General features: G+C 38.9%; 6 protein-coding genes, 1 non-coding gene and 1 pseudogene across 8 annotated transcripts; 5 read left to right on the top strand and 3 right to left on the bottom strand.

Annotated features, from left to right (window-relative positions):
* The first annotated feature begins 6,373 nt into the window (after nucleotides 1-6,373).
* LOC122663812 lies at nucleotides 6,374-9,902 on the top strand (annotated as a pseudogene).
* A 1,147-nt stretch (nucleotides 9,903-11,049) lies between these two features.
* Nucleotides 11,050-11,120, top strand: TRNAG-GCC. Its single transcript has one exon. It is a non-coding gene; the product is annotated as a tRNA-Gly (tRNA).
* Nucleotides 11,121-11,195: 75 nt separating this feature from the next.
* LOC122663854 lies at nucleotides 11,196-12,097 on the top strand. Its single transcript, XM_043859510.1, has 2 exons — nucleotides 11,196-11,292; nucleotides 11,445-12,097. The coding sequence occupies exons 1-2, from the start codon at nucleotides 11,262-11,264 to the stop codon at nucleotides 11,981-11,983; spliced, it is 570 nt and encodes a 189-aa protein (XP_043715445.1). The 5' UTR covers nucleotides 11,196-11,261; the 3' UTR covers nucleotides 11,984-12,097.
* A 439-nt stretch (nucleotides 12,098-12,536) lies between these two features.
* LOC122661443 (uncharacterized protein At5g01610-like) lies at nucleotides 12,537-18,695 on the bottom strand. The gene is made up of 3 exons (XM_043856827.1): nucleotides 18,549-18,695; nucleotides 14,109-14,163; nucleotides 12,537-13,087 (listed from the first exon to the last, which is right to left on the bottom strand). The coding sequence occupies exons 1-3, from the start codon at nucleotides 18,633-18,635 to the stop codon at nucleotides 12,717-12,719; spliced, it is 513 nt and encodes a 170-aa protein (XP_043712762.1). The 5' UTR covers nucleotides 18,636-18,695; the 3' UTR covers nucleotides 12,537-12,716.
* Nucleotides 18,696-26,679: 7,984 nt separating this feature from the next.
* LOC122661428 (protein GET4) lies at nucleotides 26,680-74,603 on the top strand. 2 transcript variants are annotated; one of them, XR_006332888.1, is made up of 12 exons: nucleotides 26,680-26,758; nucleotides 27,507-27,586; nucleotides 29,861-29,939; nucleotides 30,387-30,468; nucleotides 47,308-47,467; nucleotides 56,401-56,491; nucleotides 56,804-56,887; nucleotides 57,433-57,479; nucleotides 57,880-58,008; nucleotides 65,828-65,912; nucleotides 72,594-72,667; nucleotides 74,307-74,603. XR_006332888.1 is itself a non-coding variant. In XM_043856816.1 (12 exons), exons 1-12 carry the CDS (start codon nucleotides 26,711-26,713, stop codon nucleotides 74,328-74,330), a joined length of 990 nt encoding a protein of 329 aa, XP_043712751.1. In that variant the 5' UTR covers nucleotides 26,680-26,710; the 3' UTR covers nucleotides 74,331-74,603. The 2 variants fall into 2 exon arrangements, 1 of the variants encoding a protein (XP_043712751.1); XM_043856816.1 differs by having other exon boundaries at nucleotides 72,587-72,667.
* A 3,632-nt stretch (nucleotides 74,604-78,235) lies between these two features.
* LOC122661418 (malonyl CoA-acyl carrier protein transacylase) lies at nucleotides 78,236-85,072 on the bottom strand. The gene is made up of 10 exons (XM_043856804.1): nucleotides 84,611-85,072; nucleotides 82,921-83,006; nucleotides 82,270-82,336; nucleotides 81,949-82,091; nucleotides 80,287-80,335; nucleotides 80,051-80,188; nucleotides 79,884-79,964; nucleotides 78,897-79,073; nucleotides 78,719-78,805; nucleotides 78,236-78,575 (listed from the first exon to the last, which is right to left on the bottom strand). The coding sequence occupies exons 1-10, from the start codon at nucleotides 84,956-84,958 to the stop codon at nucleotides 78,513-78,515; spliced, it is 1,239 nt and encodes a 412-aa protein (XP_043712739.1). The 5' UTR covers nucleotides 84,959-85,072; the 3' UTR covers nucleotides 78,236-78,512.
* Nucleotides 85,073-87,871: 2,799 nt separating this feature from the next.
* LOC122672267 (classical arabinogalactan protein 7-like) lies at nucleotides 87,872-88,168 on the bottom strand. The gene has a single exon (XM_043869783.1). The coding sequence runs from the start codon at nucleotides 88,166-88,168 to the stop codon at nucleotides 87,872-87,874; it is 297 nt and encodes a 98-aa protein (XP_043725718.1).
* Nucleotides 88,169-94,235: 6,067 nt separating this feature from the next.
* Nucleotides 94,236-99,424, top strand: LOC122649174 (protein trichome birefringence-like 33). The gene is made up of 7 exons (XM_043842551.1): nucleotides 94,236-94,457; nucleotides 94,589-94,614; nucleotides 94,660-94,837; nucleotides 97,016-97,187; nucleotides 98,501-98,700; nucleotides 98,785-98,943; nucleotides 99,064-99,424. Exons 1-7 carry the CDS (start codon nucleotides 94,261-94,263, stop codon nucleotides 99,401-99,403), a joined length of 1,272 nt encoding a protein of 423 aa, XP_043698486.1. The 5' UTR covers nucleotides 94,236-94,260; the 3' UTR covers nucleotides 99,404-99,424.
* The last annotated feature ends 15,805 nt before the right edge of the window (nucleotides 99,425-115,229 follow it).

Raw genomic sequence — 115,229 nt, 5'->3', positions numbered from 1 at the left:
AATGATGTGGTAATTTTGATTAGTGAGTATCTAAATAACGACTTAAGTAGGTCATGTTTCAAATTTCAGCTTCAAATTCAATTGTTTACACTCTCATGCATAGTTTTAGGCATCAATATTGACCTATTCGTATCGTATTGCTGGCGTAGGCCAAAAATGTGCTCTTGTTTGTATTTTTGGCTGATTCAGACCGATACTAGCCAAGACGTGTCAATATTGTATAGTGTCAATCCTAATCTGATACCCATGAACTAAAACTATGCTCCCATCTTGGTAGTCTTAGAATTTTCATTCTTTGTTTTGTCATACCAACAACTCTAGTTGTACTAAAATTTGACATATGAGTAGAGAACTTTGAGTTGACTTATTCATAAAATTTCAGCTTCATGACAATTTTCTACCAATCCAAAACTGCTTAAAAAAACCAAGAGAAGCTGCAATTTTTTTTCATTTTTTTTTTAAATTATGTGGCCTTGCACATTCAGGAATATTCCCCAGTTTTGTTGGCCGTCCTTTGAAGTTTTTTTTTTGTTTTAATGAAAAGAAAATATTATATTACTAAAAAGATGGCAAATTACTACATTGTTCATACATACAAGGTAATTTTTGTTTAGCAACTAGTTTAGCCTTTGACTTTTAACCATGTTAGAATTCCCTCAGACGTTAAATTTCGGAAAATGATATCCTTAGACATGTCCGAAATCTGCAATAAATAGGTTAGTAGTTTGTAGGACCAAGAAGATCGGGATGGAGTTGGAAGAAATCCAGGCCAAGAGTGGTCTGAACACCAAACTTCTTTCAGCTTCACACCTCTCTTGGCAGCAAATTTTAACCCGGTTAATATCCCAAACAGCTCTGGTTCTAAAACATGATGGTTCTTAATGAAACCTGCATCGACCAAAATGAATTTGCTATCTAACAAAATGCCAAAGGCCCATCCAGAAGAACTTAGGTCTCTGGAGTCAACCCCTGCGCATAACAAAACATGACATTCTAGAGTAGGTAAATCAGGCATAACACAAATAAACAACTCCTCCTCATCATATCCATTTACAGATAAGGATGAAATAGGGGTTGGGGAGATATGGAGATCCTGCAACCAAACAGTTACCTTTCTCAGAAGCATGAGAGGATTAGGTTTAACAGACTTCAAACAATAATTGTTTCTAGTTTCCCAAATAAAATAACAAGTTATGATAAACACAGAGAAAAACAATCTGAGAGTGGGCTTATCAAGCCTTCGGGTGAGAAGAGTGGATATGCGGAAGTGTTCCATGGAAGGGTGGGAAAGAAACTCAGTTCTCAGACCCAGAGTTCCAGCAGCCTTGATATGTTTAACCAAGTCGTAGGAGAGGAAGATATGCTAGAGGATCTCATTACAAGTGCCACAGAGAGTACAAGTGGAATCGACTTGAATCCATTTAGAAACAATATCTTTAACTGGAATCCCTGCATTTAATAGACGCCAAAAAATTAATATAAATTTTGGATGCAAATTAAGTTTCCAAAAGAAATTTCACCAAGTAATAGAAGAAAAATCACGATTTGTGGAAAGAGAATTGAGAAAGTTAGCCGCTCGTTTAGTTTGAAACCGGCCATCCTTAGCAAGAGTACACCACCAAGAATCAGAAATGGGGATGACTGAAATGGTAGAGGCATGGCTAGGAAGGAGTTGTCTTAGCCAGTCCAAATCCCAGGTGAGATTATAGTTAAAAAACAAACAGACTTTCTCAGGAAACAACCTTTGGGAATGTTCCAAACAGAGTGTAAAATCGGGGATGGAAGGGATCCAAGGGTCAGTCCAAAAGTAGGTCTCTTGATCATTGCCGATTCTCGTAAAACTAAAGGACTTTAAAAGACCAATGATTTTAGTAATGCTATTCCAGGTCCAGGATCCCTTTTTTGAAATAGTTTTGGGATAAAAAACGGAAGAGTTGGGAAAATAGCATCCTTTAAAAACCTTTACCCACAAGGCATTGCCATTAAATAAAAGTCTCCACCCCAGTTTCAACAAGAGGGTTCCATTGTGGATTCTAGCACTTCTAAAGCCAAGGCCACCTTCAGATAAAGGACGACAAATATTCTTCCAAGAAATTAAAGAAGTTTTCCTATGCCCCTCACTACCCCCATTCCAGAAGTTAAGACAGATTGAATCAAGTTTTCTGCAACTACTAAGAGGAAAATAAAAGCAATTCATAAGATAAGTAGGTAGAGAACCAAGCACCGACTTAATGAGAACACTATGCCCTACATAGGAGAGAAAGTTAGATTTCCAAGAGGACAATCTATTATTAATTCTAGTTACCAAAGGAGCAAGGCATTTAGTTTTTTATCTGAGAGGAAACAATTTAGAACCCAGGGATATATAAAATGAAGTAAGCTTTAACATGGCCATAGGATATGGCAGTAGCATCAACGGTTTAAGGAATCGGAACTGATAAGTAGCATCAATGGTTTAAGGAATCGGAACTGATAAAAATCGGTAGATTCGTATATGATTTTAAAGGTTGATTTAGGTTGATTTTGACTGAACTAGAATCCCTAAAGACCAATTCCATTGTCGATTCTACTTACTTTTTTTTTTTTTTTTGGACTATCCTACTCAAGGGCCCATAGGCCAACTACAAGCTAAGGGGAAGGCTAAGACAAACCCACAATCTACACCTAGGGGGGGAGGGGGGAGGGGGAGAAAGGTGCCTTTTTTTGGCATAATATGCAATCCAGGAGAATCGATCCCTTGACCTCCTGGGGGGGCATGCATCAACTTGTGAGATTCCACTTACTTCAATCTCACAAGCTCTTCTATAAGTAACAAACAGTCCTCAGGTATTCAATCCAACAAACCTTTTTTTTTTCCATGCTTACATCTACTGGGAGAGAAGGGTATTCAAACCATGAACAATAGGGAGTGGGAGTTGATGATGAACCCATCCAATCATAGCATCACATCGCCATTGGTGAAGAGAGAAAACTTACTCCCTATGCAATATTGGAATACTGTCTTTCGTGACTTCATTCAAGAATGGAAAGCATTTCATGAGCTTACCACTTCGTATACGAACCTCAAGAGAACTCGCCTCTAAAAATCCGGCTTGTAATGTGAGGGAAGGCAGTGAACAAGGAAACACCAACCACCCTCTGCAACATCACTGAATCTAGAGAGGATTGAAATGAATATTTCATGATCAAAAAGATTATCAAAGAGCCCTTCAGACCCCATAACTATTGTCTCCCTCAATCGATTCTAAACTGCTAACCTATTTGAAGAAGATGGATCAAGAGAAACAAAAATTATGAAATTGGCAAATGCAATGGGATTTTTTATTTTTTTAATTAGAACCTGGAAAGCAAGTAATCTCCCACTGTGACATCAAGAAATAATAAAGACAAAAATAAATGAATCAATTTGTTTATCTTGGTTGAGAGACATTTTAGCAAACATTTATTCATAATAATCATCAAGGTAGATAAAAGGAAAGGAAAAAGTTGATCTATTTTAGTAATTTTTTTTTGGTAAAAATATATTTTAGTATCTCGACATCATCAGAAAAGGTGTAAAGAAACATACCGATTCAACTCAGTTTGGTGCTAAGTATATTTTGAGAAAGAGAACGCCATCCAATCGTGTAGTGCACACCACTCCTGTGTGTGCACGGAAATCAATGAGAAAGTGTGCAGAAGCATCATGGGGAGTGGGGTTTTCGCCTTTTATAGTGGATGAGGCGGACATTTCACCCCCCATGTGTCTGGGCGTGGGCAGTACACTTCCCTGCAGAAAACTTTTCTCATATTCTAAAACTTGAGTAGTTGAAGAAAGTTTTCCTACATCCTAGGGTCCTAAAACATCCTCCTATTGGGCAAGTTGATAATACTTTTCCTATTACGCAATACCTCTCCAACCCATCTGAAAGCCGCGATCAAGAAATTACGCTTCATCGTGACTTAAGGAAAACTCGGTCCTTAATAATTATAATATATGAATTGTTCATATTGATTTTGATGGGAGCTTGTTGCATTTCTTCTCTCTTTTACCCATATGTTTTTTTCGAGGTTAAAAAACTAAAACTTTTTTTAATTATTGGATTACCTTCTGTGATTTACTAATCAGCCAAGGAAGGTACATATTTTTCAGTGGAAACAAAGAATTTAGTGTTCTCCTTTCATTTTGTAAAGGTCTTCCCATATTTTGTTGTTACATCCATTTCTCTCTCTCTCTCTCTCTCTCTCCCTTATTTTTAAGTTTTTTATTTTAAGGGCACTGTTCTCTGTGCCGCAGCGTAGCCTGTGCCCAGGCACATGGGGGTGGGCACAATGACCACCCTGCCCCCTACACAGGTTGCCCATGTGCCTAGGCGCAGGCTGGGCTGCGGCACAGAGAACATTCTCCCTTATTTTAATTAAGCATCTCATCATTTTCCCTGTACTTAGCTCAGGATATTTCTAGTTTTTTTTAATAGATTTTGCTACATGTATGTATGGCTCCAACACTCCTCGTGAGATGAAGTAATTAGGATCTAATTTCTGGTACAACTGTGGCAAAAAGTTAGGGATATCTCTTGTACATGATATCCCTGCAATCTAAATGTGCACATGGATATGGTAAAACACAAGAAATTTTGGGTTCTAACTTGGGAAAAAGGTTTCTTGAATGACCCATGTTGGTAAGACTCCTCCGCGGCCCCCACCTTACTGTGGCCATGGGGAGGATCATGTGGTAATTTTGAATGTTGGATAAAATCCTACAATAAGCTAACTTGCTAAGTATCTCTCTTTTGGTAAGCACAATAAGCACGCTAGTAAGAGACTATATGTGTTAATCAAGGTTCGAGTAATCAAAACTGAATCATACATGTGAGGTGCCAACACATATTCTACTTCCTTCCATTTAAAGGATGAAGAGAGGTAGGTATATATGGAAGCAAAAGGGACAAGTGTTGGCACCTAACATGCACGTGCCGGTGGATGTACGTACATGCAAAGGATCCATTCTCTATTAAATTGCATCTCCGTTTCTTTGTCTCCTTCTAATGAACTTTTTATTCCAATGGAATGCAATCCAATTTGGCCGTCATCTAAATGGCTTACCCGGGTGGCGGGGGCTCGGGCTCCCCTAAACACATGGATGTGAGAGTTAATGTCTCCTCCTCTCCCAGTGCATTTTAGAGGAATATCAATATCCTTTAGGTATATATGTAGTCCTGTATGTCATGGGCACATGTAAAGAGACTAACAGAGTGCCCAATCTTCATCCCATCATATCAGGGCAAGAACTGATCTCGAACGATTTTTCGATTATGATACATATATGCTACATTTGGTATGCATTCTAAGGTCAATTTTACGTTGCTTCTATAATATCAGAATGTAGAATCAATCTAGAATGCATTCCAAGGCTACATTTGTTTTGCAATCCAAGAAATTATACAAACACAGCCTTAGTTTCAAAAAGTCCACTATACATGCTAAATGATTTCAAAGTATATTTATATATTTTATTCTCTTTAACCAAGATTTAGAGTTGAGATCTTCAAGGGAAGGGAATGTTGAGGATGAGATGACAAATATATATTGGATAAATGGTGGGTCCATATGTTTAAGATCATGGGTGGAAGACTAAAGGCTTTTTTTTATGTGATTTCTTGGAATACATTCTCAACCAAGAATATATTCCAAAAATGCATACCAAACACAATCTTAATCTGCCAATTCTGGCATAGGAATTAACTGTGTGTGATCGACAACCAGTTAGGACTTGGGACAACCAATTAGGCTATTAGTTCCATGTCTTCCTCAAAGCAATACTTTCTCTTGTGGTACCAGGAAGGAACTAATTTAAATGCTGACTATTGTTTTCTGCAGAAAAGAGCATCAGAGGATTCAGAACTGATACAGATGCAAATTACTTTGCTTTCTAAGCTGTTCCATTCTTTGTAGTTATTTCTTCTGTCATAGTAGGCACCTGAAACCTGTTCTCTCTCTTCTTGGTCAAATCAAGACGAAGATGTGAACAAAATAGGATCTTCAGGATTCGACGGCAATTGAGTTATTTTCTTTCTTCATTTTATTTGCTTCTTTTAATTTCTCTTCAGTCCAAGTACACACCTGAAACATGTTCTTCACTTCATTTTTATTATGAAATAAATTTATTTTGGAGTGATTTATTTGAATTTTAATGATTTTTCTGAAGTGTGGCCCTCAGAATTGTGAGACACAAGATATAGGACCATTCAAAGTTTGAAGATCAAATTTGGGCTTTTGAAACTGGAGGAATCCTTCTGTTTAGAGTTCATTTTGGAGGGGTGGGGAGGGGGAGTCCTTTATTAGTTCTGCTTTCACAGCAAAGGAAGAAGAATCAGAAAACTAATAGAACTCTTTGTGGTTTTTATTAACAAATAAATTTATTAGATTAGTAGAAAATCTAAAGCCAATGAGTATGGCCGCAACCTCTAAGACCATTGTTTGGTTTAGGGGGGATCTCAGGGTTGATGACAATCCTGCCTTAGCTGCAGCTGCAAGGGATGGGTGTGTCCTTCCTGTTTATATATGGTGTCCTACAGAAGAAGGTAGATTCTATCCTGGCCGAGTTTCAAGGTGGTGGCTGAAGAGGTCTCTTACCCACTTGGATCAGTCCTTGCAGTTTCTTGGGGCTGCACTTGTGTTTATCAAAGCTGAAAATACTCTTGCAGCTCTATTGCAGTGTGTCCATGTCACAGGGGCAACAAAAATAGTATACAACCATCTTTACGGTATGCTTTCATATCAGGCTTTAAGCTTACATTTATGTCTGTGCCTCTTATTCTCCTTACTCTGCAAACAACAACCTTTCTATTTACTTGCAGGTCTTTCTTATTATGTCAACAAATTTTTTTTTTGCTTTCACAGTTAGAAGATTGAAAATGATAACTTGTTACATTCTACCATATATTTCTTTCTCCATGTCTTTTAACACATATCATGCTTATGATCATACATTTGAAGATAGAAGAAGCAAATACAATTAGAAAGGAAAAAGAATTTCAACTTTTAATAGCCCAAGACCCAAATGCAAGTGTTTGCCCCCACAAGAAATATTTGTCTTTTCCCTGAGCTAGCTAGTGGACTGAATTAATTTTAAACTTAATTTTTAAAGCTTGTTATTTTAACTACACTAATAAAATTTTGTTGTTCCCTCTTTAGATCCTATTTCACTTCCCCGAGATCTTAATATAAAAGGACAGCTAATGGAAATGGGAATCAGTATGCAAGGCTTTGATGGAGATTTGTCGCACAAACCATGGGAAGTTTATGATGAGGCAGGACAGACTTATACAACATTCGATGCATATTGGTATAAATGCTTAGGCATGCCAATTGAGAGTGGCATGCTTCTTCCTCCATGGCAATTGCTTCCAGCAACAGGTATGTCTTTAGATATTTAGCCATATTGAATGATACTGAATGACATGCATTCAGAAAAATGAAAATATCACATACAACTGTTTCAGAAAGATGAAGTTGGTTCTAGTTGGGCCCTTTGCCCTATTGTTTCTCAGAATGAACCTTGTTATTAGCACAAATAATAGGTGGGTATTGTGCATTTATGATCATATGTTCACTAGTAACTTAACATCAAGTCTTGATGTTAAATGTATAAAATTAATTAAGTGGTGTCCATTTCTGAAACTTGAGCATAATAAAGGTGCTGGGTCTTGAGTGCTACTACCATGTTGTTTTTCAGCCACAGGAATAACTGTAAGGTGTTCAATTGAAGTGCTGGGTCTTGAAGATGAATCAGAGAAATCTAGAAATATTTACCAGGAAAAATCATGGTCCCCTGGTTGGAGCAATGCTGACAAGATTCTTACCCAATTTGTGGAAAACAAACTGGTCCACTATTCAAGGAATAGGATGAAGGTGGGGAAAAGCTCCACTTCTCTGCTATCACCTTACCTACATTTTGGAGAATTGAGTGTGAGAAAGATCTTCTATCACGTTCAGATGAAGCAGATACAGTGGGCAATGAATGGGAACTTTGTAGGGGAAGAGAGTGCAAATCAATTCCTCAGGACCATTGGATTTAGAGAATACTCATGTTACCTTTGCTTCAACTTCCCATTTACTCATGAGAGACCATTACTACAAAACTTGGAATATTTTCCATGGCGTGCTGACCAGGATCATTTTAAGGCTTGGAAATAGGGACAGACGGGTTACCCCTTGGTGGATGCTGGAATGAGAGAGCTTTGGGCTACAGGGTGGGTGCATAACAAGATTAGAGTGATCGTTTCAAGTTTCTTAGTGAAGGTCCTACTGCTTCCATGGACATGGGGGTTGAAGTACTTCTGGGAGACCTCATTGGATGGTGATCTAGAAATTGATATCCTCGGTTGGCAGTATATCTCTGGGAGCTTACCTGATGGTCATCAACTCAACCATCTAGACAACCCTGAGGTACACACTCCTCTCTACTTAGTTTTCAAATGCTAGTTCTCAACTGTTGTTTTAGAACCAGATGAGTTTACCTCTAGCTTGAACAAGCAGACTTGATTTGATTTTGACTAAACTCAGTCATCCTCATCTAGTTGTGGGACTGAGCAAGTCGGATTGTTTAGACTGCAACATAGGCACTGTCTACAGTTCCTCTCATTATCTAATTCAAAAAGTAGTCACAAGTTGAATGAATGGTTTCAAATTGGCTATGGTAAGGAGCCATCTCACCTGGTTTTGCAAGATTGGTGCTTAATTATAGGTTAATATATGAGGTCAATCTAATCATTGATAGACATTTCATGTTTCATGAACTAACTAAACATCATGGGCCATAAATGGATTTTCCCCTTTTATTTTTTGTGTGTCCAACTATTTTCCAAACAATGGCTTACCAATATTTGTTAGTACTAAAATTTTCCACATATCAAATCTGACATGGCTTATAAATAACGCATCTACTGAAGAAGATGGGATGGACCTGTGCACAGAATTTGGTGTCCAATAAGTTGCCCCATGGAAGATATTTGCACTTGCAAGAAAAGATAATTGCAAACATAGTATATTTTCTATAGTGGATGAAACTAATATCTAATTCTTGTAGTAACTTATAAATTTGTCTTTAGGAAGGTTAGTTTGGAAGGAAGACTAAACCTTTTGTTTCCACTTGTGTCTCCAACTTACATTATTTCTTGTATTCTTGGCATTAGGTTCAAGGGAAAAAGTATGATCCAGACAGAGGGTGATTATGTAAGAATCTGGCTTCCGCAGTTGGCACAAATACCAACTGAATGGATTCATTGTCCTTGGGACGCTCCCTTACCTGTGCTTAGAGCTGCAGGGGTGGAGTTGGGAGTAAACTACCCAAAGCCTGTCATTGACATAGAAATGGCAAGACTACGCCTAAATAAGGGAGTATCTGTGGTGTTAGAATCAGAAGCAGCTTCAAGAGATGTAAATGCAACAAGGGTGGAGCAATTTGCTGTCAGAATCTCTAGCAGTAATGAGAATTTGGCAAATAGGGGGATTGTTTTGAGGGAAAGAGTTCCATACAACACTAATTTGTCTCGTAATCAAAGAGTCTCCAATTTATTTGAAGGCAATGTCAAGCACAAAGCTGTGGAAATGACAAAGGATGAGGAGTTGAGCTCTACAGCTGGATCTTCTGAAATCCCTAAACAGAAATGCATTGGGAATCAATTTTCTGCTGCAGTCAATTTGCCTGTTATGAAGAAGCAAAAATATTCAACACTTTATGAACCTTACTACCCAAGGAAACAATTCTCTGATCCATTAATGCTCCCTGTCACCAATATGAAAACCTCACCTCCTGCTGAACCTCCAGATTCAACATAACCCAGGCAAGAATAGAATGCAATCTTGGCATGTCCAATCTGGAGGTTCAGAAAGAATTGAGGTTTTCATTTTGGTGATAGGGAGCATAAATGGTTGGAGAATTGTTCCGCACATGCACTGCTGTTTCAAAAGATTTCAGATCTGAAAATTTTGACAATTACATTTCAAGTTCCAGTGCTGTAAGAATCCTGAGAGAAAGAGCCAGAAACTTCAACCCAAGGAAACAATTTTCTGCTCCAGTCAATTTAAATGTTATGAAGGAAAAAAAATCTACGACACTTGATGAACCTTCCAACCCGAATCCAAGGGTTAAACTTCTGTGTACGTTATAGTGTTTTTATTCAAGGTGAAGCAAGCTATTAATTCTCAAATATATTGTTCATTCTGTCATTTTTGACAAATTTCACCAAATATGCCTTTGTTATGTACTTACCTATATGCCAATCTTATTTAATTGTTTTTAATGTGGTTGAGTAGAATTGTGGCGATTCTGGAGAAAAAGGGATTCTGAAAATTGCCAATGTTGGGGATTTTGGATTAAGGCTGATTCACAGATTCAATCCAGTACAGCTCATGCTTGTACAATTACAACCCTGCCTTGGATATGAAATATTTCCTCAATGTTAGCAGTAATTACAACTTAGAAGCAAATCCAGAATATAAGTTGTGCATGACTGTTTCTAACATTAAGTAAAACTAAAGTTAGTAGGAGAGTGTTTAGGGATTTACTCTTGGAGCATAATCTCTTTACTGTCTTGGAAAGAATTATGTTTTCTAACAAATTGCAACAATACCCTGTTGTGGATTTTAAGAAACAACCAATTTATTTTTTTTTATTTTTTTTTATTTTTTTTTTGGGGGGGGGGGGGGGTAAGTTTGAAACAGAAATGTTCCACTTCTTCATTACATGTTCCAGTGGCAAAAACAAATGCTCAATCTTTGGCTAAACAATTCCTCAATAAAAATCATAGATAACTAACTACCTCTATAATGAGAACTTGAGGGTCAGCTTACCAAACGGGACTCCTTCTAACGGTGCGCATCGAAACGATGTCGTCTTCTTTGGAATTGAATCGAAGTTAAATAAACGATGGAAAAACGAGTGAGAGAGAGTCCACGATAACGTGAAATCCTCGCAGACCTGAAAATGGGAATTGACATTTCCAGTTCTCTCTCTCTCTCTTTTAAGTACACAAAAAGACAGAGAGAGCAACTTATTATCAACAAGCACCAGTGGTCTAGTGGTAGAATAGTACCCTGCCACGGTACAGACCCGGGTTCGATTCCCGGCTGGTGCATGACTATTTTTCTTCGTTGTTTGTTTTTTGTAAAAAGACATTTTAAAGCGCTATGTTGTTGGAAGTTGGAACTACATAAATTCCTAAAGTTTCCTCTCCTTTCCTCCGTCCTTCTCGCAGTCGCTGGCCTTGTCTTCTATAATGGCGATTTCTACTGAAGATTACATCCAAGGTACCATTTCCATAAATTCTGTAATTCTTACAAGAGCAGAAATTGAGTTTCCGGTTAAGTTTCTTTTCTCTGATCTACTTGGGAAGTTTTCTGTATTTTTGAACTTGTCTTTCTTGTTTTTTTTGGTAACTTGATCTGTCTCTTGTTCTCAGAGAATGGCGGGAGTGATTCAGATTCCATTTGCACTGATGATTCCCCCGATTATTATCAGCCGATTTCGGCAGTTGACGACCAAGACGACGTTTCCGATCAAGAGAACTCAACTGATGATAAAGGAGATCATGACCCTGGAACTAGCCATTTCGATTCCTTCCGTCCTGGAAACCCTAATTTCGATGAATTCTCCAATGGTTATGACAATGTCCACCGGGCTGAGAACGGGATTGCGGCTCTACAAATGAACGGAGACATACATGGGAGCGATGATGATGAAGATGAACAAGAGAGGATGAGAGAGACTTCGGAATCGGCGATAGCGAGGGCTTTCAGGGAGGACGAGAGCCGCCGAAACGCTCCCATGACGCCAGAGAACTCGATGAGGATCATGGACGCCATGCGTGGAGTCTCTTTCGGAGGTCTAACGCCCGATTGGGCAAGTCAAGTACCCGAAGATCGATGGGTTGATCAGCTTCGGAGGTTAAGACAACCACCCTCCACTACTGCCACCACCACTGCAACAACCCAAAACTAAGAACCACAAGTCAATCCATCTTTTTCTTCTAAATTATCAATTGAGATCGACTTTGTATTACAGTTCTTTACTTCTTATGGTATTATCATGTATTCGTCCAAGTACTAAATACATGTCCAAAACGAAACTGAGAATTCTTCTTCGCTATTGCTGCATTTTTTTCATTTTGTGTGTGTGCTTGGGGGTTTGGTTGGGATTCCTTTACTTCCTTAATAGAGACATTTGTGTGATCAAATTTAACGATCCAATAAAGGAGACAAATTAATTTCAGGTCACAGTCATATCTTGATTTTCTTCATATGATAAACCTCACCCATGAAAATGGATTATCTTTCAGTTGATTTTAGAATGATGGAAAGCTGTTAAAATGCCAGCCTCAACTGGTTTTTAGGCAATAAGGTAATCGGTTTCTGAAAGCCAACCACTCAAGATGTCTGTAGGAGCAGCTTCACCTGGACACAAACTCAGATGGGTAAAACTGTAAAAGCCTAAATAACATCAGAGAAGAAATAGCCCTGAGAAAAATACAATTCTTGAAGCCAACATGTTGCAATTTCAAGTTGAATTGCCTTTCAAGTTATGTCAAGGAAACCAACAAGCTTACATATGGAAGATAACAGAAAGAAACAATGATGATGTCAAATAAAGACGGTATTTGTAATTACAGACTGAATGGAAGTAACAATAGACCGAGCATAGCAGAGAGGCAGAATCCATGAGAATTCCCAAATATTTAAAACTTGTCCACGATCACTCCATCTCTGAGAACCTCATAAGCTTCTCTACTCCTAGATTTCTTCATTCCAGCAGTGAAACAAATCTTGGAACCTTCAGTTGTAATGGTAGTCACTTTTACCCAAATCATCACCTTCGTCTTCATCCCCTCGATATCAACCAGTTTCCCTTTCTCCAGGTACCCAGTCACAGAGGTGGTGAAGCGCAGCACCGATGAGTCCTTGTACCCAACCTCGCACACAGAGGGTACATACACAGTTAACTTCCCTGTCTCTTCATTAAACTCGTAGTTAGTGGCATCACGAGGGAAAATTCCTGTTGCCATGTCATACTCCCGCAACAGGTCTGGCAATGGCTTTTGCATTTTCCCTATAAAAAGCATCAAAGGATCTGGTAAACTGAGGGAGTTGCAGAATTAAATCCAGTAAAGGGAAAAGAGTAGTTCCATTTTTTATTTTATTTTTTTGATAGGTAAGGGGGAGGGAAGATGTGAACCATGAGGTTTAAACCCAAGACCTCCTAGTAGCAATGGGCTTTACACACCACAAGCTACCAAGTGTGCTAGTCACTTGTTCACAGAGTAGTTCCATTCTTATTCAATGTGATTTTGTGATTTTGTGATTTTGTGATTTTAAATTTTAAAACTTCAATCCAAGGGATTTCCACCAGGTTGCCTCTAACTCTTTATTTAAGGAGAAGTTTTCAATGGATAGACAGCTATCCATTAGGCTAATGGCCGTGCAGACAAGGAGTCAAGGACACTGTTCATGCAGCCAACGAGAAGTTCCTTCATCAGAGGACCATCTGGTTTTGCTACTTCATCCTTCCAAGTGACTAAAAATATGAGCGTCCCAAGAAGGAGCATGTTCCATCTAGACCAAGCCTGTCTTCAGATATCACATCCATGCATGCTTCACATGAACTCAGGCTAGGTCAACAGAATAACATAAACCAAGCATTATATATATGGGAAAAAGAACGCAGCCTGGTTGCGTGGATTCGTGGAACCTGCACCCAGTCAATAGGAGTGCATGAAATTACTGCTCTACCCCCACGTGAAATAAAAAAAAAATCTCATCCATGTTGATGCCCTTGCACGTGGTCTCATTGGCCCCGTGCTGGTGCAGGAGCCACACGACCACGCAGCAATCTCTTGCCCTATTATATATATGGGGAAGGGTTCTCTGAGCCTAATGTGTTTCCTACTCCATCTCACAGTGTAATATACTTGTGTGAGGGTGTAGGAAACCCCTCAGGTTCAAAGAAAATTTTCCCATACATATATGTATACAACATGGATCATGGGATCTTCACGACATCTGTAAACAAAAAAAAAAGGGAGGGGGAGGGGGAAGAGGAACAGAAAGTTCACTGAAGAAGGGAAACACACCTTTGATTTTATTAACCAACCATTTGGCTCCGCCTTCGATGCTGCTTGACAGTGACTTTTACATAGGAAGAAAATATCAGTCTGTTTCCTCTCTTTTTTTTTTCACAGCAAAGAACACTTAACAGATGGAAAAAAGAACAAAGCCAGAGTATGATTGAACCAATGACCAGAAATCTTACTGGGTCGATACAGCAGTATTTCCTTTAACAAAGAAATTTATATCAAATGAACAGCAAACAACACTTAACAGATGGAAGCAAGAACAAAACCAGAGTATGATTGAACCAATGACCAGAAATCTTACTGGGTGGATATGGTAGTATGACCTGATCTATTTCTTCATCATGTGACATCAGTAGTGTCACTTAAAATAGTTTATTGGTGGAGAATGATGTCAACCAGCAGAGACCCTTTGAATTGGTCATATGTCATGTTTCGTAGTTCCCAGTTGTTATTATCATTGTACTCTTAGCAATCTTCCTTTATAATGAAATTTGTTATTTATCAAGGAAAAAGGATGAAGAACCAAAATAGGTATGTATCCACAAGATGAACAAGAATGTTTGACTATTTGTGGGAAATTCATAAGAAACTAAACCAAGTAAATTGAAAAATAGTAGATTGCCAAAAGAATTTGATCTGCAGTTGCAGCCGAAAACTTAGTGAATGTTTAGAAAGTGAAAATGAAATTTTCTATATATTAAGATAATATAGATATCTCAAGGAATTAAGAAAGGATGAATACTAATTATTTATCAATACTACAGCGATCCTAGCCCTTTGAGCAGTCAATTCTTAATTTGAAGTCTGAAAAAATAATTCAAGCCCACAGATTGATTTCACAAGTTTAAGCCAGCTCTTGCTTTTTCAGTCTGCAGACTTCAAGCAATTTCATTTGGCTTTTTCTCTTTCCCTGAGTAGTCATCTAAGACATCAGTCTTGAGATCATACGAACAAGTCAACTTCAAAGCATGCACCCAATGACAGAAGAAAAACAAAATGAAGCATGCTTGCATTCTTCAACTAAGTTGTGAGCCCTAACTAATTCCATTTCACAATGTAATCGTCCACTTTGGACAGAAAATGAAACAAAATCTCTTACTTACCTGCCCTCTCTGAGCCCATCCCCTCCAGAAAATGACGAACAAATTATAAACCCTAAGAGTCCAGATTCTAATCAAGTGAATAATAATTCAGTGAAACCATGTACTACAGGTGAGTTTCCTTCTGTGTATGCGAGAAACCAATTCATTTCTTCCTAATTCCACGAGTGACAGTGACCTAAGCTCCAAACAAGAAACCTACTTACTGTCTCTCCAGCCACTCTCAACCCTAGATTGTTTTCTTAAATTACCTCAACAACAACAACATAGCCTTATCCCAACTTAATGGGGTCAGCTACATGGATCCTAGAAGAGACAGCATATTAATAATAAAGAAGTTTTTTTTTTTTTGAGGGGGGAGCATACAAGATTGACACAAACTCTATGGCGTCGACCCTTCTTAGCTACGTAGCGCTTCTTAACTGCCCAACATTCTGCTCCAGGCCTCGAACTGGAGTGTAATACAACAACAACATCACAACATCATAGTCCAACTAAATGGGGTCGACCACATGGATCTTTGCTCTCCAATCAGCTCTATTTGAGGTCATACTAGGTACAAGGCCTAAGCTAAGCATGTCTTTCTTCACCACTTCTCCTATGGTTATCTTAAGCCTGCTCCTGGCTCTTTTGGTTCCCTCAATCAGGATAAGGTCACTCCTCCCAACTGGGGCATCTGAAGGCCTCTATTGAACATGGCCATACCACCTCAAACGACTCTCTCTAAGTTTATCATGTATCGGAGCAACTCCCAACCCAGCTCTCTATGCCTTGTTTGTTTGACAGGGACTTAGGTGGGGTGGGAGAATTGGGTGGGAAAGTGCTGATGTGGCACTTCAAAATCCCACCCCAACCTTGTTTGTTTAACCTGGGGTGGTGAACTTACAAAAGCTCAGGGAACAGCATTAAATGCTTTGTCTGCTGACATGGCACTTGAAAACCCCACCCCTATGATATCCAAAGTCCCACAAAAAACAAAGGACTTTACTGTTCATGGGAAAAGTAAAAATCCCACCCCTGTTTCCCAATCGACTACACTGTGGGACCCAATCCCACATCATTCCCACCCCATCCTCCCCATCAAGCAAACGGGGTCTAAGTTTTCTTAAATTAACTAACGAAGATTATCTCTCCCCCCCCCCCCCCCAAAAAAAAAAAAAAAATTTCAAAGAGGCAGCCAGTGTGGATTCTCCATGAAGCATTTTATCGTAGAGGTATTATTTCCAGCTAATCAATTTGTTATCTAATCAGGCATCTGATTATGGTGGCTCAATCATCATTGCTAATACCACTCATCTTCATACCCCTACCCTCAGGTTACACATTTCTGTAATATTGTAATACTACAAGCAATATTCTAATCACAAGTGATTAGGATTAGAAAACCTCATGTACATCCAGGATAGCAGAGATTAGGCAATCAAAATAGAAACCAGAATTTAGCAACTTCCCAAATAGTAACTCCCAAAATAGTAGCCAAATTTAGAACCTTTGAGAATTAGAAAGTAAAAGAAAAATGAAATAGAAACCGGAACCAAAATTATAAACTAATGGAGAAAGCTCAGAAAATAGCAATTAAACCATGGAATAGCAAGTGAAAACAATTGGAAAGTGGGGAATGGAATTAGTAACTAGTGAGACAAAATAGTGAATGTAAAAAATAGAAACTAGTATGACAAAATTAGAAACCACAGGTCTTCTAGAAGGCTGTGTGTAACCATCCATTAGTAGGAACAATGGGACCGCCTTTGGGGTTCTACTACAGCCTAAGATTTTGTTCAAACTTAAGAAGACGCTAAAATAACAGTTAATGGACATAATAGTAGTCAAGAGAGCAAACCAAAGAAGAAATAATATGTGGAAGACTAAAAGCATATTCTGACCTTTAATGGAAGAAGGAAAAGAAGATAGAAAATTGGAGGAAGAAAGCATATGTTTCGCCTCTGACCTAACTTTGGAGAAAGAATCCCACCAACTCCAGCCTTGGCATTTCACCAAAGTTTCCTACTGCATCCCACAGTGGAGCAATTATGAATCCCACAAAACCATGCTCTCTCTCTCTCACACGGAATTCACAAGTTCAAGGATAAATTATTTCTCCAATCGTTTGGGTGGGTATAATCCCCTCCCTCTTTATTTATAACTTCATGGAAATAAGCAAGATAGGAAACCCCCATGGGTGGAAGGAGGAATACCTACAACCTAAGTTTTCCACAAAACAATAACTCTTCTAGAACTTAACAAAATATAAAATATGGTTGGATTGTGCCATATCCATCCAACCCTCCTAGAAACATTACTAAAATAAAGAATATAACTTACTAAAATAGAAATTAAACACTACTCCCATTTAGGACTCAAATCCCTCATATTTGGGACTCATAGAATTGACCAATTACAATAGTAAACCCAAAAATAAGCTAATGAAGTTTTGGTAGCCTTTATTACATCATTCCTTTGAGACAAAGGGAAGAGGATCACAATACGGAAATTTGGAGATAAAAAACCCTAACTATAAATAAGCTAAAGGGATACAACCGGACCAGACATTTAAGCTGTCCAATGACCACAATTCTCAATGCACCTATTCAAGGACATAAGCAGACACGTTCTCCTTATGGTCACCAATTGGCAATTAGCCACTTTCTCCTTACGGCCAATAATTGGCAATAAAATCAGGTGTATTGATGATTCAAGCATACACAAGTTTCACTAATAACTTCTTCCATAATGGCTCTGCCATCAATGGAAGTCCATGTTCCTTGAACCATACTTAGAAGTTCATCTAAGCTTAAAGGAATGATTTGCAGATTATTTTCGTATATGTATTCTGGGTAACAAGATTATAAGAGGGGAGATTCTTCTTATTTGGAATTTTGAGTATCCTACCGCAACATTAATATTAAGCTGGGGCATAATTAATATCACTGGCAAATTTTAAACAGAACTTCCCTCTCATTAACAAAGACCTCCATGAATTTCACCATAAAAAAGAATGTTTTTATGAAACCAGACAAAGAAAAAATGAAAATCGAAGACCAGTGAATAACATTAGTGGATCAGGCTAAGGTTACAACCAAATTAAATTTCCGGCATTTGCCGGGTCAATTAAGTTCAGTCAAACTACGATTCCTGCGTTTGTGCTCTAATTCTGTAGTCACATGTAATATAAGGAACCACATTGAACCATCGTATGAAAGAAATAAATCGAATTGCAAAATTAAACAAGGAAGTGAAGAACAAAAAGAACGATTACATATAAATTATATGAACTCCAGCCTCCAGGTTGGAAACCCTACGTGGGAAAAGGGAAAGAGAATAAGGGAGAGAGACATACGTTGAGATCATCGCCGACTGAGTCGATCTCCTTGCTGGCTTTCTTGCTAAACCAGTAGGTTCCCACCTTGTTCAGGACCTGATCCATCAATACGCACCGACTCTGGAGATTGAATCTCCTCTCCGGCTTTCACCTTCTAAGAGTCCCTCGGAATTTTTTTTTTTTTTTTTTTGGTACGATCCCTGGAATTTTCAAGTTAATAAAAATTGCAACTTCTCGACTCCGCCCTCTCCGACTTTTCTATAAGAATCACGCGCTCTCTCTCTCTCTCTCTGTCTCTCTTGCGGAGTAATTTATCTTTAATTTTTTTGAACCCAAACAAAAATATCTTTAAATTTTTTCTACCAAAAAAAAATGGGTAAATTACATATGCCTCCCCTGTACTTTGCCCTAATTACACGTTTCTCCCCTTGATTTTTCCACCTTACATTTTGATCCCTTATGGTGACGGTGTTAGTTTCTTTGTAAGTTAATGATTTGAAAAGACAATATTACCCTTGTTCTAAAACAACACAAGTTGAATTACAATGACACCCTTTTCATCATCTTCAACCTTAAAACACTCATTTCTTTCCTCCTCCACCGCCGCCACCACCACCACCACCACCACCACCACCACATTGCCTCCTTCTCCACCGCCACCACCTGCCGCCGCCTCCTCCTCCTCGGACTCTTATTCCTAAAACTTTAAATTCACGCACGCAAAGATCGAAGCAGATGGGTTCATCATCATAGCTTCCATTACCGCGTGAAAAGCACGGCAGAAGGTGTTGATTTCAATCTTCCAAGGCTCTGCTTGAACACGCTGGAGCATCTCTTGTTCTATCACGTAGGAATCAAGAATAACAAGTTAAAACTGCATTTTCAATTCTACCTTTCTCATTATCTTCAACCTAAAACACTCATATCTTTCCTACTCCATTGCCAGACCACCACCACCGCCACCACTGCCACGCGCCTCCATCACCGCCACCACCGCACGCCGCCGCCCCCACCACAAACAAATAAGAAGAGATTAGAGGAGAAAGAAGGGATACCGATTGGTAAAAGATCACCGAAGGTTGCCGAGTAGGACTAAAACATTAGAAACCGAACAGTGCGCAACCTCATCTCGCACATACAGAAAAAACACCCGTGAACCTCTTGGTTCTACCCACGTTTATATTTATGTCTTTCATCTAAATCATCTTCTCCATAATTGCCGAGAGAAAAATAAGAAAGAAGAAGAAACAGAGAGGCGAAGGAGCCCTTTGGTTTCTCCCACTGAGGGCAATCAATTTCTGGGAAGGAGAGACTAGAGAGAAAGAGAGATTGAAGGAGAAGACGGAATTCAATGCAATTGCAGAGATTCTCGTATTTAAATTTTCTTTTTGTTTTATTTGTTTATCACTTTTGAATTTTTATCTGTCAATAGATGAGATAAGATGAAAGATCTGATTATTTTCTTTCTGCTTCTTATTTCGCAGTGCTTTTATGTCTTTCCTTCTTGAATTCTAACAGGCATTTTGTGTTTGATTCCCTTCTCATCCAAAATAGCACCAAAGATTCACTTCCACCAACATAATTGGTAGTTTTTTTATCACTCTTTTCAATGGAATTTTTGTTTCCTGTCTTCACTGGTAATTCATAAATCTAGGCTTTTTCAAGGTGTACGTGAAATCACACACAAAGAGAGCATACCTTGTAGCAGAGAACCGTATGGAATGAAGAGAAGTTGGTGAATTTGAGGCCTAAAGGTGGGAATGGGTTTCGATAGCAGAAGAAGAAGTAACTCCATTCTCTCTCTCTCTCTCTCTCTCTCTCTCTCTCTCTCTCTGCGTTAACAAGCCACAAATACAAGAATGGGGGCTGGCTGCCCGAAACTTAAAACTAGAAACTGAATCCTATAATACAAGAATGGAGAAGGGCTTCTAATAATTGTAAAAGAAAGAAAAAGAAACCGGTTTGGGAAGGAATTTGTTTTAGAACCGAAACAATCTGAATGAGCGGCAATGGTCACTTGTGAGCATAAATACTCGAGCACCTTTGGTAGGGGTATCGTTGCTGCGATTACAAGGTTCGAGGTTGAAGATGAAGTTGGGAGAGGAGAAAGGGCAAATTTTTCCTTCTTATTTTGGTTTTTATCAAAAGGGTAAATGGGTCATCTCACAATGACCAAGGGTTAGTTTGGGCATTATAAAAATCTAATTATGCCATGTCGGCACTTAGACGGATGCTAACGACGGGAGGAATTAGTAATTTTTGAAAACTATAGGGGAATCGTATGTAAGGTGGGAAATCAAGGGGAGGAATGTGTAATTAGGACAAAGTACAGGGGAGGCATATGTAATTTACCCAAAAAAAATATATCTTTATTTTTGGGTTGATGTTCTCCTTGTCGCAGCAGCCTGCGTCTAGACACATGGACCTGTCATTCAAGGGGGTAGGATGGTCATTTTTCCTACCCCATGTGTCTGGGCGCAGCCTGCACCACCAACACAGAGAACATTCTCCCTTAATTTTTTGACTTCTATGAGGCGTGTTAATAATAGTTAACAAAAAGCAAACAATAAAGTATGGTTAGAGAACCCAAAATAAACTATTTACAGTTATCTAAAAGTTAGTATTTACATGAACAATAAAGTACTGTTAGAGAACCCAAAATAAACTATTTACACTTATCTAAAAGTTAGTATTTATATATATGAAGTATCATGTACACAAAAAGAGTAATAACAAAAGAGCAGCTTAAAACATCAGGCCCGCCATAAAAGACACACAAATCACAGACGCAAGACCCGTCATGCTCCTTCGGTTCTTGACTTGCGAATTCATTTGAACTTATTATGATCTTCTTTTGGGGAAAGAAGATGTCACCTGGTCATGTAGTGTACGCCACCCCTGCACCCTGACTCAGAGACAATAAATGACCATTTCACCCTTTTTGGAGTTTTGCTTAAACTCACGTGTTCTGTTAGGAATACCGGTCACGTCTCCAATGGGAATTTTTTTGTATATCTGTCTTGAATCAGAGGTTTTAATGTGCCACCATTACATAATTTCATAGATTAATCAATACTCGAGTATACTCCTTATACATTACCATCGTTGGAATTGAATTCTAATCATATAAATTGTTAATGATTAGTTAATCCCGAAAAAATTACTGATTAACGGATTATTTTTGTATCAAGATTGGGATTTAACATCACAATTTCCATGAAAGCAAAGTATTACAAATCAGGACTTCTTTTTTTTTTTAAGGGGGGGGGGGTTTGGAGAGAGAGAGAGAGGGAGACTACACTTGAGGTGAATTTTTATCCTCTCCTGTTACAGCACGATGCTGTAATGCATCGTGCGATGGTTGCAGAGGCCATGTGCACCATGTGGGGCCCGTTGTACCACATGATCTCTGCAGCGCCGCACGGTGCGCTACTGCACCGTGCTGTAACAGGAGAGGATAACGATTCCACTTGAGGTCCTGAAGTTAAGGGTACCTTTGTTAATGGTTACCTAACAATTGAAACTTGGTGTTGGAGTTTTTGTTTTTTTTTTTTTTGGTAAAGAGGATGTATGGACCTTCAACCCGACTAGTCCCCCAGGTACATCCAAACACCCCTACACATACGCATCAGGTAAACAACGATTCTATGAGAACCATAAAACCCGTGGGACTAGCGAACTCAAGACGCATGTTGATTTAGACACACACACTTGCCAACTAAGTTACATCCTTGGGATTGAACTTAATGTCGGATTGTTGCAACCTGAATACCGTTGGTTAAGTGAAACATGAAATATATTTCCAGCAAAATACCCCTATATAAGTACATGACCAAATTATCTCAAAATTCTTTATCTTTTAAAATACACAAATTTCAAGGTACTTTTCAACCATCACATTTACATTTTTGTTTAATCTTTGAGTTGAATCATGGCACTTCATTTAGTATTTTCAATTATATCAACCACTAGACAAGGGGGGTGAATGTTCACGTACGGGAATGACTCACAATCATTCAAATGGATCATTTCCACATAATAGATTCTATCTGAACGATTGTGAGTTGTTCATGTACACTCACGTACGTGAACATTCCTTGCACTCCCACTACACCTCCACTAGATCAAAAAAAAATTTTGGGAGGGGGGGAAACACTAGACCAATGGTTATGATCATTAATTAATTTGACCGTTTCTTACATGATTGAAACATTGACTGCATGATTAGATGTTTTCTAATAATCTAATCAAATATCAAACAATACCATCATGTTTATAAAAACTTGATTGCTAAATTTAAGGACATGATCAAAATCAAATGCTGGAAATTTATAAACTGCGGTTTTTGTTTTGGTAGAAAAAACTGAGGTTTAGTGGTAGCCTTTTGGTTAGAATCTTTAAGATGCTTATGATGATCTTATGTTTGATCAAAATATACCATCATCTTTTCTATTATTTAAAATACTATACGAATGGCCACGATCAAAATAAATAGGTTACAAAGTCTACAATATTAAACTTCATCATTAGTTCTACCCAAAAAAACACTTCATCGTTCTAACTAAATTTTTTTAAAGCATATAATAGTTAGTTTTTTTTTTGTTTAAATCCTAGATGATACTATACCATTGTGATTATGATGATTTAGAATGTTAAATGAACATTTATGATACAAATCAAATGTTTGAATAAATCAAAACACAATGATTAATCACATTCTTCCAATTGCCGTATCACACTATCATCCAAAAGATGCAAAAGGTCTATATAATTTGGTCGTGTAGCCCCTTCAACAGCATGGGGGCCAATGAGAGTACACAAAGAGGTATTGATTTGGGTGGGATTTTCGATTCCACTGAGGTTGAATGGTCTTTTTGCACACTCTTGTGTCTAGACGCAACAACCAAATGACCAAGCAGCGTTCTTTTTCTCTTAAGTTTTAGTCTAGATTAACACTTTGTGCCCAAACACCCCAATAATTTTCGAACGTTGCTATAACATTAGGAATCTCAACAATTAAAAAAAAAAAAAAGAAAGATGGTTTTTAATGCTACATGTAAAAGTGTTATAAATATAAAAATATTAAGATAAAGTTTGAGGATTTTAAATAAAAAAAGAAATCAAAATTAATTTCATGTAATTTCAATTATTGTGTAAATAATTTACAAATGCATCTGATTATTAATTTTGAAATGTTCCAACCCAAGGGGTGTTGGCGTAATGGCGAGCTGGGCGAGCTATAAACTCGAACGTCCTAAGTTCGAATCCCACTATCTTCACCTCCTTAGGCTAGCCATCCCTTAGTCTCAAGCCAGTGGCCGTTGTGAGAGAAGATTAGTGTAGCCATAGGCGCGGTTGGTCAACCTATTGTCGGGGGGATTAGTCGGGCCACGCGCCAATGTGTGCGGATACCCCTTGTTATAAATAAAAAAAAGGCATTCTTAAAATATACAGGGCCAGAATTTCCGCCTATCATTGGGGCGAGGCACACTATTCATACTATTGATGTTTATTGCCTTGTTTTACTTTATGCATGCATTTCAAACCCACAACTAGGCTTATCTGATTGGGATTTTGCTTTTTTATAGCTCTACCTTAGTTCTCCGGACCATGTTAAAATACCTTGGAACTGTTTAACTTTATTCCTGGATGTAGCAAGAGTAACCCAAAACTTTAAGATTTCTACTTTTAAAGTATGTAATAGCAAACAAATAGTTAGTTTTTTACTGAAGACTCTCATAAGATCAGCTGGATATCTTGGAATCGTTTGTGCAAATCTAAAGAGAATGGAGGTATTGGGTTTCAGGATCCTTCAATTCATAATAAAGCTCTTATCGGCAAACTGGCTTGGCGCTTGTGGAAGTATCCTTCCTCTTTCTGGGTTACTATTTTGAAACAGCTGTACTACCCAACTTCTTCTATCCTGGAAGCTCGTCTTGGATCTTCCCCTTCATGGGCCTAGCGTAGTGTGATCGAGGGGCGTAAGGTTTTGTTGGACAGTCTAGTTTGGATGGTGGGGGATGGAAAGAACATCGGGATTTGGGAGGATGCTTGGCTCCCCTCCTCTCCCTCCCTTCGGCTTCAAATTCCTGATTATGGTGAGCATCGAGTGGTATTTGTTTCAGAGCTAATTGATGAGGCTAACAGATCTTGGAACTTGGAACTGATTACCTCTCTATTCCATCCTATTGACAGACAGGCGATCCTGAACATTCAACTCAGTCTCTTTCCTTCTAGGATTATCAGGTGTGAAGTGGATCTAGGAATGGAATTTACACGGCAAAATCTTGTTACCATTTTCTCTGCAATCAGCAGGAGCTTAAACGTGCTACCCTCCCCTCCTCTTCCACTACTGGATCGCTCAGCAAGGTCCCTAAGTGTGTTTGGAGATCTATATGGAATTCTTATTCTCTTCCTAAGGTTAGAAGTTTCTTATGGAGGGCCTGTGCTAATGGTATTGCAATTGGTGCAGCTCTCATTAGGCGACATTGCAAGGTAAACCCATAATGCCTGAGATGTGGAGCAGCCGAGGAAACAATAGACCACATTATCCTCGACTGCCCTTTTGCTAAGGCGACTTGGTATGGTTCCCAGCTTACTTACATTCCTCCTCTTCAAAACCCAGTCCTCACCCAAGTTATTAGCAGCTAGAGCTCCATTTCCCCTGTTACCTTTCAGCCTACCAAAGAAGTTATAGGGTTGTCCTCCTTTATTTGTTGGAACCTATGGAAGGCCCGCAATAATTTGGTCTTTAACGGACAGTTGGCCTCCCCCAAGGCTGTTATTCTCTCTGCGAATAAGGAATTTCAGGAGTTCTCCGTTCTTCATTCCAAGAGGGTCACTACTGAGACTCAGCAGCTGAGGATTAACAGAGACAATGCATATTGGACTCCTCCTCCTGAACACATGCAGAAACTAAACACTGATGCTTCGTTGACTGATGAGACTTGTGGCATTGGTTTTGTCTTTAGGGACAATTTGGGGGATCCTCTCTTCATGTGCTCAGAGCCAATTAAGTTCAACACCATTCTTCAAGGAGAAGCTTTGGCAATGCGGGCTGGACTTCTACAGGGAATTGCTGAAGGCTTTGATCATCTTCTAGTTGAGAGTGATAATCAAGTGCTGGTGTCCCTTCTTAAGGACAAATCCCCTCTAACTACCATCATAGCGGTCTTGGCTCTTATTCAGGACATCAAACTCTTATCTACATACCCCTTATCTTGCACTTTTTCTTACATTCCCAGGGAGATTAACAGCGTGGCTAACTCCCTGGCACAGAGGGCAAGGTCCGTTGCGTGTCGGACTATCTGACTTATGTAACTCGGATACCATGCGTTTTTCACGCTCTTCGAATATATAGTTCATTTTCTACCAAAAAAATAAATAAATTATTTCTTCTTTGTAATATATTTTTTTCTTTTCTTTATAAAAAAAAAGCAATTTCCTTTAGGCGATGTTTGGAAATTAAGAAAAGAAAAAAAAGATGTCATTGAAGAGAAAAAAATGCATTAACCAATTATCAATTTATGGGAAAATATCCTTCCTTGGTGGTCTCTTCTACACCCTCTCACATGGCACTGTAAAATGACACCCTTGCCCCCTGAGTGGATACCATGATGTGCTTCCCCATTGGCCTAGACGCTGGTGTAGAGACCATGCGACCAAGTAGCAATCTCATGCCCTTTATTTATAATGATTTTCGTTTTTTTTTTTTATGTCTGTTCCTTTTCTTTTATTGGATTCTAAACATAGATTTTAATACTCTCCAACTCCCTAAGCGTGCAGTGCGACAGTTCAGGGTGGAGATTTTGACACATGGCAGTTCAGACATCCAACGATTCGAGTTGATTGATTTTTGTTGTGTCTTTTCATGTCTTATTGAACTTGGCATAGTCCGAGATGCCACGTGTCGACATCTCCATCCCGAACTGCCGTTGCATGGTTTTAGTGAATGGGAGCGGATGACATTGTTTTTACCCAAAAAAAAATAAAAAAGAGGATGACATTACCTTCGGGTCAAATTCGGATCTGTCTGCTACATATAAATTCTTAAATTGGGTAAGGTACAAAATACGTAAAGATCGTAGACGGTCGGTTCTGTATGCAAATGCAGGAATAAAACCCGAAAGTGCGCTTTTCGGAACGGTCTCCGGCGAAATCTGTTAGACCTAGAGGGGATCATGTCGAGAGAGAGGATCAAAAAAGGAGTATTGCCTCCGGCACAGGAGGTTCGAATTAGTTAAAACTTTGAAGTTATTATTTCGTGTTAGCTGCTTGATTAGATAGTTTGATGATTGCAATGGGTTTGATTTCCGTTGTGAAATTGTATCAATTGATATGTTTATCGATTGTTTGCATAACATTCTTCATTCTTGATTCACGAACTTGTGGTAAAAAGTATGAACTTTAGCTCCGATAAGGGGGAGATATCGAACCATGAATGTCAAAGAGATCAATTGATAAATTTTGCATCGCCAGGAAATTTCATATTTTCCTTTGCAAAATTAAAGCACGAAGAGAACGAATCAGGTTAAATTTGGTGACATTTTAGCTTATTTGCTTTATCGAGTACAACTTTGCGCCATTAGGAATTAAATTTCCAAAATGAAATGTTGCGAATTCGTTTTAAATATAACTACAAATTTTGTTTTTTTTCTCTGTCACAACCGGCCGAATTGAATAAATCTCACTTTATTTGCCATTATTTATCGTTTATTTATTAACGTTTTCCCTCTCTATCCGTCAAGTGCTATGCAAAATCTGGTCTTATTAGTCTTGTTACTAGAATCAAGAGAGCCATCGTGTTTATGTCTGAGCGTCTAGAGATTTCAAATTTTTATTCTTTATGGGTTTTTTTTTTTTCCATGGGTCTTAGTAGGCATCATTGAGTTAATCAGGAAATCGACAGGACAGTTTGTTATTGGGCACTTCTAGATTCTAATTTGATAGCACTATTTTTGTTGTTAAAAAATACAGACCCAAGAGAAGTTGGAGAAAATTGTAGATGATGGTAACTACTATGGAGCTCAACAGATGTACAAGACCTTTACAGCAAGGTAAAAGCATCATCATTTTTTTAGTTAACTTGTTATGGTAGGTTACGTACAGTCTTTTTATCAGTTGTAATTTTGTTTCATGGGTGGAGTGCCAGAATATAACTGTTCTATTGATTCCATTGTTGAATGGGTGGGCATGCACCCCATCTTTATGTTTGATTTACTGCTTGTTATTAGTTTACAAAACCTTTTATAATTGAATACTGCTTGTTATTACTGGTTGAATGGGTGGGCATGCCTTGAATAGAGATGTTTGGAGGACCTTGATACATGTTGCCGACTCCTTTTAGGTGGCTTTTATTGTGTTTTCTGCAGATGTTCTTGTGCTCTTTCCCTTTATTATTTTTTAGTCTCTGTCTTTGCAAGGATCCATGTAGCTGACCCCATTTAGTTGGGATAAGGCTGAGTTGTTGTCTTAGTTTACTTTTTCATTGTTTTGGTTAATACATTTTCCTGTTTTTTCATTTTTTTTGGGAGCACCAATACATATCTTCCCTTAGCTTTTTACAATGCAAAATTTAGGGTTTGTGATTTTAAAGCAAATGTTATCCATAAGAGATTTTCATTTCTATGTGGTTCATACATAATACTGTTTATTGTCAGACTAGTGTCTCTTGTGTACCCTCTTCCAAGTAATATGGTAGACATATGAAGTAACTAGTGCTTTCCAGTAGATTCTGTATGATATGAGAATGTCTATGAGTAGCCAACATCTGTATCAGTGGCTGAGGCAATCGAACGAAAGAAGGGGTTATTTTAGCTGAGGAAACCGCCCATCAATTCATCTACATCAAGAGTGGGGGGGGGGGGGCACTTTCCTCCACCCAAAGAAGATCCAATTATTCGTTAAGGCTAATAATGGCTTGCTTAACAGTTCGGAAGCCTTCCGACTGGTTTTTAGTTTGCTATGCCAGTTGGAATAGAAGGAGCATTAAAGCAAAGATTTGGGGAAGGGAGGTCAAGGGGGATATCTCAAACCATGAGGAGAGGCCGGCCACGCAACGCGCCTTAAGCGGCAAGCAAGCTAGCCCAAGGTTCGAGAACTCGGGTCTCGGTGGCATCTCGGCTAGGCCGAACCGAGTCGAGCCGAGATCTCGCCGAGATCTCGGCGAGTTGGTGCAATTTTTTTTTTTGACTCGGACCCCAACTCGGTGGGTTGTACACATATTTTGGGTCAAAACTTGGTATCCAATATTTCGGGCCATTTAAACACAATGGCATGCCCAGATTTCCAAAAACAAGTCCAAATATGAGTTTCACTTTGGACCATAGGTTGGTAGGCGGCAGTCGTACTAAAAGTCTAAAACAACATAATCTATATATAATTTAGTAAAACATAGCAAATTAGCAATCAAAACATTCAAATAAATGTACATTACATCAATGTTCACTTAATTTGTTACATAAAATGAGATTGAACAAGAAATTCATCCTTATATCGGCTTCGAAACTTGTAAGCATGGTGTTCATATCTTGTTGTCCTCCTCCCGAGCATATGACAGATGTGAGTGTTTCTTTGCTTCCAAAACACCTTTGAAATCTTGCAAATAGGTGATGATGCTCCAAATTGGCACTTGAATCTTCACTTTGGCACTTCAATCTAACTCTAAACAAGTGCATTCCATCCAACAATCGAAAGAAAGAAGAAGAAATTTGAAGGAGAGGTTTTCCCCTTGGTTTAGAGCCTAAGAACTTGTTCTGCTCTCTCTTATGTTGGAAATGGTTTTGGGTGAAAATTGGGCTAAATACAACTAACTAGCATCTTTGGGCCCAACCGAGATCTCGCCGAGATCTCCGAGATCTTGGTTTTTGTACTAAAAAAACCATGATTTTCACCTTCGAGATATCACCGAGATCTCGGCGAGATCTCGAGATCTCGGCGAGATCTCGGTCGAGAAATTGTAGTTTTTGTACCGACTAGGAACTCGACTCGGTTTTGCCCAAAACCGAGAAACTCGCGAGATCTCGGCAAGATCTCGCGAGTTCTCGAACCTTGAGCTAGCCGGATCGGGGGTTGGGGTGATGATGCTTCGTTTTTCAAATACAAAATTTGGGGTTTGTGATTGTAAAGCGAATGTTATCAATATGAGATTTTCATTTCTATGTGGTCTATACATAGTACTGTTTATTGTCAGACTAGTGCCTCTTGTGTACCCTCTTCCAAGTAATATGGTAGACATATGAAGTAACTAATGTTGTACAGCCACATTATCTCGCTTTTTTTCCTTAAATTAAGTGATGCATGCTGATGAGACCTATCCTATTTGATGACAGATACGTATCTGCTGAGAGATATGATGAAGCTTTGGATATCCTTCAATCAGGTGCCTGTACCCAACTGAAAAATGGGCAGGTTACGCTTTTTCACATCTCATCTCCAAGTAAAGTTGGTTTTTATTTTCTTCGCTCTGAGAGAGCGAGAGCCATTTAATAATAGATAGCAATATATCTGTTAATATTATGTGTGTTAACATTGGAGCTGGCTCACAAAACAACTTCGGGATCTATTTATAATAAATAACTTGGTGACTTGAGAACTGTATCTTAAAGATTTGGCACTAAGAATTGGCAATCAGATCTGATCCATATTTGAATCTTGGACTAGTGCTCTTAGCTTTAAAGTAATATCTGTCTTAATTGTGTCATCTGTTTCAATTTTCTATTGCGTTGATGAACCAATGTATTTGACAAAAAATGCAGTATAAATTTTAGTGAATTAGTTGTCTTACTCCATATGGTTTTTATGGCTATTTTAGATGATATATTACATTGATATACTGATGCATCAGGTATTTTTCAGATTACTTGTGGATCTGAGCTTGCTGTAATGTTTGTGGAGACACTTGTCAAAGGCAAATATCCTTATAACGAAGATAATCTTGGTCAGTTTCTTTTATTGTGTTAAAATTATAATTTCTCTTTTCTTGTGGTAAAATCAGTACCCTTGTTCATTTGCTATATTGTTCTAACATTTACTAGATTAATTGTATTGAAGTTGGCCCCACGGTTCAATATTTAGTAGGTCTTTTCCGAAGATTGTTGCAATTTCTATCTCTATCTAGATCATAGCTGTTAGGACTATTAATTTCTACATAAGTGGGTATTTTGGTATATCCTGGAGATGTCCTAACACATGAAGCAAGATCAAGGTACTAAAACTCGGGTCTCGGTACCAACTCGACTATTGGAAAAACCGAGACGAGTCGAGATCTTGGCGAGTTGGTGTATTTTTTTTTTTCCAACTCGAAGCCTCAACTTTGGGTCAACCCGAGATCTGGACCCGAGATCCGAGATCTCGCCGAGATATGTCAAGTTTGTCCAATTAGGTAAGGTATTTAAGTGGTAGGTGGGTTAAAATAATGGGTCGAAACCGAGATCCGAGATCTCGCCGAGATATTGCACTTTTGAGGCTCGTAGGCAGTCTCGTCTCGGCTTTTCCAAAAACCGAGAAACTCGACGAGATCACGGCGAGATCTCGCGAGTTCTCGAACTATGAGCAAGATAATCCATTCCCAAGTAGAAAGGGCATATTCCAAGGGGGTCCACATGGTGCCAGTGGGTCCAATGAATCCTACTGATCTGTTGAGTATTCTTGTTGGGAATAATCCCACATCGACTAACTCTGGGACATAGGATGACTTTATATACAAGTTGGGCTTCTCCACTTAACAACTTAAGCTTTTGGGATGGATTATTCAATATGGTATCAAAGCACCAGGCCTTTTATGTTAATTTAATATGTGTAAGGTCACCCAAAGAGGGGCCACTTATGCCATGTATTGACGTATATTTCCACTCAAAAGAGGGGCAACACGTGTAGGGTAGTGCTGGGAATAATCCCACGTCGACTCACTCTGGGACCATGGATGACTTCATATACCAGTTGGGCCTGTCTACCAACAGCTTAAGCTTTTGGGATATACTTCAATAATTATAACCATTATGGAGAAAACCTTGATTTTGGACATATTCAAGATCTAGTATTACGATGGACCCCACTAATCTCTTAAGTTGCTTAGTATTTTGGGCCATGCTGGAGCATCGAAGTAGCTCCTTAATGGGGGACAGAATAGGAGAAGAAGAACAGATAGAAAGAAATCAGATTAGCAGGGGAAAGAATAGGATAGGGGAAATCTGAGAAGAAATCAGAGGCATAGTCCGAAATCTTGGGTCTCGGGGCCATCTCGGCCTTTGAAAAAACCGAGTTGGGCCGAGATCTCGGCGAGTTTGTGCACTTTTTTTTTTTCCCGACTCGGAAGCCCATCTCGGTGGGTTTTAAACCTCTGTTGGGTCTGAAAATCAGTAGACAACCTATTTTAGGCCATTTAAACACAATGGCATTATTAGATTTTGCAAAAACAAAGTCCAAATATGACTTTTACATCGGACCCTTAGTTGGTAGGCGGCGACGTATTAAAATAGCATAGTATATACATTAATGACATAATTTATGTACATAGAACTCAAACAAAACATTTAATTAATAGGAAAACAAGTTAATAAGCATTACAAACCATCAAACACCTTCACAAACTTGAGCAATCCTCCAAAATTGAGCTGCAATCTTCACTTTGCCACCAAATTCAGCTTCCAAATGTTTCAAGCCAACCAAAAAATGAAGGGGGGAAGAGAAGATTGAGAGAAGAAGAGAGTTAGAGAGAAGAGAGCCAAATAATAGAAAGCAAGGTTCTGTTGAACCTTGCTGTTTACAGCATGTATATGCCTAACATTTTAAGTTAAATGGGTAAAGTGAGTGAAGTGACCCATATCCAGCAACCGAGATCCGACACTCGACCCGAGATCTTGCAATTTGTCTTCTGTTTTTCAATAAAAGTTCAAGATGATATCGAGACGAGATCTCGCCGAGATATGGTACTTTTCTGTTTCCCTTGCCATCTCGACTCGGCTTTTGAAAAAACCGAGAATCTCGGCCGCGAGATTTCAGACTATGATCAAAGGGGGGGGGGAGAAGAAGCCGTGAGAAGAAGAAGAAAGGGGGGTGTGTGCACACGCACAAACTCACTTTTTTTTTCAATTCATTCTTGCATATCCCTAACGATGGGGAATTACATCATATATAAAGAGAAATAAAAGGCACCCAAAAATAAAGACTCCTAATTACTTACTAAAACCAGGCTAACTAAAATAGAAACCCAATAAAACTCAAATTGAAAATTTCCCTATGTGTCTAATAACTACCTTAAAATAAAAGATTACATAATAATTTCCCAAATAAAATAAACTTCCTAAAATCTTACTAGATCCAAACACTCAAACTGGACTCGGTTCAACTGGGTTTGGGTCGGTCCAATGTAGTACACTAGTTAGGTCGGCCCGGCCCAAGATTGTCCTGCATCAACTCGCCCGATGTTGAGAAAAACTCGTCCACGAGTTTTAAAGAAGGAAAGGATCAGCACTACTCGATCAACATCCACGATCAAAAGCTTAGTTGGGATGGTGATCCTGCACATCTTCCGATCAGCCACTACGATCTCTTGATGGTTGTACACAAATGATATGATTTTGATTGGAATCCGATGGCGGGGTTTTGCCACTGCAATCGGACCATTGGTTAGTTCTTTGGTTGCAACCTTGATCGGGCCGTTCAGTTCTTCTCGATCATCACGTCCAGTTTCAATTTGTTCTTCCACTTGTGTTAATCCATTTGTCTTGTCTTTTGGGGCTTCAACTTTGTCGACGTGAATCTCTTTAACAAAGACATCTTCAGTAGAGTTGTTTGTCAACGCAATAGAATTTCCTAGAAGTGATTCAGTCGGTGATGCTTCAATCATAGTTTTCCTGTCTTTCTGTTCTGAAGGCACGGATGTGTTCATGAAACCCGCTGACCGTTTGTAGTTCAATTGTACCTCATGTAGGCATGCAAATTGGATGTTCAGTGTACAACAATCATCATAAATATTACGGCCTTGAAGAATATTGCTTGCTGAAACAGCACTCAGGAGTGACTGATACTGTACAAAAGCTTGACAAACAATAGCAGACTGATGACATATCTTGATCTTTTCAACAAATCTATGAGGAGAAAACACTTGATGCAACACTTTCACAGTTATAGGACAGAGCAGCTGGCAGATTGTAACTAAAAGAATTCGGTTGGGTTGTGGTTTGGAGAACATTGAAAGCACAATTGTAATTTGTAAATACAATGAAGTTTATAAGGACGGTGGCAGAATTGTAATTATGGCAAGTGCAACAACTAACACAAAAGGGGATGGACTCCCACGTATAAGGTGAAGGGCAAAACTGGGAAGTGGGTGAATAAAAGGATAAAACAGAATTAATAAAAGACTGAGGGGCAGTTTAGGAATAGAAAATAAGAAAAGAGAAAAGTAAGATCGTGGGTAGGGGGGAATTATTACCGTCTTCTACTTGGAGTCTGATTCTGTCAAACCAGAGAGGAAGAATGGAGGAAGGCGCTGCGAGGAAGGAGGGGCTTCATGACTTCGATGGATGGCGACGGTGCAAGGGAGCTGATCGACTACGGGGAGTTGAATCGTGGAAGGAGGACTACGAACCAGGTATATGCCCTTCTTTTTTTTGGCTTCGATTATATATATATATATATATATTTTGTCTTTTTCCTGGTTTTGGCGGCATCAAGAAGGTGGGTTGGGGATTATGCTCAGGGAATCGAAAGGGATGGGATTGGGGTCTGGGTTTTCGATTCTACCTCTGTTTCCACAGAGACGACTCCTTTTTTTTTTTTTTTTGGTCTGTAATAGATGGGAAACGAAATTACGAAAGTATGGGTTGGGGATTCAGCGGAAGTTGTTGTGGGGCTTGGTGGTATGGTTGCTGTTGAAGTTCGGTCACAACTGCAGCGAAGAGGAAATAGAAGGACGAAGAATAGAATGGGGAAAAGTGAGATTGAGGAAATAGCAGGGAAGAGAGAATGAGAGGATGAAGAATCAGAGAGAGAGAGAGAGGGGAAGAGATTCACCCAGGTTTGGGCTCTGATACCAGATAATGGGGGATAGAATAGGAGAAGAAGAAAAGATAGAAAGAAATCAGATTAGCAGGAGAAAGAATAGGAGAGGGGAAATCTGAGAAGAAATCAGAGGGGGGGGGGGGGGGGGAGAAGGAGCCGTGAGAAGAAGAAGAAGGTGGGGGGGGGGTGTGCGCACACGCACAGGCTCACTTTTTTTTTTCAATTCATTCTTGCATATCCCTAACGATGGGGAATTACATCATATATAAAGAGAAATAAAAGGCACCCAAAAATAAAGACTCCTAATTACTTAATAAAACCAGGCTAACTAAAATAGAAACCCAATAAAACTCAAATTGGAAATTTCCCTATGTGTCTAATAACTACCTTAAAATAAAAGATTACATAATAATTTCTCAAATAAAATAAAATTCCTAAAATCCTACTAGATCCAAACACTCAAACTGGACTCGGTTCTTCTGGATTTGGGTTGGTCCAATGTAGTACACCAGTTGGGCCCGGCCCAAGATTGTCCTGCATCACTCCTAGATTGGGATTTGGGGATATCCAATATCTTAAATTTGAGATTGCATGTGGCTTTTTGACAATTGGCTTCTACTTTGTTGTTTGTTGCCGAAGTTGATTGTAATCAGTTTTAGTGTTCGTTTTGTGTTGTAAGTTTATTATCATCTTTCAGTTTTTTTTTGTTTGTGTGTGTGTGTTTATTGTACTTTAGTAATTTGAATTGAGTCAAGGCAGTATCCCTCTAGCTTCTCTTTGGGCCCTATTTTGGTGATCAAATTTGCATGTTTGGTTTGATTTTGATGTCATTATAGATGTTTTTAAGTTCCCTATTTAATGAATTGATATCTCATGAATTCCATGCGGTTTTGGAAATTTATAGATAAAATACCAACAGTTATAGATATGTGACAGGATTAATCTTGGGCCAGCAATAGAAAGGATTGTGATCTGTATCTTACTCAAGTTCTAATGAGGAAATTGAACCCTTAACCCTAATTTGAATTAAGGTAAGAGATTCTTCAGGATTAGGACAGGTTAAAGGGTAAAACAGATCAATGGAGTAGGAATTAACAAAAACAGATTTGGTTATCTTATTATATTGAATATAGTAGCATAGAACTCTGGAAATTGTGAACATAACTTGCGAAATTTTAGGAAAGATTTTCAATTCTAGATGAAGACCAGGATTTGATGGTAATTGACCTTATGAAATCTGAGAAGAAACAGTGAATCAAAGCCACAGGGTCACTACGGAGTAGCAGAATAAGTAGCAATAAACTTGAAAAACAGAGAATGAATGTTCTGACCTGCTGTGGCAGAATTATGATCTAGAATACGGTATCTTAACGTATCCACCAATACTAAACGATACGATACCTAAAAAAAGTATCAACTGTTTCGGGTTACGTGCCCTGATGTGGTTGATACTTGTCGATACACTTGATACATCTCTTATAAACTATATAACTCGATCAATGACTCAAAACACTTGCCAAGAGTTCCTGTAACGCATTGTAATCAATTTTGTTTTGTCAAAATCAATTTGATTCTTTGTTTCTACTAGCAAAAGCGACTCTAGTAGTGTTGATTTCATCATCATTTGGTGATTTAACAACCTGCAATAAAGGATCGAAACCAGAACACTTCTCTATCAAAATTTTGAATCTTTTGCTCAAATTTTGATTTTTTTTGTGTCGTATTTTGCAAAGGATCACTAGGTTAGTAAAAAACAACTTGAATGATTGCATCAAACTAGTTTGTTTTTTTTGGGTGCAAATTGCAATGATGTGTGCATATAAACCCTAAATCTTCCCAAACTGAAAATGACATTTTTTTTTTGGTATTAGTACAACTAAGAAACTTCATTCTTTATATGTAATTAATTTGAATTCACTTGTCTTTTGTGCTGTGTTCTCCTCTTTAAAGGACGTACCCAGTGCACGAGGCTCCCACCACTACGGGGTTTGGGGAGGGTTATAATGTACGCAGCCTTACCCCTGCTATTGCAAAGATGCTGTTTCCAGACTTGATCCTGTGACCACTTTGTTCTCCTCTTTATACATGATATATTTTATATATTACTTATTTATAGTATTTTATGCTTCAAAACTGTATTTTGCATGTATCCTAAACATTTCCATGTGTATCTTGCGTCTCTTTGATACGATACAATACGATACATCTCTTAATATCATCTTTTTGATACGATACCCGCTACCAATACTTTAAACCCTGAGAATACCTTGAAGTACAGAGATGAATTTGAAAGATAGAAGGCACTCTAAGGAATCCATTCTAGACTCTAAGGGCAGGGTACTGCGTTCACCTTAGATTGGAGGAAATCCATACACAGGTCCATGAATCCACATGGCCAGACAGAAGGGAAAGTCCATAATTTATTTATAAAATTCGTAGGCCTCCAAGGGCAGGGTACAGAACCTATATATAACAGTCCAATACATCTCAAAAGTAGGAACTTCACACCCAAACTCAAAAAGGACTCTCAAAGACTAAAACAGAAAATACAAACTAAGGAGCTAATCTTTTAATCAGTCCTACTTCTATTGGGAAACATAATAGAGAATTTATATTGAACTCCTAAAATATAACAAGACTTGTATTCCTACTCTCAACCCATATTGCAGGCCATTAAAGAAACCATAGTTGTCAAGGTGCCCCTTGAGGTATAGGGTGGCCAATCACCTCATGTGCCAGAGGGGCCTAAACCGAAAACATGATGATCTAGCCCTTCCCTCCATTTTATACATTTCAATAATTTCTGTTTTCTAGCCCTGCATGTTTCTATAGTGTCACTTTTACCCCTCTTATCTTCTGTATTTTGACCTTTATAGCCCTAAGTTATACATATATGTACACTTATAATATGACTAATACCTGGAAAGTATACGCGTGGGATGTAACTGTTGAGCACAACTTGCAATGAGTTGTTGTTGTGATGCAGATTCATCACCAAATAGGGCTTGTTTGCTTAGGAATAAGTCTAGGGTTTGGTTATATACATGTTGGGCCTTTGATCCCACGGTTTTTTTTTTTTATGTAATAGGCCACTTTTATGAGCCTAAAATATGGGCAATTAGGTTGCTTATGGGATTCCTTCATTTTATTTTTATGTAATTAGTGGTCATGTGATCACTTAAGTGATCATGTGACTTGGTTAAGTGGTCCTGTGACTATTTAAGTTGGGCTGGATTAAGACTCTATAAGTTCAGCCATGTTTTGAGTCTATTTCCTTTGTTATTTCACTTTCCTAGTTAGTTTAGGTTACCTAATAGGTTAAGGATTGGGTTAGGCCTTTTCTTTTTAGTGTAGGAGTTTATTTTCGAGTCTTTTATATAAGTTTATAAGGGGGCAAGTATGGAACATGAATTTTGATATTAATGAAAAGCTTTTGTTGCTCTTCTTCTCCATTGAAGATTTTTGTTTTGTGTTTGATCAAGGCTGGCAGGATCAGTGTTTGATCCGATTGACACCTTGCGGTGGGAAACCTGGGTGGTTCGTTGGTGGGATTGGTGTTTGATCCAATTGACACCTTGCGGTGTGAAGCCCATGTGGTTCTTTTGAAGCTCTCTTTCAAGTTCTAGTTAAAGATTGGGTTTTTATTCAAGTTTCTCAATCAAACAAGCTGCTGCCAAGGGAATTCTGCAACAACAGTAAGTTTGATTCATCCCAACCCTAACGTTTATTCTTCTAATTATTTAAACCACCAAACCCTAACTTTCTCCTTTTTGTTTTTGAGTTTTCCAAAACCCTAAAACCTCCATAGACCTCTCCAACGATCAGAATCTGCCCATACTTGGACCGAATCACTCTCTCATCCTAAGGAGAGCTCGATCCAAATCGTAGCCCAAACTGATCATCCTAAACCCTAGATTCCTCCATTCAATCAGGAATCTCGAGTAATTGGCCTAGACTTGTTAAAACTTAACAATAACTTCAGTGGAAGACTCCTCTACATCAACTTAGCAAAACCCTACCATCAAACATTAGGTCCCATTAAACCATAACCCTAATTTAACCAAAAACACTTATTTTGACCTATTCAAACTACCCTGTTCATGGCAGATCCTGGTTGTTGGCTCCTAGTTGGTCTCCTACCAATCTAGAACTACATTATGTTGTCATTGTTGTCAACACCGTCAGCCAAGAAGATCAGTTGAGCTGTGAGCTTGTGTTGGTATTCTTGATGGTCAACACACTCACTCAGATGAGCTGAGATTGCAGGTATACGGATGGTCAATTGGAGGACGAGCAGAGTTAGCATAGCTGAAAGCCATGTATTGGTTGTCTTCAGTTACAATTGGCAGTTGTCAAGATACAGTCAGCAGTGACAGTAGGCAGCTGTCAGTTGAAGGCTACAGTGATCAACAAGCTTCCGAGTTGACTTGGTTGACAAACAAGGTATGTTGATGTTGTATCCTCACGAGCAACATGTACAGTTGTCAGGGCAATGGGCAGTAGCTGTGGATATGTACTGTTGATGGTGTGGTAGTGGTTGAGCAGGCGATGAGAGGCTTGTTGTGTTTGGTATGGTGAGGTGGCAGTTGTAAGCCCTTGAGTACATGAGGGTGTTGCCGAAGGTGAAGGATGTAGTTATGTGAGGAAGATTGTAAATTTAGTTAAGATTGAGATTGAGAGTGTAAGTAGAAGAAGAAGAAGAAGTTGAAGAAGAAGAAGAAGAAGAAGAAGAAGAAGAAGAAGAAGAAGAAGAAGAGGAGGAAGAACAAGGAGGAGAATGAGTCTCGGTTGTAAGTTGTGTCTTGGGATTTCTCCCTCCACTCCTATATTACTCAAATATGATGTCTTGACATATTACATCCAACCTCCCTAGGGAGGTAAAGGGTAAAAAGAAAGAAAAAGAAGAAATTACATAATAAGGAAACTAGTTAATATCTAGTTCCAGAAATACCCCTAGGACATGAGAACTAATAACTCTAACACTCCCCCTCAAGATGGAGAATAAATATCATGCATTCCCAGCTTGCATAGAAGAGAGCCAAACTGAGGAGAGGCAAGGGCCTTGGTGAAGATGTCAGCTAGTTGATCACCAGTCTTAACAAAAGGAGTGCAAATACAGCCAGAGTCAATCTTCTCCTTGATGAAGTGTCGATCCACTTCAATGTGCTTGGTTCTGTCATGTTGTATAGGATTGTGGGCAATGCTGATGGCAGCCTTGTTATCACAGTAAAGCCTCATAGGACCTGCAATGCCAAAACCCAATTCCTAAACAAGTCTTTTCAACCATATAAGTTCACACACTCCATGAGCCATAGCTCTAAATTCTGCTTCGGCATTGGATCTAGCTACAACCGACTGTTTTTTGCTTCTCCATGTAACCAAGTTACCTCCCACAAAGGTACAGTAGCCGGAGGTAGGCCTCCTGTTTGTGATGGAGCCAGCCCAATCAGCATTAGTAAAACCTTCCACTCTCAGGTGGTTGTGCCTGGCATACAACAAACCTTTCCCTGGGCATGAATTCAAATATCTTAGAATATGATACACAACATCTAAGTGACCACTCTTGGGGGCATGCATAAATTGGCTCACTACTCCCACTGCATAGGAGATATCTGGGCGTGTCATAGAAAGGTAAATAAGCTTCCCAACTAGCCTCTGGTACTTTCCCGCATCAACAAGAGGAGAACCACAATCTTCTCCTAGTTTGTGATTCTACTTCATAGGAGAACTTGCTGGTTTACATCCTAACATCCCTGTCTCTGTCAACAAATCAAGCACAAACTTTCGTTGACATATGTTGATTCCTTTCTTGGTCCTTGATACGTCAATGCCTAAGAAAGACTTCAAGGGGCCCAGATCTTTGATTTCAAACTGTTTAGCCAAGTAGCTTTTCAGTTTATCTATCTTAGCCATAGCATCTCCAGTGATTACAATATCATCAACATAAACAATGAGAGCTGTGATGGTACCATTGCCCCGTTTGGTAAAGAGAGTGTGATCTGTTTGACTCTGGGAATATCCATTTTGAAGAATAGCTTGTCGAAAGTGTTCAAACCATGCCTTTGGAGATTGTTTGAGCCCATATAGTGCCTTCTTGAGGAGGCACACCTTCCCTTCAGCTGAGGGTACTTTGAAGCCCGGTGGGGGTTGCATGTACATTTCCTCTTCCAAGTCACCATAAAGAAAGGCATTCTTCACATCTAACTGATATAGAGGCCAATCTTTATTGGTAGCCAGAGATAAAAGAACTCTTATGGAGTTGTGCTTAGCTACTGGAGCAAATGTCTCCTGATAATCAATCCCATAGACCTGACTGTACCCTTTGGCTACTAACCTTGCTTTGTATCTTTCAACAGTACCCTCGGATTTATACTTGATTGTATAGACCCATTTGCATCCAACAGGGACACGTCCCTTGGGAGGATCTACCAACTGCCAAGTGCCATTCTTCTCAAGAGCCATCATCTCCTCAAACATAGCTTGTCTCCTCTTTGGGTCAGACATAGCATCAGTAACATTCCTGGGAATAGAAGTTGTAGAGAGAGCAATAATAAAGGCAATACTTGTAGAAGAAAGAGCATTATAGGAGACAAACTGGGCTATAGGATTAGTACAAGCTCTTTTCCCTTTTCTAACAGCAATAGGAAGTTCTAAATCAGATGGAGGAGAATGAGTGTCACCGATTGAGGAGGATGCGGATCTGGATCCAAAGAGGACTCTTGGTAGATCTGCTTTTCTCTGTTATGCAAGCCTTCACCCTTTTTGTAGGTAATGTGGTAATCCTTCTCCTTACCAGAATCATTCTCAACCACCAATTTTGTATTCACACCTAATTGTGATTGATCACCCATATTACCCACATCCACAGTCGCCACAGTCTTGTGTGTTCCAATATCAAACATAAAAGGGGAGATAGGGAGAGGAGGGTGAAGATAATCAACAACCTGTTCACTTCCACAATGCTCCCCCTGAAGAGGATGCTGAGGAGCAAAGAAAGGAATAGATTCAAAGAAGGTGACATCCTTGGAGATAATGCACCGACGAGAAGAAGGGTGATAGCACTTGTAGCCCTTAGTAGTAGAAGAATACCCAAGGAATAGATACTTGAGGGCTTTAGAGTCAAGTTTAGTGCGAGCAAATTTGTTAACATGCACATAACAAACACAACCAAAGACTCTAGGAGGAAGAGAGAAAGCAGAAACCTTGGGAGATAAAATGTCCAAGGGAGATTTGAAATCAAGAAGCTTGGTTGGCATGCGGTTGATGAGAAAAGAAGCTGTGAGAAGGGCAGCAGACCAGAAGATCTTGGGGACATTCATGCCAAACAAGAGACTGCGGGTGACCTTCAATAAATGGCGATTTTTTCGCTCAGCAACCCCATTTTGTTGCGGTGTGTCAACACACACTAGCTGATGGATAATGCCATTATTAGAAAAGAAGGTTTGGAGGCCACCAAACATGTATTCACCCCCTTTATTGGACCGAGCAATTTTGATCCAAGTGTCAAACTGAGTAAGAATCATCTGATAAAAGGTTTTAAATGCATCACAAACATCACTCTTATGCTTCATGAGAACAGTCCAAGTAGCACCAGAAAAATCATCAATAAATGACACAAAGTAATGATAGCCAAATAAGGAAGTAGTAGGAGAAGGTCCCCAAACATCCATATGGACAATATGAAAGGGAACAGCAGTTCTATTACCATGGTATGGATAAGAGGAACGACAATGTTTGGCAAACATACATGATTCACATTGAAAAATATGAGAAGAAGCAGCAGAAGAAAATAAGTGAGGCAATTGCTTCCTCATTACAATAAAAGATGGATGGCCAAGACGGCGGTGCCATAACATAACAGACTCCACAGAACTACTATCATCATGTCCACATACATAGGACTGAGCTGTGGGCAAAAAAGGGTAAAAAAGATACAGGCCTTGTTCCTCACGTCCGCTACCAATAATCCTCTTTGTCACCAAATCCTGAAAAAGACAATGAGAAGGATAAAAGGTGACACAACAATTCAGAGATTTAGTCAAGTAACTCACAGATAAAAGATTAAGAGTAAGATTAGGGACATGAAGGACAGAAGTAAGAGAAATAGATGGTGTAACATGGATACTGCCCTTACCAGAGATGGAGGAAAGGGAACCATCAGCTACCCTAACCTTGTCCTTACCAGAACAAATGGTATGGGAATCATATGACTGGTCAGTGGCACCAGAATCAATGACCCAAGACTGGGCTGCAGTAGAAGCTGAGGTGGAGACCTGTAAAGCTGAGGATGAGGAAGAACTGGCCATTGTGGATGCAGGAGATGTGCTTAGCTGTGACATAACCTTGCGAAACACCGCATCTACCAAAGTGGAGTCATCTTGTGGAGCATCTGCCTCAGTCATCACAGAATGTGCTCTAGCTCCCCCTCTACGGCCACCACGATCACGAGTGCCAGGAGGGCGACCATGAAGAGACCAACACCTATCCTTAGTGTGTCCTGTCCTCCCACAATGATCACATTTAAACCTGTCGCGACCAACTCCACTAGCACCAATTGGCTCCACTACTCTTTCTTCAGTATGGTTAAGCCCTTGGCCTCTACCACCTCCACTGGTGTCTCGGAAGGAACTCATATTGAGGGCTGACCGCTCAAGAGATGGAACAGATGTTGGTGCCATAGTAGTACGTCGAGTTTCCTCACTCTGTAAGTAACTACAGACCTCACTAAGAGATGGAAAGGGAAACCTGCCTAAGATCTGAAGCCTAATTGGCTCATAGTCAGGATTCAAACCACCAAGTAAGGAGAAGACACGCTCCTTTTCAAGGGTCCGGTGTACTTTGGCTTCATCCTCTGGGTTAGTCAACTGGAGGTCCCTGTAGTGGTCATACTCCTCCAAAAGACCAAGAAAAGCACTGTAGTACTCATAAATGGTCTTGTCACCTTGTTTCATTGAGTTAATTCTCTGGTGGAGCTGATAAACCTTGGCAGAGTCACCCACTCTGTCAAAGGTCAGGGCGACACTGTCCCAGATTGCCTTGGCAGTTTCTTTTCTTATAAATCTTCTCCCAATCTCTGGTTTCATGGAGAAGATTAACCAGGTCATCACTGTAGAGTTTTCTGTCTCCCATGTTCCATAGGTAGGTGAACTGGGCTCTGGGGCTTTAATGGCACCTGTAATATACCCAAGCTTCCCTTTGCTTCGAAGAGAAAGCTTCATAGAGTGTGACCAGTCCAAGTAATTAATACCATCAAGCTGCACAAAGGAGATCTGTAGATGGGTGTTCTCATAAACCAATCGAGGAGCTGTTGGAGTGGGCTGTGAATCAGCCGAACCAAAACCAGATGTTGATGAATCAACCATAGTATAAGGAAATGAACACTTGACCATACACAAGGGTCCCAACAACAAGTGGGGAGTACACACTCAACCCAAGAAATGATTCCAACAACAGAAAAAAAAAGAAATTCAGCCGGAAGAAAAATAGCATAAGCTGGAACAGCCTTTACCCACACACTTTACAAGCAACAAAAACACTTAATACTGTTGCAAGACTTCAGACAAGATGTCCATAATTATTTCTCAACTAAGAGAAGAGCCTACTGTACTCCAAGTACAAGAAAAAGAATCAAATATCAGTCTCAGCTTTACCTGGGCAGAAACAGAGGTCACACAAGAATGGGTTATGCTCCAAATAGCTTCACATCCATCAAGTGCAAGCATAAGGGGCATAAATAGGACTCAGAAACGATCTTAAAGAGCTACTCCATGATCCAAACACAGCCCGAGAGAAGGAGATACAAGACCTGCAACAGGAACCTGGCGGAAAACCTAGAAAAAGCTGGGTGAGCTCCAAAACTTCATCAGGGCTTCAAAGTAGCTCAAGAGGCAGCATCACTAACTTGAATAGGTTGAAAATAACCTATTTCAGACTCCTTCAACAATCAGTTTATATAAGAGCCTCTTCCTTGGAATCCCTTATGTTCTTGGATTCCAAAGAGAGGAAAAAATAGGGAGAGGGAGATTGGATACGACTCTCAAAACCTGCGCTCTGATACCAAGTTAAGATTGAGATTGAGATTGAGAGTGTAAGTAGAAGAAGAAGAAGAAGTTGAAGGAGGAAGAAGAAGAAGAAGAAGAAGAAGAGGAGAAGAACAAGGAGGAGAAAGAGTCTCGGTTGTAAGTTGTGTCTTGGGATTTCGCCCTCCACACCTATATTACTCAAATATGATGTCTTGACATATTACATCCAACCTCCCTAGGGAGGTAAAGGGTAAAAAGAAAGAAAAAGAAGAAATTACATAATAAGGAAACTAGTTAATAACTAGTTCCAGAAATACCCCTAGGACATGAGAACTAATAACTTTAACAAAATTTATGTTGGAGCAGTTACTTCACAGGTGTTTTGAGATGTCCTTCACTGGGATTTTGTTGAAGCACAAAACTGAAAGAGACTAGTCCTATGAGCAAGCTTCACAATGCCTCAAGAATCTGGTCATTCAGTGTGCTCGGATGACGGAGCAATGATCTCGAATGTAGATGTTGTGCATGATGCCCAGATTCTATTTTTGAGCTGTCCTCTAGTTGGAATTTGTAGGAGCTTAAAACATGAGAAATGTAGATCTTTGAGTTAGCTTTCCAACAATTTTTGAATCATAAAAATCATAGTTGTTGAAGCACTAGGCGACCCAAGGCATTGGGGGGGGGGTTTCAAAAACTAAGGCAACACCAACAAAGCATCTAGGTGACCAAGGTGCCCATCCAAAAAAGGGTGCTTGGACGCCTAGGCAACGCCTAAACAACTATGATTCCAATCCGATATCAGAGTGGGAAGTTATGAATTGATATTCACTTATTCAGGCATTGCGCGTATGCTTCAGGGAGTAGCTTCATCATTTGCATCAGTTTCATAATCAATTTAGAAACCGTGCACTGAACCTGAGTTGAAGGTGTAAATATCAAAGTTGTTTCCCTTTGAGGCATCTTTCACGTGGAAAAAAATCGGCTCAATCGGAGGTTAGATGAGAGCGATGTGTATTTGAATGGGCAGAGGTCAGGCGTCAGACATCCGGCCTCTGTCCAGCTGATTTTGTCTGAATGCAAAAATGAATAGTAACTTCTGTAGAATCCAATTTTTGCACATCAATAATTTGAGCCGCATTTTTCAAGGTCTTCCTAACTGTGTTGAAGCTCAAAACATTTGAGTTGGAGAGCTTCAAGTCTACTTTCATATGCCCCAAGAATTGGTGCAATCTGAGTCCGATCGAATAAGTTATGATCTCGAATAACTTATGGCACGTTTTTTGAGGTCTTACTCACTACCTGGGATGCAGCTCAAAACATGAAAGTTGTAGAGCTTCAAGTCTTCTTTCCAATGCCCCAGAATCAAGTCAATCCGACACTAGACGAGTGAGATGTGGTCATTTTGCTGATAACACAGATGAATGGTTGAACCACGGGCAGTTCAACTTGGTCCGATTTCAGTTGCTTTTTGGGGCTCTTTATAATCGAAATATGAGTGTTGTAAGCACTGAAGCTCCCAAGAGAGAAGAAGAGGGAGGAGAAAAGAGGAAGTGAATGGAAGAAGAGATAAGGAAAGAGAGAAGCTAGGGTTTCTTGCTTAAATCCACTCTATTGATTGATTCGTTGCTTCATTGAAGGCTAGAAGATAGGTAGTTGAGCAATTGTGTAAACCAAGAGGGTTTGCAAGATAAGAGAAGAAGAGGGAGGAAATGGAGTCCCACAAGCAAATGTCTACTTGAAGATTCAAGTTCCTCTCATCAAGGAGTTAGTTGAAGATTCCAGTGACTATTAAAGCAGCGTTTGGTGACTTAGAGTTTCACAGAGTACCAAGAATCGAAACAGAGCAAGGGTTGTAAGTGTTTCTACTTTTTAGCTTGTTTCATTTGTATTCTTGTACTCCTTATGTGCTAGACTTAGGTTGCTGTGTTGTTGAAAACCTAGACTACCTTGTGCTTGCATTGTAGGTAATGATCAAGAACTCGGTGCCAACACTGATTTTGACCAGCCAGAAATCGAGATTTACTAGGTTTCGACCATATCTCAGTTGAAACCTGGTACTTTCTCCATGCCAACTTGAAACCTTGGTTTCGAGGCCCAGAAGTTGTTTTTCCCCCCTTTTTATTCTTCTCTTCTTTCTCCTCCCCTTGAACACTTAGCACGCTAGCCGACTAGCTGAAACACATCACAATTACCCAAAGCCACCATCATGGCCTCATGGGCTTCATAAAATAGCTTTTCCCAGTCATTCTTCATTTCTTTGAGCCTTATCCCAACTAAATTGGGTTGTATACCTGAATCCTGCTTCGCGTTTAACTCAAAGCCATCGTTTTGTTTTCTCATTACTTCTCCCCATGTCACTTTCAGTCTAACCCCTCGGTATATCCTTTGATAGAGTAAGCAAATAATTATTTCTTTGTCACTTTGGTCTAAGATGTATAACCAAATGTTGTCTGAGATGTCAGAGTCGGAAAAATTCAGAGTCGGAAAAGTTATTATATATATATATAAGCATGTGGCTCAGCCACTTATTTTTTGTGGTGACATTAGCATCCGTTCTCAAACAAACACTTGGATTGGTTGAGTTTTATCTTATAATATAAGCATGATATTAGGGCTGGCAATGCGTTAGTAGACTATTAGACTCCAAGTTTGGAATATGTGACATGTTTCATAAAACATTTTTATATCCGTACCTGATCAATGTGTTACCTTTATGTTTTTCATGATTATAACTAAACCATTTATGTTAGACCGTGTCAGGAGTATATACAAGAAATTTCCACAGATTTCAGTGCCACAACATTTACAACATTTGGAGGATGATGATGACATGCAACAACTCTCCCATGCCCTGGGGGCTGCCAAAACTCGTGTAGAAGGTTGTTCATCATTCTTGAAAGCTGCAATTAGGTGAGATCTAGTGTACTTGTTTTCCTGGTTCAAATAGAGCGGCTTTTCAAGGTTCTATTATGTATATGTGTTTGCTTATAGCACAGGTGTTTTGTGAATGTTGCAAGGATTTATTTCTTTCTTTTTATTCTTCTTTTTCCCCCAGGGTCCAAGTTTCCTACTTTTTGCCATTTCCCCCCCTTGTAACCTTGTTCCAGATCTTAGTTCTTTGGTTAGGTGCTGATGTAAGCAGGGTAATGTAGCTCTAGATAGGAGAAGGATCCTATGAGAGGCCAAGCAACAGGATCAAAAGGGGCTGCTGGTTCAAATGGACAGAATTGGGTAATTTAGGGCAGAATTAGGGTTAAGTTTATGAGAATGGAGCTAAATCTTATATGGTTTTAATGGGCAGGTCTAGGAGAAGCTAATAGTGTAGGTTTGAACAAGGTTTGAGTAAAATTCAAATTTCAGAAATTAGGGTTAGGGTTTTGGTTTTAGAATTTAGGTTTAAATTAGGGTTTAAACTTGGAATTAGGGCAAGGGGCTAAGGTCGAGTGCTAAGGGCAATGAGAGGGATGTTTGGCTGTAATATGGTGCAATTCTGATGGCTGGTTAGGTCTACACAGGAATTTGGGGTTTTACAGAGACAATGTAAATTAGGGTTTGAGTGGTTGGATGGGACTGAGATGAATATAGAGTGGAGGGGGAGGCCTACGGGGGCTGTGGTTGAATTTTGATGAGATTCTGATGCGGGGTTAATGCTGGACAGGGTTCAGGGTGATTAGGGTTTATGAAATTCAAACAAAAAACAAAGGGGAATTGATTGGGGGGGGGGGGGGAAGTAGAGGGTTAGGAACAGAATTGGGTCTCAAACTTACAGTAGAATCCACTGGCAGCAAGATTGGACAGTAGAGAAGGATAGAACCACCTTCAGATTCAGGGATCCTCCCAGTTGTCACGGCGTAAGGAGTCGTAGGAGATCTACCTACTCTTTCTTCCTTGATAGAACCACAAGACAAACACTCACAAAGAGTAGCAACAGCAACAATGGCAGCAAACAATTTTTTTAATTCATAAAACTTGTGGGGGAGCCTCCCACAATTTCAATATTAATAATAGAAGGCCAGAGGCCAAATCCTAATCTAAACAAAACACTCCCTCACTAAATCGTGGAGGGGTGGATCTAATTAAAACAACTTAAAATTTTAAAAGGGTTAAAAGACCTACCTACCCCTAATAACTTAAAGCAAAAGACACTTAATTAAATCACTTAAATTGAACCATGGTTTGAACCGGTTCAACTTAAGTTTACAAGTAAGCTGAAATAAAGCTAAGTATAGAACCTACTAAATGTAAACCTAAGCTATGGCTCTAAACTAAGCCCTAATTTCAGGGCTTCTTCTTCTTCTTCTTCTTCCTTCGGGTGTGGGCACATGGGGCTGCATCACAAGGTTGTAGGGATCTAATGAAATCTGATTTGCCCACGGTGATGAGCCTAAAAAGAGGGGAACTATGGGAAAGTGAAGGAAGAATTCTAGAAATTCAGATCTGTTGGTTAGGATTAATAGAGGATAATAACAGACATCAAATCTAGAATTTCAGACAAGATAATAACAATCAATTTTAGAGAAAAAAAAAAAAATAAAAGACTAAAGAAATAGATAAAGTAAAAAAGAAAAGAAAATTAGAGAGGAGTCATTGAAAATAAAATAGGGGATAGATAAGTGCTAGTTTGCTACTGTGAGGGAGAAGAGAGAAATAAAGAGAAGAAAGAGGTAGTTATTGAAGGGAGAAAAAATAGTATCTAGAGGAGAAGAAACAATTGGGAGGATAGAGATATGGAGGAGAGGGAATTACTGAGAGGAAGGAGAGAGAGAACTAACCTGACATTAGGCAGCTCAAGAGGGGAGAGATAGACAGCTTGCCAGTTGGTAGCAAACCAAACAAATCCAAATATTCGATAATTAACTCAATTCCATTAATCGATTTGGGGGGGGGGGTGTTACATAGTTATTGAAAACAAAGATGCTATCTAACAAGGACCTAATAACAATTGGACTCCAGGACAAACTTAAATGTAAGAAAAGTAAAGATTTGCCCCCAAATGAAAAAGACAATTCCGTTTTTAATGACAAGAATTACATAAAATCAGCTTAGTGCCATGTGCAACTAATCCTAAACATCCATTCAGCATCTTGGGATGCTCCTGCTATGGTTTCTTCTCTCGTGCACGCATGTGATTGATGGTAAAGGAACTTGTTTGGAGAAACAAAATGCTTCTTTATATATTTTTATATGGCATTTCCTTCAGTAGATAATACCAAAATATCAACTACGGGTATGTGGATTGAAAAAATTCCTATTCTAGTCCATCTGCATCTTGTATTAAAAATAAGAAGGATCGATGAACTGGTTGAAAACCGGCAAGTTATAAGCCGCTAGATGAGGGCCTTTTAGTTTGATGATGAAGATGGAGATGGATGATGGTGGTTGATGATGATGATAATTGATGGAGGTAGATAGTTTTGGCTGCTAGGGTCCACTAGAGCCCCACTAAGGAGATCCACCGTGGATATGATTGCTGAATCCCCAGCCCACTTGAGTCCACAAGCTAAATCTCACAAGAGAGTTCTTTGTCTTCAAAATCTGGTGTTCCAGAGAACAGACCATGGTTTCATTATATAGAGGGGAGGCATTAAAAGCCCTTGGGATACATCAACTTACATTGAATATACATTTGGATTTTCGACACCTAGAAACTAAAACCAAGACATAGGGAACTACAACCGAGAAAGTGACATAGAAAACTAAAAGGCTCTTAATGACTAATAACTAATACTCAGGAGCATGAACAACCTCATAACTCCACCTAGGAAACTGAAAAGACACATAGTTACAGTAAATACTAGCCTAGGAAAATGAAAAGGCAGAACCACTGGGTTTAATTCACCCAGGCCAGCATAGGTGTCGACCTAAGGGCTGGGCCTTTTAGGCCTGGTCCTACTGGTCTGCGGGCACAAATCTGGCCTTGGCTGGGCCTGGCGGGCTGGCTGAATGCCCTGCATCAGGGTCATTCTGCCATGGTGGTTGGAGCATAATGTAGTGATCGTTACATGAAGAATTCATTTAGATCTAGTGGAAGGCACATGCATTGTTGCATGTGACCACTGTCTAAGTTGACTGCCTTGGTGATTGGAATATATGGAAGTGGTCAAAAGAAGCAAAAGAGCAAGAGTGTTCATGTAAAGCACAGAAAGAAGTGGAACATAATGGAGCAGCGAAGTGAACAGGTAATGAAACCCTTTAATGTATAACAGAAGCGATACCTTTACTGCTTGTTCATTTGTCTGGATAGAACAACAAAATAAAAGAGGAATCAAAAAGTATAGGAGAGGAAAATAAACGAGAATAAATTAAAAAAAAAGAGAGAAAAATCTGACTTTTTCAAGGGCAGTTCTTTTGTACAGAAACCATTAGAAAGGAAACAAAAATAAAAAGAATTAAAAAAATAAAAGAAGTGAAAAACTAATTAAATATTTAGCTGATGCTATTGAGGGGCCAATTCTTTATTAATTGTCCTTCCAGAAGAATGAGTTGAAATTCTAATTAATCCTTCAATTTGGGAGGATTTGTCAAATGGATAAAAGGAGAAAAGGATGAAGGAATCAAGAAAATATTGGGGGTTGGGTCAGATTTTTTGGGCAAATAAACACAAGGAAAAACAGAATTTCCAGTGGGACCCAATCCATATTCTGGCAGAGTCCAGTGGATGAACGCAGCCTAAAAGCAAACAAACCTGCTTGAGTTATGGTATTGGTTTCATAGTTTTCTTAGTGCTGTTTTGGGTTATAGGATTTAATTAAATGGGTTTCTCTGTATCCATGGTCTGGCTGTTAGTCGTGATATATTTTGGGTTAAGCGTATGTCAAAAATTAATTAATGCAAGGCCACGAGGTTCTTCATGCGGGCCTGGGTATGCCTCATGGTGTGGTAGTGGCCGGTGGCCCTGCCTATGGAAGTGCTATGGTTTTATTTATTCTTCTTAATGGGATGGGGGGAAAGGGGGGGGGGGATGGAGGATCAAAGGAGAGACAGAGTTGAGCCCTGGAGGATGAGATAGTAATGCAATCTGAACATCCAAATTATGGATCTCAAATGCAAGCAGGCCTAATGATCAAATCTGTGGTCAGATCTGAGATAAAAAGGAAGCAACTGCGTTGTTAAGTGAAGAAATCAGATCGATGGAAGGGGAGGGAAAAAATGAGATCGATCTGCTTGGGAGTAAGAAGAGAACATAAGAGAAGAGAAGAAATCAGGCATGGGATACCAATCTCGTTTGCACTGCTCAATAGCACCAAAATTCTTAAAAAATCATTCTTTGCTGAAATCATCTCCAATTGATGAGGTTGTATTACATATAAAGACCTAAAATTTCTAAATTAACTCTCAAAAGGACTTTTAATCACTCTACCACACTCAATAAAGTAAATAATTTTAAAATAGGACTCTATCTAGCTATTAAGTATTCTAATCTAACTTAAACATTTAACTAGTAATCTCGTGTACTAACCTTATCCCCACTTTATGGGGCTTATAAATTAGGCCCATTACAATGAAACCCAAAAAAACGAAAGGCCAAACCTGTAATATAACTACCCAAAGGTCAATTTCAGCCCATTGAACTTCCACAAGCACCTTATGGGCTCCCAAGCCTGTGCATAGGCCTCCATACGGGATTAATTTCTAATGCAAACTGCAGCAATTCCCCCAGCATTAAGAAAAACTAGCCTCGATTTTTGTAGAATGAAAGAATCCCAATTTGTCTGGGTGTCTAGGCGACTCAAGGTGTTGGAGGGTGCTTGGATCCAAGGCGAAACTAAGAAGGCGTCCAAGGCAACCAAGGCGCTTGGATGCCTACGCGACTCCTTGAAAACTATGGAAGAGTCTTCAATGCATGGTCAGCAACCATTCTCCTTGACTCCACAAAACAAATGACCAGAGCACAATCCAATGGTACAAAATCAATGATAAGAAATCCTTGTAGAAGTTGCAATGTGGAAGCACAATTTCGGTTGGTCCAATCAAAAGATCAACCATTATATTCCTCCATGGGTGGCTCTTTAATGATAACAAGGCACTTTGTCTTCCGTCGTTGTTGGTTTGTCTTCTTGCTCTTCCACCCGCTTTTCAACAACTGACCTCAATTTATCAAATGAAGATCCTATACGATTGGATATGATCATCAAAGATTCTTAATTCTTTACATTGTTGCTGAGTTTCTTCAATATTCGCTTTTACCACTCGTAAGTTCTCTTGCACGAGTTGAATTTGATGATGGATAGAAAACAAGAGGGTATGATCCATGATATTTGTGGCCAGATTTGACTCTGATACCAATTGATGCAGTCTGAAAATCCAGTTATGGATCTCAAATGCAAGCAGGCCCAATGATTAAATCTGTGGTCAGATCTGTGAGCTTAAGAAGCAAGTTCATTGTTAAGGGAAGAAATCAGATCGATGGAAGGGGAGGAAAAAGAGATGTGATTGATCTTCTTGCAAGATAGAAGAAAGAAGAAGATAATTTTAGAGAGAAGAAGTCAAGTATGGGATACTAATCCCGTATTCACTGCTCAACAACATTAAAACTCATATTCTTTAGTCAAATCATCTCCAATTGATGGGGATGTATTACCTTTTAAAATTCCTAATTGACTTATAAAAGGATTCCCAATCACTCTAATGCCCTCAATAAAGTAAATAAACTTGAAACAGGTCTATCTAGCTATGATAGTGCTTTTGACGTCAATGGTAGGGGAGTTTTTGGATCGGGTAAGTCTTTCCTTAGCTTCTAAGCATCAAAGTGGGAGTTGGGTGATTCCACTCATTCCTCCCTATAACCCTATTGGGAAGAAGGTCAACTTTATATATTGGTGATTGGTTGTTTGGGTCAGATAATGTCCTTTGTTCCTCATTGCGTTGTTTCCCTTTAGCTTGATTAGGCTATAGGTTAGTCTGTTGTTTGTTTGAAACTTTCCCTTTTTAATTTTTTTTTTTTTGGGGGGCGGGGGGGGGGGGGGAAGATTCCTTGTGCTTTCGTTAATATATTTTTCTTTCATAAAAAAAAAAAAAAGTATTCTATCTAACTCAAACACTTAACTACAAATCCCGTGTACTAACTTTATCCTTACTTTATGAGCTTATAAATTAGGCTCATCACAATGAAAGTTAAAAATAATTAAGGTCCCAACCTATAATATAGCTACCTAAAGGTCAATTTCTGCCCATTTACTTCCACAAGCACCTTATGGGCCTCCCCAAGGTACTAAAACTTAGAACTCAACCCCAACTTGACCTTAGGAAAACCGAGATCTCAATCGAGTTGGTGCATTTTTTTTTTTCAACTCGAAACCTCAACTAAGTGGGTTTTAGATCTAGTTTGGGTCTGAAACTTGGTATTCAGCCTATTTTAGGCCATTTAAACGCAATGGTATTATTAGATTTTGCAAAAACAAAGTCCAAATAGGAGTTTTACTTCGGACCTGAAGTTGGTAGGCGACGACGTACTAAAATACCCTACTCTACACATAATTTAGTAATAGAAAGCAAGCAAAACATTCAATTAATAGCTAAACAACTTAAATAAGCATTAGAAATGTTAAAGTGATACATCAAACTGTTTAACAATGTTACAAGTTACAACTATCATCACATAAACTGAGTTTGAATCACGTATTCAGTCCCCAGTAGTGCCAGAGTCTTCCCATGACAGTGTCACAGTGTGTTGCTGCACGGTTGCATATAGTGCTCCACAATAAGCATATAAGAGTTGTCATCAGCATATGTCAAGTCCCCTATCCTAGGGTATAGCTGTGGCCATGAGGCGTGAGATCCATTGCTACTGTCATATTGAGGCATGTATGGGTGTGGCTGGTTTGGGACTGGGAATATGGGTCCAAAACCTGACCCAGTGCTTTGATTGTCGAACTCAAGTGTTGGCTGCCCAAATTGACCATAGTCACTATATTTGGAACCAGTGCTCTCCTGGCCTTAATCAAAGTCATGATGAGGGTGAGATGAATGCCATGAGGTTGTAGAGCATCCAAAGTTGTCCAACATACATGAAAATCACTTCCAAACAATCACTATTCATCCTATTTTTTTCAATTTCTTTTTTCAAAAAACTCTTTTTTTTTTTGCAGAAAATATAATAAAAAAAATAAAATAATAATAAAAAATAATGATAATAAAAAATTTTGGACTCCATCAAGTGATAGATCGTCTAAAGTTATGTAACATATCTTAAAATGACATGAATCTACTAAGGTTTGAACAATTAAAAAAAAAAAAAATTTATTTGGGGAAAAATAGTTTACCTTTGAAAAATCCTTCAAATTTGAGATTAATCTTGAAGATGTGTAGCTGAATCCTTCAAATGTGTAGCTGAATCAACTCTCCCGCAGGTTACAACTTGAAATCCAGAGGTAAAATGAGTCACAGCCTTCAAATGGGGAAGAATATAGCTTTTGGACAGAACTCGATCGAGAGATATCAAGTTCTGTCGAGTTAGATGACTTTTAAAGAAGTAGATGGGTCGAGATCTGGGTCGACCCGAGATCTGGACTGAAAAAATGTAATTTGAGAACTCGTATATGAACTCGACTCGACCTCCCAAAAAAACGAGATCTCGTGAGTTCTCGAACTATATGGGCCTCCCAAGCTTGAACATAGGCGCCTCCATATGGGATTAATGTCTAATGCAACTGCATCAGATAGTCAGAGCAGTAACGTAATTGTGAAAAAGAGAATGATAAATTAAAGAGCGGTCAGAGTGAGAATTTGGTCGGTGATCTTAGCTGGAATTTGTGTTATTGTGAAGTTATTCAGAAAATTACTGTAACTGCTATTCTTAAATCTGGTTTTGTAATTATTATCATTTCTGCTTCTGATGATTATTGTTTCATGTTGGTCCCACATTAACCTGTGTATGATATTTGATCTTGACTAAATGGACAGTGGTTTTTTTGTGGCACCATAAATCTCTCAAAGTTTCTTGATGAGTTTAGAATCGATCATCTTGGTGTCTACCATCTGACTGTTTTCATCTTTATCAGATGGTGACATATATGGAGGGGAGACTTTTTCTTTTTATTGGGGGTATTGGGAGAGGACTGGGTAGGTAGTTCCCTAAATAAAGAAGTAGTTTTGATAAGGGGAACTGTCATGGGTGGGGGTGAGTTGGGGGGGGGGGGGGAGGAGAGATAGAGACTTTGGGGTGAGCAGTTGCAACTTTTTGTGTGGAGTTCCCAATAAATGAAATATGTAGGGGAGGGAGACATTGTAACGCTGGCTTCACACGCACCGGAAAGGTAGGAGCCATGGACTTATCTTCCTGGAAAACAACTGATTGTGAGGCATGGTGGTTTGGCTGTTGTTTTCAAGACTTAAGTATGTGCCATGGAGTGGCGTAGTTGTCCAATTGATGATATGCTTGTTCAAATGCTGCAACCATTAAAGAGCAGGAGGTTCTTTGATGTTTGTTATGTGGATGTTAATTTAATCATATAAGAGGTTAAAAATCCTCAGTGCAACTGTAAGGTTGCTCCATTGCGACCTAGTGGTTGCAGGTTCGAGTCAAGAAACAGCTTCTCCGCAAAGCCGGGGTTAGGCTGCATACATTATGATCCTCCCCAGACCCCGCTGTGTCCGGTGCCTCATGCACAGTGTACGACCTTTAAGAGGTACTTAGCATTTATAGAAATATTTTGATACTAAAAAGTATCAATTGGCTTAATACTGAAGGAAAAAAATGCTATTTTTTATTATGACATTGGGTGCAACCTTCTACCAGCTTTTCTTTTGTATCCCGAGGATACAAAACAGTTTTTGATTCTAGTTGTTCTGTATTGCATCTTACCCTATTCATATGCACTCCTAACTGGTAATCCTTTACTCAGGTGGTCTGCAGAGTCTGGAGCTCCCAGGAGTGGATCTCCTGAAATACATGCTATGTTAGCTGAGTACATATATTCTGAGTCTCCTGACTTGGTAGGTCTCCTAGGTGCCTCTATTCTTCAATTTGTCTTTGCTACTGCCTCATCGTAAAACTTTCCATTTTTAGTTTTACAGTTCTTTACAGTCTACAAGCTTAGCCCTGCTTCCCTGCTTCCCTTCTTGTTGAACTTCAATACTACAATGTATAGAAGGTTGAGGGAAATCCTTTAAATATTAATGCTTGGTGTTTTTCTTATTTTATTCGTAAAGAAATAACAGTGAGAGCTGAGGGGTGCAGGTGCTTCTTGTGGCTTTGATCTTATATTTTTGTGCAATATTCAACACAAATATGTTGATGCTTTGCAGGATATGGCTAAAGTTTCATTTCATTCTGTACGAGGAAACGACGCAAACAAGTTTGCTTCAATATTAGTTAATTTTACGGGCAAGGTAGCCTTCTTTGACTCTCTGTGACCTTTTCCTAATTGGATATGAAGATTCACCATAGATGTTTATCCAATTTAATTTAACATGATCTTGACCGTTCTACCTAAATAGTTCTCCCTGTATGAGAGTTTCCCATAAATCTTATGATGTCGTTTGAATTGTGAGATCTATTGACAAATTCTTACTTGAGTTTTACTGAATAAGAACCAGAATACATCGTCCATGGATAAGTTGACTATTTTACTTTTGAACATACAATCATACCAAATATATATTTTTTTTAAGATTTGAGTTTTTTTTCAAAGTTTAGATATTCTTTATTATATTGTCCAATGTTTATTGAATGTAGCCTACCTTAAATGTCAAAATTAGATACATACACAAGCACATGAGCTTCCATTTTCCAGATAGTTTAGTTTTCTGAGTTGTCATGCCTCATGCTAAGCATTCATCATATGTTTTTTTTTTTGGGGGGGGGGGGGGGTGGGGGGTTGTGTTTGGGTATATGATTACAAATAAATTGCATTGATCTCTCTTTAATTTTGTAGTGCTATCCAGGTGAAGATGATTTGGCTATTGCACGAGCAGTTCTAATGTACGTGCAACTGAACACATATGTCATATTTTCAACCTGGCACCTAATATCTTATTGATGGGTTTCTCTTATAAACTGTTCCATTAGGGGCTCATAGTAACCTAGAATGGAAAATAAAGAGGGAAACTGAAAATCGAAAACAGGATGAAAGAAAGGGATGTGATGATGCAATGTATGACAGAGTAATGCACTGAAGGAATTGACATGGCCACTGTAAATTAGGATCCCTTCCATGCATCACATTGTAGTAATTGAATTTGATACCCTCAAATGCTAATTTTATATCCTTTTACCAAAAAAATGAATGACAAAAAGATAGTTCTACACCTCAGACAGTAATAGACTGTTCATTCTATCTCAAACATTTTTCTTGCTTATGAAATTTTTTCATGGTTGACAGGTATTTATCGCTTGGCAATCTGAGAGATGCCAACTATCTCATGGATGAGATAAAGAATCAGCTGGAATCCAAAAATCTTGAATTCCCTCACTCAGATTTGACTCAGTTCATCATATATCTCTTGCGGACGTAAGTCTTGTGTCCTGCATTTCTTTTCTATAGTGCAATTAATCTTGTATTTATGATTTCTGATGAAAGGATGGTTGCATGTTACTATTAATTAGAATCAGATGTCATAGACTCCTTGCACCTACTGCTGGTAACACAATATCAACAATGTTAATTAGGAAGCATTCTGAGAAGGAGTAAATAGCAGTGTAAGATGTGAAAGTTAAAAATTCATGGCCATTTCTCAGATTAGATAAATAAATTTCACACTTGCAAAAATAAATTAGTGGTGAACTTGAGTAGTTGACAGAAGGGTTTATGATGACATAAGGTGGGGTGGACTGGACACTGATTGGGTTAGATTTAGGTTTGTGGCAGGGTTGGGAGTTTTTGTACAAAACTGTTAAATTGTATGGTGTATACCATGGGGATACTTTTCTATATATTTTTTCCCTTTAGTCATAGTAAGGGTACCAGTGTAATTTGCCTCTTTGAGGCCTCTATTATAAATAGAAGCTTGGGTTGTCTACTAGAACAACCAAGCATTTCAGTTCCAATCTCTTTCTCTCATCTCCTAAACATCCCCTCATCTTCTTACATGGTATCAGAGCAGTAAATCTATCTAGTTTTCTTTTCAGCCCTTCCTCCTTCATTCTATCGCCCACCTTCTCCTCTTCCTTTTGTCCTTCTAAACCATGACAGGGCAGCACTAATGAGGTGATTCTTATGAATCTAGTCACTGCCCTACATCCACCTCGATGAGATAAACATTATTTTCTTTTCTGCAAGAATCGATTGGAGAGCCTTCCCACTTTTTGCGATTTTTTTGATTGTTGCTATCTTGGAGTTGAGTCTACATCAACATTGAAGATCATACTCCTCTTCTTGAAGATCAAGTGCTGCACCCATGGAAGCTTCCATCATTGCTTGCAAGAGTGAAGTTCATCTTTCGATTTCAGATTTTAGGGTTTTGTTCAAAACCCTAACTTCATCGATTTCTGCTGTTCCCTTCTCAGATCAGGCTTATTTTTTGAGGAGTTTTTCAGCATAAAAAAAGGGGATCTCGATCACAATTTCAGCCCTTTCTGTTCAGTTTTTCTGGTGTGAACCTTCCTATTTTAGGGTTTTCTTCTAAAACCCTGGGCAGATCGATCTCTCATCCCTCATCAGCCACAGCTGGTCTTTGGAGGAGTGTTTCACCTCAGCAATAGGAGCACTCGATCCAGATTTGAGCTCCTTCTACAGGATACTTTTGGAGTTATTGCTGTGATTTTTTTTAGAAATCTTCTCTGTGTTGCTGCTGGTTCTGCAGATTTTTTTTTGGTCATCATGACTGGTTCAGACCTTACCTCTGCTACCTCTGGTTCTGATGGACAACCTCGGAGTGATTATCTTCCTTATGCATCTGCAATTAAGCTCGACAGTACCAACTACTTGATGTGGTCCAAATCTACCTACTTGACTATTGCAGGTCGAGGCCTCACTGGATTCATCATTGGCACTACTGCGAAACCAATTGAGGAAGGTCCTACTAAGAAAAGATGGATTGCAAATGACTCCATGATGATGTCCTTCTTACTCAACTCTATGCAGTCTGATATCTCTAGTGGTTACTTGTTACATGATATTGCTGCCCAGATCTGGGCTGGTGCAAAGGAGACATATGGTCAGGTTGGGAATGATGCCCAAGTATATGAGCTCCCTAAGAAGGTCCATGACACCATCTAGAAGGAACTATCTGTCTCTCAATACTGGGCTGTCCTTCGAAGCTTATGGCAGAAACTTGATCATTATTCCGACTACCAGCCTACCAATGCTGCGGACATTGCTTCATACCCAAGCATGTGGACAAGATTCGAGTGTATGATTTCCTTGCTGGTCTCAATGTCGAGTATGATCAGATTCGGGTTCAAGTTTTGAGCAGATTTCCTTTTCCCTCCTTGGAGCAGACCTATGCATTGGTCCATACAGAGGAGAGTTACCGAGCTGCTATGCTGCACACTCCTACTATTGATCGATCAACCCTCCAGGTTGGGGCCAGCCCTACTCCCACTGCAGATATTTCCTCTCATTTGGGTGCCTCTTCGAAGGAGGATGTTCGATGTGAGCATTGCAGCAAGCCATTCCATTCAAAGGCTACTTGCTGGAACCTCCATGGGAAGCCTGCTGACTTTGAAGCCAAACGTGCAGCCAAGGGTAAACCCAAGACCAAGGCTCATCACACAGAGACAGTTGCCACTTCACTCCCTACCGAATTGGGTCTTTCTCCGGAGGAGCTACAGGCCTTTCGTCGCATGCTGAGGGCCTCATCTGCTTCCACTGCATCCTCCACTGCCTCTGCACCGGCCTCTTCAGGTTCCCATTTTGCTCAGTCAGGTATTCCTTTTGGTGGTCATTGTGCATTGGTTGTTTCCAATCCGTGGATCATTGACTCCGATGCCACGGACCACATGACAGGTTCCTCCAACTTATTTCACAAATATACCCCTTCATCTGAAAAAGACAAAGTTTGAGTAGTAGATGGATCTTTCTCCTCTGTATTTGGGAAGGGTTCCATAAGCTGCTCTCCTTCTCTTATATTGTCTTCTATACTACATATTCCTAATTTTACTACTAATCTTCTCTCCATTAGTAGTTTGATTCGAAATTTGAATTGTAAAGTAACCTTTTTCCCTGATCATTGTTTTTTCTAGGATCTGGAGCATGGGAGGACGATTGGATGGGGTAGGGTGCATGGTGGTCTCTACTTGCTTGAGGGCGCTTCTACATCAACAGCCTTGCTTTCTCAGCTTCATTCAGCTTCCCTTGCTACTTTGAATCAATGGCATTGCCGCTTGGGTCATCCCCCTCTTGGGATCTTTTCTCTTTTATTTCCTAAACTTGTTAAAGAATGTAATCGTACTGAGTTCTTTTGTGAGGCATGTGTTATGGCCAAACAAACTCGGTTTACTTATTCTCCAATTAATCAAAGAAGCAGTGTTGTTTTTCATTTGGTTCATACTGATGTGTGGAGTCCCTCTCGTCGTACTTCCATTTCTGTTCACCGTTGGTTTGTTACTTTTATAGATTTCCATTCTCGTATCACTTTAGTTTATATGATGCAACATAAGAGTGAAGTATTCCGTTGTTTCCAACTATTTCATAAAATGGTTTAGACCCAGTATCAAGCTACCATTAAAATTCTTAGGAGTGATAATGGTACTGAATACACTGAAGGCCAGTTCCAGAAATATCTAGCTGCTCATGGAATCATTCACCAAACCAGCTGTGTTGACACTCCTGCCCAAAATGGGGTGGCCGAAAGAGAGAACCGCCATCTTTTGGAAGTCGCTCGTGCACCTATGTTTGCTCGTCATGTTCCTTCACAATACTGGAGTAATGCTGTCCTCGATTCTTGAGTGCTCGCTCTCCTATTGAGGTTTTGGAGGGGTCTTTCTCTTTTGTTGTCCCTCTCCGTGCTTTTGGTTGTTTGTGTTATGTCCGTGACACACATTCCCCTGGCAAATTCGAACCTCGTGGTCTCCTGTGTATATTCCTTAGCTATTCTCCCACGCAGAAGGGTTATAAGTGTTACTTTCCTCCTACTCGCGGTACTGTAGTGAGCATGGATGTTGTCTTTCATGAATCAGTTCCCTATCACCTCTTCAAGAGGAGTGTAATAGTGAAGATGTGGTTTTCCAGGAACCTTTTCTCCCTATTTGTGTTCCTTCACCTTTTCCCTTGCTTATCACTGACATTTCAACACAGGGGGAGCCTACTTATCAGGTAAAAAGGCTGAGGCTGATTGATGTTCCCAGCCTCAAAGTCTTTCACAGAAAGCAGTCAAAGAAAAAGCAAGGTGAGACCTCCACCACAACAACACCTAAACCTGTTCAATTGGAGTCCCTTGAGCCAGATCCGAGCTCCACTGGTAATCCCGCTTTCTCCTCATCCTCTTTTTTTTTTGTCTTGATTTACCTATTGCTCACTGTAAGGGAGCTAGGTCTTGCACTCAACACCCTATATTTCATGCTGTTTCTTTTGATGCATTATCTACTTCCTATCGTACGTTTGTTTCTTCCCTTTCCTCTGTTTGTATTCCACACAATTGGCAGGAGGCTTTTGCAGATGCAAAGTGGAAAGCAGCCATGGTAGAAGAAATGAAGGCTTTAAAGAAAAATAGCACATGGGATATTGTAGTTCTTCCTCCAGGAAAGAAACCAGTTGGGTGCAAGTAGGTGTTTATGGTCAAACAGAAAGTTGATAGTTGCATAGACAGATATAAGGCAAGAGTTGTGGCTAAAGGGTTCACTCAAACCTATGGAATTGATTACCAGGAAACTTTTGCTCCAGTTGCCAAGCTAAATACAGTGAGAGTTCTGTTGTCTTGTGCTGTGAACCTAGGGTGGGATCTACAACAACTTGACGTGAAAAATGCTTTCTTTCATGGAGAGCTTGATGAAGAGGTATACATGGAGGTTCCTCTTGGGTTCTCATCTGACACAACTAGTGGCAAAATATGCAAGTTAAAGCGTGCTCTATATGGTCTCAAACAGTCCCCTAGAACTTGGTTTGGCAGATTTCATAAGGCTATGACCTCTGGGAGGTTCAAACAAAGCAATGCTAATCATACTTTATTCATCAAGCGCCATGGCAACCAGGTTACAATTCTTATTGTATATGTTGATGATATAGTTTTAACTGGGAATGATAGGGAAGAGATGAATCGTGTCAAGGAGTTTCTCGGACGTGAGTTTGAGATCAAGGATCTAGGACAGCTAAGGTATTTTCTAGGGATTGAAATTGCCAGATCATCAAAAGGCATATATCTTTCCCAGAGAAAATACATCCTGGACCTTTTATCAGAGACAGGGTTGCTGGGTTGTCATCCTAGTGAAACCACTTTAGAGGCTAACACCAGGCTGAAGGAATGTGATGGAGAACCAGTTGACAAAGGTTGTTATCAGAGGTTGATAGGTAAGCTGATCTACCCATCTCACACACGACCGGACATTGCCTTAGCTGTGAGCCTGGTAAGCCAGTTCATGCATGATCCCTATTCTACTCATATGGAGGCTGTTCTTCGCATTCTTCGATACTTGAAGTCAGCACCAGGAAAGGGAATTCTCCTATCTCCACGTGATCACTTTTGATTTGAAGCATATACGGATTTTGATTGGGCTAGCTCTTTTGATCACAAGTCTGTTACAGAGTGTTGTATTTTTGTTGGTGGCAACCTAGTCACATGGTGCAACAAGAAGCAAAATGTGGTGGCTAGATCAAGTGTGGAGGCTGAATTTTGTGCAATGGCCCAAGGTATTTGTGAGTTATTATGGCTTCGGGGGCTACTTCAAGATATTGGTGTTCCTATTTCTCTTCCCATGATGCTATATTGCGACAACAAAGCTGTAATCAGCATAGCCCACAACCCAGTCCAACATGATCGTACTAAACATGTGGAGATTGACAGACATTTTATCAACGAAAAGCTTGAGAGTGGCCTTGTTTGTATTCCCTTCGTGAAGTCTAAAGATCATCCTTTTGTATTGGGCATGATAGATATCTATGCTCCAACTTGAGGGGGAGTGTTAAATTGTATGGTGTATACTGTGGGGGTATATGGGTACTTTTCTATGTATTTTTTCCCTTTAGTCATAGTAAGGGTACCCGTGTAATTTGCCTCTTTGAGGCCTCTATTATAAATAGAAGCTTGGTTTGTCTAATAGAACAACCAAGCATTTCAGTTCCAATCTCTTTCTCTCATCTCCTAAACATCCCCTCATCTTCTTACAAAAACGTCCTAGACATGCATGGTGGAAAGCAGCCTTTTGGTGGTCATGAGCTCTGGGGTTTGGTTGAGGTTTTAAAGAATAAAGGGTTGGGATTGAAGTGGGGTCTGAGGACTTAATTCTAAGGCGTCAATCCTCATTTTGGCATGATGAGATGGGGTCCATGTTGAAGTTTACTTGAAGGAGATAAAAAAGGACGTACGCAGTGCATGAGGCTGGTGTGGGGAGGGTCATAACGTACGGAGCCTTACCCCTGCTTTCGCAAAGAGGCTTTTTACACACACACACACACACACTGATGTGAACTGAAGTCCTACATCTGCAAGCAGAAGAAGAACCAGAATCTGTCCAAGTGGTACTAGTATTACTTAGTTGCTTAGTAGTTTATTTTCCATACTTAGTTTTTATTTTATGTTTAAATTGAACCGGTCCAAGCTGGTTTGTATCAGTGGTTCAATTTAAGTGATTTTAGAATATTCCCTTTTTGTCTTAGGAATATTTAAGTTGTAATTAGGACTCCCACCCCTCTCCATGCTTTTTCAAGGAGGAGGTTTGTAATTGAAGTCAGCCTAGGTTTTCAACTCCTAGGCTGATTAGGAACTTGGCCTTTTAGCCCTATAAATAAAGCTAAATTCGTGGGGGTCTTCTTTACCTCACAATTTTGAAAATTTTCTGCTCGAGGCTGCTGCTGCAACTTGTTTCTTCTCCAAGGAGATTGTCTTGTGTTTGATAAAGGTTGGTGGGATTGGTGTTTGATCCAATCGACACCTTGCGGTGTGAAGCCCGGGTGGTTCTTTGAAGCTCTCTTCAAGTTCTTTGCTCGAGTTCTGATTGTTATTCAAGGTTTCATCTTCAATTAAGCTGCTGCCAAGAGATCTCTTCAACAACAGTGAGTTTGAATCACCCCATCCCCAACCTTTCTTCTTCTAAACCTCTAAAATTCCAAACCCTAGCATTCCCCCCCATCTCCTAACCTTTTCCCCATAACCTAATTTCTGACCAGACCAAACCAACCTACAGAACCTGCCCAAATTTGGATCGAACACTCTCCTGCCCCATTAGAGCACTCGATCCACATTGCTGCCCAATCCATCCACCCTAAACCCTATATTCCATCATATTCTACCTTTCAAAACCCAAAACCCTAAACCTAACCTGCTGCCTATTCATTCCAACACACTGTCCTCCAGCAAAACTTAACATAACCTTCACTGATAGACTCCCTTACATCAAGTTAACCTAACCCTACCATCAAACCCTAACCCTAATTTCACAATTTTCACATATTTTGACCTAGCTGAATTACTTGGTTCATAGCAGATCCTGGTTATTGGCTTCTAGTTGGTCTCCGACGAATCTAGAACTACATTACACACACACACACACACACACATAGAATCATAGATGCCTACTATAAGTTAGGAACCCCCTAAAATAAACTTCTTTCCTCTATTTTTTTTTTTTTATAAAAGCTGTTCATCTTCTATTTTCTGTATAATTTTCCTTGTTCTTACTGTGTTTAATCTCTCTTTCTATTTGTCTTTGCTACTCTTAATGATGCTCATTGTGCTTTTTAATTGCTTATATTCAACATCTATATGCATTGGGACACTTTGGCCGTGTGCTTGGGTAGCATAGCCACCTATTGACACCCCTTGTGTCCCTACGAAAGTAGAAAATCTATCACTGATTCTCTTACCATGCACTCTTGCCTGTATCATTGTTCTGTTAGATGCATACCATCAAACAGTCGAATCACTCCACGGAGTGGCTTTGGACTGAACTATCAACTATTTTTTTTTTTGGGTGAATGACTGAACTATCAACTTGATTGATCTCATTATGGATATCTCAAATGAAATGAGTGAATGCTTCCTGCTCATTGCGCTATCTTGTCAACACGGTTATGGTTTCTGGGAACATGAAATTTCTCCCGTTAATCACATTAGACTCTGCCCTACTTCTCTAAATATTGAATTTCTGAAGCTTCTGGAAGGTGAGCAACTTTTTGACATCACAACAGATAAGGACCACTAGACATTACAATTTGATCTTTTGTTTTTTAATTGCAGTTTGGAAAGAGATGCTTTTCCACTTTTTAGGATGTTAAGACAAAAGTTTAAGTCAAGCTTGGAGAGGGAACCTGCATTTGATGAGGTATGCTTTCTTCTCTCTTACCTCTTCCTGTACATGAAAGACATCATAAAATTGGAGCTTGTCTTACTGCTCTTTTAAGCCTGCCATCTCTCTGTCATTTTGTTCAATCACTGTACTCAGGCAGTTAAAATCTCCTAATTTAGTACTGTAATTGAATGATCAAAATAGTACCAAAACAGAAGCTTTTCTCAGAGAATTAAGATCCAGATTAGTGAGAATATTAATAGACAGAAATCAGATGGTCAGATCAGAATAGTACTCAGGTCGAGTTCTGTTCTATGAGTGAAGATCCTTTGCTGAAAATCTGAGATCAATCCAATGGACAGATCTGAAATAATGAGCCAATTCTTGTTGCACTGGAAAAGGGTATTTCAGTCAAATCACAAATCAGACTAATAAACTGAAAACAGAATATTAATCGCCAATCGAATTTGATATATGACAGAATTATGCAGCAACAATAACCCAACAGAATGATCAAATCGAATCAGTAATCGGAAGTGCAGTAATCCAGAATCCGGGAATAAAGGGCAGAATTGAAATAATTAAATTATCTCTTGATCAGCAGGTATGACCTGAGAGAAAATTTGATCTAGTTCTTCCTTTAGGGTTTAGAATATCCAGTCAAAAGTTGAAGGTAATCTAATGGTTGGATTGCTTAATCTCAAAAAACATGTAGTATATGATCTTCTAGAGCTGATGTTGGAGTAGCTCCGATACATGATTAACTACGAGAAAGTCATTTGAGGTGGCATGGCCATGTTCAATGGAGGTCTTTGGATGTTCTAATATGGATGATGTAGATCCCATGACTGGCCAGCATTACCAAAGGAAGAAGAAGAACCAAGCACCTGGCCCATCGAACCAGGTTCTAATGGGCCAGGACTGGACCAGATCAAGCCAGCCTAGCAGGACCAGATCGAGCCAGCCCAGCAGGCCTTTTAGAAGACTCAAGATTGTGCCCCACAATTTTGACAAAGGTGGTCTTTGACCAGTCAAATCCTAGTTGCTTAGTTTCTAATTTATTAGTTACTAATTTGATTATTCTTGCATGTTTAGAAGGCTGGATTATAAAGCCTTTAGTAGTTTCTAATTTCAGCTAGTTTCTATTTTCAATCGGTTCCTATTGTCAATAGTTGCCAGGTTTTAGTAATTGCTAATTTTTACTTTCTATTTTTGTAAGCTAGCCTAAGTCATTAAATAGGCAGCCTTTGTAAGAGCTTGACAATGAATTAATGAGAGAATTTTGGAGGCATTCCTTGCACTTGATTATGGGAGGAAAATCCCTGTTCAACAGCTGAGATAGCTGTGAGTGAGAGACCCAGGGCTGAGAAAGCCCAACCCCCACTCACCTCTATCTCGAGCTTTCTTCCTTCTCTGTCTTTTTATTCTCTGCTGCTGCTGCTTGAAGACCATTAGTCTATTGAGTTTGTCTGCTGCTGGTCGCTGTTGCTGTGCAAGAAGACTCCATATATGTGCTGCTGAAGATCTGCTCTCAAGTCTGATTGGACCATTCAAATCCTTGCTGAACCTGGGCTTCTTCTGCAGAATTCGATCCTCTTTTGATTCCTATTCTGGGATCTATTCTCTGCAAGGTTTTGGGGTTTTGTTCTACCCTTAGGGAAGACCACTTGATCCCTGTTGTGGCCCCTATCTCCTGCTCTTATTGCTGCTTCTGCAATCCCCTCCCCCCCAATTCGAGCAAGGTTTGGGCCCTTTTTTTTTTTTTAACCTGCTGCTGTTTCTACTTTAATTCCCCTGTGACAACTAAGGATTCTCTGCCTCAGTCTTATTTTTTGAGCCCTCCTAATTGCTGCTGCTTGTACTTTGATGCCCTACTGTGAGTAATCTAAATCCTCTTCCTGTTCAAGCTTTATTCTCAGATTTGATTGCTTATTTCCTTCTACCTAGCCTGAGTTTATTGGAGTTTGAAGATTATTTTTGGGACTGTTACCTTCATTAATGGAGGAGTTGATTCAGATTGAAGGAACTAAAAGAGTCAGGGGCAGACCTAAAATGACCTTAGGAGAAGTGGTGAGGAAAGACATGCATAGCTTAGGCCTTGTATCAAGTATGATTGGAGGGCCAGCATCCATGTAGCCGATCCCATTTAGTTGGGAAAAGCCTGAGTTGTTGTTGTGCTGTTGCAGGAAAATAGAAGAATACTTGTTAATGGATGGAGGAAGATGGAGTAATAATAACAACAGAAAATAACACCTGGGCTTCACACCGTAAGGTGGTTCGATTGGATCAAACACCAACCTACCCAGATCGCACACAAGGGGTTCCTTGGTCAAACGCAAGGGAATCTTCAATAGAGAAGAGAGCAACAAAACATCAACTTTATTTACCAAATTCGTGTACAATGCTTGCCTGCCCCCCTTACAACCTTATATAAAAGACCCAAAAATAGAAAAAGGGAAGGTCTAACCCAATCCTTAACTAATAAGTTAACTTAAATTGACTAGGAAAGTGAAATAATAAAGGAAACAGACTCAAAACAGGACTGGACTTGTAGAATCCTAATCTAGCCCAATTAAAATTCTTAATAACAATTACTTGCAACTTAAATTGAACCACATCGAACAGGTTCAATTGATCTAGCCCAAAACAACTTAAAAATAAACCAAGTATAAGAAACTAAGTTCTAATAAAAGCAATCCCGTATGCAGCCTTAATACCCATAGTTTAGACCCATTAAAGTGGCCTATTACATTGAAAACCCCATGGACCAAAGGCCCAACATGTATACAACCCAACCCTAGACTTATTCCTAAGCAAACAAACCCCTTTTGATGTAGATCGAAGCATGAAGAAGAAAATGACGAAAATAAAATTTGGAAAAAGTTACTGTTCACGTGGTACTGTTCACGTGAAAAGTGCTGTGGGCCCATGGAAGCTGCCATAGTTTAGTTTCTATATTCAGTTTTAGAAAGCATATTCTATTTCATTGCAATAGAATTGTAGGTAGTTTCTAATTTCAGTTTGTTACTATCTTTATTTTGTTCTCTAAAATAGGAGTTTCTATTTTAATGTATGTTAACTAGATTTTATAGGAAGTTTCTATTTTGGTTGTAAGCTACTTGGTAGCCAACACTTTCTATTTTGTAACCCATACTTCTATTATAAATAAAGGGAAGAGGGCACCCTAGCCCACGATTTGAGTTTAAGAAAAAAAAATAAAACGAAAGCTTTGGCTAGACTGAGATAGTCTTTATCCCTTCTTCTCTTCTCTTGCTATTTTGATTTCCCTGTTTGCAACACTGCAACCAAGTAACCGTGGCTGAGATCTGAATCTATTGAACACCTTTGAAGATCTCCATATAGACCTACAACCATTGGGGGTTTGGCTGCTGGTTTTTGAGACTGGAAACACCTGTGGCAGACTTAGTTTCTAATTCTGTATTGCTGATTTAACCTGGCTGATCTCTACAACCAGAGCTCCTATTGAGCTTCTGCTTTGGGGTTCCATTCCTCTGTTATAGATCTCCACTCGATCCACAGGAGGACCAGATCTGACACCTGTATATTGGAGAATCAGAAATCCTAAGATCAGCACCTGCGGCTCTCTGTTCCTTCAAGTTATTGCTACAAGTTGGGTCAACTTATTGGATCACCTGAACAGCTAATATTTGGAGGTTGTATTCAAGGTTCTAAAACTCGGGTTTCGACTAGCCAGAAACCGAGTTCGTCTTGGTTTCGACCATATCTCGGTCGAAACCTGGGACTCTCTCCAAGCTAACTCAAACCTTGGTTTCGAGGCCCAGAAGTTGTTTTTTTGCCCTGATTTTTGTTGTGCTGCCTATTTTTGACATTTTCAACCCAATCCAGGCATTTGTTTCACCAAGAGAACACTAAAAATATTACTTGTGGTTTTGATCCAAGTTTGATACTGTATATTGTTCTTGGACATGGTATTGAATAAGGTTTGACCGGAACATAACTCCTTAAATATAAATGAGATTTAAGCAATCTTGGATTTGTTAGAAAGCTTTGTTTTGACAGTTTTCTAACAAGTCCAAGATTGCTTAAATCTGATTTATATTGAAGGAGTTATGTTCCAGTCAAACTTAATTGGTGTGTGCGAATGCTCTCTGAATGAAAATATTTTTTTGGACATCAAAACAAATGAATATTTTATCGCATTTTTGGTTTTTAACAATGTTTTACCATATTAAGATTTATGAAATTTTTAGATTTGAGAAAAACTCCAGCATTAGAAAGTTGAAAATTGCACCTATCGTCAAAAATCCAATTTTTATTCTTGAATTGGGGGGTTGACTTTTTTTCCTTTTGGAATTTGATTTTTTAACTATTTTTATTGGATTCAAATAGGGGGATATTTGCTTATTTATGAATAATATCTTAAAGTAAATGAATACAGATACAAAAACATTTACTTAAATGATATTAGACATAACTAAGTGTCTGTCTTGGTTCTGGCTTGGTTTCTGGCATAAATACCTAAATGTCCTAGTTTTGAGCCAAGTTCCCCCTAGTTTCGATGGGCATATGTGTCGAAACCACCGAAATATGGTCGAAACCATCGAAACCCGGTCGAATCCAAGGATTTTATAAAATCCCCCTTCAACTCGTCTCGGAAACCTGCGAAACTAAGTTAACTTGATGTAGTCCTAGGTAGGAGTAAACCCACTAGGAACCAGGGTAATAGGATCACCAAACAAGGCTGCTGGTTCGAATGGGCAGAATTAGGGTTAGGACTAGGAATTGGAGCTAGGGTTTTATATAGTAATGATGTGCAGGTCAAAAGGAAGCTAATGATATAGTTTTAAATAGGTTTAAACAAAATTAAAATTCTGAAATTCTAGGGTTAGGGTTTCGGGTTTTGGGCTTTAGAATCTAGGCTGAAATTAGGGTTTAGAGTGGTATTTTGGGGCTGGACTTGGGATCGAGTTTCCCAAACAGTGAGGGGAAGACTCAACTGAAATTTGAAGGGGAATGGATGGCTGGAAGTATAGTTTCTGAAGTTTAGGGTTTTTTTTTGGGTTTTATGTGAGTGAGGGGATTAGGGTTATTTATGGACAGTTGAGGCTGCAGGTTAGGTCGAGTGGAGGGACGGCAGTAAGGGATCTGTGGTTAAATTTTGGATGAAAACTGATGAAGGATGAAGGCTGGACTGGTTTAAGAATAATTAGGGTTTATGATAATCGATTGGGAGAGTGTAGGTCTAGGTTAGAAGGTGAGAAACAGCAAGGTAGTTGCAGAAAAAATAAATGACTTACTTGTTTTGCAGGGGATCTGAAAACAGCAAGTAGAATCAGCTTGTAGGAGAAAAAGGACCTCCCGATTTACAAGATGCAAGGAGTCGCCGGAATCCACCAGCCCTCACCCTTGATATGACTCACAAGGGGTCTTGATATGACTCACAAGACATGTCTCTGAAGAGAGAAGCAGCAGCAGCAAAGGCCAACAGCAAAAAGCTCGATTTTAAAACATAATTGGGTGGTGCAGCCTCTCCCACGATCTATTATTAAATAGGAGGCCAAAGGCCTAATTCCTAAAACTATTACAACTCTAATCTCCCTCCAAAATCGTGGACAGGTACAATTAAGTGATTTAAAACAATTTAAAAGGTATAAAAAGACTCAATTGACCCTAATGACTTAAAACAACTTAAACTACTTGAAATAAAAGAAGATTCCCTATTAGCCAATAGGATATAAGAACCTCTTAGCCAATAGGAGCACTTCACTTAAATTATACCAATTGAACCAATTGGGTGCAACCAATTTAAACTGGTTCAATTAAAAACACAAAATAAAAACTAAGTATAGAACTGAAATAACTAAACTAAGGCTCCTACTAAAACCCTAGGCTTAGGGTGGGTTCTTCAATTCGAGGAGGCTAGGGTCTGCATCATAACTCAGTGGTTTCGATAGGTTTCGGTCAAGTTTTCCTTCCATGGTTGTAGTTCCATGACCTATATCTCCCCTCTCTATCAGTTTGGCAGAAATCCATTGCCTGCTTTGTCTGAAATCCTATACCCTCTAATTTTGTGACTTGTGCATATCTTCACATCAGGCCATCAGAATTAGCTCTAATTTGGAGGGTAAATCCACCCTAAACAAGACCTAGGCTTGATCTGAGTTTAAGGTCCATCTGCTGGCTGAATATTATTATTTTGTTATTCCTTCAATCTCTAGGTAACTAAACCTAGAGCTGATCTATGGCTAAGGGGTTTGATTTCTGCTTGGGTTATATTGTATTGTAGGTAATATTAGGGTTAGGTTACTTGTAATCTGGCTTTACATTAAGTTTTAGTGATGTATCTGCATCACTCGCGCCCCCAAAAAAAAGAAAAGAAAAGAAAAAGATCTTGTGGAACAATATTTTTCCTCAATATCTGATCACTCCCCTACCCCCACAAAAAAAGGATCTTGTGGAACAATATTTTTCCCTCAATCATATATGTTTAACTTCATAGATTCATTCCCCCCATACAATTCTGTTTTGTTTCTGCGTAAAAAACCATGTAAAAGGAAGATTTGCAGGTAAAATCAGTACAAAAAGTTAGGAGTGTTCCTGTTACCAAGTTTTTGCTTGGAAACAAATGGACGTAAATGATATAGTTACAGCCTGTCCTTCAGATGTCAGTTATACGGTTTATTCTGACTGTTATGCGTGTTAGACTCTAACATAACTTGTTTTTTTAGTTGCTAGATGTGATAGCAGAGAAATTTTATGGAGTGCAACGCAGGAACCCCTTGCAAGGAATGTTCGGGGATATTTTTAAGGTAAGCAACTATTTCATCATAAGATTGTGTGTGTGTGTGTCCACTGAAAGATGCAAAAGGGAAACGTCCAGCAGCTTTTGAGCTGTGACATGGAATTATTTCTGGTTCCAAGACTGGATCCAGTAATTCAATATGTTTGAACATAGTTTACATCAGCTATGGAACTGGAAAAAAGGCATTCATTTTGTACCCTCCAAACATAATGGGTTACAAGATTTATCATGTGGGAAGCCATGAATCCCTTCAGTCACAAAGATTCCATAAGTGGCCTCCATAATTCTGATTGACTAATCGCAGTAACCACTGTTTAGAGCAAGGTGGGAAGTTCAGTATTGACAAATCCAGCCATTTGACTCATCATGAAATCATAGACAAGGCTGTATCAATTGTTAACTTGGCACATTTAATTGGTTAATCAAATGATTTACTTGGTTTTTGGTGTATATATATATATAATTGCATTAATGTATGATTTCTAGCGTATTTCTTGATCTTTTATATGTTGAAAAGTGGCAGTTTTGTAACAACCTGTGGGATGGCTAACAGCCTAACATGGGTGTCTCCATGTGTTAAAAGTCCCACCCTATACCCATCTCATTTGTGAAGTTTCAGCTAGACAAGTGAGTTCAAAGTGCCAAAATTACAGAAATCCCACTAGAATATATTACAGTGAAATGGCATTCATGTGACTTTTTAATTACTTCCAGCACTGGTTTTGGGCTGAAACTTGCTCAATGATATGGATGTAGGTCCACCATCAAATAGAACCATCAGCACCCATCCATGTCTGCCATGTGGCAAAAGAGCAATAAAGTGTCACCTTTGAAATGCACTAAACCCTGTGACAGTTTTTCTTTGGTAGTTCTATAGTTATTAAGTTATTTCTTGTTAGAATGAGTCATCTGGATCACAAATCCACTTGGATTGATGGGATCCTGAGGGATTTGATCTTTCAAGTTTGGAAGTTGTTTGACAGTCTTATTTTGAGCTTAAATTTGTAATGTGGGCCAAGTGAACCATCTGTGGTCATGGCAGTAAAACATGTCACAAAATGGAATAAAGCTGGCAATTTTGTTCTTCAATATATAAATGGGACAGGGTTGGGTACTTGGGTATGCCACCTGCTCCAGATAAGCGGGTGGCCTTGCCCAATGGGAGGTGCAGGGTGGTCGTTTCATATGAGTGTATTTTAACCTCCTTCTATTTATCTCCTTTGACTGTTGTTATCCTGTTTATGCCTTTGTGGCTATGGTTGAGTCTCGATCCAGACCAGGGGTACCACCTTTACCAATTGGTGATGTCCACATTGCGCCTTGTCATCGAGGGGTCTCTCAGAGATGTCAGACCAGACCTCTCAATGACAAGGAGCAATATTGGGATCAACAATTGTATGATCTGTCTTAGCTTTGCAGGTAGAGGGTGTGCTTTGTAAATAATTTATTAAAAAAAAAAACGGAAAATGTGTGCTCTTTGTATTTTAATGGTTTTGGGAAAATCTTATTTATAACTTTCCCCCACCCCTTCCCCCAGAAAAAAAAAGGAAATAGAGAGAATATAATCCTTTCTATGCTGCAATGTGGAACTTTTCATTATCCAGGTTCTGACACCAAAGACTTGTTGAATTTAAACACTTGTGCAGATGATGGGTAGCGAAGGACTTTGAAGATTGCATTGGATTATTTGTTTCTGTTCCTTTCTCTCACATTTAATCTTGCATTGCACATTGCCAGGCTGAACTCAGTGAGCTGTTTGGCACTTCAGAGGCATTTAAATTATATTATGGTAAATCAGGGCCCGTATTGTAGCAGTACTAGAACTTTTTGTTACTGTTAAAAAATCTTAGCCTGAGCCTGTACTAATAATTTGTATGTGTTACTTTATCGTGAGCTTTGGGTCCGTTATAGCACTGGTGAGGAATCAAGAACTTTGTAAAGTCATCATCCTTTCTCCAAAACAAGCTCCTGCTTTGGGTCCCTCTTCGCTAGCTTTATTGCTGGCTCTAAGCGCCCACCCCCTCTTTGAATGAAGAGGGGAAAAAAAACCAAAAACATTTATATGAAAAAACATACCTTGTCGCAAACCTATTCGAAACAAAAACAGATTTGAGTTGGACTGAAAATCAATCCACTATTAGAGGATGAATTCGAGGTTGGTGCGGCCATGTTCGCTTTGTTTGAAAGCCAACTTCCTCCCATGTGGTAGATAATAGCGTCTCTGCTAGAATGGACCGGCTCTCTACCGCTACCCCTTCACTTTTCTTGGTGTGCACAAACCTTTGGTCTTCAACTTTTGCATTGCACTTTTTATTTTTTATATTTTTTGGGGTTGTATGTTCCAACCTATTCATTGGCACAAGAGGTCTGATTCAATTGAGAACAAGATCTAGTCTCAAATGTTTCTAAATTTTGAGCTTCTCAACTAGGTGTTCTGGACTCTGGACCAGGGATTCAGTAATGCCTACCGATCTGGATCGGCCCGGATTTTCGTCTGGTTTCATTTGAATTTTTTTATTTTTTTTTACCATTTTACCCTTGTTTACGTACTGATCTACTGATACGGGATCGGTCCCTGTTGATACCTATACAAATTGGCCAATTTGAACCTATACTAAAACCATGCTCTGGATTGCCTTTTCCCGTGTAATGTACTGGTCGGAGAGGTGACTTTTAGTAGACCCAGAGAGAGGGGTAGAGGTAGGATGGACAGCACAGTTGGCTTGGCACCTTCAACTGAGGTAGGTGTCTGGTGGGGTTGATGTGAAGTGATATTAAAACACGTGAGACTTGACAATGGAGAAGGCATGAAGAAAAAATAAATTGAAGTTTCGGTGATATTTTTGGTTGAAAAGAGAATTTTACTACATTTTGTATGTTTTTAAGTTTAAAACTAACTGCAAGGTCTTAAGTGTGTATTAACAGAATAAAAATTTATCAATATTATTTGGATTGCTAGAAATAATAGTGTTTTCGTCAAGTCAAACCTAATCCTGTTAGAATGTTGCTAAGTAATTCTCGGATGGATCAATGAGTCTGATATCCTAATGTCAACTACTTTTACCCTTGAATCTAGATTCTAATTTAACCCTCACCTGTCCTCAGTGTCTGACTATGTTGTCAGTGGATCAACCTATTTATCGAGAGGGTTACTAACTGGACCTCGGTTCTTCTTTATAATTATCAATTTTATTCTGGATTTGGACTTTGAGGATCAACTCAAGAGTCATAAGTTAGTGGATTATTGCAGGGATTGCAGAGTGCAAAAGAGCAGGGGTTTGAAAAAAAATTAGAAATATGGACTGAGTCTGCAAATGGTGGATTCACTTATGCAGGGTACCAAGGAAGGATGGCTATCAGGCTGTGGGAGCTATTCCCATTTTATTCAACATTATTAAAATTATGGAAAAAAGAATGATGCCGGGTTGAGTGGCCCCTGTGCCCGTACAGCCCCCCTGAAATGACTATCCGCCCCCTATAAAACGAAAATCTCCCTGGTTGATGTCCCTGCGCGTTTTTCCATTGCCCCCACATTGGTGCAATTGGTGCAGGCCACGCAATCGGGCAGCATTCTTTTTTCCCATAAAATCTTATGCGTTTGTAATTATTTTAAGGAAAAAATAACTCTACATGGTCGCATGGCTCCTGTGCCCAGACACAGGAATGCAAGAAAGTACTCCTATTCCCCCCCCCCCAATGAAATAAAAAACATCTATGTTGATGCCCCTATGCACTCTCATCGGGAGCCATGCTGGTGCAGGTGCTACATGACTAGATAGCGATCTCTTGCATTTATTTAAAAAAAAATTTGTTGTATCATTACTATTACACATAGTTTAGCTCAAAAAACTAGGCTTGAAAAGGAGGAATATTTGATGGTTACGGATGTTGAACAATTTATTGACATTAAATCTTAGGACAAAGTATTCCTCCACCAATAGAGGACTCTTCACCCACCATTTTAGGGTTCACAAACCCCTCCTAGGGTTTAGGGATGTAATTGGATAAATGAAAATCCGAATCCGATTTGCATCTATATCCGTTTAGGGACATCCATATTCGTTTAGAGATATCCGGAAAAAATCCGAATACTCCCATAAAAATCCATCAAAAAAAAAAAAATCCAAATACTTAATAATAAAAAATTAAGTAAAGAATGATCTTGAGGGTTTTTGAAGATTTAACAAGTTCAGAATATGAATAAAAGAGAATCATGATCTAAGAGATATGGATTGAGAATGAATTGTATCCGCTAGGGAGAGGAAGGTCCGAGTTACACAAGGCACAGATGTAAACGGATGGTTGAAAATTCAAATTCGATCTGCATCCAAATCCGTTTACAAGTATCCGTATTCGACCAGAGAATATGATCACATCTGATCCGTATCCAAGGCGAATCTGATCCGTTTACATCCCAATGTAGGGTTTTGTTATGTTCCAAAATACCCTCCTCATATCCATTCCCGCTCTCTCCCGCCCCTGGGGTGGAGGGAAACTCGGTCCTAAATAATCATACATTTTGTAGACGACAAATCAAAGCTATGAAGTTAGCTGTTCTCCAAGATTCGGATGCAAACAAGGAAAAATAATGTACACATTGCCAAATAGTACACGCTCTCTCTCTCTCTCTCTCCTCGTTGCCCATGTGGGTTCATTCGAGAATTGATCATCTGCACGTACCAACAGGTGAACGTATACCTTAGAGCGAATCACATTTTAATTTTATTTTCATAAAAACCCTTCCTCCCTTTGTAAATGACAAAAATAGAATAGGTGGTTGACTCTCACATGTAAGTTCACCTGTTGGTGAGAAACCAAACTCGGCTCATTGTATACAAATTATGTAACACTCCCACCTGCAAAATGTTTTAGTTATCGGTATCGTTATTTCACTCAACACCTATGTTTCGATCGATCCAATTCATAATCAAAAAAATTTCTTCTAGATACAAATCCATTTTTTGGCCGTACCAATTGCTCCATCAGTGTCACAACGATATCAGGCTTTGACAATACCGATATATATCAACTGATACTTAAAAATGCTCCCATATTCCCATTGGATTGGTGTGGGAAATGCCAAAACATACGAGCTGTGGCGTGTAGATCCCCTCAATGCAAACAAATATCAAATGCAACATTTAAAATTTGGGAGAATGTTCTCTATGCCGCAGCGCAGCCTGTGCCCAGGCACATGGGGATAAGGAGAGGGGGTGATTGTTCACGTACGTGAGTGTACGTGAATGACTCACAACCGTTCAGATAGAACATTCCCACAGAATAGATTCCATTTGAACGGCTGTGAGTTCTTCACGTACGCTCACCTACGTAAAGATTCCCTGCACCCAATTGTGTGTTGTTGCACGTATCTGCGCCCAGCCACACAGCCGGGTGCAAAATGACCAACACACCACTGCGTTTCCATGGGGGACGGTTCTTTCGCACCCCTGACTGTGTCTGGCCGCAAGTAAACGCCCCAGCACACAACCAGGTGGCGTTCTTTCTCCCATAAAATAAAAAAATAGGGGGTGAAGGGGTGGGAGGAAGAGCTCGACGACTGGACTGAGGATACAGAGACAATAAATACTATTTTTAAGTTTTAACATTCAAGTTTCCAAGCACAGCTATTACAAACTCAGACTGGGTCGCGAAGTACAACGACACTCCCACCTTCCAAAATTTCTAGTTCCGATTCTCTCCATTTTCTCATGGTAGGCATTGCTAGTTCAACTCCGAAGTCCAAACAAATAAGCCATCGGTTGAAACATCAGGTGCCCTCAGACAATTCATGGAGCCATACATAGACGGGCCTCAAGGCCTCACTGGAGGAACACACTCTTCTTAATCTGTTTTTAAGCACCAATGTTCTCTATGGCTGCACTTTTATCCATCCTTTTAACGATGCCAGCTATAACCTGAAACAATCCAGCACAAACTAATTATGTGTTAAAAAGATCGCGAGCATGGAATAGAAGGCGTTAATGGCAGATTCAGCTAGTGCGACATTTTGTCTGGAAATTAAAATTAGCTAGACAGTTTATGGTAGCAGTGAGGTTACCTTTCCAGGTCCTAACTCATAGCTCTTCTTGAGCCCTTTAGCTAGGAGATTCTTCACTGTGGTCTCCCACTGAACTGGAGAAGTAACCTATCATTTCAAGTAAAAAACCCAATCAAAATTCTGTAATAATGTGAAATTGAAGATAGGAAGACACAAAAAAAATATTGCATAGGCATACCTGACGTGCCAATATCTTCTTAATTGTATCGGGATCTGCATGTGGCTGAGCATCAACATTTGATATAACCGGGATTCTGGGGGTTTTGACTTCTGTAGCTGCAAGTGCAGCTTCCAATCTTGAAACAGCTGGTTCCATGAAACTAGTGTGGAAAGCACCAGCAACAGCAAGCCGTACCTAAAAAAATAGAAGAGATGCTATTAGTAGAATCTTTCATCTGAGTAGGAAATCTGCCATACTTGGCGATGCATGAAGTAGCTGCCTCAGAAAACTGTTCCATATATCCATGTAACTCATAAAGATTAGATAAGCATCCAGCATTCACACCTTGAAGCTAGGGATTTAAATGACCAGACCAAGTCAATTTTTGAGTTCTAACATGAGAGTCAAGAGGGTATTCAGGCTGAAGACGAGTCTAAATTTCAGACACAGCCCAGCCAGTCCTAGGTGCCACTTTGATAAGCCCTGGCCAAACTTGGGAGATAATCAGGCCAAAGTTGTAATAATTTTAGGGGGAAAAAGAACACTACCTGATCACATGGTCCCTGTGCCTAGACACAGGTGGGTGCATAATGACTGCCCCACCCCCATGGAAAGGCAGAAATCCCCCTCCCCCCCCCCCCCCCCAAAATGATGTTTGTGGGCATGCTCCCATTGGCCCCCGCACTGGCGCAGAGGCCACACGACCAGGTAGCGTTCTCTAGAAATTAGATGTAGTGGTTACAGTAGACTATTAATTTGCCTAATACAGAAAACCATCATATAACATAAATACACGTAAATTCAACTAGTTGAATAGTAGCATTGTTTATATAATTAAAATTTATTAATTTTTGAGGTGCAAACATACAAAAGCTTGACAGGCAATATGCCAAGCACAACCTACCATTCCAGATCAACCATATTGGAAATCTATCTGAAGATTTTTTGCCAGAGTCCCAACATAGATGAAATAGTAAAAAAATAATAAATGGAGGGAAAACTTACAGTCATTCGAGCCTTGAATGACTTCGCCTTGGCTTCTAGTGCTTCCACTCCTTTGACACCTCCAGAGACGGCATAGTTACCCTACAATCATGAAATGTAGTCACACCTCAATAAATTTTAACGGTTACACTCTAAGGAGTAGTGAATGTATTGGTAACTATTCTTACAGGACATAGGAAATTTGCAATCTGAACTTTATTTTCCTCATCCACTTCTTGGTTAGCTGCATCACATAAAAGTTGGACCTTTTCTGAATCCAGTCCTATGACACTGACCATAGCACTTTTAGCAGCATCAGCTGCCTCCTGATGAAAGCCATTTAAGAATATATTCAGTAAGAAGCTCCCTGAACATGTTAGGATGCAAAAGTAAAATTTTTACCCAGCCATTTCTAAATGCACACCTGCATGGCCTCTCCTCGTAGTTTGACCAGCTTCAGTCCATCCTCAAAGCTAACAGAGAGATTCCGATGGTTACAAAACAACAATAATGAAAGAATATTGAATAGAAATCAATGTTAAGCAATGTATTATATTATACAAAGTACATTCTTCCATTAAGATATGCTAAACGACAATGTTTGTGGCATTTAGGTGCAGTTATGATGCTCCATATGCTCCATGTCTTATCCATGGAACAGTGATGCACATCTGGATGGCTGAAATGATAAGGCCACCTCTTTTATGAGGCTATTTATCCAAAAGTTAAGTACAAGGTTGGTGAAAGAATGGATGTTAAACATCTGATTGAGAACTACAGTTGTACTGGTTTAAACTTAAGACCAAAGGAGTGGTTACACTTAGACTTATAATCTATTTGATTCCTCACTTCTGTTAGCCCCAAATGACTGAATGGTAAAGATCAAAAAGTCGGTCAAAGAGTAAACATTCTCATAAATTGCTTCATATAAGTTTTCTAGCATGACATAGCTTAATTTATAACACCATTGGTTACTTCGAAAAAATTGAATTATGAGGCTGATGCAGATCGAAGAAGGAAGGACAAGAGAAGAACAGCCTAAAGTGGGCCTGGGTTGTTCTTGGAGCTGTTCTTGGGCTAAACTAAACCCAAATAAGATTCTACAGTTTGGTTGTTTTTGGTCCAGCTAAGCAGCCAAGTTGTGGGAATTTATTAGAAGACTGTTGTACCAATAAATTCCTGAATTTCAGGAGGGACAATGTCAAGCAAATGCAGTTTGCATGGGAGATCTTCTTGTGGGGCCCAGCTGTTAGAAGTTGTAATATCATGTGGATCAGATTCCAATATTTTAGGATCTTATTTTGTCTTATCTTTAGTAATATCTTTTCTAGTTAAGATATTGTAATCGAGCAGGATTATTTCTATAAAATCTACCTGTTATTTAGTTTTTCTATTTTTTTAGTTTCCCATTGAGTAAGGAAACTCCTTAGGCTGTGTGTGGAGTTTTCCACTCAGTTTCTAAATTTGTTTCATTACTAGATAGGGAAATCAATTATGCCAACTATTCTGTGAGAAGCAGAGCTGATATGAGATGCTGTTCCTGTGCATCCAAGTAAGTAGTGTGACTGTTCTATTTGATTTAATACTGTTAGAAGACTGTTGAAGAGGTGTTACTGCTGTGCTACATATCTTTATTACATCTGAAGTTTCTGTTGATCAAATACATGCTTGTGGTTCTTTTCTGCCCTTGCCGGACTGCAACATTGAGGTACTGATATCTATACATCTGACCATTGAATTAAGATGAGTTTTATGTATGATGTTCCATCTAATGAGTAGAGGACATGTTATGAGTTTGATGATGATCTGCTGTGTTGATATCAAGATACAGCGTGGTTTCTATATCTGAGACCATAGTTACTATTTTAGTGATCTTATTATATCTCCATATCCAAACCCTGGATTGGAGTCAAACTTTAGGAAGTTTAAACCCTAGGGAAACCAAGTACTTTTAGTAATTTGGGGCTGATCAGATTTTGGTTTGAGAGATATCAGACTTTGTTCTGCTGGTTGTGCACTTCTACGATCCTGTTGTGGGGATTCTGAAATCTACTATGATCTTAGTTTGAATCCATCAGTGGCTCACCTGAAAGCTCCAGCGAAGGCAAGAGCAGTATATTCTCCTAAGCTCAGACCACAAGTGACATCTACAGAATCAATTATCTGCTGACCTCCATCACGAGCACGTATTACCTCAACTGCGGCTAGGCTTGTGACATAGATAGCTGGCTGCAAAAAAGACGGAATGAAATGTAAATGTGTCAACTGAAGTTTTCTTATTATCAAACCAAGGAGTGGAGAGCCACTATTTTACGCTCTGCAGCTACGAATATAATATTACAGAAATATCCATTTTTTTCAACACTAACAATAATAACCCACGGCTATGAAGACAGAAGAATCAGACCTGGCTTATAACAGTTGAATTCAGCTTTTCTTTTGGTCCATTGGTGCAAACATCCAGAAGATCGAAACTGCATTCAATGAAAGCATCCATATGAGACTCAATAAGCAATTTACACAAGTAGATAACTATCAGTGCCTGAAAGAAACACACAGCATAGTTGAATATTTGATTTGACTCCAAGGATCAATGTTTTGAGACTGTAACCTTGTCTCATTTATGAGTCGATGGAAAGGCTGAGTTTCAGAATGATGCAGAAAAGATAGCTATAGAAGGAGCTGGAAAAGGAATTGGGGTAGGTTAAATATGTTGCCTGATAATGCCTTGCCCCTAATGAGGCTGGTTTTTGTGAGGCCTAATCAAGTTTTGGTTTTCCACTTGTAAGCTTGTAGCCAAGTTGTGGGTTGTGGAGTCCCTCAGTTGTTTTTAGCCTGTCTGTTTCTCTACGACCTTTAGGTTTATCACTGAATTTTTCCACATTATTCAAATTATCTCCTGCCTTGGCCGTGAAATTCTCTTACTCCCACCATATCTGTAGGTCAGGTCAAGAAAGTCGGGTTTGGGTTTAGCCTCAACCACATCAGACCTGAGTCATTGCAATCCCTTGGAGAAGCATCCAAATAATAATATTATGCTTTTCATCCTACACTTTACCCAAGTATGTCATTAGCTTTCTTGTATAAGTTGGCAGCAGCTGGCACATTTTGAGCCTCCATGCCCATTCCTACAGCTTGAGCACCCTGAAACATGAAAGGACGAAAATGTCACTCACGGGAAATAACAACCAATATCAGCAAAATTATGAGTACAGGATGATTTGAATGTTCCATGGATAGGAGAGTAGTTTGTTGAATCATTAATTTTTTGCATTTTCAGTGAAATTACTAGGACAGTTAAATTGATGTTTAAAATTGAAAATCATAAAAAATTGTTGACAAAATATGCTTTTGGACTCAATAGACTCCAATTCCACCTTCATCAAAGAAAGGGCTAGAATAATAAAAATTTAAGAAATGTCAATTAAGAAGCTAGATGAGCCTAGTATGCAGAGCAAAGATCTCCAGGAAGATTCTATGGTAGTTGAGTGATTGTGTGGAACAGTGTTTAGCAGAATACTAGAAATTCATGGGGAATCCAAGCACAAGTAGGAAGAGATGAATACTAATAAAAAAAAATGCAACATTAACTAAGAAAGCAACCTTACATGGTTCATCTACAAAAACAGATTTGCCATGAATTCACACACTGAAGTAAACAAGAAGAAAATTTGTTTCTATTATAAACTAGATAATAGAGGCACTTTGTTGTTTTAGACATAGTCTTCTTTAGTTTGAAGATTTATGTATGGCCTTCTCATATGGGTTTGCCCCTTTTTTTACTTTTTTTTTTTTTTTTCACACTTTAGACACAGGAATCTTCACTGCTCGGCAGGAAAAAAATTGAAAATAAAATAAAAACCTAAAATTGGTTCTTTAAAAATGTTTAAAGTGGGTCACTGGTCCAAATAAATTTGCTGGAGAATGTGGAGAGCTTGAGGACTTGAAGCAGTGACAATCAAAATTAAGCTGACAAAGGCAATAGCCAAAAAGATTTAAAAAAAATGACGAAGTAATAGTCACACTTCAAAGACATTAAGTACTTTCTTCAAGATAGCACATTGTTCTGAACTTGATCTATGGGGTGGAAAAATACAAGTGGAATCAACTGACTGTTCATACTCTGAGGGTTTAGTTTTAAGCTGACAAAAGCAATAGCAATATGGAGAACTTAGACATTAAGTACAAGATAGCACATTGTTCTGAACTTGATCTAGAAAATCAATGGTAACTGACTGAACTTCGGGTTAGTTGCTTCAATATGGAGAACTTAGAGTACAAGAGAAGAGCTAGAAAACCAATGGTAAGTGTCGTTAGAAAGCTCCTGGAAAAGAGCCAAGATGAGAAATGAGATAGGAGGCCCAAGAGCAATTGTGGGCTATAGTGTTCATGTAGAAGCTGCTCTTGTAACCTAGTCCAGAAGTTTTTAAGTGGAATACTAATGGTCTCGTTTAAATAAGCTCAACAATTTCAGCTCAAAGTAAAATCCCCAAATAAAACAGTTAACAAGGAGAACAGACTTAAAGTCATAAAGGTTTCCTAACTACCCAATCAAGCAACCTTGCTCCATAAACTTCACTTTAGAAACGTTTTAAATTGAAATACCATCACAATTTCGTCAGATCTCCAAAATCCAACAACATAATCGAGAAAAATATATATATAAGGAACGATTAATTCATTGAAAATTATAAGAAATGCGCAATTTAAAAAAAAAAAAAGGATCACGAAAATCAGATGTTGATTACCTGACCAGGAAATAGAAAAGCACAAGAAGGCTTATAATCAGAAAACAAGGCGTCATCAACAGCCGTTCGGGATCCAACGGAAACACTCATGGAAAGCCTAGATTTGTTAAGGTTTTCAGAACTGAAGTCGCGGATTCGAATTCCACGTCTGGAACCCGTAAAGCTCGACGAATTGCAGCTGTTCAAGGACTCCGAAGCATTGAAGGTTATCATTCGAACAGGAAGAACCGGGGGGAGAGTAATGGAAGACATTTTGGGGATGGAAGAAGAGAGCGAGAGATTGAGGATCAGATGGTGCGAATGTGATGATGGATTGGTTAACAAGTTGCCGATGAAGTGGGAGCGCATGCAATTTATGTTTATAATGAGTTTAGTTTTTGATTAGTTTCAGCTTTCAGAAGGCGGAGTTCACGAAGCTATATGAATTGAGCAAGAAGGTCCTCCACGAGTGCTGGAGAATATTACGAGAAAAAAAAATGTAGAACCAGTAAAACCAGCTAACGGCCACTAGGGTTAGCCGGTTCGGTGATTGATTCATGAATTGAATTCAATTCAACTGTAGGAACCAGAAAAAAAAATTTAGAGGAACTGTTTCACCAACCCCACCAACAACAATGGCTATTGGAGGAAAATTATCACCTCCAGTTTGCTGACCGGCCCAGTTCCCCAGTTCCTCTAATTAAAGATCCGGCTATTGGAACGCTGCCATTTCCCAATTCCACCCATGGTTTGAAGAATCGGTATCGGATCACCCGTATCGGTCGATTTGTATCAGTATCAGTAGAGATTGATACCGATTTTTTATCGATACAATACCGATCCAGGTACTGACCAAGGGTAAAAATGTGAATATATATATATATTTTGGAATTTTTGGGTAAAATCATCCGATCTAAACAGCTACGACCCAGTACCATATCATCGGTATCATTTACCGATACCGATTACTAAAATCCTGGTTCCACCAGGAATCTCCTCCTTCCACCTCTTCCTCTGTTTTTTTTTTCTGGACATGGGAGCTTTTAAGTTGGCCGATTTATGTGTATAAATTGAAAACCAAGCGCCCAAGCCCAAGCCCAAGCCCAGTTATGTGTTTTTTTATTCAGGAAACCAAGCCCAAGCCTGAGCTATCCCGAGTGAGACCGTGTGATTCAATGGCCTTGATAATTTTTCTCTAGTTCGCTTGGGCACGAGGAAATTAAGTACCTTTGAAGCTATCGTTTGCAACAACCCCTTGGTTGGTTGGTGGTTTGCTGGTTGGAGTACATATCAGAGGTCAAAGTATCAACTCTCCTAGTTTACATATTGTGCCAAAAAAAAACATCCCTTACCCCTTTGGTAATTGTAAGTTTGTGTTCTTACACTCTTAAAGTAACGGTATGCATTAATGATAAAATAAAAAATAACAAAATAATGGTAAAATCAGTATCATCACGGTGTGTGGGTTTAGTCCCACATCGGGTGTGTGAGTGTGGTGTGTGTTGTGTATATCCGCCATTCCACAGTCCTAAAAGTCGATTAACCTTTTGGGATTAGTGTGTGGTTTGTGTGATTACACTTTCATAAAAATAAAAAAATCAGTATCATCACCAGATAGCAGTATGGGCCATATGACACTATGACCGTGACCAGTATTGATTTATATGCGATTTAACGATATGGTGCCGTTACAACGAATCTTTTTATACACCGATACAAATTGATATGACCCCAAACCAATATAAGTTTTGGACTTAGTTTTTATGGATCGTACATCGATCGGAATTTTTATCACCTCTAATTCGTTGCCCGCTCTAATTCCCTCCAATCCCTCACATAGGAGTAGAAATGACCATCCTACTCATTTCCGCTCACATGGTTGTGCTTTCTACCGTATATAGAATCTTTTGCTGTAAATAATTTATGTGAAAAATTAATAAAACTATTCATTGGAAGCAACATTTTGATGGCATGGTGACTTCTTCTCATTGATGCTAGGATTTGACTGATGCTCAAACTGTATGACATGTTGCTGAAATTACTTTTTCCTTCCTTTCGTGATTATCCAAAGTATCAAAATTTTGTACCTAAAAAATAATAGGGTTGATGTTCTCTATGCCGCAGCGTAGCCTCCGCCCAGACGCATGGGCCTGTCATTTAGGGGGACAGGGTGGTCATTGCACCCACCACCATGTGTCTGAGTGCAGCCTATGCCCTGGCACAAAGAACATTTGGCCAAAATAATAATAAAAGTATCACACTTTGCTGATCTAGCTTGCTTTGGTGAATGGCACTGGTTCCTTAGGAAAGTGCTCAGAGACTTCGTTAGTGGATCAAGTCATTTTGACGGCATCTAAGTCATTATTATTAGGGTAAAATACATGTACCCCCTTGTAATGCACCCAATATTCCTCGTACCCCCCTAAGCTTCTGATAAGTCCACGTATCACCCCTCAATATTCCATGTACCACCCCTACTTTACCCCCCTAAAGCCATTTAAGTCCAAAATGATAAAAAATAACCAAACTACCCTTTCTTCTATCTTTTCTAAAATTTAAAAAGACCTAATTGCCCTGACCTATTTGCTAAAATTTGAAAAGACCAAAATACCCTCATTTTGCCCAAATCATCATCTTCTTTTACCATGTAGATACCCACCAGCACCGCTTTAGAACGGATATGTAGTGATTCCGTTCACCTACTTCGGCCTCTCGTTATTAAGGTAAAGGTTCTGTATTATAAATTACATAATGTAAAGCAAACATTTTTTGGAGTGGAAAATGAAACATTTGTTGACAGGTAGGTGGAGCAGAGCGTAACGAATCCTAGTGGGTCTCTTGATTGCTTCCCTCTACTTGAAGAATCCGGAGTAATTTCGATGATGAGGGTTCTAACTGTAAATTTAGTCTCTCTCTCTCTCTCTCTTTGTCTATAATTTCAATTGATTACGAAAACAAATTTTTATCGAACTCTACTATTTATGAGTGATTTGGACAAAGAAAGGGAGGAAATATACAAGAATTCGCAAAACTCAAAAGCCAAGGAAAAAAGTGCTTTATTCATATGATTTTAGTGTACATGCGATCAATCCACAACCATCCACTATCAAATATTCAGATCTCTCACGTTCAATGCGAGGCCACAAGTCAAAAATATTGAGATCTCATGTCCTTGTGTAAACACAACTAGATCAACTCCAAAATAAAATACAATGAATATTAAAAAAAAAAGAGGGAACAAATGAAATCCTAAGCTAAGAGGAAATGATTGAATGATGGATTTTAGATCAACAAGGCAACAGCAACGGTGCCGAAAAGGGCAGAATCCAAGACTGCAACTCTGTTGAGTGAACCGTGAGCGCCTGAAGGAGTCGTCACAGCTGGACTATCCGCAGGTGCAAGAGGTGGCGCGAGAGGTGAGGCAATGCTTGGAGACAGAGATGTAGCCATCTCAGAAGTCGAGACTGGAGCGGGAACGAGAGCGGTAGTTGGAGTTGATGTGGGAGCGTAGCCACGGAAGGTGCTGGCATTGGTGCAGGGGGTGAAACTGCCGGTGGTGGTGGTGGTGGTGGTGGGCATCTACATGGTAAAAGAAGATATGATTTGGGGAAGATGAGGGTATTTTACTCTTTTCAAATTTTATTAAATAAGTCAAGGCAATTAGGTCTTTTCAAATTGGGAAGTAGTTTTTTGTATGGGAGTGTGGCCTACGCCAGCACTCCCATGAGTCTATCTCTCTCTTCCTTAAAATAAGGTGGCAGATGTGTCTTTTCACATGGGGAAGAGAGAGATAGATTCATGGGAGTGCTGGCGTAGGCCACACTCCCGGACAGAGATCTTTTTTCCTTTCAAAATTTAGAAAAGATAGAAGAAATGGTAGTTTGGTTATTTTTTATCATTTTGGACTTAAATGGCTTTAGGGGGGTAAAGTAGGGGTGGTACGTGGACTTGTCAGAAGCTTAGGGGGGTACGAGGAATATTGAGTGCATTACAGGGGGTACGTACGTGTATTTTACCCTTATTATTATGTAGTGATTTAATTGCTTTTCAATAAGTGTAGCCCCTTAGGCCCTGTTGGTCCCATCGTGGGTCTCTTTTTGTTTCTGACCCCTTAGTAGGTCTTGTATGGTCTCTTGTGGGCCCTTGAACCTTGCACCCAAAATAAAATAATACATCATACTTTGTCACGTGTTTTAACAAAGGGATTTTTTTATAGATATCTTTTAAAGTGTCAAATAATTTATAATCTTATTATTATTATTATTTTTTATCCTTTCAGTATAACATACTTTGTCTTTCAATAAATGTAAAATCTTATTATTTCACACATGTGTAATTAAAAAACGGATGTACGACAATGATAACTCTTGAATATATCACTTTCAAATTATTTAAAAAAATATTTTTTTATCCTGACTTAAAGAACTTTTAAAAATAAGACAACGACAACCAATATATATGGTTACATATTCTAAATACACCTTTAGCCTATAGAGATGTCATTCCCTTTTAAAAAAAAAGTTAAAAAAATTATTCAAAAGTTAAATATTCTAAGAATAAGCTACCAAAAATATGATAAACGGAGATTAAGGATGATACCATATCTCCATACTCAAAATGGTCAAATCATTAGCCTTTATGTGGTTAAACATGCTTGATAAAGAATAAACAACCTCAATTTAACTTATTTAATTTAAGATTTCGGCTAACCTTTCTCATTGTAAATCTTCTTTTTGTACTCCCCACTTAAGACGGAGAGGGGAAGAGTAGGACAGAATGGAAGGCCTTCAATAATGTTTGGATACATAACAATGGCAATTTGTTTTGTGCTAGAATTCAGCGGGAGTTATTTGAAATGGACAAAGTTTTCCTCCTTCCGTAGGGAACGGTTCTCCACCCATCCTAGGATTTTGCATTTCCCAAAATACCTTCTCCCACCCATCCCACACCCGTGTTGCATAGATTTTCATTCATCATGGGTGGAGGGAAACTCTGTCCAATTGAATATATATATATATCAAGTAATAGATTTCTTTCTAATTGTTTAGATAATTAGGACGATATTAGAGGTAGGAACAATGTGATAATTTTAGGAGTGGTTTCTCTGCAATATGTAGTCTAGAGCATGGTTTTAGTAATCGTATCGGATTGGCTCATGTAGATACCGATCCGATACTGATTTTTAGAATTTTTTTAAAAAAAAAACCTTAATGTAACCACGTGTTGTCACTCTATTTGAGACTGATACGAATCATGATAGTTAATAAGAATTGAAAATGGGGACATTTATGATTTAATTTGAGCTTGAAATTTGATACATTTTAGCCAATCCACCCTATACTCTAGATATCTAATGGTCGGACTTACCACATCATCCTTCCATGTGGCACAACTTAAAACTCATTTTTGACAAATATGGTATATTAATTTGAGTCTAATTTTGATCAATGAGATGGGTAGGGGGTTACTGGATGGGGGAGTGGGTAAAGGAGACGGAGAAGAAGGGGACAAAGGGGAATAGGGAGTAGGGGAAAAATTACAATGGTGCAGAAAAGTGAGGTAGAAAAAATAGAAGTCGTCGGAGCATGGAGCATAGCCATGACCCCTATCCCTTGATTCATGATCACCGTCCACTTTCACGGGCATCTGACGTTAGCATCGCAGTCGCTGGAGCACGGCAATCCTTCGCCAGTAACATTCAGACCGTCGACACTCTGATTTGGTCGATGCTAAAGGCGGTGGTGATGGTGTTAATGGTGGGTGGCAGTGGTGGTGGTGGTGGTGGTAGTATTGGGTATCTACATTGTAAAAGAAGATGATGATTTGGGGAAGATGAGGGCATTTTGATCTTTTCAAATTTTAGCAAATAGGTCAGTGCAATTAGGTCTTTTCAAATTTTAGAAAAGATAGAAGAAAGGGTAGTTTGGTCATTGTTTAGCATTTAACGCCTGATGTGGACTTAAATGGCTTTAGGGGGGTAAAGTAGGGGTGGTACATGGAATTTGCAGGGGGTGCACGTGGACTTGTCAAAACCTTAGGGGGGTATGAGGAATATTGGGTGCGTTATAGGTGGGTACGTGTATTTTACCCATTATTTATCGTTGAAGCAACTCTTTACAAAGCTCACCAACCTTGGTAAACATATTGTTTAGGGTAATTGGGGGGTGTGGGGACAATATAAACCTTATGCTTTGGCGACAAAAGCAATCTAACTAATTTTGTAGACTTATGTGGACAACACAATGTGGGGGTAGTATTGATCTTACAGCACTCTCGAGTTTTCCTTCACCAGGTAGTGAAGGTTCACCATATCATCCTAAGTTTTACGAATCCCTAGAGGGTTTTAGTATGTTTTTTCAAAATATCCTCTTGATACTCTTTTGTGCATCTGAAGCCCTCAGGTGAATGGATTCCCATTACCATGACTTGAGGAAAACTCGGTTCAAAACCTGATTTTTCATATTTTTTTTAATGCAAAAAAAATAAGAAAAGAGAAGAGTCCAGATTGTCCAACAAATCTCATTCACTCACAATAGCTTAAGGAAAACTCGGTCCAAAATCTATTTCTCATATTTTTTTTTAAATGCAAAGAAAATAGGAGTCTAGATTGTCCACAAATCTCCTCCTTCTCGTAACAGTCGGTGATAGACTTTCGATACTACCAACCTATTCTTTTTAAATAATATTACATACCCAACAATTTTAATTAAATCAATAATACAACAATGAAAATAAATTCCATGGCTATTCCGATTTTGGCCCCTTACTGATGTGGTCAACAAGCTCCTTGCAATCCGTCTAAGCTTCTTCTTTCCATCCCAACTCTAATGCACCTTATAGTCCTTGTTGCAATCCTCTTATTTTTGCTTTCTTAGCAGTTCCCGTGATACCATCATCCACAAAAACCACAATAAACTGTTGATTGAAAAAAATAACTAAAGCCCACCTTGCCTCACATAAAGAGGGATTGAAATTGCCGTCATTAAGCATAATAGGATGATCCCAAATACGTAAACTTTGATAGTCCTTATGAGACAACATTGTAGGGTTAAAAATCCCATGTATCAAAATGGTAGGCTTGGGGATCTATAAATGTGGAACCCATCTAGAAATATTATGCAACAGTGCTAACAGGTTTGAGTCCTAATTCTAGAAAAGACAATAGTTCCTAGACAACCAAATAAACTAGAAGGTAACCGCTACTACAGATAGGATAATTACTTTAGGGAGAGGAGTCCCTATAGTGCTCGAGTGCAGTTTCGGGCCAACAAGGGAACCCCCCTTTGGAATTTGACAAAAGGGAGAGGGACATTTATGACATATCATCCCCTTACATGAACAGTGATATGTGAGGGGGTGTACAATTTCATTTTGAGTTGATGTTGGTGTCGTGCACAACTTTTACCCATTAATTTATCATGCTTTGAAAAAGATGAATTAATATCAAAGTCTCAAGATGATGAAAAAATGATCCTGGAGGTGCTCTGCCTTTAACCCTAACGGTCTTGCTATCTAGATTCTCTTAGAGAAATTGCATGAAAGATGGAAGGAGATGCCAATCAGGTTCTATTTCCTATCAACATAAAATGAATAAGTCAATATCTGAATCCTATCCAATCATGCTAACCAAATTCGATTCATCATCAAATGTGTATTTTATATGATCAGCATTCAATTTTGAATTTACACCAATAATATCTGATTAATTATCATAGTCAATGAAGATTACAGCCCCAGGACAAGCTTGTAATGAATTGCGGACTTAATTTCATATTAATTTGAAAAAATTTGATTGATATGAGTGTTTTTTTGTTTTTCTATTACAACGGATCGACAAAAGACTAGTCCAATAACTACTTCAATGGTTGCAATAGCTATACTATGGATGGCAAGGCCGAAGATAAAAAAAATGATTCGCAATAATAAAAAAAAATTTATAATAAATTTTAACTCATGAAAATAATGAATATGAACATTGCAAACGTTAAGATAAAAATTAATTAATTATCTATAATGTTAAACTATGATTGAAAGATAATTTGGAGAAGACATATCAATATCCAAATTCATATAAGGAGGTTTTACGCGAAAATTATTGTATGCTATGTTTAGTGATGGTCTATATTGCCATCTATTCATCTAGTAACTTTCAATTTAAATGAAGCACTCCACAAAGTAATATAAAACTTTGAAAAAATGTAGAAAAATAATTTTTAATATTTAATTTAACATATGGTGGAGCATATGCTTAACAAGATTTTTTTTTTGTTTTTTTTTTTAGTTTATTTGTTTTTTTTTGAGAAGATGTAAAGAGCCTAATCTTACATATGGATAATGCAAGGTGGTACGATTGACAATCCAATGGTCAGTCTAACAAGGCAACAATAAAACCAAAGAGGCAAAAATAAATACCCATACAAAACAACAATGGTGGATTGTGGGAGAAATTTTTCCTAAGCATATAATAAAAGGATGGTTCTTATTGTCACCAAAGTGATGAACTTAGAAGTTACAATTTCCTTTTAATCGTCTCTTGTCTTATTCTTAAAAGTTCTTCAAGTTAGTAGTAAAAAAATAAATTTTCAAATTAGGGAACAAGAACATTGCCCGATAAATGAGGATAAAATTATGTATTTTCACACGGTAACTCAAAAACGTGTTAGACAATTACAACTCTTGATAGTAGCATAATAGTAAAAATCCTTTTTTACCATTGACATATTTAAAGAACTATTGGGAATAAAACTTACAGAGGTGTGTCGTTCAGAAAGTCTCATAAATAAAATAACATAAACAAAAAATGATACCAAATAAATAAATAATAATAAATTCATTTTCAAATAATTAAAAAAATTATTAAACAATCAAAAGAAGATTACATGTTCTACTTATAGAGGAGATAGTGTTATAAATAAAATAAAAAAATAATACCAAACAAAAAAATAAAAATATTTAGCACCACTTACCCACCACCCCCATCATGGAAGGGAGTTCACAATACTTAAAAGTTTCAATAGTTAAGTTTCATTTATGTGAGAGACTGAGAGTACATAGATAAATAGATACTCCCAGCTCATTGAAATTGAAATCTCACCAAACACTACCAACTCTCTTTCTTCACTTCTACAATATTTAAACCTTTTTTTTATTTATTTATTTGATCTCATAGCTTAATCAAATCTGAGAGCTAACACCTAATACCAATCATTTCTCTTTTTTTCTCTCCTTAACCTAAAAGACAAACAGGGTGACCAAACCTTTACCTGTCCTTTTAATCTTTTAATTTTGAAAGAAGAAGAAACATAATTTGCCATCTCATTGTCTGATTAATCTTCCAACCTAAGCAACAAAATAGCCTCAATCATCATCATCATACCTTCCAACCCAATTCATTTCCCCTCTTTATTCTCTTTTTCTGTCCCTTTCAGCATCAATATGATATAATCTTCTTAGATCTAATCAAAGAAGATTCCAATCCAAAGGCAGTTGGCCCTCTTGACACATTGAAAACATAGACCTATAGAACCACTACATCAGAGTACCACACTCACTGTTATGTAATTAATAATAGATTTACACAACCCGAGTGAGTTTTCGATAAGTCATAAATAAGCAGAGACACATATATGGGCTCTCACACAGAGAGAGAGAGAAGAGAGAGATAGAGAGAGATGAAAAAGTCTTTCTCCACCTATTCATCATCGTCTCCTCTTAGGAAGACTCGTGTTTCACCCTTTGTCTTTACTTTACTAGCTTTCATCGTCTTCGTCGCCATCATCTACGGCCAAGACTTGGGTTGCCTTCTCAAACGACCCACTAACGATCTCCGGCCAAACTCAGAACGGCAGAAGAAATCGAGAACAGGTGAGTTAAATTGTTGAATCAATCTATTTTTAATTTTTGGGTGGTAGTGATTGATCAGTGATGTGATGCTGTGTTGTGTGTGTTTCTGAATCTAATTTTTTCTTTGCTGGGCTAGCTAGAGAATGATGCTCAGAGATTGCCGTTTGCGGTGGGAAAGATCAGCAGCGAGGGGAGAGAAGGAGACCGGAAAGAAGAAGAAGAAGAAGAAGAAGAGAAATGCGATGTATTTAATGGGAGATGGGTTCGTGATGAGTCCAATCGGCCGATGTATGAGGAATGGGAATGTCCGTACATACAGCCACAGTTAACCTGTCAAGAACACGGGAGGCCTGAGAAAGAGTACCAGCACCGGAGATGGCAGCCTCATGGTTGTTCCCTTCCCAGGTTAGATTTTAGTCTTTTAAAGCTTTCTGCAATTTCCGTTTCCGTTTTCGTTGTCCCCTCTTTTCTACGATTCCGTTTGGATGTTCGGAATCGAAGTAGCCGTACCGGGATCGATCCAGTTTAGGAGTGGAGAACGCCGGAGATGATCGAAGGGTGAGTATTAGTTTAAGGGGGTCCTATCAGGTGGGATGTAGGGATTCGTTTAGGAAAGATGCGGTTTCCCTTCCCATCATTGGACCGACGGTTCTCTCGGCGTATGTTAATATGGAGTCGCATTGCGTACAGATGTCATTGAGATTTGACTATTGAGTCGTCGTGGAGTCCCAAAAAAGGGAAACTTCCAGTCTCCAGATGCTTTTCTAGTCGGTGAACTGTATAAAGCAACAATCTGCCCAAGGTAGGTTTAAGAACCCGATTCGGAGAAATTTAGAAACGGCTGGAGAAAAAAAGTTTGAATTTGGTATGAAACCTAGAAATTAGAATTTTGGGAAGAACGAAGCTAACAATTTTTTCAAAGGGGAAAGTTTTCATACATGTCAGCCGTGTATGTGAGAGGGTGGGAGTTTCAAGGCATTAATTAATGGGTGGGGGTTTATGACTTTTCCAACTCTTTGTGAGTGGGGACACGATCGAGCATGCTTACGCGGCCGTGTATGAAAACTTCCTCCTATACAATATTTGAAAGGTCTCATGTTAGATACTTGATCACCTTTAACCTACTATCCCATACTAAGTTGACCCAATTTAACCCTTATACCTATCCTCAAAAGTTCTCACATTGACGCTAAGTAGCCCTTTACAAGTGGCTCCACTTGGTCCCAAGGTTTTTGGCCGGCAATAGGTAGCTCTTTCCTTTCTTCATGAAATGACCTATTTACCCTCATTGATTGAATCGATAAGGTGCCGTGTTAGCCTCCCAAACAGAAAACCTCGACTCATCAAGAAAAAAAACCAAACATTTTCAGATTTTGAAAAAGGGGAAAGTTTTCATACACGGCCGTATAAGCATGAACGGTCATGTCGCCTCTCACAAAGAGTTGAAAAAGTCATAAACCCCCACCCATTAATTAATGCCTTGAAACTCCCACCCTCTCACATACACGGCTTACACAGCCGTGTATGAAAACTTTCCCCTATTGTATAAGCTACTTTAATTTTTTACCTTATAAGATAAGATAATTATGTTGGGGTAATGATTACAAAAATTCCTTTTTTTCTTCCCTTCCCTTTCATTTCCCATATAACGAGCCTTACAGAAATAACCCAGATTACGTGTTTCTTAACAACTCAACTTAGCATTATCCCAACTAAATAGGGTCGGCTACATGGATCCTTTTAAAAACAATGTAAGAGGAATGAAGATTAAAAAATGAAGAAATGGGATAAGAAAAGTAAGTAATGGAAAATGAAGAATTATATGAATATCATTCCTCGTCATCTAATTTGGATAAAAGAATAAGTCAGTGCTACCCTATCATCACTATATAAATGTGAATAGTTCCCATAAATGTACTGTATTTATACATTTCATAGTTCCCATTACCACCAAATATGGGCTGAGCCTAGCTCAAATTTGATAGATTTATGTAATAAAATTTTGCTGATGGTCCAATCCCAGCCCAGTTATTTAGTAGTTGGAGTTAGGCCAGGTCCTGGCTCAAAACGGTCAACATGTGGTTCCCTTACATTTCTACCTTGCATAACCTGGACTTCCAACCAGTGATCCTGAAGAAGAAAAATAAATGCTATCGTCTCTTAAATCAAACCTGCCTTTTGAGACCCAAACCCGCCAAGGGTTCAGCAAAATTTTACCTGAATTGACTCTTGGTTGGACATGGTATTCACCCGATCCATGGGCTTATAATAGGTCAGCCAATACCTAGCCCACTTAGGCACATCTGTTCCACTGCCCACCAGTCTAATTCAACTTGGATTAGCCTTTTTTACCCATTTTAGTTTAGTCCGATCAAACAGGCACCTAAGTTAATATCAAACATTCAACCTGGTATGTTTTGTTGTTGTTTTTTTTCCCTTTTATGTGGGATTGTCAAATCCTTGGTTTAATTGAATTCTCATGTTCTTACTATTACATATATTATATCTTTTAATAAGTAGAATTGTACAAATGCATGCTTTTTATGTTTTAGTTGCTGTGTCTAATTATTAAAAAACATGCAGCTTCAATGCAACATTTATGCTGGAGAAACTACGAGGGAAGAGGATGATGTTTGTTGGCGACAGTCTGAACAGGGGTCAGTATGTCTCCATGGTCTGTCTGCTCCACCGGATCATCCCTGAGCATGCCAAATCCATGGAAACCTTCGACTCACTTACAGTCTTCAGAGCTAAGGTAACAAGAGACTCTTCCTGATGCATTGCATTACTTGAGTCCCCCCCCCCCCCCCCCAAAAAAAAAAGTAGTAGTATTAATGTGGAAATCTGTCCGATCGGTTCTGATTTTAAGGGGCCTGGTCTAGGCCTGTAAACGGATCGGATTCGGCTCAAATACGGATCGGATGTAATCGGATTCGGATATTCCTTGGTCGAATACGGATACCTCTAAACGGATTCGGATGGATTCGGATGCAGATCAAATTCCCGTTTACACCTCTGCCTTGTGTAACCCAAACCTTCATCCCCCTAGTGGATACAATTTACTCTCAATCCATAGTTTTAGATCATGATTCTCTTTTCCTCATATTCTAGAACCTGTTGAATCTTCAAAAACCCTCAAGATCATTATTTGCTTAATTTTTTATAATTAAGTATTCGGATTCGGATTTTTATCGGAGTATTCGGATTTTTTTCCGGATATCTCTAAACGGATTCGGATGCCCCTAAATGGATACGGATACGGATCGAATTTGGATTTTCGGTTATCCATTTCCAGCCCTGCCCGGGTCCGGACCTGTTAGGATCAGAACCAGAGTGGCCCGTTTATCTATTGGTTTCAAACCTGATTTCCAGAACCATTTATTAATGTGTGTGACGGTTTCGGTTCCTAATCAGTTCAACACTATTAAATTGCCCAAAATTCCAAAAGGTTTACCTAAACATACAAATATCCATCCATTAGCATACAAATAAAAATATGAACTAAAATAGTTAAAAGGAAATCTCCATTACTAACATATCAATAAATCTAAAACACAAAATCCAAATCATCATACTCAAATATTTGATTATATTTAAGTTTTAAATGGACCCTGGTGGCTCCGGTTCCAGTCAATTCCAAATTGATCTTTTGGTTCTAGCACCATTGGGAGACCCATCCTGTTTATTAACGATTCCAAAACTCATATGCAGAACTAAACCAATAACTTAATGGGTAGATCAATTCTAGTTCTTAGTGAGTCGGTTCCAGTGTGGTCCCAGTTTGGTCCTAAATTGACAACCTTACCTAGTATGTACTTTGCAACTTCGTTTTAGGATGCAGTTTTCAGGCACCGTAGGTGCAGCGTGCAGGAAAAGTACACCCATCAAGGATCATAAATTTCTGCCCCCTATAGTACAAAGTCCTAATACCCCACTGATTCCTGTACCCTATGGACACCACCTGAACCCATCAATCAAGGGAGGGAGGGGGGGTGGTAAAACTTGTTTTTTTTAATTAAATATCATGGTGATTTGTGTGACTGATGAGCTCTTCTTCAATTCTTGTAGGACTACAATGCCACAATTGAGTTCTACTGGGCTCCGTTTCTTCTGGAATCAAATTCAGATGATGCAGTCATCCATAGAGTGACAGATAGAATTGTTCGTAGGGGTTCCATCAATAAACATGGTCGTTTCTGGAAAGGAGCCGATATTGTAGTATTCAATACCTATCTTTGGTGGATGACCGGGATGAAAATGAAGATCCTGTAACTATTCTCTCTACTGTGGCTTTCTCTTCTTTTACTTCTCTTCATCAGTAGAGGTCACTGATCATGTCTTCTGTTTGACAGGCGGGGATCTTTCAATGATTCAGTTAAAGACATCATTGAGATGGAAACCGACGATGCTTATCACTTGGCAATGAAGAGTATGTTGAAATGGGCACAGAAGAATTTGGATCCTCAGAAGACCAGAGTTTTCTTTACCAGCATGTCGCCTTCCCATGGGAGGTAAGTTAATTTTATTACACTGCCCTGTTAATTAGCTCTTTCCTTTTGTCACACAAACACACATAAACACAGACAGAGAGAGAGAAGAACAAACAGAGCCTAATGAAGGAGGTATTGCAGGAGCATTGATTGGGGAGGAGACCCAAATGGAAGCTGTTACAATCAAACAACTCCAATTGAAGATCCAAGTTACTGGGGTTCTGGACAAGACAAGAGAATAATGAGGGTGATTGGGGAAGTGTTTAGTAAATCAAAGGTACCCATTACATTTCTCAACATTACTCAACTCTCAGAGTATAGGAAAGATGCCCATACTTCCATCTACAAGAAACAATGGAGCCCTTTGACACCTGAGCAATTAGCAAACCCTGTAAGCTATGCTGATTGTGTGCATTGGTGTTTACCTGGACTTCAAGATACTTGGAATGAGCTCTTATACGCAAAGCTCTTTTATCCTTAGCTGTGTTGATCCATGAATTTACTTAGGAATGGCCCTTAATCTTATTGTTATTGTTCAAGTCAGTGTATCTGTAAGAAAAATTGACAATGAGAAATAACATTTATATTGTTTAAAAGCAAGAAGGAAAAAGAAGATTGAATTGATTCTTTTGAATTGGTTCCATGGTTACATGAAAGAATCCTGAAACTCATATGCAGCCCATGCTTGTATTGACAAATCGCCATGAATACCCAATCTATCAATACAGATCAGAACTTCCAATTGATTCAAAGATTTTCAGAATCTCATCTTTTGAGAAATATTTGCAACTGTGTATGGAAAGAGTATGTTCATTGATTAGATGGTTAGTTTTATTGGTGCTTTTTCTTCTTTCTTTTACTGGAGATGCTTAATCTAAGTGGATGGTCAGGAACCATAGATGCTATAAGCAATTGGCTCATAATTAAAAAGGTTATTGCCATCAATAAATGATCCGTATTCCATAGTACTATTCCAACTTTCTAATTTACAGATGTTTGGATAAGATGGGTTTAACAATTGAACATGATTGGAAAACTGGAGGCAAAGAGTCAGAGAAACTCAACCCTCTTAAAAAATTGCTTGAAAATGGACCTATTTCTACTGTGTTTTTTTTTCACTGTTGTGCCAATTTACATGCAAGAATTGGGTCTTGCCAGGAGGGCGGGCCTTGGTGCAATGGTTAATGTTGCTCCATTGTGATCAATAGGTCATGGGTTCGAGTTTGGAAACAGCATCTTTGTGAAAGCAGGGCTAAGCCTCTGTACATTATGACCCTCCCAGACCTCACAATGGCGGGAGCCTCGTGCACTGGGTATGCCCTAATTGGGTCTTATCACAAGAAAGGTTAGTACTATTGGAAACCCTTAAAAGCAATGAATCAAAATGGAACAAGAAATAAAAGTAAAAAGAAAGAACAAAAGGGCTAACCCCCGGTTCTCATCTTCCCCTCCCCTTCCCCCAAAGAATAGAATGTACCTACAACCCCACCAAAAAAGGCTGGGCTAACCTCAGTAAAAATATGATCCTACGAGGATCACAAGTGAATCAATTGTCCAAAATAAATTTTATGTGCAGTTATCTAAATCTTGGAGGGGGGGGTTCTAAGGTCAAAGGATCCTATCTAAAGAATTCATATTGGCTTGTGAGTTGTGACTGATCGAGGTCCTTCTCATATTATGTCCCTTCACTCTCTACTTGGTTCAATTATCACTTTTTTTTTTTATTATTATTTTTTATGTGATTGTTATATATTGTTTCTATCTTTTTCGTCCCTCATCAGTCATCACATGCTGTGTCCCTTCATTCTCTATCAAGTTCACTTTTCCTTAATCTATCTCTTCCGCTTTACTTATTTTTATGTGACTGTTCTCTGGGTTTTGCTACTATATGTTTCCACAATTGGTTACATTTAGCCTGTTTCACACAATCAATGCATTTTGTCTCTGTCTTTTGTCTAATTTCTCATATTTTCAAGGAGAAAGTTTTCCTCCACCATGCTAAAAGGGTTCAATCACCATCCTAGGGTACTAAAACACCCCTTATTTACGAATGATTGAACCTACACCCTACTATTGCGCAATACTCTCTTCCGCCCATTTGAAAGCTGCTACGGTCCAGGGATTCCCCTTCACCGTGGCGTAAGGAAAACTGTCCCTTCTTCATTAATATTCCTTTTCGCATCTTTTTTTATTTTTTTTAGAGAACTTAACTAGTATATAATATAATATACACAATTTAAAATACTAAGCAAAGAATGTCTTGACTAGGCATAAATAGGTGAGCTGAGCCATTATTTCCTCCTACAAAGGTTGTTAAGTCCTGGTTTTGAGTCTTCCAACCATGCTATACATTGAAGCCCCAATCTAGATTTATAAAGAATCCAGTGTTAGATTCGGCCACCAATTTCTCATATCTCCTTCTCTAACAAACCCCATACAATCAAGAACAAAAAGCCAAAGTTTTTGACAAAAAGGTGTTCCAATTAAAACCACACCAAATATTAATTTATAGAACGAGTTTTCCTTCATAGCTAAAGGGGGACTGCAAAACTTTAAATGGATGTGGGCCTTCTAAGTGTATCAGTGACGTGACTCTTAGACTAGATTTATATTTTAAACTCAAAGGAAAAGGCTCTCTGAGCCTATGGTGTACACTGTGAATCCTCACATAGATTATTTTATTTTATTTTTTTTTTAAAAAAAATGATTAAAAAAAAAAAATCTATGTACTCTCTACTTGCTCAGAACCCTCTCCCTTAACTCAATTTGATGATCCAATTAAGGTAACAAATTTGTTTCCCAACTGCACGTCAACCACTTGTTTTTTATTTTGGGAAATAACTTCTTGTCACCAATATAATGAACCAACAAACTATAATCTTTTTGTTTTTTTGTGCCTATTGTCTTATTCTAAAAAACATTTAATGCAGGGTTTTTCAACGAGGATAAATCCGTCATTTCACTTTTAAAAAAAATTCTTTTCTATTCTTCCATTAAATAACTTTTTGAAATGAGATAAGGGGCAAAATAGTATAGTCACAATAAGATTTTCCCTTGATTTGACTACTAGGATGTTTAATGTTTGATAATAACCACCCAGCTCCATTTTATGATCGCATGCAATTTGTTTCCAATTGGTTTTCCAATCTCTATTTCATGTTCATTTGCAACTTGTTTTTTTAATGTAATTGTAGGCAATCCTAATGATTAATATGCACCATAGTTCCCGTTCTTTCCTTTTATAATTTAATATATTTTTGTGGGAAACCACACCAATGAGAGAGCGGGGAGAAGAATTCTTTTGGTAGAAACCCACATATTGATTGAAGAGAGAGAGTGCTAGTGTTCATTCCATGGTCATTATGTGAAAGGGCATGCATAATCCTTCCCACTCCGACACTGTAAAGATATTTATAAGTTTTCCCCTTATTTTATTAAGAAATTGATTATGACTTAATAATATCTAGCTATTTTCTGATCGCTACCTACCATGATATGCACGGAGGTGCAAGAGATGGTGAAGAGAAGCAAATATATAGTCCGTATTCCAATTTGGTAGAAATATACAACTTCATACTTTTGCCGTATATGTTTATTCGGCTCAAGTCCAAATTGTCGTATGGTCCATGTTTATAAACAGATATGCATTCATGATACTGTAAATTATATAATGTTTGTATGTAGATTTTTTTTCTTTCTATAAATTGAAACAAATAGATCTTAAAAATCTATAAATATATATACTGGATATCCTCTAATCTTATTTGTATTCTTTATATTGTAGATTACATAAGTATATATGTATATGTCAAAATTATTGGATGCACTACAAGCATAACCATATCCAAAATAATCAAATCATGTGTAGATCATATTTATATAAAATTTTGTTCGTTAACATCCATAATACTATTAAATATGAAATTTATTTTCTCCAAATCCAAATTTTCATTCGACCACATTGTTCATCCAATGGTGCTCAAGTGAAAAAGGAAGAAAATTTGTTTTCACACAAGATATCACTGACTAAGATGAGATTTTTGAAGAAAATGATGAGTGGATACAACATTCTATGTATTCTATAGATTAGTGTAGATCGGAATATGTGCCGAAAGGACCTCATGTTTATGTGCAGGTGGAATTTCAAGTGCATTTGTGGAAAAGGCAGAAACTTCTGTGTTCTAAGCAAAAGGTTTATTGGAAGGTTGAAGTGGAGAACGAGGACACGCTCCTCGGAAACCATGATTATTTTCTAGGAAAGAATTTGGGATTTAAGATTACTTGGGTGCAACAGAAAGGTTCAACATATTTCATATGTTTAGACAATATTTACGTACGTGAAATATTTGAATGAAATGATTTGAAACAAGAAATTTGAAATACATAAATGCAGTGATCATGAGGTAGAATTAGTAAAATATGCACCTATATGTCTAAATTAAAGCATTGGGTTTGGTCCGACCACCGATTGAATAACATCTCAATATGGATGGTTTTTTTCTTCATTGTATAGAAACACTTATAAAAGAACAATGTGAAGAAAATGATGAGTGGATACAACATTCTATGTATTCTATAGATTAGTGTAGATCGGAATATGTGCCGAAAGGACCTCATGTTTATGTGCAGGTGGAATTTCAAGTGCATTTGTGGAAAAGGCAGAAACTTCTGTGTTCTAAGCAAAAGGTTTATTGGAAGGTTGAAGTGGAGAACGAGGACACGCTCCTCGGAAACCATGATTATTTTCTAGGAAAGAATTTGGGATTTAAGATTACTTGGGTGCAACAGAAAGGTTCAACATATTTCATATGTTTAGACAATATTTACGTACGTGAAATATTTGAATGAAATGATTTGAAACAAGAAATTTGAAATACATAAATGCAAGTGATCATGAGGTAGAATTAGTAAAATATGCACCTATATGTCTAAATTAAAGCATTGGGTTTGGTCCGACCACCGATTGAATAACATCTCAATATGGATGGTTTTTTTCTTCATTGTATAGAAACACTTATAAAAGAACAATGTGAAGAAAATGATGAGTGGATACAACATTCTATGTATTCTATAGATTAGTGTAGATCGGAATATTGTGCCGAAAAGACCTCATGTTTATGTGCAGGTGGAATTTCAAGTGCATTTGTGGAAAAGGCAGAAACTTCTGTGTTCTAAGCAAAAGGTTATTGGAAGGTTGAAGTGGAGAACGAGGACACGCTCCTCGGAAACCATGATTATTTTCTAGGAAAGAATTTGGGATTTAAGATTACTTGGGTGCAACAGAAAGGTTCAACATATTTCATATGTTTAGACAATATTTACGTACGTGAAATATTTGAATGAAATGATTTGAAACAAGAAATTTGAAATACATAAATGCAGTGATCATGAGGTAGAATTAGTAAAATATGCACCTATGTGTCTAAATTAAAGCATTGGGTTTGGTCCGACCACCGATTGAATAACATCTCAATATGGATGGTTTGGTTTTGGAGGTATATATTATCCTTTCAATTACACAGAAATCCTTGATTGTCAAGGTCCAATTTCGGTATAATTGGGTCTGTAGGTTTCTACGGTCGTTGATTATCATTTCGAGCTTAAGGTTCAACTCAAGAGTAGACCTAATTTTAATTTTCTAGAATATAAAATTTTCATTTTCATGTTCGTGTTTGTTTCTGCTTATTAGTTGTACTTTCATTTATGATATATTTGGAAATAGAACTTTCGATTTCCTTTTTGAATGTAAAAGCTTATGCCTCTTCAATTATAATGTTATCGACTTTTACACCTAGCTAGTCCCCTATTGTGTTCTTCTATTCCTTTATTTCTATGTTTTCTTAAAAAATTTTATTTCTTTGTCTCTAGACCACCCACCATCCTACTTCTGTTGTTTGTAAATGTAAATAAAGCTTTTCGCTCTGATACCACTCTGTCACATCCCCAAACCACCCCTAGGATGAATAAGCGGGTGATCCGAATATCCTACGATATCTGCCAATCCACCAGGATCCAGAAGCAGTACTTACATGTCACAAACCACACCAAAAGAGATATATAGACAAATAAAGTATAACAGAATGCAACGGAAGACAAAAACTACCCAAAAGATGGATTATATTATATTAGGTAAAATCCCAAGTACCTATGTTATACCATATACATATCCATTTATCCTCAAAAATACAATATCCAAATAGAAGCAAGCTTATATAATCACAAGGTCTTCACAGGACCGCAGAGGATGGAAGGTCAACATTTTCATCAACAGTTTCATATCCCATTTGTAAATCAGTACCTGCAAAATCACCTAAATGAAATATTTCACGAGGAATGAGCTCTACTGAGCCTAATGAGTGAGCAATAAATCATGAATGCAAATGCAACACAAAGATCCTATATGCATGATATCAGATTTTGTTATCCAGTCCACCTAACATCACAATCTAAGTCACTAGGTAAAGTACAACTACAATCTCCAATATGTATATCCCTAGTGCGGGCTTTTAACCCCTTCCCGCAATACATCCATTGAGTTGTCGGAGAAGACCAGTCAGCTCCGGCATCCCTTCCCAAGGTCAACTCGACCAGCATCCTATGTTACCACTGTGCTACCACCAGCCCTATTAACTGATGGGCCAACAGACATCACCTGTCCTAGTGACCCGTTGAGCCAAACTGACCGAGCAATGCCTCTTAGGACATTGGCCTCACACATTTGTGGTATCCAACACCTTAGCCCCTGTTAGTAAGGGTTCGTAGTACGGGTAATGATAAACCCTAGCCGCATGTTTCTATATGACATCGTATGAGTTGAGTGGTATCGTCTGCATCCCTTTCTATGGGCCACCACACTTCCCATTTTCAAGCCGGCTATGACATTTAATCTAGCAATTTCAAGTATGAAGTGTACAGTGCTCCCGCATCCCACACTACGACACACCATACCCTTAATTTCCAAGCCGAATACAGCATCTAGTCTAATGATTTCAATAATATGCCTTTCATCATAATATAACATCTCAACATTTTCATTCACAGTTCCAGAATTTCAAGACTAGAATTTAAAAAAAATGAAATAACACATTCATTTATAATAAAATAACGCACAGCAGTATTACACCTATATGAATGACATGTTCCCACTCATCTTGGCTAGGATCTACTTGTTCGAAAGATTGTCGGTTCTCAAAAGCACTCCGATACGCGTCGTCGGACAGGTTTTTATAGTCTAATGTTAATTAAATCAAAAGCAAACATTAATAGATGTTTAAATGGCTATGGAGTCTAGGGATACCCTTGGTTTAGGTTTTAAACCAAGGCCAGACTCAATTCTGGAAAGACAGCAGCAGTGGTCGATCCAATCAACTTGTATGAATCGACCAGTGGTGCTGCAGCAACAAAAATTGAAAAGGATTTATGGATCTGGTCATGGCTTCACACCAAAAGGTCTCTGGGTGATACTTCAAGTATTCCACATGGTTTGGTCAATTTTTAATCAAAGATCTGTATTGGTTAATTGGACTGGTTGATCCAATCAACCCGAATGAATCAACCCATTGCTCAAATGCAGTAACAGGGCCTGGTTTCCCATTTGGTTCACATGAATGAGCTCCCATATGATGTTTCAGGCCATGGGACTGATCAGGCTCATATCTGATTCAAGTTTCTAGTAGTGGTCGATTGGTACTGGTCCATCCAATAGACCAGTGGCAATCGACCAGTAGTGCTACAAAAGCAAAAACTGAAAAGAGTTTATTGATTTGGGTATGGCTTCTCACCATAGGGTCCTCGGGTGGTAGATTAGTGGTTCCTACAAGGTTTGGGTCATGGTCTCATCTCCAACTTACATTGGGTGACCAAAACATCATTCCCGATCCTACCTAACCAATTGCACAGGAACACGCGGCATCGATAGAGGTCAGACAAGCCGATCCGATTTGAATTTCAGATCGGACCAAAATAGAACGATCCATATAAAACTATAATTTTAGGTCGGGTCAGTCATAACAGAGCCGACCTTCTGACATCCATCGATTAACAGATAGGTTGAGGGTCGGATCACTTCACCCAAATCATGCACTTTACTTGAGTTAGAGTCATGCATTTGGCATGACCCTGTAGGACAGATGTCCTCACCAGAGAAGCTCCACCTATACATTTATAGATCAAAATAATGATCTAGTACCAACAAAAGCCTATGATGATCTATGATCTGAATCTTATAAATAGTCAAGCACTACACAGGTAAAGGGGGACTCTGACTTCTCACATTTTCTATCTTTGAGATTATCTGTGGTGCACGATCTAATTTAGACACCGGAACTAACTCCACCGGCTCAGACCGGCACTCCTCAACCTAGGGTTGCCTTTCTTGTAGGACGGTTCGACCCCAAATCAACTCGTCCAGATCTCGCCACAACACTTCCAAAGAATAAATATTGTTCCTCTTCATCCGCTCTACAAATCGATTGTAAGTGTGACTTTCACACCTCAACTAAAAAGACAATTCCTTAATATTCTCTGAGATAAGGAAAAAGATTATAAAACAAGTAGATTTACAAGACAAGGTGTAAAACATAGTCAAACTATATTTTTTAAGGGAAGCAGTTTTCTGTACGGGAGTGTGGCCTATGCCAGCACTCCCATGTGTCTATCTCTCTCCTCCTTAAAACAAGGGGGTAGAGGTGTCCTTTCACATGGGGAGGAGAGAGATAGACTCATGGGAGTGCTGGCATAGACCACACTCCCGGACAGAGAACTTTTTACCATTTTTTAATTAATCTTCTTATCTTGTACTTCTAAGCAATTTTCCCTCAAAAGGGGCAATATTACTCTAGATGGACAGCTGGAGTGAAATTAAAATTTTATTATAATGTATATACCATAATAGCCAACCTATCAAAGAATTGCAGGCCAATCGATAATTACTTGGGGTGGGGGGGGGGGGGGCAACTATGGAGGCCTATGTTAAAGGGTAAAGCTGTTTGTAACCAACACGGTTACAATACACTTTTGTATCGTACCAAAAAAAAATACAATACACTTTTGTAGCCTCTCTTTCTTACCCTTAACCATATCTCTTATATCCTCTTTTACATAAGGTGTTTTTTGTAATTTCATAGTCATGCTCTCTCTTCATTTCCTTGTTTCAGAATTGCTCTCTTCCACCTCCGCCCCCACAGGCAGTTCAACAAGTAATGGATCTCTGACTGAAAATTCGCAACAACAGGAGAAGGATCGCTGAAGAAACAAAGTAGGACACTGATTAGACTTTGCACTTATTGTGACATGTCTCTGATTAGAAGCTATGGCTGAGAGCACTCTTATGGCTTTTGGGTTTGGAGTATGGTTGCAAGTAGCAGGTTTGAGTTATGATTTAAGGGTCTGATAGAGTATCGAAAACAGAGCATTTGCCAACCATTACTTCAGCCCTTAAGACTCCATCTTTATTTTCTCTATCCGTGGATGACTTTTGGTATTGCATGTTGTTTTCGATGGTTGCGGTAGTGCCCATGAGGATTGGTTAAAAGAAAATTAGATAGGAGCATATCTCTCTCTCTCTCTCTAGTGCGCAAATGAGTATTGTGGGAAGTTGCAGCAGCAATCCTTTTTTAGAAAACCCTAGCTTCTACCCTCTGCTCATCCAAAATTCATGCCCCTTTAGAGAGAGAAGTTCTGAGACCATTGGATGTCCGAGCTACCACGTATCGGACATCCACACTAGCAGTGCCGAGCAATAGGGAATTGGAGAGGATAATTTTCCCACCCCAAGGGTTATTTATAGATAATGTATGTTGGAATAGTTAGATTCTTTTTCCAATTATTGTCCTTATGTATAGTTAAGAGAGAGAGAGAGAGAGAGAGAGAGAGAGAGATAATTAATTGGTGTTACCCACCTTGGGAAAAAAATGATGGGAGGTTGGGATTGTGAAAACATAGCTTTGCTCATGTTCCATAGGATTGAAGTGGTCCATGTGGGTTCACCCAACTCTCCCATGGCCTTCACCTTACAAAGGCTTCAATATATTCTGTGTCTGGGAGTGTAGCCTATGCCAGTGCTTCCTGTGTCTATTTCTCTCCTCCATTAAATAAGGGACAAAAAAATCTTTTTAAACGAAGGAGAGAGAGAGAGAATCTAATACAACTCAACAAGCTCAAGTCGAAGGATCACTTTAGGGTTTTAAAAATGGATCGAATCGGCTGAATTAGCTTGAGTGGCCGATTTAGATCAGAATCAGCCAAGGCTGATTTTGATTCTGGTCAATTTAGGTTGGCTGATTCTCTTCTAAACACTAGGGTTAGGGCATATATTTGGAACAGTCCTTATCGATTCCTCATCGATTCTGATCTGGATCAGATTTTGGATTGGGATGCTGCCATTTTGATTCCCAGTTGATTTATGAAATTATTAAAAGCTTGGAATCTTAACAACAGCTGTCTAGCGCAGTTGATGAGCCGTGGTATATAATATATATATATATATAGAAAATATTCGGCCATGGCACAATGAGCCGCTTGGTGCATGCCTTGTATAGCTTTTAGGATCTATGAGTTGACATATGTGATAGTTTGGATAATTAAGTCTACTAAAAGTTTGGCCATGAGTGTTTCCTGTGTTGGACATGTCAAATGGTTGTGACTCTGCATTGTATGTGCTCAACCTATTCTACACTAATGTGGGTAACTCTCTTTTTTTTGTTTTTTGACCTTTGTGTTTGCTATAATACTTAAATTTTGTAAATTGCAAAATTTATATAGGTTCCCTGTCAGAGATTGATTTTTCAATGGCACAATGTCTCTGACTTCATATTTTCAAATTAATGTATTTTTTTATATGTAACAGGTGCATTTTGAATTGAGGAAATGGCTTCGACAGAATGTTGGTGCTGAAGTTGCTGACTCAGTCAGGATTATATATGGAGGTATCTGTTTTCTATTTGCAAAAATGTTGCCCCCTCCTCCTTATAGCAAGCAAACCATCTAATTAATGGCTTTTAAGCGGATAGATTTAGGTGTTTCAACTTTTTTCCCCTTTACTCTGAAACTAAGCTACTGTTCTCCTCCTTGCTCTGTACTAAGAGCCCAGAAGAAAAACAGAACAGAAAAGAAATAAAAAAGTTTTTCATACTCTGATCTTCACGGATTACTTTCAAAAGGCAAAGAACTAAATAAATAACTGGGAAGCAGAGAAGCTTGGATAAATATTGAAATTGATACAAAACAACAATTTATTCTCTTCCTTCAGTACCTATTTAAAAAGAGGGAAAATTACATTGTTGCCCCCTGAGATTTGTACTAAATATAGTACAACCCCCTGTGTTTTCAAAATATATACCCCAACCCCCTGAGTTTAAGGTACTTGTTACACTCAGCCCCATTCCGTTAGAGCATTTCCGTTAGTTGCTTACGTGTTGATCATGGATGTCTTAAAATGACCAATATACCCTTAATGGATGTGAGTTTACCATTTTGCCCATAGGGCAGCCCGAACTTCACCACCCCCCTTCCCCTGCTACTGGATGCCGGCGTTCCACATGTAGTGTGGAGGAGCCCGTCATTCCAGCAAGACTTGCAGAGTGCGCATGCCAAAATCACCGAGCAATTAAAAAAAAACACAAAACTCGGAGTAGCAGTAACTAGATCATCAAATTGCACTCATTAAGAAGCAACAAGTACAATAATCTTCACCGCATGTTTCACTCTGCCACTGAAGAACAAGAAAAGCTACCCAGGTTAAAGGAGATACACTTTAATTTCTGTTTTTCTGATTATTTCAGTAGAAACGAAGACGGACACATTAAATTGCAGTAAATCAGGATAGCTGAAAGAACGTAAATTTGAGTCACTCACAGTTGTCGCGCTTCCTAAGTCGATTTCAAAGCGGAAGACCTTTATTTCAGATGTTCTTTTTATCTAGTTTTCTCAAATAGACCGGGTACGATTCCAAAAAACTAAAAAAAACTCCTACAGAGATCCATAAATAAAAAAGGATAAAAACAAGGAGATATCTTATCTCAATCGTTGGTTTATTCGGATCTGAAGGAGAGACAAGGGAGAAATATATATTGATTTGATACATCCAAGATTCATCGGACCAATCAGCGACTGCCGTGTGTCATAGAGCGACCCATTCCAGAACCAAGGAGAACCAATCGAGGGTTCCACCTGGACGTGGCCAGCACCCAGGCGCGACCTCACCCAGCCTCACCCAGGCGCGGCCTGCACCCAGGCGCGGCCACACCCAGGCGAGACCTCTCACCCAGGCGAGACCTCTCACCCAGGTGCGGCATCGTGGACGCAGACGTGATGTACACGGATACCGGGGCCACTCGTCTATGACCCAATCGTGTCACTACAGACTCATGCCACCACCAGGACTCTAGGCCACCGCTTAGAAGTCACGTCACCGAGACGGATTCAAGCACCAATGATGTTATCACCACACGTGGGTATCTATCAGCCAAGGATCTTGATACCACCAGGACAGTCCCTCCCGCGGGGAGATGGCCAATCAGGATAGAGCCCTGTTACCCAGGGCCTCTATCCACTTAACGGCACACTCCTCATTAAACTGGGACTCTCCACACCGCCATACACTATTATAAAAGACAAGGTACACAACCCCATAGAGGGACATCAAAACTCATATTGAATAATCACTATTCATCTCTTTGCTCAGGAGATCTAAATTTGGCATCGGAGAGCCCTAGCTGGAACCACACCGGTTCTCTTTGTTGACCCCTTGGTCCACTTGCAGGTGACGGTACTCGCAGGACCGCTCGATGATTTCTTGACACAACATGATATTTGACAGAGAATACCGTGAAATTGTTTCAAAAAGAACAAAAAAAATAAAGGAGGTTGTTGTTGTGGCCTTGTAGGTCATTTCAACTATAAACAACTTTACTTTGTATCGTGTCGCAGGCATAACCAAGTAGCTCATTTTTATCAGAATTTGCAGAATAACAGAGTAGAAACAAAATTTAGTCGACGAGGAGAAGAAATGTAGAAGATTAAGAATAGAGATAAGAAGTAATCTGAGAAATAAAAGAAAGATCTAATAGAAGAAAGAAGAGAAGAAGTGATAAGAAAGAATAGAGATATCACCGTAACCAGTGGTCCCACCTGAACACAACTCGCTTGAAACACAAAATATATACTGAATCTCACGATGATCGAAGAAGAGAAAGAAATTAAACTTGCCCTAAGAGATGCACTACGAGTCCTCAAACTAACAGACCTTGTGAAAAGAGAACAGAAAGATTCTAAGGTTTGGAAGGGGAGAGAGAGATAGAGGGATAAAGGTTGTAGCGGTGGTGGGGGCGGGGGTAGTGGGACGGTGGTTGAAGAAGAAGAAGAAAGAAGAGAAGAACTAGTGGTGGGTCCCATTTTTTTATGTTAAAGAGTAGGGTTATTTTAATTGAAAGGTAAAATTGTCATTTAAATTTTATATTTAACATCCCCACTTAAAGGTGCTGGGTGTATATTTTGAAAACACAGGGAATCACATGGTATTTAATACAAACCTTAGGGGAGGTGACAATGTAATTTTTCCTAAAAAAAAATATAGAGTACAACGGTCATCATCAACATCATACATTCATAAATCTATATTATCAACTGAACATAATCACAATCATAAAACCCTCCAATCTCAGACCCAAGTACTCTATAAATATACTTTCCTTGACAACTTGGTTAATCCCAATTCCCAAGTCCATTTCTTTGATTTGCAGAAAAATCAATGAAGAACAGAATCACCAAATTGAAACAATAAGGTGGGTTCTCTTAAAAGAAAGAGGAATTCAAAGTGCAAAAAGGAGAGGAAGGCGAAAATCAGAAATTTGTCTTCCCCGGTGGAATCGCCCTAATTAGGGTTTAAATCTGAAATCGGTTAGAGTTTGAATCTGAAATTGGATTTTAGGAAGGAGGAAGAAGAGGGTAAAGGGGTCACTTCACTACCCTTTAATGGTAATTTAGGCATTACAAAAAAATTTAACTGATGACATCATCACTAAACTAACGGACAGTACCTACTTGAAAGAATTGGTAAAATGCAAGGGGTGGTCAAGTAATTGTTTTAAAAGTTGGGGATACTAAGCAAAAAGGCCATAGTTTAGGGGGGTATCCAAGTAATTTTCTCTAGTTATTATAATACACTATTTATAATAACTAAATTTGCTCTGAATGGATCCATGTAACCAACCCCATTTAGTTGGAACTAAGTTTGTTGTTGTAAATACACTATGTTGCTACCAATTGGGGATGCCCTCTTTTCTCCAAATCGGTAGTCCTTCTCTCCATTCTTTCTTCTTCTTTGCTGGTTATTATTATTGTTTTTACTTTGTTACAATTGTATCAGAACTGTGGGAGGTCGAGTGTTCGATCCCTGGTAAGAGTGAGGGGTTTGTGTTATCTGTTGTTGTGCCCCCTATGCGTTGGTTGTGCATTGTGCCCCCTTAGTGCCACGTGCAGAGCCATGTGCGTATGTGGGCCTACGTGTGGGAGGGGTGGGGAGAGGGGTTATGTTATGTGCTAATATACATTGTTGTGGCCCTTAACAGATCTAACTTTTGGGATAAGCGGTTGTAACAGTTTTGTTTTCAGTAACCATATTTCCAAATCCTAATACGACTAGGAATAGAAAGCCTACTTAAACTAGAGCACTAAAGCATCCATATATGGAAGAGGAATAGTACAAATGGAATTAAACTAGGAACATGATTAAAAAAGTCAAATCAGATCACCAGATTAGTGTTTGGAAGAGATTCAATAACTTGAAGAATAAGAATTGTATGAAATTGTACTGGAGAACGGATCTGGAGAAACAAAATGTAGAAGGTTCAAATGATCAATTAGAACAAACTTGAAAATAATTAACACATCACATCAGTGGAACTAGAAGAATCACAGAGAGTGTCTCAATTGCAGAGAATTAAAATTAGAGTCGCAGAATAAAATTCAAAAAGAAAATCTCGATCTGAACTGTTCGTTTGTTGATGAAGAGAACTATAGTAGCTTCAGATTTGAATCATGGAACTTCAAGAGAACTGAGGAAGAAAATGAATTGTTATGGCTGGGAGTCCACCCTATGATCAAGGAGTTAACTTTAATTTATAGAAAACTCGTCAAACATATTGAATACATGTGGCCTGTCAAATGGGCTGATTACAATCTTATAAGAGCTTAGAAATTGATTTGGGAAGGGAAGTATTTGATGAATTATAATTCTCGAACTAAACTTAAAATCCAATTTCTTACACATATTGGACCTCTACTTGTAATGTAACCAGGTTAAACAGGAAGATAATATGTTAAAGGCTTAAAAGATCTCATGGATTTGGACCCCCCCCCCCTTGCGCCCCATTTGAGGTAGAGGGGCCTACCACATCATTTTGTCTGTAGGAACCCATAAGGTAGGAGAAGGAATGAGTTTAGCTTCACTTTCTCCAGGACGTACTATAGGAAAGGGATGATTAGCAGCATCCCTATGCCTGTTTGCCTATGAACTTTTTTTTTTTTTGGCAAAGAGTCTCTACTGTTAACCAGTAATTTTGAATGAAATCTCTCTCTCTCTCTCTCTCTCTCTCTCTCTCCTCTCTTGTGTTACCCTGAAGCAATTTTTACTATTGTTGCAGGCTAATGTAGTCCTAGATTGGTAGAAGACCAACTAGGAGCTAATCAACCAGGATCTGTCATGAACAGGTGAATCAGCTAGATCAAAATAGGGTTTTTGGTGAAATTAGGGTTAGGGTTTGATGTATGGGTTATGTCAAGTCAAGGTAGGTGAGTATTAGTGAAGATCTTGTGATGTTATGATGGATGAAAGTGTGTAAACTTGAATGAGCAGCAACTTAGGTTTAGGTTTTCGGGTTTTGGAAAAGAGGAAAAGATAGATTTTTAGGGTTTATAATGGTCAGATGAGGGAGCAACTTGGATCGAGTTTCCCAATGGGCGAGGGGAGAATTTAATCCAAATATGGGAGGATTTTGATGGCTGGTTAGGTCTTAGCAGAGTTTAGGTATTGGGAAAATTGAAAACACAAAGGAGGAATTGAGGGTTTGGGTTGTGAGAGAATTAGAAGAAGAATTGTTCGAGATGGGGATGATTCCAACTCACTGTTGCAGAATTTCCTTTGCAGCAGCTTGTTTGAATGGAGAAACATGAAGAAAAATTGAATCTTGCATGAAGAACACCAAAAGGAAGCTTCAAAAGAACCACTCGGGCTTCACACCGCAAGGTGTTGATTGGATCAAACAGCAATCCCACCAACGAACCACCCGGGCTTCCTACCGCAAGGTGTC

The sequence above is a fragment of the Telopea speciosissima genome, chromosome 1, assembly GCF_018873765.1.
Source record: "Telopea speciosissima isolate NSW1024214 ecotype Mountain lineage chromosome 1, Tspe_v1, whole genome shotgun sequence".
NCBI classification, from domain to species: domain Eukaryota; kingdom Viridiplantae; phylum Streptophyta; class Magnoliopsida; order Proteales; family Proteaceae; genus Telopea; species Telopea speciosissima.
Note: the sequence above shows the minus strand (reverse complement) of the source record. Positions and strands in the feature narration are given on the sequence as shown.

Excerpts from the sequence above, each read along its gene's own strand:
- LOC122649174 (XM_043842551.1), top strand. The coding sequence starts at position 94,261 with ATGAAAAAGTCTTTCTCCACCTATTCATCATCGTCTCCTCTTAGGAAG. Across the intron at positions 94,838-97,015 it reads CATGGTTGTTCCCTTCCCAG|CTTCAATGCAACATTTATGC; the intron begins GTTAGATTTTAG and ends AAAAACATGCAG. Across the intron at positions 98,944-99,063 it reads ATGTCGCCTTCCCATGGGAG|GAGCATTGATTGGGGAGGAG; the intron begins GTAAGTTAATTT and ends GAGGTATTGCAG.
- LOC122661443 (XM_043856827.1), bottom strand. The coding sequence starts at position 18,635 with ATGGATCAGGTCCTGAACAAGGTGGGAACCTACTGGTTTAGCAAGAAA. Across the intron at positions 14,164-18,548 it reads CAGTCGGCGATGATCTCAAC|TCACTGTCAAGCAGCATCGA; the intron begins GTATGTCTCTCT and ends CCTATGTAAAAG. Across the intron at positions 13,088-14,108 it reads GTTGGTTAATAAAATCAAAG|GGAAAATGCAAAAGCCATTG; the intron begins GTGTGTTTCCCT and ends TGCTTTTTATAG.
- LOC122661428 (XM_043856816.1), top strand. The coding sequence starts at position 26,711 with ATGTCGAGAGAGAGGATCAAAAAAGGAGTATTGCCTCCGGCACAGGAG. Across the intron at positions 56,492-56,803 it reads ATTCTGAGTCTCCTGACTTG|GATATGGCTAAAGTTTCATT; the intron begins GTAGGTCTCCTA and ends GATGCTTTGCAG. Across the intron at positions 65,913-72,586 it reads GGGAACCTGCATTTGATGAG|TTGCTAGATGTGATAGCAGA; the intron begins GTATGCTTTCTT and ends TTGTTTTTTTAG.
- LOC122661418 (XM_043856804.1), bottom strand. The coding sequence starts at position 84,958 with ATGCGCTCCCACTTCATCGGCAACTTGTTAACCAATCCATCATCACAT. Across the intron at positions 82,337-82,920 it reads AAAGCTAATGACATACTTGG|TTTCGATCTTCTGGATGTTT; the intron begins GTAAAGTGTAGG and ends CATTGAATGCAG. Across the intron at positions 79,074-79,883 it reads CATTCAAGGCTCGAATGACT|GTACGGCTTGCTGTTGCTGG; the intron begins GTAAGTTTTCCC and ends CTATTTTTTTAG.
- LOC122663854 (XM_043859510.1), top strand. The coding sequence starts at position 11,262 with ATGGCGATTTCTACTGAAGATTACATCCAAG. Across the intron at positions 11,293-11,444 it reads TACTGAAGATTACATCCAAG|AGAATGGCGGGAGTGATTCA; the intron begins GTACCATTTCCA and ends TCTTGTTCTCAG.
- LOC122672267 (XM_043869783.1), bottom strand. The coding sequence starts at position 88,168 with ATGCCCACCACCACCACCACCACCACCGGCAGTTTCACCCCCTGCACC.